The following is a 124,708-nucleotide window of genomic DNA, read 5'->3' on the forward strand; positions in this document are numbered from 1 at the left end:
CCACTGCACCTGGCTAGTCAAGAGTTTTTACAATGTGTGATACGAAATTTTTATCAAATGTTTTTTCTACTTGCATCTATTGAGATGATTATATGATTGTTCTTCTTTACTCTGTTAATTTGGCAAATTACTTTAGGTTTTCTAATTTTAAACTGTTCTTGTATCCCCGGTGTGTGCATGTGTATTTGTATATGTGTATCTATATACAGTTTGCTAATGCTTCATTTAGGAAGTTTGCCTTTCTCTTCATAAGTGAGATTGCCTATAATATTCTCATATTGCCCTTGACCAAACAAGATTATACTAACCTCATAAAGTTAATTAAGAAGAATTACTTCTTTTCCAATTTTCTGAAACAGCTTTTGTTTGTTTTTTTGTTTTGTTTTTGTTTGTTTGCAATGGAGTCTTGCTCTATTGCCCAGGCTGGAGTGCAGTGGCGTGGCGCAATCTCGGCTCACTGCAACCTCCAACTCCCAGGTTCAAGCGATTCTCCTGCCTCAGCCTCCTGAGTAGCTGGGAGTACAGGCGCCCACCACCATGCTCAGCTAATTTTTGTATTTTTGGTAGAAATGGGGTTTCACCACGTTAGCCAGGCTGGTCTCAAACCCCTGACCTAAAATGATCCACCCTCCACAGCCTCCCAAAGTGCTGAGATTACAGACATGAACCACTGCACCTGGCCTGAATTTTCTGAAACAGTTCAAATAAGAGAGGGATATCTGTTCCTTGAATAATTTGGCAAAAATCACCCATAAAATTACCTAGGCCTATAGTTTCCCAGTATGTTGGAAAGTTGTTGCTTTTTTTACAATAAACTTTTAGTTCTGGAATAATTTTAGACTTACAAAAAACTTTCAAAGACGGTAAACAGAGTTTCCCTATACCTCTCATCTAGTTTCCCCTCAAGTTAATATATGAATATATAACCATGGTATATTGGTCTAAAGAAGTTAACATTGATAATTACTATTAACTAAACTCCAGTCTTTGTTTGGATTTCACCACCACCATTCGTTTTCCCACTAATGTCCTTTTTCTGTTCCAACATCCAGTGTGAACTACCACATTGTATTTAGGGAGGGTTGATTTATATGTTTACTTAACAGTCTTAGTTGATTGTTATAGTAGCAGCCTCCCTACCCCCCTTGAATCTCTATCCCTGTATCCTTACCTATGCATAATCCCTCCCACATCGATTCAGTGACTTGCTTTGGCCAAGATTTGTTATAATTTGGCCAATGAGACATTAGCAAGTGTGACGCAGAGGCTTGACAAACTCCTGTGCACTGGGGCTTGCTCTATTTTGCTGCTTGCTGGGAATCCTTCTGCTAACACAAGAAGTCTGGAATAACCTCATGGAGACAGGTGACTCAGCTGATAGCCAGCACCAACTGCTAGACACATGAGGAAGGGCATCCTAGATTGTCTGGACCCAAAAAAGCTGCCAGATGGCTGTCACTGCCAGAGTCACCCTAGGTAAGACCAGCAGAACAACTGTCCAGATGTGCCTGGCCTGAACTGCTAACCACAGAATCACGAGCAAATAAAATGATTGTTGTCTTATTTTTATTTATTTATTTACTTAGTTATCTATTTTTAGAGACATGGTCTTTCTCTGTCACCAGGCTGAAGTGCAGTAGCACAATTGCAGCTCACTGCAGCCTCAAAGCCCTGGGCTCAAGCAATACCCCCTCCTCGGCCTCCCCAGTTGCTGAGACTACTGGTGCATACCACCTGTACTAATTTTTTCTTTTTTTTTGGTAGAGACAGGTTCTCCCTGTGTTGCCCAGGCTGGTCACAAACTCCTGGGCTCAAGTGATCCTCCTGCCTCAGCTTCTCAAAGTGCTGGGATTACAGGCAAAAGCCACTGTGCCCAGTCCATGAATTTTTTATGTAGATAATCACGTCATCTTGAATATAAAATTGCAATTTTTTTCTTCCACTGTAATTTTGGGCGATTCTCCTGCCTCAACCTCCCAAAGTGCTGGGATTACAGGCGTGAGCCATCATACCCAGCTGACTGATTATTGTTTTTTTGTTTTTTGTTTGAGAGAAAGAGAGTCTTACTCTGTCACCTAGGCTGGAGTGCAGTAGCGTGATCTCAGCTTACTGCAACCTCTGCCTCCTGGTGCAAGCGATTTTCATGTCTCAGCCTCCCGAGTAGCTGGGATTACAGGCATTTGCCACCGCACCTGACTAATTTTTGTATTTTAGTAGAGATGGGGTTTCACCATGTTGGCCAGACTAGTCTCGAACTCCTGACCTCAGATGATCTGCCCACCTCGGCCTCCAAAGTGCTGGGATTACAGGTGTGAGCCACCAGGCCTGGCCTGATTATTGTTTTAAGATACTATGTTTTGGGGTGATTTGTTACTCAGCAATAGATAACTGATACAAGGGATATAGAACTAACATAGAACTATTCAGTTTTTCTGTAACTTCTTTTTTTTTTTTTTCTTTTTTCAGACAAGGTCTGGCTCTATCACCCAGGCTAGAGTACAATGGTGTGCTCTCGGTTCACTGTGACATCTGCTCCCTGGGTTCAAGTGATCCTCCCACCTCAGCCTCCCAAGTAGCTGAGACCACAGGCGTGCAACACCATGCCCAGCTATTTTTTTGTATTTTTAGTAGAGACGGGGTCTTGCCATATTGCCCAGGTTGGTCTTGAACTTGTGAGCTCAAGCAATCTGCCTGCCTCAGCCTCCCAAAGTGCTGGGATTATAGGCATGAGCCACCATGCCCGGCCTTAATTTCCTTTTTTATTTCCTTTCTTAATATTTTCTTCAGGCTATCCTGTTACTCTTTTTCTAATTCTTTTTTTTTTTTCTTTTTTTTTTTTTTTGAGGCGGAGTCTCGCTCTGTCGCCCAGGCTGGAGTGCAGTGGACGGATCTCACCTCACTGCAAGCTCCGCCTCCGGGTTTACGCCATTCTCCTGCCTCAGCCTCCCAAGTAGCTGGGACTACAGGCGCCCGCCACCTTGCCCGGCTTCTTTTTCTAATTCTTAAACTGGATACATCAGCTTATTAATTTTTAGTATTTTTCTTTCTCTAATATATTCTTTAAAGGATATAAATTTCTCTCTAATCAGCCGGGCGCGGTGGCTCAAGCCTGTAATCCCAGCACTTTGGGAGGCCGAGACGGGCGGATCACGAGGTCAGGAGATCGAGACAATCCTGGCTAACACGGTGAAACCCCGTCTCTACTAGCAATACAAAAACTAGCCGGGCGAGGTGGCGGGCGCCTGTAGTCCCAGCTACTCGGGAGGCTGAGGCAGGAGAATGGCGTAAACCCGGGAGGCGGAGCTTGCAGTGAGCTGAGATCCGGCCACTGCACTCCAGCCCGGGCGACAGAGCGAGACTCCGCCTCAAAAAAAAAAAAAAAAAAAAAAAAAATTCTCTCTAATCATTGTTCTAGCTGATTCCAAAAAAAATTTATATGATGTCTTAAGGACCTTCACCTCCAAATGTTTTGTAATTTTCTTTGTGGTTTCTTCTTTTCCCTGTGAATTATTTAGACACACATCCAAATATAATGGGGTTATTTTGGCTATCTCTTTGGTTTTAATTTTATTTATTTACTTATTTATTTGTTTATTTATTTATTTTTTGAGACAGAGTCTCACTCCACCATCCAGGCTGGAGTGCAGTGGCACATCTCGGCTCCCTGCAACCTCTCTGCCTCCTGGGTTCAAGTAATTCACATGCTTCAGCCTCCCGAGTAGCTGGGACTACAGGCGTGCTCCACCACACCCAGCCAATTTTTGTATTTTTCATAGAGACAGGGTTTTGCCCTGTTGGCCAGGCTGGTCTCAAACTCCTGGCCTCAAGTTATCCACCTGTCTCAGTCTCTCAAAATGCTGGAATTACAGACATGAGCCACTATGCCCTGCCTCTTTGGTTTTAACTTCTAGTTTTATTTCATTAGGATGAGATAGTATAGTCAGTATGATAGCTATTCTTTGATATTTGTTAAAATTTGCTTTATGAATTAGTTCAGGGGTCATCAAACTTACTTTTTCTGTAAAGGGCCAGATAGTAAATTTTTATTTTTATTTTTTGAGATGGAGTTTCATTCTTTCACCCAGGCTGGAGTACAGTGGTGCCATCTTGGCTCACTGCAACCTCTGCCTTCTGGTTTCAAGCGATTCTCCTGCCTCAGCCTCCCGAGTAGCTGGGATTACAGGCGCCCGCCACCACACCTGGCTAATTTAGTATTTTTAGTAGAGACGGGGTTTCACCATGTTGGGCAGGCTGGTCTCGAACTGCTGACTTCATGATCCACCTGCCTCAGCCTCCCAAAGTGCTGGGATTACAGTCGTGAGCCACCGTGCCTGGCCGATAGTAAATATTTTTATCTATTTAATTTTTTGAGACAGAGTCTCGCTCTGTCGCCCAGGCCGGAGAGTGCTGGCTAATTTTTGTAGTTTTTTTTTTTTTTCTTTTGAGACGGGAGTCTGGCTCTGTGGCCCAGGCTGGAGTGCAGTGGCGCGATCTTGGCTCACTGCAAGCTCCGCCTCCCGGGTTCACGCCATTCTTCTGCCTCAGCCTCCCGAGTAGCTGGGACTACAGGCGCCCGCCACCACGCCCGGCTAATTTTTTGTATTTTTTAGTAGAGACAGGGTTTTGCCGTGTTAGCCAGGATGGTCTCGATCTCCTGACCTCATGATCCACCCCCTCGGCCTCCCAAAGTGCTGGGATTACAGGTGTGAGCCACCGCGCCTGGCCAATTTTTGTAGTTTTAGTAGGGATGGGGTTCCACCATATTGGCCAGGCTGGTCTCAAACTCCTGACCTTGTGATCCACCCACCTCACCCTCCCAAAGTGCTGAGATTACAGGTGTGAGCCACCGCGCCCAGCCAGATCACATGTTCTTATCTTTATTTTCCCTAGCAGGTTAGAAGTTATATATTCTGTTTTTTATACCTTTAGTAGTTGTCTTTACATTTTTAACTTATAGAACTGTCTTAATAAGGGCCAAATATAAAATATTAATGGTACCTCAGAGACAGATCCAGGTTTTATGGGATCTGAAGCTTATTCAAGTTGGAAGCTCTCTTTTTAAAAAAAAAAAAAAAAAAAGGAAGGAGAGGGAGAGGGAGAAGGAGAGGGAGAAGGAGGAGACAGAAATTACTCTTGCAGCTTATACTTCCCTAGCTTCATGATCAATTCACTTTCTGTTACACTGTCTTCCAAAACAACGAAATGCTTCACTTCGGCTGGGCATGATACCTCAGGCCTGTAATCCCAGCACTTTGGGAGGCCGAGGAAGGTGGATCACTTGAGGTCTGGAGTTCAAGACCAGTCTGGCCAACATGGTGAAACCCTGTCTCTACTAAAAATACAAAAATTAGTCGGTCATGGTGGCGTAAGCCTGTAATACCAGCTACGTGGGAGGCTGAGGCAGGAGAATCACTTGGACCTGGGCAGTGAAAGTTGCAGTAAGCAGAGATCACGCCACTGCACTCTAGCCTGGGCGACAGAGGGAGACTCCATCTCAAAAACCAAAAACAAAAACAGAATGCTTCACTTCAGTTACTCTACTCCATCTTCTTAATTACTGTTACCTATCACTTTATTTTTTTCTCATTTTAAACCCTCCCAATTAGTTGCTGTCATTGTTGTTTTATACACAAGGATTATGAGATTTACCCAACATACTCTTTTTCCCCTTAGTGTTGTGTCTTCCCTTCCATTCCTATCAGAGTTTTTTTTTTTTTTTTCTTTTTGAGAAATACTCTTCAGCAATGTTTTCAATGAGGGGATGTATGTGAAAATGTTTCTCAGTGCTTTTTTTTTTTTTTTTTGTCTGAAATGTCATTATTTTGCACTCATTCTTGAACAACATGTATTTTAGTTTCGAATTTGGGGATAACAATTATTTTTCCTCAGTCCTTTGAAGATATTATTCTGATCTCTTTTGTTGTTAATGAGAAGGCTGTTTACTCATGATTTCTTTGTAGGTAATTTTTCTTTTTTCTGTGGTTTCTTTTAGGATTTTCTCATTGTCTTTGGTGTCAAGAAGTTTCACTACAACATGGCTAGGTATAAAGTGATTTATATTTTCTCTGTTCGGAAACCACTGTGCGTCTTCAGCCTGAGGAGTCACAGACCCAACAGTTCTGGAAAATTATTAGCTGTCAGCTCTTTGCATATTGCTTCTTCCCCATTCTCTCCATTGTCTTCTGCTGAAATTAATAGTAGAGGTGTTTCTTCTACTTACTCTATCCTCTGTGCATCTTGCTTTTCTTTTCACATTTCTTTTCAGTCTTTTAAAAATCTCTAGGCCGAATCGGTACACTTACCTAAAGTGAATTTAGAACAGAAAAAGACTTCTTGGGAGGTGACTGTGTGTGTGTGTGTGTGTGTGTGTTCGCACGCCCATTTTAGTAAAAGCAAATTTTACTTAGTAGCAGTCCTCTCTGGGAGTCCCAGCAAGACTCCCACCCACACAGCCACCCCCAATGTTTTACTGTGCTTTCAGAAGAAAAAAAAATGAATGTTAAAGAAATCAGAAGCACAAAATGACTTACAGTAATAATCTGCCAAATTAGAAACAAAATCTTCAAAGGATCACCAGAGCTGACTAGAGATAAGGGAAATTTTTTTAATGCTCTCTAAACCTTATGGTGCAGGATGGAGGGGCCCGTTTCAATAGGCTGTAGCCCAAACTCTCTGAATAAACCTGGGAGAATGTAGTTCTCAATACTTCTCCATCAGCCATCCCCTAAGAATTCAGGACTGTTCTTAACCACAGGAACGTATGAAGGTGGGGCAGGGCAGGAGGAAGGAATGATGACTCCCTCAGAGGTAAGGGGTCTCTCCCATAGCCAACTGATCACCACCTATTAGGAAGGAAGCTGAATGTCTGACAAGTCCTGGAAGCTTCCTCTACCACCCAGGCCTCCTGAGTGGCATCGAAGAAAGGATGAATCATCAGACCCAGAACCTCTGGGAGACCACACTATGGCCTTTGGGGGGTGAGGAGGTCTCACTCCTGCTTCTCAGTGTTTCTCTTTATTTCTCTACCTTTGAGGGTTCGGGTTGGGTTAGGGCTGGTTTGCATGCTGATGGATGTGTCAAAAGTGTTCGGACCAGAGCAACTCCATCTTGAGTAAAACGAGGCTGAGACCTACTGGGTTGGATTGCCAGATGGTTAAGGCATGCTAAGTCACAGGATGAGACAGGAGGTTGGGACAAGATACAGGTCATAGAGACCTTGCCGATAAAACAGTTTGCAAAAAGAAGCTGGCCAAAACCCACCAAAACCAAGCTTGGTGACAACAGTGACCTATCTTCATCCTCACTGCTACTCTCCCACCAGCACCCTGACAGTTTACAAATGCCATGGCAACGTCAGAAAGTTACCCTATATGGTCTAAAAAGGGGAGGCATGAATAATCCATCCCTTGTTTAGCATGTAATAAAAAAATAACTATACAAATGGGCAACCAGCAGCCCTCTGCTCTATGGAGCAGTCGTTCTTTTATTCCTTTACTTTCTTATTTTTTTTTGGAGGTGGAGCCTCACTCTGTTGCCCAGGCTGGAGCGCAATGGCGTGATCTCGGCTCACTGCAACCTTTGCCTCCCAGGTTCAAGCGATTCTCCTGCCTCAACCTCCTGAGTAGCTGGGATTACAGGTGCCTCCTACCATGCTCGGTTGATTTTTTTATTTTTGGTAGAGATGGGGTTTCACCACATTGGCTAGGCTGCTCTCGGACTCCTGACCTCAAGTGGTCTGCCCGCCTCAGCCTCCCAAAGTGCTGGGATTAGAGGCTTGAGCCAGCACGCCTGGCTGAACTAAGGTTTTATCTAAATAACATTTATTTTTAAATACCTGATTATGGCATAGAGTATTAAACATTTCAGAAACGCCTAAGATAATCAGTCATCCTTTAATCCCAGCACCCAGAGAGAACCACTCTAAGAATGTGTTGTCTTATTTCCCTCCAGTCTTTTTTCCATACAGGCTTATATAGTTATTGGATAACAATGTCAGGAGCATTTTTTTTGTTCATAGTAAATATTCTATGTCATCATTACTCATGATTTGAAGTCTAGGATTTTCTCCAATGCTGTCTGGCCGTGGTAAACTATTAGTTAATTAGTGAATGTAACAATCTCTACTGCTGAATATTCCCACGGTTTCCCAGTTCTAAGCAATTCTCCAATGTGTCATAGCACACACCTTTTTGCACGTATCTGCGATTATTTTCTAGGCAGCAAGGAGGTGCTGGATCAGAGGTCTGCACAGTTTTAAAGAACTTGTACAAATTTATTGCCAAAATGGCTCTTAGGATATTCACAGGAAATTGGTCCCCAGCCGCTTCCCAGGGGCGTAAACCCCGCCCAGCAGAGGAACCTAGCGGTGGGGGCTCTGATGTCCCACCCTGAGTCCCAAGGGCTGACCAATCTTTCAGGAAGTGTTAGGGGTTAACCCAATACACCTCGACCTTGCGACCCCGAGGCGGATTCCCCCGAGGGACTCCTCGGCCCAGCCTTCCTGGGGGATGAATTTACAAAGAGTGCCCAGCGGGTGCCACCCGCCCCTTCCCTTGGACAGCTCTCAGCCACTGCCAAGGTGCGGACGCAGCGGGGGCGGCGCCGCGCGGGAGGGGGCAGCCAGCGCGGCCACTTCAAAGCGCCGCGTGTGGGGCGGCGGGGGACTGGCTGGACTTGGAGGCCCACAAAGGGACTCGCCCCTTCCCCCCAACCCCCGGCCCAGCCGCGCCAGCTATGCAGGTGGCGACATCCTCCTTGCACAGCCTCGGGGGAGCGCCCTTCTCCACGCCCCTACCCACCCTGTCATTCCCACCTAGAGACCCTCAGCCTCAGGGCTCTCAGCCTCAGGCACTTTTGGCTGAGGTAAATGCGGATGACCAGCCTCACCCAGACCAAAAGTAACACCTTAAGCTTTTCCACCACGCAGAATTCCCCTTAGCCTTGACTTTCGTTTTTTGGGTGAGGGGTGAGTGTCTTGAAAGAAATGAGAAGTTGAGTTTTGAGTCTGAAAGAATTAAAATTCTCTGCCCCCACCCCCACCCAGTTCCAGTATTAGTGCGGAGTTGGAGGGTGGCCGAGGGTTGAGAGGTGGGGTGATGGATCCTGGACACAGCATGGCCTTGCCCTTAGCCCGTGTGGACGGACCTGGGGTCTCAGAAATGCTGACATAATGGTCACAGACCCACTCCACCCCTCCTCCTTGGGAAGGGAGAAGCCAGTCTCCCCTCTCTGTTCACTCTCCTCTCTGGTGGGCCTGTCCCAGGGTAACCCCTGGATAGGAGGCTGGAGTTTCCCCCCAAGGCTCCTTTGGCATCTGAGGTTGTGTGGAAGTTGATTCTGGTAGTGGAACCCAGTCCCCTACAGCAGCAGCCATGCAAAGGGGTTCTCAAGTAGCTGAGCAGCTCCCCCTAGGGTCTGGCCCACCGATTCCAGGGAATGTAAAGGCTAGTCCATCTTGCAGACACCTTCTAAGAACTTCATCTCATCATTTATTCAACAGGAGCTGTTAGGCACCTACTATATATTAGGTGTTGGGCTTACAACCATGAACAACAGCCAGTCAAGACAGACAAGACTTTATATATTACCCAACCAGAGAGAGAAGGTAACCCAAACATTACTGCCCAGGATTATAACTGGAGCCAGACTCTGTCCCACTGAAGGGGCAGGACCTGCTGCAGCTCTCAGGAGCTCCAAAGGAGCACCCATCCATCTCACAAGATTTGTGGTCACTTTGTGATAGGTAACAGAGCCTCCTTCCCACCTCCCTTCGCTACCTGCACCAAACAGGGGAGCCTGCAGTTGACAGGAATCCTCTTTCTCGTGACCAAGATGGCTGATGTTCATGGACAGCACACTGTGGGGAAAGGACCAGGAGTTCTGTGAACTGCAGGGTGACAGCTCTGCTCTGGGCAGAAACACCGGACAAATGCCCATTGGGTCTGACCCTCAGCCCGCAACTGGACCATCCTCAGGTGCAGAAGTGTCCAAGCCACCAAGTAAGCCCAGGAAGGGCAGTAAGTCTTTCTGGATGGGCTTTAGTTCCAAGGGTCCAAGCTCCAGTTTCCTCCCATCTCTGTCCCAGTGATGGTCTCCTCCAACCCCATTGTGACCTCCTCCAGTCCAGCTGGGAACAAAGAGAACATCAGGATCTTGAAACCTCAAGACCTTTAGAAGACCTTCTCTGGGGATGTGGTCTCCTATTGTTTCTGTTATGAAAACCCCAGAGCACTTCCCAATCATGTTGTGTAAACAGCTCGCCGCCAATCTCAGAACCCTTCATTTGGCTCCAAAGGGAAGAACGGGGAGAGTCGCTCACTGCACAGGGGTGAGCGGTTGTGTGCCTAGAAAAGGATGGTCCTGCAGGCTATGTCAAGAGTCAAGAGGTCCTAGGCTTTTAGGCCTAGCTGGAACATCTGACCTGACAGCCCTGCTAACGAGACCTCTGGACCCACCACAAGTGCCCTGAAGGCCCTGCCTCCCAAAGGGATGCCAGGTAGGGTGCCTACCTCTTAGTAGAGGGAGGGGCACAAGATTAATGCTCCTTGAATATTGCCTTCCTAGGATGCTGTGACTCTTCAAGCAAGTAGAGGCTGAGCAGCTAACACCCTGAGGCAGCGATTCCCAAATTCAGGTCCTTAAACCAGGGGCATCACATGGGAACTTGCTAGAAACGCAGATTCTCAGGCCTCATCCCAGTCCTCCTGAATCAGAAATTCCAGGGGTCTGGCCCACCAATGTGTAGCTTAAAAAGCTCTCCAGGTAGGCTCCATACCCAACAAAGTTTGAGCATCACTGCTGTGGGTTGAGGAAGACATATTATTTCACCTTTTACTTGAATACCTCCTCTGATGCAGACCTCATCACCAAACAAAACAGCCATCCTTGAGTTGAGCCAGGCTGAGTTACATACAAGGATGTTTGCTACAGTGTTGCTTGTGATGGTGACAATCTGGAAACAATGTGAATGTTCATCAGAGAGAGAATGGTAAATACCCCATGGAATACACACTGGAGAATACTAAGCAGTCATTTAAAAAGAAGGAAGTAGGTTTACATACATTGATGTGCAAAGATCTCCAACATGTACCAGTAGCTGAAAAAGGAAGCTGCTGAATAACATGTATAACTCAGACTTGTGTGTGTGTGTGTGTATCCCAAACACAATTATTTCTGTATCTACATACTTGTCCGTGAAAATGCATTTAAAAAAGACTGGAAGAAGACACATCCAACCGATAACCCTAAGTGGGGGACAGAGATGGAAGAACTCTAACTTTAATCACGCTATTTTTTCCCCAATATTTGTATTATATATGTCATCGAAAGTCAACATAAAAATGAATAAAAGCTGACCGGGCATGGTGGCGCATGCCTGTAATCCCAGCATTTTGGGAGGCCGAGGTGGGTGGATCACGAGGTCAAGAGATCGAGACCAGCCTGGCTAACATGGTGAAACCCCATCTCTCCTAAAAATGCAAAAATTAGCTCGGCGTGGTAGCAGGTGCCTGTAGTCCCAGCTACTCAAGAGGCTGAGGCAGGAGAATGGCATAAACCCGGGAGGCAGAGCTTGCAATGAGCCGAGATCCCGCCACTACACTGGGCCACAGAGCCAGACTCTGTCTCACAAAAAAAAAAAAAAAAAAAAAAAAAAAAAAAGAATGAACAAAAGCTTTGAAATTACATCTACTTTGGAAAAGGACATTAAACTTGGGAGCAATCATGCTAGCATGGGGGTGTTCTGTAACCTCATGTCAGACACAGAGCCTGGGTGGAGCTGGGCCCCAGGGATCTGACCCTGACTCACCAATGCGAGATCACCCTGAGAAGAGGGAAGAGGGGCTCACAGTGCAAGTCCAGAGCAGAGGTTTTGTTGCCAGATAGCAGCCTTACCAGTCAGGCCTGGTCAACCAACCTATGAGGTACCTGTGGCAGCCTCACCCTTCCCGGGCCTCTTCTCCTCCAGGTTTAGCCCACCCAACCCCAGTCACTCAGTGGTGGGAGGAGCATTGACTTCCCTTTCCCAACAGCACTTAGTGTTTTAAAAAGAAACCTGAAGAACAATGCTTACCCTGCCCAATAAGGAATCATGGACTGATGCTGGGAACTCCAAACAGATGAAGGGAGATTTGGTAATGATGGGACTCACATGTGCCATGAAGACATCCACCATCAAAGGCTCCTTTCCCAGGAAAACCTAGACAGAGCAAATGGCACAGTCATGGGTGCCACAGTGACTGCCCCAGACCCCAGCCCTGGGTCCTAGCCCTCCTCTCTGCTCATAACTTTGCTCAGTGGTGCAGCTCCTCCAGCCATTTGGCCTCTCAGCAGGCCACAGAGCTTTTTCATACACTATGTACACAGTCTGGATACACTATTCACACTATGATTTGCACACAATTCACATGCTATTCATACTACCATTCATAATTCTCTTCACACTACCATCGCTGCTACTATTCACAGTACTGGCCATACACTAGTTACACTGCGATGCACATGCTATTTATATACCATTTGCACACAGTTCACACCATTCACACTTCTATTTGCACTGTTTGCACACTTTCCAGGCTATTACTATTCACACATGATTCACACTGCTATCTGCATACTACTCACACTGCAATTAACAGTGCTATCAACATTGCCTTTCCTACTACTTTCACACTGCTATTTACAATACTATCCACACACCACTCACACTCCTGTTTGCAAACTACTCACATTACTATTCAGACTACTATTCACACACTATTTACACTGCTATTCACATTTTTTTTTTTTTTTTGAGATGGAGTCTTGCACTGTTGCCCAGGCTGGAGTGCAGTGGTACAATCTTGGCTCACTGCAAGCTCTGCTTCCTGGGTTCACACAATTCTCTTGTCTCAGCCTCCCGAGTAGCTGGGACTACAGATGCCTGCCACCACACCTGGCTAATTTTTTGTATTTTTAGTAGAGACAGGGTTTCACTGTGTTAGTTAGGATGGTCTTGATCTCTTGACCTCGTGATCCACCTGCCTTGGCCTCCCAAAGTGCTGGGATTACAGGCGTGAGCCACTGCGCCCGGCCTTTGCATTGTTATTTACACTACATTCACAATGCTTTCATACTGTTATTCATGCTGCTATTCATACTACTATTCATACACTACTCACTACTGTTCACACACTATACATGCTACTGTTTTCATACTATTCACAATACTCTTCACAACACTACTCATGCACTACTGAGCTTGCAACCCTCTCTCTTAACCCCTCTCATGGTTTGTTTTTTGCTTTTGAGATGGAGTCTCCCTCTGTCACCCAGGCTGGAGTGCAATGGCATGATCTTGCTCACTGCAACCTCTGCCTCCCGGGTTCAAGTAATTCTCCTGCCTCAGCCTCCCAAGTAGCTGGGATTATAGGCACATGCCACCTTGTCTGGCTAATTTGTATTTTTAGTAGAGACGGGATTTCACCATGTTGGTCAGGCTGGTCTCAAACTCCTGACCTCAGGTGATCCACCCGCCTCAGCCTCCCAAAGTGCTGGGATTACAGGCGTGAGCCACTGCGCCCAGCCCTCTCTTACCTTGATAACTCCTATGCACCCTTCAGATCTCTGCTGAATCCTCACATTTTGTGGAAGCCTTCCCGAGTCCCCCAGACTCACAGGTCACTTTCTGCAAGGTCAGCCTTCACTGTTACCTCAGACATTTCCTTTGTTGCCATATGTGTTTTGGGTGTCTAAAGTTTGTGCATGTCTGTCTCCCCATCTCCCCTCCCAGACCCTGAGTCCTGTACTGGCAAGGCTGAGTCTGCTTAGCTCACTGCTCTCACCCCAGCACCCAGCATAGCCTGGTACCCAGTGGATTCAGGTCCCAGGAAGATCTATGGTGTGTGTGAGGGACTCTATACCCAGGGAGGCTCATCCTTGGCTGAGAGTTCTTATACCACACAGCCTTTAAAGGGCTCAAGACACGGCCCTCCTCCCAGTGGCTGTGTGCATCTGGTTTTAAGGCAGGAGGCTGGATCAGATAGAATATCATCCCATCCAAAGACTCCAGAGGCCTTAGGTACAGGAGGCTGAAGAGGCAGGAGAGACAACCACCTGGCTATCTGGGAACGGATCAGGTTATTTTAAACATGTACAATTTGCCTACTCTTTACCTGATATGGGCCTCTGTGGGTACCTAACAGGAGATCTGGAGGCAGGTCTAATTTAATGACCAGATAATAATTATTACTAATTAGCACTACTCTGGTAAATAAGCACTTTAAGTATTTCTTCTTTTAAGAAGGCCAAGCACGGTAGCTCACACCTGTAATCTCAACACTTTGGGAGGCCAAGGCGGCCAGATCACTTGAGGCCAGGAGTTCAAGACCAGTCTGGCCAACAGGACAAAACCCCGTCTGTATTAAAAATACAAAAATTAGCCAGGCGTGATGGCATGTACCTATAATCCCAGTTACTCGAGAGGCTGAGGCACAGGAATTGCTTGAACCCAGGAGGTGGAGGCTGCAGTGAGCCGAGATTACACCGTTGCACTCCAGTCTGGGTAACAGAGCAAGACTCTGTCTCAAAAAAAAAAAAAAAAAAAAAAAAAAAAAAAAGCGGGGGGGGGAATTAAACATTCACCCTTAAACCTCTTTTCTCTCCCAATTGCCTACTAAAGCCTTTCTTACCTGGCACAGGAAAAAAACTTCAGCTCAGCCTGGTCTGAAAATCCATTCAACAAACTCTTACTGAGCACCTACCATAGGCCAGATGCAGCCTCTGCCCTCATGGAGTCTACTCCTCAGGAGAAAGGGATCTATGAATTGGTCTCATGTGCCTGGGACCTGACCTTCCCAAACTATGACTTGCACAGTTCCCATGATGCTGGGATGCCCCATAAACCATCATCATCAGAACTATCGCGTGTCCAGCTCTGTTTCAGAGCTTCGTGCATACTTGCTCATTTAATCATCATCATAACCCTATGAGGCAGGTACTTTCCATTGTATGGAATGAGAAAACTGAGGCACAGAGAAGAGCTGGGCCTCCCTTTTGCCCTCCAAGCACCTACCCAGCCCGGGGTGGGAAGGGCATTGCTCTAGGAGTAGTATGTTCTTCAGAGTTCCACAAAAAAGGAATGTGGGTTGCCTGAGTGTTCCAGCCTTGGCCACAGGTCAGCTCGTCTACTAAAGCTAGAGAAGCATATGAAAGGTATTCCATATTCAGAGAAATTCCCTGAGAAAAGACCCTTCCCTTTGGCCCTGCCCACTAATTATCAATGCCACGGGACTTTTTCCTTATTAAAGCAAGACACATCAGGGAGCCTGGGAGGCAGGGGAGAGGTGGAGTCTGTCACATGCTACAAGCTGCTTCCAGGCCCAGTCTGATCCCTTGAGGTTATGAAAGGCACAGAGAGGTGGCCATCCAACACACACTGCCCAGCATCTGCTGTATGCCAGACCCTCCTTGACTGAGCAGGGCCGGGCTGGGCTGGCCTGCAGACACAGAGCCAAATTGGACCCCTGCCCTCCGAGAGGCTAGAGATGCCCATGGGAGATGCATGCAAAACTGAGCTGCACACACAGACAGAGGAGGGAGACCCACTCCAGCTGTGGTCAGGAAAAGTGAACTGGGTGGGTCAGGACAGGGGAGAGGCGAGGGATTCAGGTGAAAGGTGAGAGTTGGTGCACTGTGAGGTCCAGGGGCAGGCAGCAGCTGGGAGCAGGTGCCTATTCAGAGCACTGCACAAAGCCCAGGAGGACAGGAAGACTTGGGGCTTGTTTAGGGACCCCCTACCGCAAGGCACCTGGGTGTTCACAGAATGAGCAAAGAGAGCACACTGGGGAGCAAGGATGAGTTCTGACAGATGGAAGGCCACCTGGGGCCAGCAGGGCCTTTACATTTGCCACATAGTAGGTATGTAAGATAGTAGGAAGGTCCATTTGTGATGTCGTCCCTCAAGCATCTTTTTTTTTTTTTTTTTTTTTCTGAGACAGAGTTTTGCTTTTGTCACCCAGACTGGAATGCGATGGCACAATCTCGGCTCACCGCCTCCCAGGTTCAAGCAATTCTCCTGCCTCAGCCTCCCGAGTAACTGGGATTACAGGTGCCCACCACCACACCCAGTTAGTTTTTGTGTTTTTAGTAGAGATGGGGTTTCACCATGTTGGCCAGGCTGTTCTCAAACTCCTGACCTCAGGTGAATCGCCCACCTCGGCCTCCCAAAGTGCTGGGATTACAGGCATGAGCCACTGCGCCCGGTCTATTTTTTTTTTAACCTTTTTTTTCTTCTTCTTTTTTTGAGACAGGGTTTCACTCTGTGTCCCAGGCTGGAGTGCAGTGGTGCCATCTTGGCTCACTACAGCCTCTGCCTCCCAGGCTCAATTGATTCTCCTGCCTCAGCCTCCAGAGTAGCCAGGATTACAGATACATGCCACCATGCCCGGGTAATTTTGTTAATCTTTTTGTAGAGACAAGGTCTCACTATGTGTGCCCAGGCTGATCTCCAACTCCTGTGCTCAAAGGATCCTCCCGCCTCAGCCTACCAAAGTGCTGCTATTACAGGTATGAGCCACCATGCCTGGCCCCTTCAAGCATCCAGGAAAGATGCTCTGGCCACTGTGTGGCCCATACATGGAATGGGACCAGATGACACAGTGAGGAGAGAGTGGCATCACCGTCTGAGGGGGACCAGGGGTCTGGACTAAAACCATCACAGAGAGCAGGGGGAGAAGGGGAGGATTTGGGAAACACTGAGGGAGAAGGACAGATGGACTTAGTCTCCACTTGGGGTAGAGAATGAGGGAGCAAAATAGCCCAGGACATGCCCCCAGGGTGTCTGGCTCAAGGGAGCAGGTGGAGGTGATATGTGCTGAGCCAGGAATCTGGGAGAAGTGGTATTTGTTTTGGGACATGTTGCATTTCGATCTAAATCAGTTGGAGCCCTACTATGCGCCCAGCCAGATCCCCCACTTTGTTTGCAAAGCCTTAGATTGCCAGATCATTTCCAAGGCTTGGTAGCACAAAGCTCCCAGGCCTTCCCAGGTGAGTTGCTTTTGGCAGAGGCATCTGCTGGTGGGGCCTCAAGGGCCACTGATACCCTAACTTTCACCCCAAGAAACCTACTCCATGAGGGAGCTCAGAGGCCAGAACAGAGAATACAGGCTGTTGTTGACATAAGAGGAAAAACCAGGCTTCCTGTTTGAACTTATGCAGGTACTGGAAGCTCTGAGTAATGCTGAATCTTGGCCTGCCCCAAAGGCGGCCTGCGGTGGGGGCTTCTCACAGTTGCTGTCAAGAGTGGCTTTCAAGCATTTGCTTACAAGGGACGTGAGGCCCGGCCAGTGAGTGCTGCATAGAGGAACGCTGCATCCATGTAGAGAGGCCACAAGCTGTGTGACATCAAAGCCAGCCGAGCATCAGCCTGTCTCAGGCCACTCATTGTGGTCAATTGTCCTTGATTAAGAACCCGTCATCAGACACCAAGGATTTCTCACACGGCCGATGGTCACTTTCACAGTCTCCAGTGGCCTTTACTCCCACAAAACAGACTATTTCTAGGCCCTTGGACACTGAGATTGTCTCCTTTTGCCCAGCCTGGGGTCAAGCCAGTGAGAGATGCCACGGGGCCCAGGACTCACTCTGGGCCAAAAAAGCTGGCATGAACTCCCTGTGGGACCTGGGGCAGAGCCCTTGGTCTCTCCCAGCCCCAGACCCCTGTCTGTAATGGGACCTTGTAGTGGAACAAAAACTGCAAGACTCCACAGAGGTATCATACCACAGGCAGGCTGAGCCGCGGCGATACAGTACCAGGGGCAGGCTGAGCTGTAGAGGTACCATACCACGGGCAGGCTGAGGCGCGGTGGTACAGTACCACGGGCAGGCTGAGCGTTGGGGCACTAACAACATGAGCTGACATTTATGGTGCTCTTACCACCCACCAGACTGGGCTAGTGCTGGATCTCATTTAAGTCTCACAACAATATTCCTGGATATGGTTCTATTCTAAAACAAACATTTGTTCATATTTTTCAACTTTATTGAGGTATAATTGAAGTCTACTGAGCTATACATATTTAAAGTGTATAACTAATAAGAGGTTTTTTCTCTAGATATTAATTTTAATTATTTAAAACTACATAAATTTTTAATTTTATTTATTTATTTATTTTGAGACAGTCTCACTCTTGCCCAGTGCAATGGCATGATCTTGGCTCACTGCAAACTCTGCTTCCCAGGCTCAAGCGATCTTCCCACCTCAGCCTCCCAAGTAGCTTGGATTACAGTGTGCATCACTATGCCTAGCTAACTGTTTTTTTTTTTTTTTTTTTTGAGACAGAGTTTTGCTCTTGTTGCCCAGGCTGGAGTGCAATGGCGCCATCTCAGCTCACTGAAACCTCTGCCTCCCAGGTTCAAATGATTCTCCTGCCTCAGCCTCCCGAGTAGCTGGGATTACAGGCATGCGCCACCACACCCGGCTACTTTTTTGTATTTTTAGTAAAGACGGGGTTTCACCATGTCAGCCAGGCTGGTCTCGAACTCTCGACCAGGTGATCCCCCTGCCTCGGCCTCCCAAAGTGCTGGGATTACAGGCGTGAGCCACCGCACCTGGCCCTAGATAACTTTTTGTATTTTTGGTAGAGACAGAATTTCACCCTGTTGCCCAGGCTGGTCTCAAACTCCTGATCTTAGGCAATCTACCCACCTCAGCTTCCCAAAGTAATGGGATTACGAGTGTGAACCACTGTGTCCAGCCAAAACAACACAATTTAGTACCAAATGTTTAACAAGCACCTATTTTAATTGCTAACATCTGTGAAATAAGTATTATTTGTATTTGACCTGCTATACAAAACTCCTCAATTTTTCTTTTGACAAAAGGTAGTAGGAATCCCAAATAAATAAAAGACTACTCATTAAAGGTCATGTTTACTAATCTAGCACCATAATTCCAGTCTTAGAACCTCCCACTCAGCTGGAAGAAGGATATAGCAAGAGGTAAGATATCAGAAACATAATGATAGTTCTCAACTTGGGGCCTCATTTTGCTTCCTCTAAGGCAAAAAACACAAGGTCTAGCAAGGAAGAAAATCACTGAGGCTGGAGATAAAAACAAAAGGCTTTGGCTGAGATGGTAAAGGAGGCCCTCAAGAGTGATGGAATCAGTGTATCCAGAAGGCAGTGCTGGAGTCGGCCTCATTGACTAGAAGGTTTCTTTCTTCCTGTCTTCAAGTCCTTTTTTTTAGCCAGGATTGGTGCATCATAGTTCTAAGCCAGATACATTCCAACCACGTTGGCCAAAGTGAATCCAAGTAGGAACTGGAGCATGATTGTTAGCAGGGAGGTTAGGGAGGGCATGAAGGGTGGCTGCAGCTCTGCAGGCTGGTCTGAGCCTCCATTCGGTAAGTTTGAACGTGTTTACACCCGTGCAGCTATTACTACAATAGATACGACAGACATCTCCAGCACTCCCAACAGTTTTCTTGTGCTTCTTTGTAATCCATTCCTCCTTCCTTCTACCCCAATCCTCAGCAACCACTGATCAGCTTTCTGTCAATATAGATTCCTTTACATTTTGTAGAGTCTTATATAAATCAAATTATATAGTATGAACTCTCTTTTGTCTGGATTTTTTCACTCAACATAATTATTGTGAGATTTATCCATGTTGTTGCACATACCAAAAGTGAATTCCTTTTGATTGCTGGGTACTACTCCATTGCATGGATATACCACAATATCTTTATCCATTCACTTATTGGTAGACCTTATGGTTGTTTCTAGCTTTGGGCTATTATAAATAAAGTTGCTATAAACATTTGTGTAGAAATCTTTGGGTGGACATGTTTTAATTTCCATTGGGTAAATATCTAGGAGTAGAATGTCTGGATCATATAATAGATACATGTTTATCTTTTGAAGGAACTGCCAAACTGTTATCCAAATTGGTTTTATATTCATATCAGCAATATAACTGCTTCACCTCCTTGCCAACCTGGTGTGGTCGGTTTGGGTTTTGTTTTGTGTCGTTTCATTTTTTCAGCTATTCTAATGGATGCAGTAGTGGTGCCTCATTGTGGTTTTAATCTGCATTTCCCTGATGACTTATGATGTTATCTTTCCATGTGCTTATCAGCCATTCATATATATATATATGTCATCAGGGAAATGCAAATTAATATTATATCTATATATATAAACAAATTTTTTGGTGAATGTCTATATAAATCTTAGCTTCTCTGAAACTGAGACGCTCTTACAATCGATGGCTTTTATAGCTAAACTGGCAAGGAGTGCTTTTCCTTTTGTGGTACAACATAAAATATGATATACTTTACAATGGATGCAGATTTAGATTTATGAAATACATAAGATTCAGATTTAGGAAATACATAAAGTCACTTGCCTTGCTTGGGTCATACAGTGATGGAAAACAGTGTAAAACCCTGAGCCTGTGGTTTTTTTGTTTTTGTTTTTTTTTTTTTGAGATGGAGTCTTGCTCTGTTGCCCAGGCTGGAGTGCAGTGGCACCATCTCATCTTGCTGCAACCTCCACCTCCTGGGTTTAAGTAATTCTCATGCCTCAGCCTCCCAAGTAGCTGAGATTACAGGCACGTGCCACCACGCCCGGCTAATTTTTGTATTTTTATTTTTATTTTTATTTTTATTTTATTTTTTTGTTGTTGTTGAGACGGAGTCTCGCTCTGTCGCCCAGGCTGGAGTGCAGTGGCCAGATCTCAGCTCACTGCAAGCTCCGCCTCCCGGGTTTACGCCATTCTCCTGACTCAGCCTCCCGAGTAGCTGGGACTACAGGCGCCCGCCACCTCGCCCGGCTAGTTTTTTTTGTATTTTTAGTAGAGACGGGGTTTCACCGTGCTAGCCGGGATGGTCTCGATCTCCTGACCTCGTGATCCGCCCGTCTTGGCCTCCCAAAGTGCTGGGATTACAGGCTTGAGCCACCGCGCCCGGCCAATTTTTGTATTTTTAGCAGAGATGGGGGTTTCACCATGTTGGCCAGGCTGGTCTCAGACTCCTGACCTCAAGTGATCCACCTTCCTCGGCCTCCCAAAGTGCTGGGATTACAGGCATGAGCCACTGTGCCCAGCCAAGCCTATGCTTTTAAATGTCGCATTATCCTGCATGGTTAGAAGAATCACGACCAAGTTTGTGGTCAGTGGGGAAAACTGTACTTCTGTGTTCTAAGTGCTACGTCAAAGAGTTCTGGAATGTCCAGGCTCCAGGCTTCCAGGTCTCAGCTGGCCTTGGTACCCCTCTGCACAGCAGATGCGTCCACTATGAGCCTTCAACTAGCAAGGACTTACCAAGAGCAACTATATGACAGGCTAGGTTGTGGAGCAGACAGGATGCAGTCTCTGGCCTGTAGGACTCAGAGTTCACAGAGGGAGACAAGAGAGACCCAGAGGACAGACACTTAGCAGAGGCTGGGAATGTTCCAGTGGCCACGGGCCCGAGCAGTCCTCCAGTGCTTTGTGACCTGGATAAAGAATTCAAAGTGGAGTGGTGCAAAGGTCCCAGGCTTTTTAAGCCCTAAGGCTCAATCCTGGCTCCATCCATTATGAATTGTGTGACCTCAGGTATGTGGCATGAGCCTCATTTTCCTCCTTGGTAAAATAGGGGGCAAATTATGCTATCACGGGTATTTTTATTCTTACTTTACAGATGAGAAAACAGACTTAGAGATGATCAAATAACAAAATATATGTAGACCACTTGGCTCAAACACAGGGTCCTTGGGCTTTAAAGGATAGCTAGGAATCAGGTTGGCAGGGAGGAGGAATGAGAGGATCCCAAGAAAGGAAACCTGTGTGATCCAAGGCAGGGAGTGTGGACAGAGGGGAGTTGCCAAGGTAGGAAGAGTCTGCTGGAGTAGTGATTCCAGGGCCTCCTGCTCTGAAAGGCCTTTGTAGGGGCCTCCGGGAGCAGCTCCTGAATCCTGCCCAGTGTTCTATGTTGGGCCGAGAGCCGAGCAACTGGAGCTGCATGGGGTAAGGAGGCCCAGAGGGCCAGACACTCCAAGCCAGACCCTGAAACTGGCCCAAACTTTGGTCTCAGCAGGTGTCATGGCCATGACAATGCTTGGCCCTCCAGGGTGGCATGGTGGGGATCCCTGTTGATGAGGGTGCCCACAAGACAGTGGTCCAGAGGTCCCCACATGCCTGCTCAGGTCCTGGCTATCCCCAGCCTGCTGTGGTTCCCATGGCTAACCACTTCAATGCTCTGTGCCTCAGTTTCCCCATCTCTCAAATGGGAATGGGAAAACATGGCAGGCCTGCCTGCCTCCCCAACCCACAGAGCTGTGGTGGGGATTGAATGAGCTGCTAAAAGCATGTGAACGGGCTTCAAAACCTGCCAGGTGTTAGGCTGATGCAAATCCAGGGCAATCCAGGGAATAACAGAACTATGAACTGTCACGCCTGGCAGGGACCCTAAAGAGATTTTACTGTGACACTGGCATTTTCCTGATGAAGAAATTGAGGCCGAGAGATCTGAAGTAGCTCACCTAGTGTCACACAGCTAGTAGGCCAGGATTCAACCCATGGTTTGACTAATGTAAGCCAGCTCTCACCTCTCTACCTCACAGGCCTGGGATCTCTGGGGTGGGTCCTTGGGCAGAAGACAAAGTGAAAAATAAAATCAAGAGCCGAGATAGTCTCTCTTAAGAAACCTGGAGCCGGGCGCGGTGGCTCAAGCCTGTAATCCCAGCACTTTGGGAGGCCGAGACGGGTGGATCACAAGGTCAGGAGATCGAGACCATCCTGGCTAACACGGTGAAACCCCGTCTCTACTAAAAAATACAAAAAAATAGCTGGGCGAGGTGGCGGGCGCCTGTAGTCCCAGCTACTCGGGAGGCTGAGGCAGGAGAATGGTGTGAACCCGGGAGGCGGAGCTTGCAGTGAGCTGAGATCCGGCCACTGCACTCCACCCTGGGCGACAGAGAGAGACTCCGTCTCAAAAAAAAAAAAAAAAAAAAAAAAAAAGAAACCTGGGAGCCACTGATTTCAGTACAAAGCTTGGACGTCTTTGAACATGCCTGGTCTCTTCAGACACAATTATGGGACCTCCCCCAGAAGCCTCCTTTGGCTTCAGAGTTCTTTCTGCAGCTGCTGCTCAAACTGTTCTTACCTTATCTGTAAAATGGGCATAGAACACCTCAGGGGTTTGCATGGGCTGCCATATTGGTCGACCTTCTCCACAGGGCCAGGCACAGTGGCTCACGCCTGTAATCCCAGCCCTCTGGAAGGCAAAGGTGGGAGCATCACTTGAGGTTAGGAGTTTGAGACCAGCCTGTGCAACACAGCAAGACCCCCCATTTCTAAAACACCCAAATATTTAATTAGCTGAGTATGGTGGCGCATACCTATAGTCCTAACTACTTGAGAGGCTGAGGTGGGAGGATTGCTTGAGCTCAGGAATTTGAGGTTACTGTGAGCTATGATCGGCCTGGGTAACAGAATAAGACCCTATCTCTGAAAAATAGCATAAAAAATAAGGCTGGGTGCAGTGGCTCACACCTGTAATCCCACCACTTTTAGAGTCCAAGGCAGGCGGATCACTTGAGGTCAGGAGTTCAAGACCAGCCTGGACAATATGGTGAAACCCTGTCTCTACTAAAAATACAAAAAAATGTAGCCAAGTGTGATGGCGTGTGCCTGTAATCGCAGCCACTTGGAAGGCTGAGGCAGGAGAATCACATGAACCTGGGAGGCAGAGGTTGCAGTGAGCCAAGATTGCTCCACTGCACTCCAGCCTGGGCAACAGAGCAAGACTCCATCTCAAATAATAATAATAATAAATAAAAACTTTCTCCATAGGAAGGGAGATAATAGACATGAAAGTGCTTTAGAATGAAAAAACAATCATTGCTTACACAAAGCAACACAGGGTCTATTCCTATTGTGATGTAACGGCTCCAAGGGTAGTCAGCCCTTGGGAGATTGCAAATATTGATGAGCAAAGGGAAGAGCTTAAACACGACTACAGGAGATGCAACAGCTGAGGAATCTGGAACCTGGGCAGCCTCCCCAAGAGCACTCGGATATTCACAAGCTCTTAGAGGCTCTGGGCCACTTAGCATCAACTTTGCAGAGTCTTTTTAATTAGGGAAAACAGATGGGCATGAACGTGCAGATTCTTGACAGCTTTTGCCAAAGGAAAAACAGCTGTTTCTAGGACGTTTCACACCATTTTCCTCCCATCCCAGGACCTCCTTCTGGTCAGTGCCTGGTGCTTTTTCCTTCTCCTTCTTTTTCTTCCTTCTTCCTTCCCCTTCCCCTTCTCCTTCTTCTTCTTCTCCTTTTCTTGGGGGTTGGGGGATGGCAAAATCTCCAATACAGGCAGCACAGAGGAGAATTTCACAGATTCAGCACATTCCCATCCCACTACTCAAAAATTCAGGTGCCTGATTTTCCCTTGTGACGTGCATCTTAATGGTGAGCACGAGGTACAGTGAGTGGTTTTGAAGGCAGGTTCCTTATCACGGAGCGTTATCTTCACCATCAAAGTACACTTGAAGAAAAAAGCAGTTTCAACATCAAACCTGAAGGTTTGACTGTTAAAAGGAAGAGCCGGGACAAAGCGACCACAGCTTTTATCACAAATTCATGAGGGCGGCGTGCGGTGGGAATACTACATTTTGGGCCTGCTGCTGAGAATGCCTCCATGGCCTTTGAACAAAAAACAAACCACGCTGTGGAAATTGCCGGTAATTGTCTTTACCTACGGTTTCAGAGGGCGCACACCGGGCCTTGTGGTTGTGGGCGCCGTTTCATGCTGGGGTTCGCGTCCCTCCTCTGTTTGGCATAAAGAGAGTGGAACAGATCAGGGCCTCAGATCTGTGTGCACCTGCGGTCGCTGCAAGGAAGAGAGGCGGATTGCTGAGATAAGGCAACAATGGAAAGTTTCTCACCTGAAAGGTCCGGGGAAGAGCCAGGAGGCCTGGGCGCTGGGGAGATTCATCTACCCCAGAAAAATAGGGAGTGGGGAGGAAACCAGCCCACAGCCCAACCCCCTCCACCGAGGAACCCCAACCCCACAAGCCTCACTTTCTCAAATGGTTTCTTCAACATCAACACCCAGGGATTCCTTGCACCCACCGAAAGGCAGTACTTGCCTTCACGTATCCATAGTTCTTCTCAAAAACAATAAGAGCGGCCGGGCACGGTGGCTCACACTTGTAATCCCAGCACTTCGGGAGGCTGAGGCGGGCAGATCACCTGAGGTCAGGAGTTTAAGACCAGCCTGGCCAACATGGTGAAACCCCGTCTCTACTAAAAATATAAAAATTAGCTGGGCGTGGTGGCAGGCGCCTGTAGTCCCAGCTACTCAGGAGGCTGAGGCAGGAGAATGACTTGAACCCGGGAGGCGGAGGTTGCAGTGAGCCGAGATTGCTCCACTGCACTCCAGTCTGGGAGACAGAGTGAGTGAGACCGTGTCTCAAAAACAAAAACAAAAACAAAAACCAAAAAAAAAAAAAACAAAAACAAAAACAAGGAGCTCTGACAATGACTTGATGAGGGAAAAAGCAGAAAATCTCTGAGCAAGGGAAACCGTCCCCAGAGCCCCTAACAAAACCCATCACAGGTCCCAGTGCTGGGCTAGGCACAGGGTGGGCCAAGTGCTACTAAAAAGAGGGCCCCCAAGGCCTGCTGAGCTTCCAAGCTCTCTGGGGGTCAGGAAGCCCCACTAGCCTGTGACTCCATCAGTCTTAGGGCAGGCCTAGGCCTGAGCCAGGCTGGGAGAGACAGCTGGAAGGGGGCTGACCACAGGCATGGAGGAGGCAAGGGAGAGCATTCCAGGGGTACCAGTGGGCAAAAAAGAGAGAAGGAGGCAAACTGGGGAAGGTGCCAGGCTCAATCATGCAATGCCTCTGTTTTTGTTTTCTTAACCCTTTTTATTGTGAAAAGTAAAACACTCAGGAAAAGTACATAAAGCATAAATGTATAACTTAATGAATTATGACAAAGTGAACACTCATGTGGCCACCTCCAGGATCAAGAAATAGAGCATGGCCTATCCCCTGGAAATGTCCCACCTACATCCTTCCCCTCGCTCCTCACTGAAGGTTACCACTGTTACAACTTAGGGTAATCACTTGTAACGTTCAAAGTTTTCCCCAAGCTTGCCTCTCCCCAAACACCATGGAATAGCTTGTCCAGTTGTGAACTTCATACAAATAGGCTGTATCACACACATCCTTTCAGCTTTTGCTCCACATGTCGTGCTCAAAGTCCATCCACATTGTTGCATGCAGCCATGGTTCCTTCATCGTCATGGCAGCTGGCCCCTTCGCCTACTTTGGTGCCCTCATTCTTGGTTTGCAAGAAGCCAAGACTGCGGGAGCCCAGAGTTCTTGCTTGCCTGCACCAGCCGGGGGTGCCCAGCCTGCCACAGGCTCTGGGGCTTTGTCTGGACTTTTCTCCAGATGGCCACCTGCAGGGACAGGCGAGGACAAAGAGCAGAGTGCTCCCAACTGTCTCTGCAAAGCTTTGCATGGGGACACACACCAGGCTCTGAGCTGATCGCCCCGGCCTCAATGCAGATGACTGATGAGGACAGTAATGTATGACTGCTCTGCCAGCTCCAAAACCAGCTGGGCACTGGGACCAAGCAATAAACCGGGCACATCCCAAATGAGAAGCAGGTGGCTTCTTAGGACCATATTTCTCAACATCCTGCCCTTATGGTTTGCCCTTTATCCAATGTGGTTCCCATTTGAAGGAGCCTATAACCCATATGAAAACTGATAGAAATTACAGCTCGCCATCCCAGCCTAGCTGTTTAGGATACTGGTAGAAACATTAAGGCAGGGCTGCCATGATTATAAGGTAGAGGCACTAGGGAGAGGTGGGGGGAGCCAGGCAACCCCCCAACATGCCTTTCCCTGCTCCCTTCTGCATGCAGAGTAGCCAGTTCACTTCTCCGAGGTACCTTTAAAAACGTGGCTCATGACCAGGTGTGGTGGATCATGCCTGTAACCCCAGCACTTTGGGAGGCCAAGGCGGGCAGATCACTTGAGGTCAGGAGACTGACACCAGCCTGACCAACGTGGTGAAACCCCGTCTCTACTAAAAATACAAAAAAATTAGCCAGGTTTGGTGGCACATGCCTGTAATCCAAGCTATTCGGGAGGCTGAGGCAGAATGGCTTGAACCTGGCAGGCAGAGTTTGCAGTGAGCTGAGATCGTGCCATTGCACTCCAGCCTGGGTGACAGAGCAAGACTCTGTCTCAAAAAAAAAAAAAAGAAAGAAAGAAAGAAAATGTGGCTCAGTAGGAATTAGTGAGGTGGGGGCCAAAGTGCTTATCCAGTCTGGGAAGGACCCAAATTTCTGCCCCATTTTTCCCTTCCATCAGTCCCCACGTTCAGGCCAAGCTAGGTCCCACCTCCAAGTACTACCTATGCTACCTACCCAAGGTTTGCCCTTCCCAGGCCCCAGGAGCTGCTCTAATTCTTCGTGGACTATTCCTGGGTGGTTGGTTCAGAGATCCACTGATGTCCTGCCCCCAAACGCCTGGCATTTCTCCTCTTCTGAACCACACCAATTAGCCTTGATTACAGAATGCACTCATTGTTCTCTAACAGTTTCATATGTGCAAGCCCCAAATCCCCAGATGGGGAGGGTGCGTGGATGGTGGGGGTGGAGCTAAGCCAAGCCTCTGCTCCTCTCTGGGCCTCAGTTTTTCCATCTCTGAAAGAAGGAGATGGCACAGAGACTCCGTAAGCCCCCTTCCCCACAACCTGAAATGCTTTGGCCTGGTTCTCTGGTCTTCAGGAAAGATAAGTGATGATTGGTTGTCCTCCCACCTTCAGCCTCCACCCTTGGGCCCTGTGCCAGGAAACCTGCTCCCACCAACCTCCGCTCAGGGTCGCAGCCCTTGGCCTCCACCCCCAGCCCCACCCCCTGCCACTGAAAGGCAGCATTGGGGCAAACATCCTAAACCACCGAATGCTTCTAAAAATACGGTGTTTTTGTCAGAGAGCAACCTTCTACTTCCTTCAGGCTTTGATCTTCACGCAACCCACGGAGGAGAAGACACACTTACAATAACAGTTTAAAGCCTTCATCTTCCTTTGGGGTCTACCTCTCAAGGATTTTGAATCCCCAGCTTGGTGGTGGTAACCTGTGGTCCTTCTGAGCATGCTCAGATCCAACTGCAGTAGCTCAGAGACTTCACACAGCTGGTCCCACCCCAATCTATGGTCAGGAAGAAAAGTCCAAAACAGAGAGGCTGCCGGGGCACAAACTGGCCACGGAACGCTATGCAAGTTTATAAGGCCCTTTACTATCTGCACTCTAGGGAGAAAAATTAATGCTATAGGGTAGGGCAGAATAAAATCAGTGCTCAAGCACAGAAATGGGCTGTGAAAAGGAATGGAGGGTCTAACTCTAGCACAGTCCCTGGACAGCACAGACAATAAGTATTTGTTGAAGTTTTCATAAAGATCAAGAAATAGAGCATGTCTTGTCCCCTGGAAATGCTCCCTGTCCCACCCACATCCTTCCCCCTTCCTCACTGAAGGTTACCACTATTCCAACATAGGGTAACCACTTAGAACTTTCCAAGTTTCCCCACCTTGCCTCTCCCCTGACACCACAGAATCTTTATGCATGGTCAGATCAGATCTGACTGGGCAGATGGGGAAAGTTCTTCACACAACCTTGTGAACTGGACATTGGAAGGATGTCGATCGATGGGGACAGAGAAGTAAAGAGAGTTCCTGGCAAAGGGAACAGCATGGGCAAAGACCGGGCCATACTGAACAAGAAAAGCACAAATGCACACCATATTTGGCAGAAATAGAAGTATGGAAACTCTCCCACTAGGTCTGCAGACACACGAGCTCTTGCTGCCCTGCTGGAAACACAGGTACAAGCAGAAAAAACAGAGACAGTGGTAAAAGGATCATCTATAAACACCAACTGTGTACCAGGCACCGTTCTAAGCACTGACCACATGGGTCCTGGCAACAGAACTGAGTTGTCATTGTCCACATTTTTCCTGGAGGGAAACAGAGCCTCAGAGAGGGGATGTTCTTTGGCCCCAGATTAGTGACAGAGCCAGATCTGAAACCATGCAACCCAGCTCCTGATGAATAAGCCCATGCAGGCTGCACTCGAGCCTTCATGCAGGCTGGGTGTGTGCTTGATAAGGCAAATCCTGGCCTTCCTGCTTCAGCAGGTGTCCAGGGAATAACCCCAGTGCCCATGTACTCAGGTCTCCTTTGCACCATTCTCTGCTCATTGCTTCATTTAGTCTCCCAGCAACCCTTGAACTAAATCCTGGTGTTTGTTATCAAAACCAGATGAGGAACCAAGGCTCATTGTGATTAACTCACCTAGTTACTAAATGGTAGAGTGGGGATCTGAACCCGGATCCCTCTAATCCCAAATCCTGTGCCCCTAACTTCTGTATTCTAAGGCCTCTCTAAATATCACCCCCTGCCTGGGAATTCCAGACTGTGAGTAATTCAAACATGTCTGAAAAAGTCAAAATCACTGTAATTTCCTAAAGACTTTAATAGAGGCAGAACATCTCACTTCAAAACAAAAAAATTATCAGCAAAACTGCCAAGGGGGCTCTGAGTCACTGTCTTGGGCTTCTCCCTGTTTTGGAGAGGGAGGTGTGTGGAAGAGCTCCAGGGCACAGGCCAGCCTTGAAAGAATAAAGGTGGGGTCCTGGCTTTGTCCTTCATGTGCTATTGAATCCTGGGGTAATGTCTTGACATTTCTGGATTCATTAAATTAGCCAGGCGTGGTGGTGGACACCTGTAATCCCAGCTACTCCGGAGGCTGAGGCAGGAGAATTGCTTGAACCTGGGAGGCAGAAGTTTGCCGTGAGCTGAGATCGTGCCACTGCACTCCAGCCCAGGCAACAGTGCAAGACTCCATCTCAAAAAAAAAGATGTGTTGGTTTCCCTGGGTGACCTCTGACACTGATTCTGTAATCACTGGTGTCAGATTACCCCCAAACCCCAGCGATCCCCCACACAGAAGGAACAAAAGTACTATACTTATAGGATTGACACACAGTTCAGTAAATTCACTGCTAGGGCTTAGGTTACTATACATTTGCACGCAAGTCTTCCCTCTCCATTGCACCCCTTGCCACTTCTCAGGGACTAGTGGAGTTCCTTGTCTGGTGGTTCACAGCTTTGACCAAGGTTTGCCAAAGACACCTGCAGCAAAGGCCTCTTTCAAGCTAATGCACAATCATTCTTCCAGGGGGATAAAGGTGATTTATGGATTCATGACCCTGAGTCATAAATCTACCAGCAATCTGCTGTAGTTGGGAACAGCAGCTTTCTGGCCTTTGGCAACCCTGCATGTACTTGTGAGTCATCTGAGCACAGGTGCATTTCAATTGCTAGAGCTGGATATGGGTCCTGAAAGGTTAGATGTAAAGAGAACCTCATTTCAAATGCCCTGGGGGAAGCCCTTGGCTCTCTATAATGGGTAATACCACTGCCTGGCTTTTGAATGCAGTTATATACTGATGTATTGGGAGTATGAGGTATGGTGAGGAAGGTGTGTACAGTGGCAAGATTGACACACACGCATTTAAGTGTGTGTGTGTGTGTGTCCAGAATGGCCCAGGTTGTGTTCCTTTAGAGCGGTGTCCCAGAGTTGTGCAACATGGTAGCCATGCATATGTTTATAGCATGTCCACAGGAAAACAGACCAGGCCATGCACTCCATGCCAGGGCAGGCTGTCCCCTCATGATGCAAAGCTGAGAATCCCATCTCCAGCCAAGCCCAACAAACCTGTAATTGCCTGGCTGGCTGGTGATGTCTTTCCACAGGGTCTGACCAGGCTTTCCAGATATGACTTCAGATGTGCACTGGTGTTAAGGGCGTGAGTTGGCAGAGAAGCATTCCAGTTCTTCCGTCCAGGCTCTTCAATCAGGCCCAAAGCAGTGGGCTGGGTACAGGAGAATGAGCCTCCTGGGTCAGCCCTGAGCATACATGGCTCCACCTGCACCCACAGAGTTCTGGGGGTAGTGGGGGTGAGGGTAACACTCTCTGCTGCCCAGAGAGGACTGAACCCAGGAAGAAACAGGCTGCTGAGCTGATACTCCCCAGAGAGGGATAGAAAGTGGCAAAGGCAGCCCCTCTCTTGTGGGCCTTTCCCTATTCTGGGAAGCACTGTGAGCTACCTCTGAATGTCCCCCAGCTGTGAGTATCCTGTCTCCCTCATCTGAGAGTAATTGTTACTTTCCTGCAATCTGTAGCACCAACCCCACCGAAATACCCAAGAGACAAGAGCAGCGTGATCCTGGACTCCATGAGGTCAATGAGGGGTGGGTGGAAGGCAGGTGCCCTGCTTCTTGGCTTAATGCAAAGTCAACAGGCTTGAGCACTGCCTCATCCAAGCAAGCACGAAGCTATTCCAGCTGGAGCGCTTGGATCCTTCCTGCAGGTGCAGGTCATTCACATTCGAGGCAGCTCTGGGCCCTGGCCTCCACACTGCATACCTGGGCAGTCAGAGGGAGTGCCTGATGGATATCTGCCCTGCCTTGTCTGTCTTCCCATCAGCCCAGGTACTGGAACGACAACAGAGTTTCTTCCAGATCAAACTCTGGTCAGTTAGAGGAGCAACAGATTGAAAAGACATGAAATGGCCGGGCTCGGTGGCTCACGCCTGTAATCCCAGCACTTTGGGAGGCTGTGGTGGGCAGATCACGAGGTCAGGAGATCGAGACCATCCTGGCTAACATGTTGAAACCCCCGTCTCTACTAAAAATAAAAAAAAAATTAGCCAGGTGTAGTGGTGGGCGCTTGTAGTCCCAGCTCAACTCGGGAGGCTGAGGCAGGATAATGGCATGAACCCAGCAGGTGGAGCTTGCAGTGAGCTAAGATGGCACCACTGTACTCCAGCCTGGGTGAAGAGCAAGACTCCATCTCAAAAAAAAAAAAAGAATAAGAAAAAGAAAAGACATGAAATGGGGCAGCTGCCTTTGTGCTCCCCAGTGAGAGGCCCTAATGCCAACGGGCAGCCTGCAGAGTAGGGAGGAGCTGCCCTGGGCCCCACAGCTGCCATGTCCAGGGCAGAGTACACAGTGATGGGGCTGCCAGGGCTACTGCTGGGCTCCTGCCCAGGCTGCAAAGGCCTGGGGAAACCCAAGGAAATGTCTTCAGTTTAACCAAGAGCTCTGAGTTTCCCACATACACGCTGCAGAACCCAGGAGTCACCCCATTTGGGAGCATCAGTTCCTCCACATGTCCAATTTCCTTTTCTAGCATTTCCCAAGGGGAACTCCATAAAACGCCAATAGATGTACCATGTAAAAAAGGTGGTGTGGTCAAATACATTTGGAAAATTTGAGATTAATTAAAGTGATTGTTTTCTGAGCAGAAAATCTCAGTGCCTTTATTTAACATGCAAATATGCATCTCAAAACTCCAAGAGGAGGCCGGGCACAATAACACACACCTATATCCCAGCAGTTTGAGAGGCTGAGGCAGGAGGCTCATCTGATGCCAGGAGTTCGAGACCAGCCTGTGCACTACAGCGAGACCCCATCTCTACAAAAATTTTTAAAATTAACCAGTGTGGTGGCATGTGCCTATAGTCCCTGCTACTCAGGAGGCGGAGGTGGGGTGATTGCTTGAGCCCGGGAGATTGAGGCTGCAGTGAGCTATGATTGCATCACTGCACCCCAGTCTGGGCAGCAGAGTGAGACTCTGTCTCAAAAAATAAATAAATAAATAAATAAATCCAAGAGGAAGACAGAGTGAACTGTTTGCCAGATGTGATCTAACTTTTTCTCATAGACTATCACAAGACTGGGATTTACTGGAATCCTTGGTGGTCTTCCTCTATAACTAATGCTGCCATCCCCTCCCACTGCCCAAGGATCCTAGTGAGCTGGGAGAGGTGAGCTGAGGCACAGGACTCTAGGACTGCACTGCCCAGTTTAGCAGCCACCAGCCACACATGGCTATTTACATTTAAATTAATTGCAACTAAATCAAATGTAAAGTGCAGTTCCTCGGTCACACCAGCCCCACTGTAAGCGCTCAATGGCCACATGTGGCTAGTGGCTACTATACCAGACAACACAGAGAACATTTCTGTCACTGCAGAAAGTTATGGAGGCATGGTGCTCATCTAGCTTCTAGACAGGCTGGGAGACAAGCCCAGAGCCATAGAAAAATTCTAGGAAAGAGCCAAACCAGCTTCACCCTCCCGCTCGTGGCCTCAGAATCTGAGAACCAAGCTCCCTTGAGACCGATAAGCCATGGATGCCAGCCACTGAGTCAGACTCTACCCAGTGTGCCAGAGGAGTTTCACTGAAACTGCAAGGAGGTGCGTGTTTCCTTTCCCCAGGGCCCGGGATCGTGTGGGGCAGCCCCTGACTCCCACGCCTCGGTTCCCTCCTAGGGGCTTCCACCTCAGCCCTCCCCAGGCCCCACTGACACTGCCGAGAGCAGAGTCCTGAAGACGGAAGGGAGGGGTTGCGCTCCTCTCTCCAGTGTTCCTCTGAGGAGTCCCAGTCCCAGAGTGTCCTCACCCTCCATGCCAGGTGACAAGGCATCTAAAAGATTGCCTCTGCCCCCAGCCAGGGACTGGGCCCACAGCTTGACTGAGCAGCCCTGGCTGCAGGATTTGGGGCAGCTTCCAGGAGCTGCCTCTGCCAGGGCTCTCGGCATTCTCCAACCCCAGTCTTGGGGAGGGGGCTGTGGGCCACCCAATCTCTCCTTTATGTAGTCGACTAAGGATGATCTGCTCCCACACCCCTGCCTTCCTCCTTTCTATGCTTATCTATATTTTCTTTTCTTTTCTCTTTTTTTTTTTTTTTTTGAGACAGGGTCTCACTCTGTCACCCAGGCTGGAGTGCAGTGGTGTGATCAACCTTCACCTCCTGGGCTCAAGCGATCCTCCCACCTCAGCCTCCCAAGTAGCTGGGATTACAGGCGTGTGCCACCACACCTGGCTACTTTTTGTATTTTAGAGAGAGGGTTTTGCCATGTTGCCCAGGCTGGTTTTGAACTCCTGAGTTCAATCCGTCTGCCTCCTAAAGTGCTGGAATTACAGGCATGCGCCACCGCACCAGCCCCATCTTTAGACAGACAGTTACGGGCTCTCCAGCAGGCAAACTAAGGCCTAGCTAAGGGGCTTGCAGTCCTCTCTGGGGAAGCCGTGGATTTCCTGGGACTCAGCCCATTGCTAGAGACTCGTGGTCCAGGCGCACATCCCCACCAGCGTCTCCAGTGTTGCCTTTCTCAAAGCACAAGCCTGTCTCATAAAAACATATCAGCGTTAGTGCTGTCAGGACCTTTCACACCACTGCAATTAACGAACCCCCACAGTCTCAAACATCCTGTTTCCAACATTTTGATAATGGCATCCTGTTTTCTTCTGGAAGGAAACCCAGGTTGGATTGATTAACAAATACAATCATTATTTAACCTCAGAACTTGGTTTTGAAATTAATTTACAATAAAAGAAAAAGTCCTCACTAAATAACCTCTCTAATTACATGTTAAGGGCTCAGAATGGAAAACATTCAGGAACACAAAAGACCCAACCAAGCTCATTAGCTCTGTTTGCCTCTAACTTATCTCTATGGCAACTCACGGAGGGTCCAGGGAAAAAACGGTTTTTAAAATTAGATCATCAAGAACTTCATCCAGAATAGCCACAACACAAAACTCTTTCAAAAAGCCTTTGGTTGATGACATGGTGAGGGTATGTTTTCTGATCACAGATGAGCACAGGCATAGGGAAGCCTCTTGCTGGAAGCCCTCGGCCACCTCGGTTCACCCTGTAGAGGTCATTTCAATGGCTGGAAGGCGCTCAGTCCCGCAGCCCACATCCACAGTGGAGGGGCCACTGGTGAAGGTGGTGAAAGTGCTCCTCTGGGCGTGGTGGGGAGAATAGGAGAATGTGTATTTTCTCAAAATGAGGCCCACAGACATAGAAGGAGCCAGACATCTAATTTTTCCTGCAACTGCAGCTCAAGGTTCTCCAGGTTTGTTTTTTTTGTTTGTTTGTTTTGTTTTGTTTTGAGACGGAGTCTTGCTCTGTCACCCAGGCTGGAGCGCAGTGGCCTAATCTCAGCTCACTGCAACCTCCGCTTCCCGGGTTCACGCCATTCTCCTGCCTCAGCCTCCTGAGTAGCTGGGACTACAGGCGCCCGCCACCTCGCCCGGCTAATTTTTTGTCTTTTTAGTAGAGACGGGGTTTCACTGTGTTAGCCAGGATGGTCTCGATCTCCTGACCTCGTGATCCGCCCGTCTCGGCCTCCCAAAGTGCTGGGATTACAGGCTTGAGCCACCGCGCCCGGCTGGTTCTGCAGGTTTTTACACTGGGACCCTCACAGGACAAGTCTTGCCAACACAAGGATTCCTTTCTTCTCCTTCTCCTTCTCCTTCGCATGATAGCGATCTCGCGAAGAACTCGAAGCCGCACAGCCAACAGACACGCCCCCTCCTCAAACCAAACTCTCCTCCCCTCCCCCTAAGCAAGCAAGAAACCCTCAAACCCCAACCGACAAAGACACGCACCTCCTAACGACCCACGCAAAAAAAGAAGAAGAAGCCTCCTCACAAAAGACCTCAGCAAAAGAAGCCTAAACGAAGCAAGAGCTTCCTCCCCCCTCCTCCCCTCCCTCCTCTTCTCCTCCTCCTCCCCTCCTCCTCCCTCTCTCCTCCCTCTAATCCATCCTCCCTCCTCCTCCTTCTCCTTCTTCTTCTTCTTCTTCTTTTTTTTGTGAGTTTTACTCTAGTTGCCCAGGCTGGAGTGCAATGGCAAGATCTTGGCTCATGGCAACCTCTGCCTCCCGAGTTCAAGTGATTCTCCAGCCTCAACCTCCCGAAGAGCTGGGATTACAGGCGCCTGCCAGGACGCCTGACTAATTTTTGTATTTTTAGTAGAGGTGGGGTTTGACCATTTTGCCCAGGCTGGTCTCAAACTCCTGACCTCAGGTGATCCGCTAGCCTCGGCCTCCCAAAGTGCTGGGATTTCAGGTGTGAGCTACCATGCCCTTCTTCTTCTTCTTCTTCTTCTTCTTCTTATTATTATTATTATTATTATTATTTTTTTTTTTTTTTGAGACAGAGTCTTGCTCTGTCACCCAGGCTGCAGTGCAGTGGTTCAATCTAAGCTCACTGCAACCTCCATTGCCTCTTGGGTTCAAGCAATTCTCCTGCCTCAGCCTTCCAAGTAGCTGGGATTACAGGTGCCCACCACCATGCTGAGATTGCAGGCACCCACCACCATGACCGGCTAATTTTTGTATTTTTGGTAGAGACAGGGTTTCACCATATTGGCCAGGCTGGTCTCAAACTCCTGACCTCGGGTGATCCACCTGCCTCAGCCTCCCAAAGTGCTGGGATAACAGGCATGAGCCACTGCGCCTGGTCAACGATTCCTTTCTTTTGGACCAGTCCTCTGCTAACCTCTGACAATGCTCCCCTCTCAACCTCCTGGACAGGTGGTGGTGTCCTGGTGGCCCTGACCACCAGCTCCATCTTCTGGGTGACAGAGCAAGATCCTGTCTCAAAAAGTAAAAGTTAAAAAAGAAGGTGGTTGAGAAAGGTGAGAAAGTCTGCCTCCGGGAGGCCGTGCAGCACGTTCAACATGACTCCCCAGACGTGATGCCCTGACCCTCTGCAGCTGTGCCAGACTGTGCCAGGCTGATCAGATAAGGAGCATAAGCCAGAGGAGGAAGTGGAAAAGAAAGGGATGAGAGGGACCCCACAGGCTCCAGCCTCCTCTAGCATCCCCAAACAGCACATTTAGGGCCCTGAGAAGCAGAGGGACTTTCTGGGAATGTAAAAGGCTGGTCCTATTGAGGGGCAATTCTGTAGCGACAGAGGGTAAGCCAGAGCCACCCTCCCCAAGCCAGACCCAACCAGATGCTGGCTTTTTTTGATGGCCTAAATCACAGTCCACCCAAAGCCCTACTTCTAAGAGGCTGTGCTCGACCTGAAGTACACAGGCTGTGAGCTGGTAAGTTTCAATGAGTTCTGCCTTTCTTGCCTGTCCACCTCTCTGCCTGCCTTCTTTCTCTCCTGCAGGGTTTCTCTGTAAGTCTCCATTTCTCCTCTGTGTCAGGATTTTACCCATTATTTGTGCAGCCTCAGCGGCACCTGGTCTCCCTGTTCATTGCTCCTTCAGGATCAGAGCCTGGAGTCCAGCCTGGCTTGCCCACTGCTCCTGAACAGGTTCAGCCTTCGAAATTACAGGCCTTCAAACATGACTTTGAATCTGGTGCAACTGAGCTCGTTTGTTTTCCTACCCATTGTGGACTAGAACTTGGACCCTTTGCACTTTGCTCCCTCCCCAAGTGACTCAGCCCTCTGTGAGAGCCCCTCAGGTTAAGAGTAGGAGCTGCGTGGGCCCTGGTCACGGTGGCCTTAGCCCCCTACCTGTGCAGGCTGCTCTGTCACCCAGTCTGGAGGGCAGTGGTACAATCACAACACGCAGCAGCCTTGACCTCTTTGGCTTAAGCAATCCTCCCAGCTCAGCCTCCCAAGTAGCTGGGACTACTGGCGCATGCCATCATCCCCAGCTAATTTTGTTTTTATTTTTTGTGGAGACAGGGTCTCCCTAAGTTGCCCAGGCTGGTCTCAAACTCCTGGGCTTAAGTGATCCTCCAGTCTCAGCCTCCCAAAGTGCTGGGATTGTGGGTGTGAGCCACCATATCTGGCCCCAACTACCTTCTTTATCTCCCCAGAATCCATTGTCCAGGCCCAGGGTTGAGGCAGAGTGGGAAGGGGTCTGTCCCACATTCCCCAGGCCTCGCTGGTGGCTTGTGACCCTTGGCTGGTGTGGGGTCAATCCAAACATGCCCTGTGAGCCCAGCCTCCTGTGGCTGGTCCTGTGCATAGGCACAGGCAGAGAAAACAGAAGCAGCAGGGTGCTTTTTATTTGTTAATCTAGCTCGATACCCTACCTCCTTCTCACGAGAAGTGGAGACCCCTCACGGAGTACTAAGTGCCGGGAGTATAGACTCTAGCAGTGGCCTGGGCTGCTCTCCAGGAGGAGGCAGTCAGGGTTCTCCTGGAAAGCAAGCTGGGGTTAAATATTTCTAGGGCAGAGGAGGCACAAACCAGCCAGAACTACCTTCCTTTCAAATCTTACCCAGTCACTAAGCTTTGAGAGTATCACCCTCATTTACATATATTTACATTTGATTTGCATACGATATAAAGAATGGAAAATTCCCCCGTGCTTAGCTCCAAGATTACAGTCTCTAATACTTTATTCCCACAGCTGCAGCACCCTGTGACAGGGGGGTCCTGCCTGTGATCTAGATCTCAGCTCCCTGCAGCCTGGGAGCCAGCCTGCGGCCTCCTGCCTAGAGGTAGCAGCTCCTGTGAAGGGGGTGGCAGCTGCAGACACAGGCCTAGCAAAACAAGGTACTTTCACATGTGACTCACACCAAGGACCAGAAGCAGAATTACAGTGTGAAAAACCAGTGCCGGCTGAGACTCCGTCGGGGAATCCCCTCCGGCTCCCTCTCTGTTTCACTCCTTTAAAAAGCCCTGGCCATGCCCCAGCACTCTGGAACCCTCCAAGAAAGTGCTGTGCCTCCCATCCAGGATGGGCAGGGGCCATGGCACCTCAGCCAGGCCTCTTGACTTTCTCTCTGGGTTCTTGGACTCAGAAATTACATCTAAGCAGAGAAAGAGGCAGAAATGGATTCATCCCAGGGGCAGAGCTGGAACTGGACCTGGGAGCAGTTGCTGCCTTGCAGGCCCCAGGGCTCCATGCTCATATTTTTCTTGGCCTGGCTTCCTCCTTCTGATCCATTCTCTGAGCTACCCATACACATGCAGCAAACTATTCTGCAAGACCACCAGAGCTGATTTCTGTTGCTTGCAAGGAGTAATCCCAACAGAAACCGGACATTCTCTGTGAAGGCAGGATGCCCCGAAGTCCTTGTCAAAGGCCACGTTCAGCTCCTGACACATGTCTGGATTTTCTGCCACCCTCAAGGGACCAGCATGGCTTCAAATCCTGCTCCTCTCAGTTTCCAGGGGCCTGACCTTGGGCACTTCCTTCCTCCAAGCGCCTAATTCTCTCACCTGGAAGATGATGCTGTTAATTAAGAAACACAGGATTGGCCGGGCGCGGTGGCTCACGCCTATAATCCCAGCACTTTGGGAGGCCGAGGCAGGCGGATCACCCGAGATCAGTAGTTCAAGACCAGCCTGGCCAACATGGTGAAACCCCATGTCTATTAAAACTACAAAAAAATTAGCCGGGCGTGGTGGTGCATGCCTGTGGTCCCAGCTACTCGGGAGGCTGAGGTTGCAGTGAGCCAAGATCCACCATCGCACTCCAGCCTGGGCGACAGAGCGAGACTCTGTCTCAAAAAAAAAAAAAAAAGAGTCCTGGCCTGTGAGCTGTTGTGAGCTTCACCAGTGTCGGCACAGGAGGTATTCCATAAATGTGAGTTAACGTTGTTCCTGTCACCATTGTTATTGCTATTGTCCCACCAGCCTGAGTAGCTGAGCCAGGATAGGGTCGGGACTCCTGACCGCTGCATCACTCTCAGGGACACCTTGTGCCATCCCTCACTGGGGTCCTCACCAGCTGTGTGTCACACTGAGGTAGGACTCCAGCAGGAGTCTCAGAACTGCTGAGCAGCTGCCAGGGCTCAGATGCAGCCTGGCCCTCCCATGAGGCCCCGTGCTAGCAACTTCATTCCAAGAGACACCCTTCTAGGAGTCATGGGAACCAATATGCTGGCAACCAGGCCAACTTCGGAGTCCAGGCGAGAACGCTGTCGCAGCTCCCTGGTGACTGGGACGAGACTGCATGCCCATCCTCCACTATTCAGCGGCAGCGTCTGTGACGGGAGGCACGAGGGAGCGGTTTCCTTTTGAGGGTCCCGGGGTCCAAACATCACCCTGGTTACTTCCCACTCCTGCAGTTCAGAGGCACGGCCCCTTCCAAATCCAGCCACCAGGGGGAGTCTGTGAGCAGCCCCCGCCGCTCTCGGGGGGACTCCAGGCCTCCCCTGGGCTGAGAAGGGAGGAGGCTGCGGAACCGGCCACCGGGTAATCCGGGACCAGGGCAGTGAGTGCACTGGTGGTGTGAATGGAGCAGACTCCCCAGCTCCCCCCCGACCCCCTACCCCAAAGCTTTTATTTCCACCTGCATTTTAAAAATAATATTAGGCCTGGCGCGGCGGCTCCCAGCACTTTGGGAGGCCGAGGCGGGCGGATCACCTGAGATCGGGAGTTGGAGACCAGTCTGACCAACGTGGAGAAACCCCGTGTCTACTAAAAATACAACATTAGCCGAGTGTGGTGGCGCATGCCTGTAATTCCAGCTACCCGGGAGGCTGAGGCAGGAGAATCGCTTGAACCTGGGAGGTGAAGGTTGCAGTAAGCAGAGATCATGCCATTGCACTCTAGCTTGGGCAACAAAAGTGAAACTCTGTCTCAAAAAAAAAAAATAAACTAAAAACATTAAATATATATATTTTTTAATTACAAAAGCAACTCATGGTCATGACATGGGTGTTCTGGGTTTTCTGGCTTGTTTTACTTTGCTGTATGTTTCAAGATTTCCTGAGTTTGGGCTATGGGGCCGAGGAGGGTCCCTGCCTCTGGGCTTCAGTTTCCCCTGGGTGCTTGTCTGGAGGTCCTAGTGTTCTCTTGAGTCTCCCTGAGTTCTCAGGGAGTTGTTAGAGTCTCTTTCTTTGGGCTCAAGGCTGGTTCTAGGAAAGGTGGGACAGAGAGGACCAAACCACAGCCTCTGCTCCCAAGGCCTCTGCCCCTCCCGCCGGAGCCCTCACTGTCCTCCCTCCCCTCTGAGGGCAGGCTCAGCTCAGAGTGTCTGCTATTCTGGGCACATCATGACCCCACGCCCCGTCCAGACGGTATGATTCTTTTATTTATTTATTTATTTATTTATTTATTTATTTATTTATTTATTTATTTATTTGAAACAGGGTCTGGCTCTGTCATCCAGGCTGGAGTGCAGTGGTGCAATCTCAGCTAACTGTAGCCTCCACCTCCCAGGCTCAAGCCATCCTCACACCTCAGCCTCCCGAGTAGCTGGGACTACAGACATGTACCACCATGCCTGGCTAACTTTTGTATTTTTTGTAGAGATGGGGTTTTGCCATGTTGCCCAGGCTGGTCTCAAACTCCTGGGCTCAAAGTGATCCGCCCACCTCAGCCTCCCAAAGTGCTGGTATTGCAAGCATAAGCCACTGTGCCAGGCTGGTGTCATTCTTTTTTTTTTTTGTTTGAGATGGAGTCTTGCTCTATTGGCCAGGCTGGAGTGCAGTGGCATGATCTTGGTTCACTGCAAGCTCTGCCTCCCAGGTTCATGCCATTCTCTTGCCTCAGCATCCCGAGTAGCTGGGACTACAGGCGCCCACCACCACACCCGGCTAATTTTTTTGTATTTTTTAGTGGAGACGGGGTTTCACCATGTTAGCCAGGATGGTCTCCATCTCCTGACCTTGTGATCCACCCGCCTCGGCCTCCCAAAGTGCTGGGATTACAGGCGTGAACCACAGAGCCTGGCCTGGTGTCATTCTTTAACTTCACACCAACTGACACCTTTGGTTCTCTGGATGCTCTGGCACCTGCCATGGCAAGAGAGGTCTACTCCCCTCTGCACGAGCCTCATAGTTCAGCTCCCCACCAGCCTTTGAGCTGGTGCCCTGAGTACTTCGAGACTTTCTGTGGGCGCAAAGGAAAGGCCCAGACAGCATTTCTCACGCTTGAAAATGCAGACAAACTGTGAGCTTGTCTCAGGTATAAATCCCAGCAGCTAAAGGGTTGTTTTTAAGTGCTTCCCCCCTGCAGATATGAATCTCATCCTCAAACATAAAACGAAATGTTTACCAGCGTGCCGCCACACAAGCGTGAGTAGTTCAGGCACAGGCCAGAATACCACACTATCTTGTAGCAGGAGAAGCCAAGGCAAAGAGCCTTGGGACTTCTGTCCCTCCTCAATCTGAGGTCCTAGGAGCAGGGCTGAGCAAGAGGCACTAGGAGCACTGCTCGACTCCTAGGTAGAGGTAGAAAGGCAGGCTCATCTCTGAGGGCCTGGGGCTTCCTCAGCTCCTCAGTTCCCACCTTCTCAGAACCAGGCGCCAGGCACCAGCCCCAGGGGTAGATTGGAGGGACCCTCCCGGCCCACCCTGAGTTCTGGCCTGGGTCCCGAAATCCACCACAATGGGCAAGTTACGTCACTAGGCCCAGCCTGCTGCAACTGAGGAAACCCCCGCCCCAACCAAGGGGCTGTGAATTTCAGAAGGGGAGTTTTTGGCCACAGAACCAGTCCCACAATGAATCAGGGATGAGCAGAGAGGCCCCATGAAAGCCCTTCCCCTCATCCCTCATCTGTCTCTGCCATGTGCCAATTTTCCCAGGCCACTACAAGCCCCAAGAAGGGAGGTGACTTGCTTACAGTCAACGGGTGCAGGGGTGCTGGCAGCTGCCCACAGTGGGCACGCATCCCTGGGCAGGTGAGAATCCTGGAGGGAAGGAGAATGGATGGATCACCGCACAAAGGGTCTTGTACATGCAGGGTGAGAGGCACCAAAGCTCTACATAGAACATGAACAAGAATCTCCAGTTTATAAGGGTGCCCTCTCCCCAAGATGCTGCCCTCCAAGCTAGGTCCACCCTGGGGGCCCCTCAGGCCTGTTGGAGATAGGGACAGGGAGGCAAGGGATGCAGGGTGGGGTTGCTTTTAACCCCCCCGCCCACACCTACCTCCTGCTTCAGCTTTTTCCAAAACCATGGACCAGGAGGAGAAAGAGGAGAAAAGGAGAGAAATTCTAAAATTCTAAAAACAAAAGACCAACTTGACCACGACGGGGAAACCCTTTAAGATGTCGGTAATAACAGAGCAGTGAACAAAGACTAAAAACAGCAAAACTGACAAGGAAAACCACAGGGGCCCACCAGTGACCCCAAAGCGAGGAGATATACTTTCACCACTCACAACGGATGCACTCGGAGGAGCCGCCCTGCCACGCCCAATCCCAGACGGCTCTGAAGTCTGCAGGCATGGGGGCAGGGGTCCCAAGCAGTTCCTCGATGCTGTCTGCCATAAACAGCATGCTATTCCCTGCAAGTGAGGCAGCACTCTGATGCCCCCACCTTGGGACAGTGACTTGGACCCATCTAGCCTACCTCCCGAGAGCTCCTGAGAGCATGGCCCTGTCTAGGCCTGGCACCCAGCAGAGGCTGGGAAATAACTCGCTCCGTGAATGGATGACCATCAGCAACCCTGAGATGCCCCATCTCCACCGGAAGCTCTGCAAGCCCAGGCTCTGTCCCCCTGCTGGCTGATAACACCACCCCCAGTGATCTCCTAGGAGCTCCTCTGTGTTCAATGAGACCAGGGGAGGCCTCCAATAACTTGGGGTTCCTGCCGCTCCCCACTATCCTCACAAAAGGAACAGGGCGAGCTCTCTGTAGGCTGCAGAACTAGAGTCAGTTTGGAGCCCCAAAACTTTGGAGCCCAAAAGTTTGAGTTGTATGACCTGGGCGAGTCACTTCCGCTCTCTGAGCCGCAGTTTCCACGTCTGTAAAACGGGGTTAAAAGACCTACCTCTCTGGGCTGCTGTGAGGATGAGATGAGATAACACACAGGAAGGTGTTCCCACTGCGTGAGTGTTTCCAGTCATTCTTAGGGCCAAGAGGTATTTACTGGACATCTGCTCTCTGCCAGGCCCTGGCTCTGCCCAGGGGACCCAGTCATGAGTAAGACAGCGGAGTCCTGTTGGGACAAAACAGAAAATGAGAGTGAGCAAAACACCCTAGACTGCAGCCACCGCCCACACCCAGGGAAGCTGCAGGGGGACCCGGGTCTCCCAGCTCCTGTGCCTTGGTCCTGGAGGCCATCTGGGGTGGCCCTGCTCCCTTGGCAGTGCCCCTACCCAGGCAAACACAGTCAAGCCCTGATCTGGCTTTGGGAGCTGCCCACACCAGAAACCCCCTCTCTCTAGGACCCCACAACCAAGCTTACTCAGCTGGAGGGAACAGGGCTGCAGTTTGCCATCAGAGTCACCCGGTAAATTAGTCAGAGGAATCTCTCCGGCCTGAGGGGGAAGGGGCCCTTCTTGGCCCACCCCTCATCCCTTTGCCGGCTGATGCGCTGTTTGTCAAAAGTGATGCAGTAGACGCTTCACTTCCGTAGAGAGGTTGCAGCCCTGGAATAGGCAGAGCTGAGTGGTGGAGAGCCCGGGTCCTGGAGACAGACCATCCTGAGTTTCAACCTTCGCTCTGCCTTTTACCAGCTGTGTGACCTTGGGCAAGGAACTTGACTTTCTTGGGTCCACTTTTCCTAATAATAGTCATTCCAAGCTCATGAGGCTGTGGTAAAGACCAAACAAGGCAACTGATGTGAAGCCCCTTGCAGAATGCCAGGCATAGGTGAGCTGGGCAGTTAATTTGCATACATTTAACAAACACAGGACCACAAACTCTTCCAAGTATGTTAAAAACAGTAACCAGTTTAATCCTCACAAGAATCCAGTGAGACGGAGTCTCATCCTGTCGCCCGGGCTGGAGTTCAATGGCGTGATCTCGGCTCACTGCAACCTCTGCCTCCTGGGTTCAAGCAATTCTCCTGCCTCAGCCTCCCGAGTAGCTGGGATTACAGGCGTACGCCTCCACGCCCAGCTAATTTTTGTATTTTTAGTAGAGACGGAGTTTCACCATGTTGGCCAGGCTGGTCTCGAACTCCCGACCTCGTGATCCACTCGCCTTGGCCTCCCAAAGTGCTGGGATTACAGGCGTGAGCCACCGTGCCCGGGCCGTCATCCTATCTTACAGATGATACCGAAGAGGGTAAGTGACAAATAGGGTAAGTAACTTACAAACCAAAAGAGGGTGACCTCCCAAAGCCACAGAGCTGCCAAGTGGTGGGAGCAAAATGGAAACCCAGGCTCTCTTCTCTCCTGTTTCTTCCCATCTTTCTCCTTCCAGTTCCTGGTTTTAGGAAAAGTTGAAGCCCGTGAGGGGTGTCTGGCTTAAGAATAATCCCTCCCTCCGGTCTCTGTCCTCCCTGGCCCCAGAAGGCCTAAGGCTACCAGCCACTACACTAGGCTGCCTCTCCAAAAAGAAGGTGATGTTGTTGGTATGAGGCCCCCCTGAGATCAGACTCTTACAGTGACCACCCCTGCTCCAACCTCCTGCCCCAATTTGGAGCCAGAGGTGTCCAAACCTTTGCCCTCACACTCACCTCAGAGCCTGCAGCTGGTCAGATGCCTGCAGTAGGCTCAACTGGGCCAAGCGATGGGCAGAGCCACACAGGAAGTAGAAGGGACTGCTCACAGCCTCAGAGGGGCCAGGAGGGCAGACAGCCCCTCTGCGACTTCCCTCCCTAGAGAGCCCCCAGCCTCTGCTCACACACCTCTGGTGACAGGGAGCTCACTGCCTCTGCTGCAGCCCGGGCGGGCCATGGCTGGCCAGCTCTGACTGCTAGATGTGCTTCCTCAAGCCGAGATGAAATCTCTCTGTGTAATTTCCTCCCATTAGTCCTGTCTCTGCCCCCAGGCCCCCACATGGCCAGCCGGCTCCTCCGGCCTGCAGACATCTGGAGATGGCCATCTCTTGGCAAGAGGAGCACCACTCAGGCTGAACGTCCTGGCGGCCTCAGCCTGGCCTCAGAAAGCAAGATTCCTGGTGCCCTCCCCACCCTGGTCCCCACTTTCCACCCATGACCCTTGCAAGATTGCAGGATTGCAAAGGCAGCTGCTTGCTCAGGCAACAGATGCTAAGCACCATAACAGACCTGGTTCTGAGCTCAGCCCTGCTGCCTGGGAACAATAATAATAAGTGACAACAGTCACCACTCAGCAAGTATCTACTCTGCCCTAGACATTGGGCTAAGTACTCTACAAGCAGGAACTCATTCCATCTTCCCAGCTCTTTGAGACAAGTATTACTCTTACCCCCACTCAACAGATGAGAAAAAGAAGGCTCCAAGAAAGAGGTGGCTTGCTGAAGGTCCTGCTCACACTGAGTAAGTGGAGAAGCTGAGTTCACACCCAGGCTGTGAGTTTCAAGCTCAGCTCTTGACCAACAGAAAACAAAGACACAGCAGCAGAGGGACAGGAGACTCACTCACAGGAAACAGAGGCCAACAGCTCAGGATACGATGGTGGCTTCAATTCTAAAGGCAATGAGATTCCTGAAAGGAGAAAGGACCTCTGTGGACCTAGGGAGGCAGGGATGCTTCCTGGATTAGGGAGAGACCAGGGATGGGCCTTAAAAAGACAAAGACGCCTCAGACTGCAGAATGCCCAGCTAACAAATGAACTGGAAACCCGTCCGTCCCCACTCCCAACCCCCACGCTGGGAGCCTGCGGAAACACAGTGGACCATTATGCAACAGCCCCATCCCCTGGGCAGAAAGCATTTATTAAGTGCCACAGTATGCTTGGCCCATGTTAGTATTCAGCAAGGGCACAGATGAAGGTACCATGATCCCAAGAAGTGAGAATCCATTTGGGCAGGAGGGAGGCCTGGTTAGAGGTGTGGTAAGCAGTGACTACAGGATCTGGTATAGGTCCTCGTCAAATTTATCCTGCCCACCACATGCTGTTGCTCCTTCCCCTACTACCCGTGTTGTCCTGGGCTGGAGAGGGGTGAATATGGAATAAGAGGGTGAGCTTTCCTTGGGGCACTGAGCCAGGAAAGTCTTGAAGCCCCATGCAAGGCAGTGGGTCACACACTGGGAGGTAGTCTATTCTAGGAGAGGGGGCAGACAGGGAGAGCCAGTGTCCTGGGGAGGGAATTCTTGGAGGAATTGTCCCAGGTGGCAGGGATTGGAGGACTGCAGGAACTAGGACACGAAAAGGTGCCATTCTAGGCAAGGTTCAATGGATGGCCACACTCTCCCCCAGGACCTAGTTCACCTAGGTCCCAGGGACCCTATGGGGTCAAAGTCCACCATCACCCAGAGTGTGGCTTACTGCCCCACCTGAAAAACGCCACATCATCTTTAATCCCTCCACCTAAGCTGCAGGTGACTTCCATGTGAACACTGGGCCTTGGTGTGCTCCACCTCCTGCTGCATTTGTGATGCCTCTTGTCTCTCACCTCCAGTCTCAAAGCCGTAAGCTCTTCATGGCATCCTTAGAACTTAGAGGCACCTGGCCAGACACAGTGGCTCACGCCTGTAATCCCAGCATTTTGGGAGTCCAAGACAAGTGAATCACCTGAGGTCAGGAGTTCGAGACCAGCATGGCCAACATGGGCGAAACCCTGTCTCTACTAAAAATACAAAAATTAGCCAAGCGTGGTAGCAGGCACCTGTAATCCCAGCTACTGGGGAGGCTGAGGCAGGAGAATCACTTGAACCTGGGAGGCAGAGGTTGCAGTGAACTGAGATGGTGCCACTGCCCTCCAGTCTGAGCAATAAGAGCGAGGCTCCATCATCTCAAAAAAAAAAAAAAAAAAAAAAAAAAAAAAAAAAAAGAACTTAGAGGCACCTGCAGTTTCCGGGTGAATCTGGGCCCAAAGAAGGCAGAGGACTGACTTGAGTTCACTCGGCAAGTCAGTGTTAGGTCAGGGACCAGGACATAGGCTGGCACTCCCAATCCCTTAGACAAAGGGTATACCTGGCAGCCTAGGACCTGGCACACAGTGGCCACTCCACGCTTGCCTTTGCTGTCGCCGCCTTGGTTTCTCTGACTCTAGACCCCTGCCTGGGGAAATTCAAGCCTAATTTTTCCTTCTGGTGAGGGAACCCCAATCCCATTCATCAGGAACAATGGCTGGCACAATGCAGGAAAAATAACCCATGGGAAATAGTCCTAACAAGCCCTGTGAACCTCTGGGGCAGCTCTTCTCATAATTTGCCCATCACCTCTCAAACCAATTTGGCCAAATTTCCTTAGGATTTCATCAGGAAATATGAACTGCCAATTTTGTTATTAAGTCTTTATTTTAATAACAATTCTTGGCTATTGCATGAAGTCCGAGGGATGGAGCAGGAGGGGAGAACCCACAGAAAAGTCCTTCCTTCCTTATGAAGAAAGAACTGACCCCAAAGCCCCCTTGCTTCATTTTGTTTTTGTTTTTGTTTTTGAGACGGAGTCTCGCTCTGTCGCCCAGGCTGGAGTGCAGTGGCGATCTCGGCTCACTGCAAGCTCCACCTCCCGGGTTCACGCCATTCTCCTGCCTCAACCTCCTGAGTAGCTGGGACTACAGGCGCCCATCACACCTGGCTAATTTTTTTTTGTATTTTTTAGTAGAGACGGGGTTTCACCGTGTTAGCCAGGATAGTCTCGATCTCCTGACCTCATGATCCGCCCGTCTCGGCCTCCCAAAGTGCTGGGATTACAGGCTTGAGCCACCGTGCCTGGCCCCCCTTGCTTCATTTTAAGGGCAGCTGCCTGGTACCTGATGCAGAGTAGCAGCATCCCAGCAATTGTGTGTGCTTGCTTTTCTGTAGGTCACAACCACCTACATGCACACACACGGACACACACGCCTCAACAAACAGTGAAAGTACACAAAGTTTCCAGAAAGCAAGCTGTGTTTCTAGTAACAAACCACAGTCTACCTCTAGGACCTGTGACCGGGTTTTGCCCTGAGAGGATGCTCCATGGGAAGTGCTCCTGCCCAGAGCCAGCAGCCCAACCTCCAGGCGGCTTTGGGCAAGCCCCAACAGGATGCCAGGCGGGCTGGTGAGCAGGAAGAGACGCCGCTCACAACCTCTCCTTGCTGTTATTTACTAAATCCATCTGGGGCTCCTTTGAGCCGTTTTCTGGAAATGCCACATTTCAAGGGTCTCCCTGTTAGAAAAGGTCAGAGAGTATACGCGGGCCTTTCATGTTAAAGGAGCTTGGAAGAAAAGGAAAGGAAATGTATATTTTCAGCTTTAGCCATGATTAAGTGGGCTCAGGCCATGAGAACATTCAGATGATTTACGTGATGTTACACGAAGAGCCAATTAGCCTAACAACTTCCAAAAAATATCTCCTTCAAGAGCACCCATTAGACACTTGGAATGCACCAGGCGCTGTGCTAAGCTCTTCACTAGGGTACAGTGATTCATCTCAACTGTACTCCAACAGAGCAGGGCAGGCCCGCATAGGATATCCATTTAACCTATGGGGAGACTGAGGCTCAGAGAGGGTCAGCAATCTGCTGGGAGTCCCACAGCTAGTAAGTGGCAGGGCAGAGATGGAAACTTAAGACTGCTCAAATCTAAAGCTGGAGCTCTTTTGCTCCAACAACCCTCAAGCCTTGGGAGTCCTGACTTAGTCCTGTTTCCAGCATCTGAGTAGTGCAAGTTCATTAGAATGAAGATGAAGCCTTATTAAATCACCAGCTCTGGCCTGGTCTGGATGAATCCAGAAGACTTTGGGGCCTCCTTGCAGCTGGTCCTGGTCCTGAAACTCCCTGGTCACCTCCAGGGGGGCAACCACAGCAGATTCCACTCACTACCCTGTGGAAGAACCCCAGTGTCTATCACCTCTGTATGTGATCTGAGCCAATTCCCAGAACAGGTGGCCTCGGGTGGGCTCAGGAGAGAGACGGTACACACTGAGATCTGTCTGGCTCAAGGGAGAGATTCTAGGCCCTCTCTGCCAGCAAAGGTCTTGGGCCACCCTATACAGACCATCAAAATGATTCCCTAATCCTGCAGATGGCCCCCTTCATGCAACATGAGCCACCCAGAAAGTCAGGGCTCCAGATTAGTGACAGCTCATTTGTCAGCATTTATCTGCCAAGACCACAAAGCAAATAAGGACTCCCTCTGGAATTTTAGGGATCATAATGGAACACTAGAGTGACAGTTAGGGTGTGGGCTCAGGAGTCAGGCTGCCTGGGTTTCGAATTCTGACACCTTCATTCTCAAGCTGTGAGAACTTAGGTGACTTAACCTCTCTGAGCTTCAGTTTCCTCATTAGTCAAATGGGGATACGAGTCCCTATGTCATAGGGTTGGTGTAATGACTAAATGAGATAATGTGTGTGAAGCTCTTGACAGTATACCTGGCACATAGCAATCACTCAGTGTATGAGGTTCGTCATTGTGCAGATGGTGGCGAAGGAATCAGTGCTGCCTGGACAAGGGGCTCCTGCAGGGCTGCACCAACTTCTGGGGAACAAGTCAGAGCTCTTGTTCCTTTCCAGCTTTCCAAACCCTCCTAAGCCATCCAGGCCCACATGAAATCTACCTCCTTCGGGAAGCCACCCTGACTACTCCAGTCCACATTGATCTCACCATATCTGAGCTCTTTCTGTCCACTATCTGTATAGACTACTCTAGCACCTAAATTGGCTCTAATAACTCTTTAGCTTCTCAAAGCAACCAAAGGCTCCTGGAAGGCAGACACCTCTAGCCCTTCCCTCTCCACAGCCCAAGCCAGGGCTAGGTACACAGTAGATGATCCTTTAGCAACCCTTCAGACTGATTTCAGTGTGGCTGTGGATGCCTGTGACTCAGCCTTTCTCTCCCTCACTCCTCCTCACAGCCCTACCCTCCCTACTCACCCACCCTCTCCTCTGGTTCCAACCAGCGGGGTGGGGAGTTGGAGCCATGACCCCATAGGACAGTTGTTCCCAGACTATAAAATGTCCAAAGAAACTTGAGGGTGGGGGAGTTAACAGACGGGGAAAAAAATGTTCCTTATTTTCTTTTGCCAAATAAGGACATGAAAAAACAAACTTGTCCCACCATCATTTTAGCAAAGAAAAGATGTTTTCACACCAATAAAGCAATAAGGGCATAACCCTTGATTAAAGGCTAATACCACCAAGCTGGAAAGTTTTAACCTTATTGAGAAAACAAAACAAAACAAAAAGAACCTCACTGTTGTTCTGACTACTCTCCTTTCTCCAAGGACTGGGGAACACGTCAGCCTCCACTGATCTGTGTCGGGGGAACTCATGGGTCTGGGGACAGCTATTCTGGAGAAGGTTCCTGCAGAACCAGGGTTCCCTACAAACACAGGACCCCTAAAGCCATTGGGTTGGGCAGATCCGGATTTCCTTTCAGTTGTTCCAGAGGAGGCTCACCCCAAGCCAGACCCTACCTATAACCTTAGGAGCTGAGGTGGGGGAGGCTCTGAGACCCTGTCCCTATGCCTCCCTCCTCCGGGCAGGGCCGAGCCCCCCCCTTCCCCGCCAATCCGGAGCAGATGAGGCGAGACTGAGCGGCAAGACCACCTGGGAGGAGGCTGGGGAGACCTCTCCCCCTCATCTCCATCACCAAACTGAGCACTCATGCCCATGCCACCCCCCAGCCCCGGCCTGGGGAAAGGAGGAAAAGTGGGCACCCTAGCCCGGAGGTGGCGGGGGAGGGGGTTGTGGTGTCCGAGGTACCCCAACGGGCGGGCACAGATAGGATCTGAACACAGGGAAGCATGCCCTGGCTCTTTGATCCGCAGCCAGCCATGCCGGGCCTGGACCCGGAGGGAGGCACGGCTGTCTTCCGGCCCGGCTTTGCACCGCTGCCAGGGGTCCTGTGGGGCCCTCAGCGGGAGAGGCGTCCAATACCCCGCCCTGCCGCAAATACCCTCTATTCCAACTGCTCTCAGAAGAGGCGTGAGCGTCTACACTGAATCCAGCACAGAAACCTGCTAGGGGGGCTGCAGTTGACTGCATCGCGATCCAAAGGACCGGCGTCTTTTGTAGATTCAGTGGCTGAGCCAGGCCAAGTGTGCCGTGGAGGCCCGCGTGGACGCAGACCCGGGTGCTATGCAGATGCGCTGGAATCCAGGCACTTTCCCGCGCTCCGCAAATCTAGATGTTTCAGCCTGGATCGAGCGTTAGAGGATTAGTCAGGCCAGGGTCAACTTGAGAGTCATGTGCTCCCTAAATGCGATTTCTAGGGTGGAGTTGCTGTGGACGAGGGACCCACGTCGGAATCCCGCGCCCACGTGGCTGCCCAAAGCTCTGAGTCTCCGGGCTGCAGGTTCTAGTCATGGAACCGAGTTGGGAGAGTAGTAGGGGCTGGGACTTGGAGGATCGGCTGAGGTCTGATGCTCTTGGCTGTGTTCGCGGCTCAGAGCCGTCGCCTGGCTGAGGGGCCCGTCACAGTTGTGTGATGTATAAGCTCTGCATGCAACAGGAGCTCAATAAATGTGCGAAGGGGGGTATGCTTGTGTTCGCGCTGTATGCAGGCAGCCTAGAAGGAAGTCCCTGATTGGCACAGGGATGGAGGATGGGGCAAGAGCCGCGACAGCGCCGCGGAGTCCCAACGCTGCCGGTTTCCTGGGGTCCGAGCACAGCCTTAAGCCCTAGGAAGCCCCCAGTTCTAAGCACAGGGCGCACTGGAGGCTGAGCACTATACAGTTCACACCAAGGCTGCAGTGGTAAGCCACGCCCAAGTCCCAAGGGCCTAGGGGACTCCCGCCCTCGGCAGCCGGAGGAGAAACCTGGGCGCAGGAAGCAGGGGGAATATCGGTTGTAGCTGAGTAAGGTGGGGCTCAGGAGTTCCCTTTAGAGTCTCTGCGTTTCGGAAGAAGGGTGATCATTCTCAGGCTCGTCCGACTTCTCGCTCGGGGTGCGCTCCGGGAGAGCGAGCCCTTTAAGGCTACGCCCAGTGGGCGCGTCCCGGCCTCACCCGGGAGAGAAGGGGCGGGGCGGACCTGTGTCCCGCCCCCGGCCGGACCCGCCCCCACCGCCCGCCCCGCCCCCGGCACTCGGCCGGCGGCGCCTTTGATGTTCGGACCCGCCAGCTCCCGGAGCCGCTCTGCCCAGCGCCCTAGCCCGCGCCTGCAGCCCGCCCAGGCGGAGTCAGCCCGCGCTCCGCCCGCCGCGATCCGAGCTCGGAGGTTCGGACTCCGGGCTCGCCGCCCCCGGGCCGGCTGCGCGCCCCGCACTCCCCGCGCCCAGCGCCCCGCGCCACGGCGAGCGGAGCGCACCATGCCGCAGCTGGACTCAAGCGGGGGCGGCGCGGGCGGCGGCGACGACCTCGGCGCACCGGACGAGCTGCTGGCCTTCCAGGATGAGGGCGAGGAGCAGGACGACAAAATCCGCGACAGCGCCGCCGGTCCCGAGCGCGACCTCGCCGAGCTCAAGTCGTCGCTCGTGAACGAGTCCGAGGGCGCGGCCGGCGGCGCAGGGATCCCGGGGGTCCCGGGGGCCGGCGCCGGGGCCCTGGGCGAGGCCGAGGTCGGGGCCGAGGTGAGCCCCCGCCGACGCCGGCTCCTCCCCCGCGGTCGCCGCGCCCCGCCGCCCCAGCTGCGCGCGGCCCTCGGGGTCTCCAGCGCGCAGGGCGTCCCTGCCCCGGCGTCTGTCCCGATCCCTGCGGTCCCACCGCCCCTCACTCCCCTCCGGTTCTCCCTCCAGGCTCTCGGGCGGGAGCACGCTGCGCAGAGACTCTTCTCGGACAAACTTCCAGAGCCCCTGGAGGACGGTGAGTTTCTGCCCGGCCCGGCCCCCCTTCCTCGCTCTCAGGCCTTGGCCTCGGTGGGACCGGGACGCCGAGGACCGCGGGAAGCCGGGTGCCTCCTCCACCGCTGCTCGGGAGGCGGCAAAACCCAGGGGTGGGGAGTGGGGGGCGGGCTTCCCGGGCGCCGCCGGGTCGAGTCACTTCCGGTGCCCTGACCTTTATAGGAGTAAACAGACCCCCGCCATCCCCGCCTCCCCTCCTGCCCAGGTGACTGACTAATCCGCCGTCTTCAGGAGACAGAACTGGCCAAGGTTTCTTGGTTGGAGGGCGAGGGGCGGGGGGGAGGTCAAGTAGTGGCCACCTCGGGGAGGCCTGCACTCCAGGTCCTTCCCCTAAAACTTGGCACTGCGGATACTCCCAACCCGTTCCTTCCCAAGTCAGGAACTTGCAGGGGACCCTTTGGCAATTCTTTTTCTCTCAAGAGCAGACAGCCTTCAGTCCCAGCCGCCACCAGGGCTGGTGTGTCTGACCCAGCTGTGGTTTTTCCAGGCCTGAAGGCTCCGGAGTGTACCAGCGGCATGTACAAAGAGACCGTCTACTCCGCCTTCAATCTGCTCATGCACTACCCACCCCCCTCGGGAGCAGGGCAGCACCCCCAGCCGCAGCCCCCGCTGGTAAGTGGACCCCGCAGCCAGTGCCGCCCTGCGCTTGCAGCCTCCTTGACCAGGTAGGTGAGGCACCGGCAAGAGACTTCTGCCTGGAACAAAATAGACGAGACTCCTGTGCTGGTCTTTCTTCCCATACACACCCAGTGGGATCTGAACCAAAAGGAGAACTTTGCTGAAGGAAGGAGAGGCCGCCCTGGGGCACCCCCTTGCCCTCTGGCTCTTGGCTTTTGTCTTCCCAGCTTGCTCATAAGCAGGTGCAGTCTCTGTCCTGGTGCTGGGTGATGCCAGGGTGGGCTCTTCTTAGAGAACTTTTGAGCCGAGACCACCCTCGCTCCTGGCTGCTCTGATCTGATCTCAGAGCTTTGCAATTAACTTTCTAACTAGCCCAGGAAACCCTGAGCCTCCTTGGCGCTTGGAGGAGTGGGCAGGAAAGCTGATCTGTTCAGGTACCCTGGTTGTGCAGGAGAAACGGGCTGTACTCGGCTGTGTCCTTACTGGCGTGAGTGCACCCTTGCCAAAGAAGGACCCTGAACACCATGTGTGGAAAGTGGGTTCTTAGGAAACTGGCTTGGTCTCAGACACACCAGGAAGGGTTGGCAAAGGTGCTACAAATCAGGGATGTTGAGAAGGGACCAGTTTAATGAATTCGTGAATTAAATTTTTTTTTTTTTTTTTTTTTTGTTGAGACGGAGTCTCGCTCTGTTGCCCAGGCTGGAGTGCAGTGGCCAGATCTCAGCTCACTGCAAGCTCCGCCTCCCGGGTTTACGCCATTCTCCTGCCTCAGCCTCCCGAGTAGCTGGGACTACAGGCGCCCGCCACCTCGCTCGGCTAGTTTTTTTTTTGTATTTTTAGTAGAGATGGGGTTTCACCGTGTTAGCCAGGATGGTCTCGATCTCCTGACCTCGTGATCCGCCCGTCTCGGCCTCCCAAAGTGCTGAGATTACAGGCTTGAGCCACCGCGCCAGGCCGAATTAAATATTTTTAAGTCCCAGTGCTTTGAAAACATTTCATGATCATTACAAACCATGCCCATTGGTGCAGATGACCTAAAGTGTGAAGAGCCTATTCTGAGTACTTTGGAGCAGTACAGCTGTGCTTTTAAAGAAATTCCTATTCGTGTTTCACAGTCTTCTCAGTTGGTCCAAGTTGGGGTGAAGGTACATGGAAGGTTTGGAGGACTGTGGTAAGCGAGTGTTGGGTGTGAATGTAAGCCCAGTGCAGGTGGGGCTGGCAGGCTGGAGGCTCACATGGCTACAGTGGGGTCACCAGAGGAAGGAGAGTAACTGCTAGGCTGTTTCAGACCAGGAGTGAAGAGGGTGGTTCTGAGAGCTGCTGGATGCGAAGTCAGTGGGAGTGAGAAGACATACAGGCTTCTTTCCAGAAGCCCAGGCTGGAAAACCTGTTATATGGCAGGCTCTAGAAATGAACTCCTTGCCCTTTGGGCCCCTATTTCCTCATCTGTAAAATGAGCATGTTTTCCAAGTAGTCTCTGTATCCGACTTTCTGCTCTGGAGTGGCTTGGTATATGAGGTGGTTCACTTCCTTCCAAGTCTGTGAGGTGGGGGGCGTGCCCTCCAGCATTCCTGCCCGATGCAGTGACTATACCCAGAGAACTCACCCTGCACGAGCCCATGCTTAACAAAGATGCATTTTGGATCCCTACAAGATGTAAACCCTTAGATTTGGGACCAGGTTGACATAACTTACCAGTGCCAAACTTCTGACAGGTGAGCCACTTGCATGGGGGCCGGGGTCACCTTGGAACCATGATTAGACAAAAGGCCTAGGCCCAAGCCTCCACTCCAGCTTCCCGGGGCTCCACAGCAGCACAGGGAAAAGGCCTCCTTTCGGAGTTCATCTAGTGGTGTGGGCAAGTGCTGGGAGAGTATCTGGAGCAGGGAAGGCCTCGTTCTGCTGTCAGGGTATGGGTGATGGAACCATTTGGTGTCCTTTGGCCCACATGGGTCAAGAGTGGGCTCTAAAAGTCAGGACAGTGGGGGAGGCACACTACCACTGACCTGGGTCATTTATTTTTCACCTTTCAATCTTTCTCAAGCTACAGCAGATACATTTCTATGTATCGCACCTGCTCCTATAGGTACATATCCCCTTGCCCTCCTCCGCACGCAGCCACAGTCCCCACTGTGTGGCTTCTGGGCACACATGAGGAGGAGAAGGATGGGCTCTGACACTGGCTCTCTGTGCCCTGGCCTCAGCTGCTCTGTGGGGCTGCAAAAAAGGACAGAGGCAAAGGTGTAAGCTGGAGTGACACTGGGTGAGGAAGATGTATGTGAATGTAGGGGAACCTCTTTTAAGCAAACCTGACTTATAAACACATAGCAAGTCAGAGTATTTGCTTGCATTACCTGAAGACGTGTGGGCATTTAAAATGTGATTGGGTTTTACCAAGCAAAGTGAATCCACCCCCACATTTTAGAAGCACATTTATCATTGGATTCAAGGTTCATGTGTCTGGAACCCGGAATGATCCTCTTATCTTGGGTCAGGAGCCCCTTGCAATGGCCCTGAGGAAAAACTGCCTTTGGAAGATTTTTCCAAAGCTGGTCACTTTCCCAAGCCCATCTTTAAAGGACAGACAGCTTGCTGCTCGGGTCCTGCCACAGGCCTTAGATCCAGGCCCCCTTGCCCTTTGCCCGGCCTTCCCTGAGGGCACCCATGTGGTCAACACTTAGCTGAGAGGCTTGAGGCCAGTCACTGGACCTCCCTTGGGAGCGGGGAAAGCCTGTACCAGGGACCTGCTCTGCCCATGTGGGTGGGATGCGCACGCGGCTGCTGTGTTAGAGACCTCGAAACAGGCCAGCTCGAACCTTGCCGGGAGCAATGGGCTGAATGACCACCCCACAGCCAACTGCCACGGGACATACTTTTTTTTTTCTTCCGAAAAGGTTCCTTCTTTTTGGTAGTTGGCTTCTCTTAAGCTTGTTTGAGGAAGAAAAAATTAGGTCAAAGTTTATTCCATGAACACTGTCAGGCACCTAACGTGGGCTTGCAGGCAGTTACTGGCCTAGACCAGTAACCAGGGTTTTTTGTTTTGTGTTTGTGTTTGTGTTTGTGTTTTTTTAGAGACAGGGTCTCACTCTGGTGCCCAGGCTGGAGTGCAGTGGTATGATCTTGGCTCACTGCAGCCTCGAACTCCTGGGCTCAAGCGATCCTCCCACCTCAGCCTCCTGAGTAGCTGGGACAACAGGTATGCACTATCATGCCCAGCTAAGTTTGTTTTTGTTTCTGGAGCGATGGGTCTCACTGTGTTGCCTGGGCTTTGGTTTGGTTTTGTTTTCTCTTCTCTGCTTTGAGACCTGAGAGTAGGTGGAGGTGGTGAGTGGGAGGATAGTGAGCTGATCTTAGGCTGTACTTTGGGGGGATTCTGGGATGAGTAAGGCATCATTCCTTAGGCAAACTCAGGTTCCTGGATGCACACAGCAGTGTAGTCAGTCTTGTCACATCCAAAAATGATGTGAGGCCGCGTTGCGCTGTGGCTTCTTCTATGAGCTCCACTTGGAGTCTGTAGCTTGGACAGATGCCGAGCCTTTTGCCATTTTGATGAAATATCCAGAATAGACACATCCATAGAGACAGAAAGAGGATTCGTGCTTGCTAGGGGCTGATGGAAGAGGGGCCCAGGGAGCGACTGCGCATGGGTATGGGGATACTTTCTGGGGTGATGAATAGGTTCTGGAATTAGATAGTGGTGGCAGCTGCACAATCTTATGAATATACTAAAAGCCACTGAATTATATACCTTTAAAACAACGTATTTTACGATATGTGAATTACATCTCAATTTAAATAAGAAGGCTGAAGCCTTTGGCTGTTGCAGGCTTGGGGCCATGTGTCCCTGTCCCTGATCTCCACAGCCATCCAAATGCCTAGGGATGCCCCAAGCCAGGGGGTCAGGCGTCAGGTGTCAGGTCCAGCAGAAGGAGCCTCATTGAGGCAGCGGACTCATGTTGGGACTCCTGGCAGGTCCAGAGCGTGCCCGGGGCAACAGGAGGTGAGGGTATGAGCAAGGCTCCAGCAGAGGAAGGAAGTGTTGCTGACGCATGGCCAGCCTGTCCGAGGAGCTTTGCAGAGATGAGTAGGCGCAGGAGCACCCACCGGCTTCCACATGCTGCAAAGCGAGCCATGGGCCTTGCTGAAAAGTGTTAGTTACTGGTGTTGAGCGCCAGTCCTGGTTGGAGTGAAGCCTATTAGGTGGGAATTTGGCACTAGGCTGGGTACCAGGTACTGGACCCCCAGACTGGAACCAGGCTCTTCCCCTGGGAGTGCCCGGCTGAGCAGAGGAGACAGATAGAGACCTGAAGCAGAGCTGGCCAGAGGAGTGCTGTCACTGAGGTGTCCTGGGCAGAGCCAGCCCCAGCCCCGGCTGTGAGGGAGGGCCCACTGAGCAGCACTCTGAAGGCCACAGGGTGTCCAACAGATGAAGACAGAGGAGGGACTGGCAGGCCCCAGGCTTCCCTCTGAACACATCCCAAACCTCCCTACTTCTCTGCAGTCAGCACCCGAAGCCCCAGCCATCGCCATCTCTCACCCAGACAGCAGCAACAGCCTCCAGAGGACCCCTCCCTCACCCCCTAACCCCCATCCTAACCCACAGTCCAGGCCTCATGTAGCAGCCAAAGGGGTCCTTTAAAAACAGAATCAGATCACATCTCTGACCTGATTAAACCCTGCGTTAGCTTCCCATTGCTCTTGGAGTAAAGTCCAAGCCACTCACCACAGCTGAGCACCTGGGTGGCCCCCACCAGCTGCCCCTCATCACCTGTACCAGCCTCTTGCTGTCTCCCTGACAGCAGTCCCCTCCCTGTCCTAGGGGGTCTTACAGCCAGCAACTTTTTTCCACCCCAGGACTCCTACACTGCTTCCCTCCGTTTGGAAGTCTCTGCCGCAGCCCTGCACATAGCCACAGCCCTGCACATAGCCACAGCCCTGCACATAGCCACAGCCCTGCACATAGCCGCCACCTTTTCATTCCTCACTCAGGGGTCAATTCAGATGTCTCCACCTCAGGGAGCCTCCTCTGACCATTCCCAGTGGGACCCTCCTCATCCCTCGACTCTGGCTGCCTTGCCCGCCCTGGCAACTCTTTAGGCTCAGACGGTTGGCACTGCTTTACAATGCACTCACCATGCTTAACCCAAAGAAAGCCCGGCTGTTCGTTTCCTCCTCTGCACAATGGGAGTGGTGAGCCCTCCTCCCAGAGTTGGAGTGAGGACCAACAGCAGTGCCAGGGAGGGGCCCAGAGAGGTGCCAGTGCAGCCTGGCCAGGGGGAGTCAGCCATGACTGAACCCTTGTCCCTTGCTGGCCTGGCTCCCAGGGGGCCAGTGGTGGCTCACTCGTGGGCCCCACATGGACTTGGGCACGGAGGGGTCTGGAGGTCTGAACCCAGGGACTGGGGACTCAGGTGTACAGGCCACCTACTCACTGCCCTGCCTGACCCAGAATTCTTAGGAGGGAAAGTGCTATCCCAGGTAGGGAGCCACAGCCACTCATTCCTTCCTCAGAATTCTCTCCTGCCATCACAAAGATTGACCTGAAAGAGACTCCTCTTCCTTGTCATCTAAAAGTCCTTTACATGAGACATTGGAAGCTTAAGCTGTTTTGTTTAAAAAAAAAAAAAAAAAAAAAAAAGATTGGCTGGGCGTGGTGGCTCATGCCTGTAATCCCAGCACTTTGGGAGGTCAAGGTAGGTGGATCACTTGAGGCCAGGAGTTCAAGACCAGCCTGGCCAACACGGTGAAACACGGTCTCTACTAAAAATACAAAAATTAGCTGGGCATGGTGGCACACGCCTATAATCCCAGCTACCCTACTCGAGAGGCTGAGGCAGGAGAATCGCTTGAACCTGGGAGGTGGAGGTTGCAGTGAGCCCAGATCAGCCACTACACTCCAGCCTGGGCAACAGAGCCAGACTCGTCAAAAAAAAAAAAAAAACCAAAAAACTCTCATGGCCATCAGCCTGGGAAGCCATGGCCACCTGTGCGTGCCCCTCATTCTTGCCATGATGTCACAGGTGTGGGCAGCCTCCTTGCTTGCAGCCTCCCCTGTGGCTCTGGCTTGCTCCCGGGCTGCCTTCTTTCCCAGGGTGAATGATGTTCTGTACACATCACTCCTTCGTTTCCACCTTGACTATTTTCCTGAAGCATAAATACCCAAACAGAATTATGGGGTCAAGGGGCAGGAAAAGTCAAGGTGTTTTGCTTCCCTGGTGCCCCAGTTCGCTGTAGGTTCTGAGCTGTGAGTGTCCCGTGCTTACAGTGGCTCAGCACAGTTGACATGGAGTTCTGCCTTTTTTGCTCTGCATTGAATAGGTTTGTGGTGGGCAGTGCGACTGTGAGCTATTTTGAATTATATTTCTTTCCTTGGAAGGCTGCGTAGTATTGGCTATCACATTTGAAATATCTGCAGCCTCTTCTTCGCTGCTCCCAAGGTGGGACTTTGAGGGTGGCTCCCTCAAAGCCTTGATGCCTTTCAAAGCCAGGAGAGCACCATGAAGGGGGCCGATGCTGCAGACCCCTGGTTAGAGCCAGGCTTCCTGCCCTACCCTGTCCTGGGAGCAGGGAGGGATGGCTGGGAATTCAGGGTGGCTTGCCCCTCCTCTGGAAAGTCAGGGTGAGTACCAGTTCAGCAGGGTAGAAAAGACCTTCCCAAGACCCCAGGCTGGCAAAGAGCCGTGGATTGGTTGCTGAGACCTGGGATCCTTCCCCCAGCTCTACCAGGTTCCACCAAGCGAGTTTCCACAGCAGCACTCGGGAATACTCACACCAGCACTGCCACCTCCTCAGCTGCTCTGAGACTCAAGTGAGCGGGGCTGAAGCAGATGAGGGTGGCCCCCTTTCTGGGTCTGTGGAGACCATACCCCATCCCCTGCCCCTCCAAGGAGGGAGGTTTAGCTGAGCTTAAGCAGGGCTTGGGGGTGCTGGTTTAAAGTCGCATAGCTGCTGAGGTCAGGTGGGTCAGGGGTGGGCCCAGAGCCTCCTGGAGGTGCAAGGCAAGCCGCAGCCCCTCTGAGCCTCCACAGGCTGTTGCGGTCCCAAAGCCATACAGTCACACCCCTCACACCTTGTGACTGGTGCTTCCTGCTGCTGTGTACAAACAAGGCTCCGTTGGAGGAAACAGGTGTTTTATCAGGTCACAGGGGCCCCCACCCCCAATGGTACAGTGCACAGATCCTCCTGCTGCAGGTGGGGACAGGGAGGCCAGATCAGGGAAGGGACTTATCCAAGGCCCCTTAGAGGACTGGACAGAGGGAAGGCGTTGAGTCTGCGCGATGCACCCTCTGATACTGTATCTGCCATTCTTTGGCTGGGTGGCCCTGGCTGAGTTACTTAGCCCTCTGGGCCTTAGTTTCCTTATCAAAAACTGAGGATAATGAGGGTTCTCACCTGTTTGGGTCAGTATGGAATGGAAAGAGACAGTGTATGTGAAACCCAGCACACAGTAGGTGCCTCCTGAGTGGCAGTGGTGGTGGAGGGAAGGCCTCTACTAGGAGTGTGAGTGCTCCGAAAGCTGAGGTGGGACTGGGGCCTTGGCTGCACTTTCCTTTCCCAGCTACCCCAGGACAGTGTCCTCTGGCCTACCCTACCCTTGGGCCCTCAGCCTGTCGATAGACTACACTTTCTCTGCTGTAATCTTGGGTCCACACCTCGACTGAGTCCCTTCTCTATACTTGGCCTGGGTTAGCACGTGGCGGGCTCCCTCTGCCCTTCCAGAGCTCAATCCTGGAGACAAAGAGACTTTCATTGGGAGCCTCTAAGTTGGCTTTGAGGTTCTGCTGGAGTTGGAAAAAGGGCACAGGGGAGGGAGAGGCCAGTGGGGGCAGCAGGGGAGGCTCCTGAGAGAGGGGCCTGCACAGGTGAGAGGGGAAGAACACTCTGGGTGGGGGCCCTGTTGGAACAAAGGAGGAGAGAGGCAGAAGCTGGCATGCTCCATCAGCAGAGGGACAGACAGAGGCCCAGGATCTGTGAGGGATGTGTGGTGACGCTGGAGAAGAAGGGCTCAGCCCATGACCTTGGTGCTGGGGCAGCACTGGTTCCAGAGCCTGGGAGAGGCTGATGGGCACATGCAGCATGTTGGCGTCATGGTAGGGCAAGGCGGTGCCCACCTGCAATGGTGTGAATTGGACACAGAGGACAAAGGCGGGGAGAGCCAGCTGCTGGGGCAGGGTGCATGCTAGGAGGCATGGGGATCATGGGAGGAACTTGAGCAGAGCCAAGGGAGGGGTAGGCTTTGGGCGGAGAAGACCCAAGGGTGTTGGGCAGTGTAAGGCAGGGGTACCTCAGAGGTGAGAAGTTTCCATTTTCCCATCCTTCCATTTGACTCTCATGCTCTCTCGGGGTTTGGGAGCCTAGGGTCTGGCCCGCTGATTACTGAGGGGAACTCTGCCCCACCAGGTCAGTGGCTTGCTCAGGTCCCAAGGCCCATTGGTGACTTAGCCATGGTGTAGAGAGCATCTCTGACCAGCACTGTCTCTAGCAGAGCTCCAGGGTCCCTGGGGCTTTGGCAGGGGTGGAGGGTGGGTGTCTCTGAGAAACCAGGACGTTATCAGCTTCTTCATTCAGGCAGTTTGCTGCCCTGTTTCGCCGACCTGTCATGCTTGGGGTCTGGACCTGGGAAACCGCCTCCCTCCCTTAAAAACGTGTGGCCCGCTTCCGCTGCTGCATGCAAGCTGTCTACCGCCTGGGTGGGCTTGTCCTCCGCACAGGTTCCCCCTTCCCCTGCTTTCTGCTGGAACATGGGGCTCCTCTTGGCCAGTTCCCCAGGGAGTAGAGGGCCTCCGTCCCTTGCTGGTTAGGGATTCTGGCCTAGGGCATAGCTGGGATGAGCCTGAGTCTGGCCCTCTTCTGGGAGGAGGCCACCTGCCTGGGTTCTGCTAGCAGACTATCCTAGAGCCGGAGCAAGCCTGGGGACACACAGCCCTCACTCCGCAGCCCCGACTCCACAGCTAGAACTGCCTGGAGATCAGAGGAGCAGACTCTGCGAAATAAGCTTCCTCCTAACCCCCCCACCCTGCCCCCCATTAAAACCACCAGCTTTCTCTTCAAGGGCAGGAAAGCTGTCTGGGCCCCACACCATGTGCTTCCAAATGATGAGTGTGCGGCAGAGGCTCCAGGCATGGATGGGCAGGACGTGGCCCCAGGGAACAGTGGGTGTGGGCTTTGGGAGTTTACATGGTTAGGGTTGCCCCCACTCCATGTCTGAGCTGGTTTGGGTGCCAGTGGTGGCAAATCATCTCCTCCCAGGAAACCCAGTTTTCCCATGAGGGCAGGGAGCTGTGATGGGAAGGAAGCCATGCCTTCCCCTGCTGTGTGACCTCACGCAAATCTGTGAACCTCTCTAGGTCTCAGTTTCTTCCTCTAAAATGGGGTGGGAATCCCTGGCCATGGAGAGGCCTGTGTGCTGGGTGGGCCTCAGCCGGGGTCTGCTGGGCAGCTTCTTGCAAGTACTGCTCCAGAGCCAGCCTCCCCATCAGGCAAGAAGGGGTCGTGGGGAGGGAGGGACAGGTGATGGGAGTCTAGGCCGAGGGATTCTGACTAACTCTGACCTGGCTCTGGTGGCAGCGGGCCCAGCCTCCTGGCCTGCTGGGCCGCCATCTGAAACGCATTACTGATGCTTTGTAAACTCCACATCATTTGGCCACATGAAAGCCTGGGACCTAAAAATAGCTGCTCCCAGAGGACGCCCCGCATTGGTGGGGCTCAGCTGACCTCTGCACGCACACCCACCCACCACCAGGCCACCTCCCTTGCCAGGGAGCCCTGACTGGCAGGGCCCCACCCACTCACCCTCCCAGTGTGGGCAGCCACTGCCTGGGGCCAATGTATCTGGGCACAGGTCTCACTTAGCTGGTCAAAGCTTGAGGCCCTGCTGTACCCAGGGCAGAATGTCTGGGAGAGCCAGGAGGAGGCTGCTGAGGGTGAATGGTGGTCTCAGGACCCTTCCCCAGACTTGTCATGCCTGGAATGCCGGCGGGAAGCTTATTGGAAAGCTAGTGGAACCATCTTACCGAAGAGGACACAGCAGCCCCAAGGAGGGGGAGCACTGGGAGGGCACTAGTCTGATGTTTATTTGGCCACTGTCCAATGTTGGACGAAAGAGTCACTGCCAACGTGCTTGTGAGAGTAGGGCACGGCCTGCCCGGGAGACCCCAGTGTCCAGTGGAAAACCCACTAAGTAGGAGGCAGGGCAGTACAGGCCTCCGAGCTGCTAGGGTTGACTCTTTGCCCTGCTGTCTGTGGGTTCCCTCTCCTTATGGTCTCTATGACCAACTGCAAACCACTCTTTTCCCTAAAAATAAACATGCTTATGGGATTGGAGGAAGCTTTGTAGCTATCAAAGGAAATAATAGGGTGTTTTAGAAAATTACATTGTGTTTTAAATAACCAGCATGAAAGTCATTAAGTTTGAAGTTTCATTCAAATCAGATGGCTCTGTGGCTGGCCCGGTGGCCAGGCAGGCAGAGGTGGGTGGGCCCTCTGAGATGCTGAGAGGCAGCCTGTGGAGAGCCTTGCGGCGGTGGCAGCAGTGAAGTCTCTGCTGGCTGGGTACAGCCAGGGTCCAGGCTGGCTGGCCACTGAGTGTGTGCCTGGCTGCAGCAGCCACCCCAGAGCTCGCTGGCAGCCTTTGAAGCAGTGGGCAGCCCCATGGGTGGGGGTGTGGGGACAGATGAACCTGGAAGAGCCAAGGCCACAGGGTTGATGGCCATGTTGCGGGGGGTGGTGTCAGGGATGGAGTTGGGATCAGAAAGGGCTGGAGAGGATCTGTGAGGCCCGGCCACATCTGTTCATTTCACCACTGGATTCTCAGTGCCCACCCTAGGCCCTGGCACACAGTAGGTACTCAGTAAGCAGTTGTTGAAAGAATAACAGCAACTATAGTAGTTCATGTGTCAAGCACTTCCCAAGCACCAGACCTGTGCCAGGGGCTTTTACTCATGATGATATCAAGATGGTACAAGTCGACAGGGCGTGGTGCCTCATGCCTGTAATCCCAGCACTTTGGGAGGCCGAGGTGGGCAGATCACAAGGTCAGGAGTTCGAGACCAGATTGACCAACATGATGAAACCCCGCCTCTACTAAAAATACAAAAATTAGCCCGGCATGGTGGCGCACGCCTGTAATCCCGCTACTCAGGAGGCTGAGGCAGGAGAATTGCGTGAACCTGGGAGGCAGAGGTTGCAGTGAGCCGAGATTGTGCCACTGCACTCCAGCCTGGGCAACAGAGCGAGACTCTGTCTCTAAAAACACACAAAAAAAGATTGTACAAGCCAAGAAAGCAGGTACTACTGTGGCCTCCCTTTTGCAGATGAGGAAACTGAGACTCAGAGAGGATAAGGAACGCGCTAATACCTGGCAGAGTCAGGATTTGAACTTCGGTTTGTTTTACCCTGAAACCCATGCTCCTCCCTGCTCTGTCCCACTTGCTGTAGAATGTGTGGAGATAGGGGCACTGTGGGCCAAGAAGCTGGGTGGTACCCCCAGCACACTGCCAGATTCATCAGCTGGACCCAGCTGGATTCCTCTGGCCCCAGAGAAAGGCCATTGTTCTCACTGCCTCTCCAGGGGTACCTCATAGCTCTGGGCCTGGGTCAGGGATGACCCCTTTTCTCCCCAAACACCTGGTAAGTTCAGGGCTCCCAGGGCCAAAAGGGCTGTCTTTCTTATTTGAAAGGCAGATGCCCAGGGCTTCCAGAAGAAATGTTATGTGGAAAAGTATCCGTAAATGACATTAGGATTGATTCTGATTTGGTGCGTGATGGAAGGACAGTTAAGACCTGTCTATAGGTGGATCACTTCCTCTTTCTAGTGTTGGTCCTGATGCAGCTCAGGGCCTGCTGTTGGACTCCTGGGCCAGGCACCCTCCTCTGTATGGTCCTGGGCTGGGCTAGGGGGTTTCCTAGGCTCTGAGTCGTGCAAAATGCTGGATTGAGGCAGCTGAGGGAGTCCCAGCATATGGGTACGCCCGCCCACCTTATTCACCCATGGGAAGGCTGCTTAGGAACCAGAGCTTCTGCCAGCCCCACTGGGGCACTTTGAGGGCAGTTTCTTCTCTCACTGCCGCACCGCCTCCCACCCTCTCACTCTGGTCATTGTGGGCCAGCCAGGAGCTCAGTGATCTGGCCTGACAGGAATCAGGCAGTGGTCCAGAGGAAATCAAGGGCTGGCGGCCCCAACCTGGCACAATGCTGGCGTTCCTGAAAAGCCTTTTTCTTGGGACATACTTGCTTTTGGTTTTTCTCCTTTTGTTTCACTTTGTTCTTAAGTAAAAAAGGAATATTAAGAAAAAAAGCACAAATATTAATCTAATCCTCACAGCAACCCCATGAGACCTAGACGTTTTACAGATGGGGACCCCCAGGCATGGAGAGACTTGTGCCTAGTGGGTACTGGAGGAGGGATTTGAACCCAGACATCTGACTCGGCATTCGCTGCCCCTCCCCTTACACTCCGTTGCATCTTTGGCCGCGCACATGTGTGTTGCAGCCACAGCTGGGTGCCTGGCTCACCCGTCCCATCCCTTCCCACTCCTCAACCCCAGGAGTTTGGTATTTCATCCTCTGCCCTGTTTGCGTAATGCTACACCCAGCTGTGTTTCTGAGAGCTGCCTGGGCCAGTTTTGTGTGACCCTCCCTTACTCGCCTCATGAAGGGCTCTCCTGAGGCTCCCATGCAGTTGGCACAGCCCAGCCTCCTCCCTCTGCTCACACTGGGTGTGAGGGCTCAGGCAGCAGCACATAAGGGCCTGGCACCTCCAGGAGCTCCTTTCCATGCCTTGTTTCCCTTTGGATAAATGGCTAGACAGTCCAGACAGAGCCCCAGGGGCCTAAACTGGCCGTAGCTGGGGGAGTGAGCGCTTCATGACCGTGGCCTCAGGGCAGGACTGTCCTAGGGCTGGTGCAGGCTGCAGGACAGAACACATGACTTGGAGACCCCTGTTTTGTCTTTGCTCCTCAGAGGCTGCTAGATTAAATTGGGGCAAGAATGCAGGGCCGAGGCTGGGGAGGCGATCTCCAGGGCTCTCGCCCTCCGCCCTTGAGCCCCTGCCTTTCTGGGCCTTGCCTGGACTCTGTCACTCCCAGGCTTGGAGCTAGACAAGCCACAGTGAGAGCACCCCAGCCTCCGGGGGCTGTCCCACCCCTCCTCACACGTGGGGCCAGGGAGCACCAGCCAGACCCTGTGGGAGGGATGATCTCTTGCTTTTCTTTTGGTCATTTATGACTGAGAATCAAAATCACCTCCTTCAAGGACAGAGTGCCCTCACCTAGGGCTGGGGGGAGGTCAGAGCCACACTACTGGCCAGTTTGTTTCAAGAAAGATTCTTGGCAGGCTGCTGCCAGCAGAAGTGCTGCCTGTTGAGGCCTGTCACTGAATGGTAAAGATCTGTGGCCAGGAACCCCAATAGGCCAGATTCTAATCCAGATCCATCACTGCTTGCTGTGAGACCTTGGGCAAGATTCTTAGCTTCGCTGTGCTTCACTTTCCACGTCTGCAAAGTCTGTATGCACAGCACAAAGTGGTTGGGAAGACGTGGGATTCCGGCAGGGGTGGAGCTCTGCAGACTGCGAGACACTCAGTTAGCTGTTACTAGTCGGGGCTGCCATCTCTAAATCTGCACCTCTGGTATTTTCCTGCCTTTTCTGGAAAACAGCCTGAGAACTCCTCAAACACCTGCATCCCCAGATCCCTGTTTTCCATTCCCTACTGCCAAAGACAGCGTAGCTATGAGGTTGTGCTCGGTCCACAGTCCACGGTGGGCTTCTGGACGCCTGGGCACTGATGAGGAGCTGCATGAGTAACTGCCTGGGCTGCGGGTTGCCCAGCCTCAGGGCTGCTGTGCAGTCTCCAGGCTGTGTTGGTAGCATCAACTAGCAGCTCAGTTGCAGCAGCTCCCGGAAGCTTTTATTTTCCTCTAAAAACATCCTGTCCTGAGGGGCGTTCACCTCAAAGTGGAGGAAGGAAAACGCAAGTAAACGAATGCATAGAAACCACTGGAGGCCATGGGCCAGGCCACTTGGCTAAGTGGGGCTCAGTGAGTTCCGAGGGTGCCTTGGGCCAGGCTGGGCTAGAGCAGGCCTGTGGTTTGCCAAGGCTGCATGCAGGGACTCCAGTCCCCACCTCCGCTGTGGCAGGCCCCTTTATCTGATGTCAAGGTCAGGCGGTGGGTGAACTGGCCACACGCACCTAGCAGAGCTCTGTGCAACTGTGGCAACAGCCTTGTGCCAGCAGGTGAGACTGAAGCCTCTGGGTCCAGGAGGGTGTGGCCCTGCCATCTCCCACCCCTTCCAGCTCAGCTGGCCACGCAGCCACACTCTGTGCTTTTTTCTGTGCTTTGTGGTGGGCGTCTGGCACAGGGCATCCAGCACGCTGTGGGCAGGGAGCTTGCGGGCCGTCCTTTGGAGAGCACTGTGTCCTGGGCAGTGGTGCCTGGAGCGGGGGCTAGGGATAAAAGGGCATGAGCAGGGGCGCCTCCAGCCTGGCTGGCACTCTCGGCCCTACTGGAGTATTATCTGCCGAGATGGGGTCTGTGAAAGCCCACAAATCGAGGCCTGGTCCATATGCAGGCAAGCCCCGTCCTGCCCCCCAGGCAGTTGATTCTTATAGTCTAAGGCCTCGAGGGGCATCCTGCTCAGCAACTGGGCAGACTCCTTGGCACTAAAGCGCCACTGGTGCTGGACAGTGGGGCTCCAGCTCTAGACACAGACTCCTGGGGAGCTGTAGGGCTGACTGGTGGGCCCTAACAGTGCAAAGAAGGAAAGTGAGAACCGGAGGGGCTGTGCCAGGGGAGCTGGGCCAAGGGCTGAGACCAGCCTGCACTGTGCTTCCCAAGCCACTGCCCTGGCATGGCATGGCCCGGGTGTCTATCCAAAAGAAGGGATGCTTTTTCTAATTAGCACAAATGCCCTATGTAAATTAATGGCAGCCCTGATGTTGACTGGTCATTCTGACTCCCAAAGTATTGCAGGCAGGAGAGGACAGGGGTAGGAGGAGGCCAAAGGGTCTTAGGTACCAGGTAGGATGTCCTGAGTCCAAGTAGTGGCTCTGGCTCCTCCCAGCTTCCTAACCTGTATGCTGCAGTGACCCTGTGCCCAGCCCCAGCCAGGGTGCCTTATTTAGTGCAGCCACATTCTCCCTAAACACTGGCTCACACACACTTCCCACCCTACCTGCACTGGACTCAACTTCAAGGGCCCAGCTCTAATACATTCCATATAAATAACTTAGGGCACAATCCCAGACCACAGGAAGGACAGGACAGATGAACAGTCAACTATAGCATAGTGGATTGGTGCTGCAGAAGGAGTTGGGGATGAGGGAATGGCAAGGGACCCCTCCTCAGATAAGGAGGGTAGGATAGACTTCTAGGAGGAAGTCTCATTTATATGAGTCCTGAAAGATGGATAGGAGTTGGCCAAGCCAAGTAGTGGAAGAGTGCTCCAAGCAGAGGGAATCATGCCCTCAGAGCCAGTGTCCCCACGTGGCTATAGCACAGAGTGAGAAGGGGAGAATGAGGCTGGCACCACTGAAGACCTGGAGGGCCCATAAAGGGCCCTGGCACTGACCTGGTAGAGGAAGGGCTGTGGGGCCACGGCTGACTTTCTCACCTCACTGAGCCCTGCTTCCCACGTGTGTGAAATGGGAAGAATATATCATGCCTGCCTCAAGTGGGTTGTCACACGTGGCATTTATGTTAGTCAGTGTCACCTCTGTGTGCTTGGCCAACAGAAGAGTAACCATAGCAATAGCCCACCTTTCTGTCTGGTCAGCCTTTGCCCTGGAGGCAGCACGAGGCTCAAGGTGGGGATCTGCCCTTCCTTCCATCGGCTTTTCCCCAAGGCCTCTCCCAGCTCCGGACCAGGCTTCAGGAGCAGCCTTCCGCTTGAGGGACCTGAGGGAAGAAGTCACAGCCCAAAGCCCTGTGGCTGAGGAGGGGAGCATGCACAGGTTCTGGAGGCACCGGGATTCTAGAGGTCTTCATGCAACAAGCCTGCTGAGTGCAGAGCCCAGAGAGACAAAGAGATGCTAAGAAGCAGACCCTGCCTTCCAGGACCCCTAGGCTAACCTCTGCTGGCTAGGCTGGCGGCACCCCAAGCCAGGTCACAGGCCTTTCCACAAGGTGACCCTTAGACAGGTCAGGATGAGAGTGGGCCAGCCTGGCCCAGAGCAGGAGGAAGGCACCTGGGCCAGAGGAGCAGGCTGGCATGGCTGTACCGTGGTGAGCAGGGGCCATGGCTGGGGCCTTGGGACCATGCTCAACTACTGCCACCAGACAGGCTGCCAGTGTAGGCAGAACCCCCATCCCAGGGGTCCTAAAACTTGTTGGAGCATTTTTTGGGTTAGGGAAGCACTGGTTCTGGTCACCCTGACCAGCCAGGCTGGGAAAGGGAGAGACTGGGTTTAGAACTGGGACAGTGTCCTGTGCACAATAATCATAGGCCCTTTGCACTGTCATGGGTGTCCTTTGCAGTGTCGTGGGTGTTGTCCCAGCTCTGCCACTTACTAGCTGTGTGACCTCATGCCTCAGCTTCCCCATCTGTCAGGTGGGCATATTAGTTGTACCTAAATATCATAGGTCTGTGTTAGGAGTATCTGAGTTCAACTCCGCACGGTGCTCAGAACTCTGCCTCACACATGGGAAATGCTCCGCTCACATTAGCACATGCTTTTCTCTAGGCCTGAAGCATTTTTTTGCCTGGCACATAATAGGAGCTCATAAATACACCCTGACCGATTGGTACCAATAGTGACCAGCTGAGCATCTTGATCTCTTGGGGGGCTGTTTCTGCTGGCACAGTCCCCTGCCACTGGGAGGCGTTCTTGGGAGGGCCTTAACAGGCCTCACCTATCCCCTACCCCCACAGGCTTGAGGCTAGAGGAAACAGCAACTTTCTTCGCTAGGAAAGTGTTGTGGGGCTCAAGCATTTGGGGGTTTTCAGAGTCAACCGTCAGAGGCGAGGGAGTTTCTCTGCTGGCGGTGGCAAGGGCTGTCAGCGTGCACACAGCCTGCGAGCAGACCGCTGCGGTCTGCAGGGAAAATGCCGACTGTGTTTATTTTTCACCTGAGCCTGCAGGAAGTTGGGGGGGTTGGGGGATGGTGGTGAAGGGGGATGCCAAGCCAGGCCCAAGCTCGACTTCAGAACAGAGGAGAACTACCTCAGGAGTCTCCCGTTTCCACTTCCTCCTGCCTGGCCCTGCCTGGCTCTCTTCTGGGCTCCTGCCTGGCAAACAAGAGGGCATGCTGGAGCACCTGAATGACGAATTCCTAGCCATGGGCTAAGGAAATAGTTCAAAAGGGTGAGGAGCCCTGTGGGACAGTGGACTGGAGTGGCCTGAGGAAGTCTTTGAGCAGTAAGAGCAATGCAGTGGTAGGAAGGACCACCTTTACTGGGAGTGAGCCCTGTTACCAAGCATCCAGTAGAAGGCTGGACAGGCACTGGTGGGACAGAGATGACTCTCAGGGTAGCCCTGGGGTGCCTGGGATGGTGGGGGAGACAGAGGGGCTCAGGCAAAGGCAAAGAGCAGGAGTCTGGGGTTTGCTGATCAAGCAGTATGGACTGCTGGTGAGGCATCAACGCATTTAAACATCCCAGCATGCTTTGAGCACTTACTGTGCACCCAGCTCTATGTTTGGTACTCTGCCCTCAGAGGGTGAGGGCAAGATGAAGGTGTGCCACTGAGATGCTCAGGGCCTGGTGGGGACAATCACCTAGGCCTGCCTCCTTCCATTGAGGGCTGGGCACAGTCACCATCAGGGGGAGCAGGGGAGGGGGCCTCTAGTCACCGGGTCTCCCATATACACGCCAGGCCCCAGGTGACCCCACCCTGTTGTCTAGGCAGCCTGGCCCTGAGACAGCCTTGTGCTGAGGCCCTGGAGTGGGATGTTCCACTGGGCGATGGGGGACATGGGTGCCAGGCCCTGTGCTAGACGGTTTCCCCTGGCTCCTACCACCAGGCACAAAGGGGGCTGGAGATTGAGGCTAAGGGGCAGCCTGCATGACTGTGGGAGGGACTGGCCAGGCCTTTAATGCTCTGCCCTGGAGCCCTGGCCACCCCAGGACCTCCAGCTGCCAGTGAGTTGTCTGCCCCACCCCTGCCCGTCCAGCACTTCTCCTGTGGTCTGACAGCAGACTCCTGTTTAGTGCGTTTTTTCCCAGTTCCCAAGGAAGGCTGGTAGACAGAATGAGACCACAGCCTGCCAGGCAACACCCCGCAACACTGCCCATCACATGCATATGTACTAGGCCAGTAGCTGTAGACTGGTCTGGATTCTCTTGGAGGTTTCCTAGGCCCAGCCTGAGCTGTGCTGCAACCTGGGGCTCAGGTGGCAAAGCTGGACCTGAGCCAGGCCCAGCATGGCCAAGGAGGGTCAGCTCTGGCCTGCCCGCTCCTGGCAGGGGGGCTCTCCATGGCTTCCTGGCCAAAACTCCTGTGGGTAGTTTCTCGGTAAACCACCCACTCCCAGGGGAAGAAGAGTTTACTGAGAAACTTGCCATGGAGCCATGCTCTCACTACCTTGGATCAGAGCCCCAACTCTGGGCAGAGCAGAGACTCTGGGACTGTCTTCCAAGAGCTGGCACCATGGACCCCTGGCTCAGCTCCTTAGGCTTCTGTGCCTATTCTGCTAGCCAGGCGCTTGGTCCATCCCAAGGGTCAAAGAGCCAGAGCCAAGGCTGGATGGCAAGGCCTCCTCTGAAGCAGGAGCTTAGACTCGAAAGCCCCCCATACTCCAGGCATTTGTGCCCTAAGGTGGTGAATGGTGGAATGCTTTCTGGCAGGATCCAGTGTTCCTGAAGGAGTAGGCCCTGAGGCTCAGACTCCGTGCCCTCAGCTGTCACGAGGCCTGGTCAGGGCTGATGCTGTCTGGCTGGCTGGTGCTATTCTAGGAACCTGTTAGGATAGAAACACCCCAGGGGGTTCCAGGAAACTTCCTACTTTAACAGGCCCTTGGCTGCTTCTCCCTGGAACTTTAGGACAGAGCAGAACTTTTGCATCTGTGACCGATGAGGTGAGTAGGACTGGTATTCTCATCTCCTTTTTCCAAGGGGAGAAAATGCAGCCCCGGAGAAGGGATGAGACTGGCCCAGGACCCTGTAGTAAAAGGTCAGTGAAAAGGTCAACAAGCCTAGGGCCGGGCTTCCCAACCTACCTCACATCATGGCACACTTTCAAAATTATCACTGGAGTAAATGAAGAAGGATGCTGGAGGCTAAAGCACCCATGGGAAGTCCCAGGCATTGTGAACAAGGAAGAGAGTAGAAGGTGCTGGGGTTACAGAGGGAGAAGGGGCCAGATCACGCAGAGCTTTATTTATTTGAGACAGTATCTCGCTCTGTCACCCAGGCTGGAGTGTAGTGGCACAATCACGGCTCACTGCAGCCTCAATCTCCAGGGCTCAAACGATCCTCCTGCTTCAGCCTTCTGAGTAGCTGGGGCTACAGTCATGTACCACCATGCCCAGCTTAGTTATTTTTATTTTCAGTAGAGACAAGGTCTTGCTATGTTGCTCAGGCTGGTCTTGAACTCCTGACCTAAAGCAATCCTCCTGCCTCAGCCTCCCAAAGTGCTGGAATTATAGGCATGAAGCCACGGTGCCCAGCCCACAGAGAACTTTGTAGGCTCCCGGTCAGGAGATACCGTGGGAAGCCACTGGAAGCTTTAGGCAGAAGTGACACGATCTCATTCCTGTTGCTGCTGGATTGAGGACTGGCGGGGGGGCAGGAGAGAAGCAGGGGTCTAGTGGGGGGCTGCCGCAGTCATCCAGGTGCGAAGTGATGGTGGCTTGGACTGGGTGGGGGACAAGGAAGAAGGAAGAAGTGGTGGGATTCTAGATACATTCAGAAGGTAGAGCATTAGGATTTGCTGACAAATTGGATATGGAGTATCAGAGAAAAAGGAGTCAAGGATGACTCCAAGGTCTTTAGTCTGAGCAGCTGAAAGGATGGAGTTACCATTAACTGAGGAAGACAGGGAGGAGCGTTTGGGGCAGGAAGTCAGAGGTTCTGATCTGGATATGTTGAGTTTAGGGGGCATTTCAGACCACCAAGTAGAGTTAAGTAAGCCTTTGGAAAGTAGAGTTCCCAGAAGTGGGGCTGGAGAAGAAATGTGGAGCCATCACATGAAGATGTTTAAAGTTGTACACCCAGATGAGAGCAAGATGGGAGCCAGAAACAAGGTCAGGAAGGAGTGGCCCATGAAGCTGGAGGAGTATCAGGCAGTGTGGCATTCTGCAAGCCAAGTGAAGAAACTCTTTCAAGGAAGTGGGAGAAACCATTGTGTCTGATGCTGCAGAGAGGTCGCGTAAAATGAAGACTGAGAACTGACCATTGAGTTCAGGACTGTGGAAGTCGTTGGGACTTTGACAAGAGTCATCTGGTGGAGCGATGGGACAAGAGACTGGCTGGGTTGAAGGCAGAATGAGGGCTGAGAACTAGGGGCAGTGAATGGGGACAAGTCTGCTGAGGTTTCTGTAAAAGGGAGTGAGACAGGAGGTGGTAGCTGGGGGAGGATTTAGAGATGGAAGAAATGGCAGCCTGTTTGTACCCTGATGGGAAAGACAGGGTTTACAAAATCCATGACACAGTCCCTGGCATGTGGCAGGTACCACATACCTGAAGGAGTTCACATGTGTTCACACACCCTTCATCTGCCCCAGCCTCTCCTCTTCCTTGCCAGCCACCTATAGGGACATCAGCCCCTGTCTGCCTGAGGAAAGGAGGAAGCCTGGGAAGCCCTGTTATGTAAGGCTCCTCCTGGTGGGCAGATGGATGAGCAGGACCCTGACAGGTGGCAGTGTCAGCACCTTCCCCAAGACCTGAAGGGAAGGGTGAAGGCTGTAGCCTGGAGGCAGGAATGTGAGGAAAGATGCCAGCAACAGGGCTGTTGCTGGCAGGTGTGGGAGCCTGTGCCCAGCTGGGAGCTTCATTCCTTGGCTACAGTGGGGCTCATACCCAGCCTTCCATCTAAGCTTGTCCTGGGCTTCCAATAACCAAATGCCAAGGGACTGTGCCAGGCTCCCTCACCATGAACCACCCTTCTCCAGGCCTGGTAATAAAGGGGCCATGAACCCTATTCACTACTAGGAGAGACGCCTGAAGCTCTTAAGGAGTCTGGTTAAATTCACCCAGTCAGGAATTGCACCCACAGAGTGGGGAGGAAACCAGGCCACAGCCCCTTATTACTGACTTGCCCCAAAGACGTCCCGTTTCCTCTGTGCCAGGGGTCAGTGATCACTCATCCATGCTCCCAGCCAACAGCAGCCCTGCAGATGGGCTTTTCAAAGTGGGAAGTTGAGCCTTGGTTGCAGAAGATGTCTCCAGGGCCCTGACCCATGCAGATGTACACTGAGAATACTGTAGAGCTGGGCCTTGGCCCTGGCAGTGACTCCCTGCAGCCAGGTCTCCCTGGGGAGCCCCTCCTTTCAGTCTGCTGACTGAGTCATCTCTTGATAGAGCAATGCAACTAGTGTTAAGAGTCTTGGCCAGGCGCAGTGGCTCACGCCTGTAATCCCAGCACTTTGGGAGACCGAGGCGGGTGGATCACTTGCGGTCAGGAGTTTGAGACCAGCCTGGCCAATGTGGCAAAACCCCATCTCTACTAAAAATACAAAAAATTAGCTGGGCGTGGTGGTGGGTGCCTGTAATCCCAGCTATTCGGGAGGCTGAGGCAGGAGAATCACTTAAACCCCCAGGAGGCGGAGGTTGCAGTGAGCCGAGATCGTGCCACTGTACTCCAGCCTGGGCCACAGAGCGAGATTCTGTCTCAAAAAAAAAAAAAAAAGAGAGAGAAAAGAAAAGAGTCCTGCGGTGCTGAGGAAGCAGGAAGTACGGGGGCTGGGCAAGGTTGGCCCTGGAGGAAGCCAGGTCCCATCTCCCCTGAGTTAGGGGATTGAAGAGGGCCCTTCCCTGTGTCAGAAAATCCTGTTAGGCCTGAGCTAAGACAAATGGTCAGACTCAGAATCCCCAGACTGGGGGCTAGAGGAGGAGGAAAAGAAAGCTCCAGGCTGTGCTGGGGTAGGCCTGGGTCCCCAGGCCATGCCCTGCTTTAGAGGGCTGGAGGCTGTAAGCAACCCCCAAACAAGCCAAACCTGAGATGAGGAGGCCAATAAGGGTTTTCTGGACAGAGGAGATGCACCTCCAGGAACTGAGTGCCCAGAAAGACCAAGAGGCTTTCTAGGGGGTGGGACTGCTTGGGCAAAGTCTTAGGGGCTAGTGGGCAGGGGCACTGGACACAGGGTGACTTGAGTGGTACCTCTTCCCTGAGGCCTGTGGTTTTGGCCACCACTACTTTTGACAGCTGGGCTTTCTGCACACCCTCCCCCCAGTGCCTTCCCTCCCTCAGGACTCTCCACTCACCCACTCTCCTTCTCATTTTTCAGCACAAGGCCAATCAGGCCCCCCATGGTGTCCCCCAACTCTCTCTCTACGAACATTTCAACAGCCCACACCCCACCCCTGCACCTGCGGACATCAGCCAGAAGCAAGGTACAAGCCTGGGATGGGGAGGGGCCCAGTGAAACCAGAGCCTAAGGGCCAAGACCCCAGCTTCTGAGATCAGGTAGCTGGGTCCATTTTATAACTGGAGAACCTGGGGCTGTGCAAACTAAGGGCCCAAAGAAAATTCCAGAAAGATGGACTGGGGGTATGAGGGCACCAGAAGACTGGAAAAGGGGGTGCTAGATCAAACTGTGAAGGCTTCAGGTTGAGCTACAAGCCTAAATCTCATGGGTGACCTCGCTGCCAGTATGGCGGCATTGCTGAGAACTGTAAAACTGTAGCCTTTCCTCCCCTCAGTGAGAAAATGGAAAGTGGTGGTTGTGACGGCTGATTCACCTCAGCCTCAGGCAAAGTCATTCTGAAATCCCTCATTGTCAGCTGTGGGAAACCTGCTGACTCAACCCTGGGGGGCAGGTGGAGCCTTGGCTCCCCAGGCTGGGCTCCCCTAGACCAGGGGCCTGCCTCCTGCCCAGAAAGCCAGGCTGGAGTCCCCAGCCAGAGATGCCCCAATGCCTCCATGCCTGAGTGACTTCAGCTCTGCCTACTGGCCCCCTAACGTCTTAGGCAAGTCACCCCAGCCCTCTGCCCTGGGTTCCCTTGTCTGTCAAAGGGGCACTGTTATCACACTGGGATCCTCCTGAATAAACCAGTTTATGTCTGGTCCTCTAGCAAAGCTGGTGGGATCTTAAGGCCCCTGTAGGAGGCTCTAGGTTGCAGTAACTGCTGATGTAGCCTGCCAGGTCAGGCTAGCCCACTCACTCAGCCTCTCTCCTCTGCAGTTCACAGGCCTCTGCAGACCCCTGACCTCTCTGGCTTCTACTCCCTGACCTCAGGCAGCATGGGGCAGCTCCCCCACACTGTGAGCTGGTGAGTGGGGGTCCAATGGGAAAGGGGCACCGTGTGCTGATTGGACCAAGACCTGCCTGCCCTTCCATTTCCTCCTCCATCCCTCTTGGCTCACCACCCTGCTGCCAGCTCTGTTTAGATACCAGAGGCTGGCCAGCAACTCTGTCCTAACCTGGCTCCGAGCTAGGGGTCTTCATGTACCCCTGGCCTGCATTCCCCAGGTAGCCTGACATACTCCCTTGGGGAGGCAGGACAGCTGCTCCCTGGTCCCAGCCCTGTCTCCCTCAGTGTCCAAGAAGTCCCCTTGGATGGGAGAACTCTGGGCTGCTAAGGGACCTCCAGGGCCATATGCATATGTGAAGAAGAAAGGTGGGCCCGAGCAGGGCGGGGACAGCATGAGTGGCCACCAGAGAGGCTGCTGCTTCTCAGCTCACTGTCCTCAGTGCCTACTGCTTTTGGTCCTTTCCTTGGCTGGGCTGCTTGAGGGGCAGTGTCCCTCCCTGTGGTGCCTGCTTGAGCCCAAGCCTCTGACCAGCCTGCTTGGAGAGTCTTAAGGCTGGGCCAGGAAAAGGAAGCCTGGCCTCCTCAGCCAGTAGGCCAGACTATGGGCCAAAGGGCCTGTCCTCAGCTGGAGCTGGGCCTTGGCAGGCTACTTGGCCCTTTACTCATCAACGACAGTGTGAGCTGTGCAGGTCTATAGCCTATTTCAGAGAGCTGGACTGTGGCAGTCACCCAACAGCAGGAAAACTTGACTTCCCAGGGAGATCGTGCAGGCCGGAGGCCCAACCTGCAGCCCACTTGCCCTTTACCCATGGTCAGCACCCTCCTCTGTTCCAGATTCTCCTTGGACAATCCATTCTGAATACAAATCAAGACTACTCCCATGAATACCCCTAGGATCAAGGTGTAGCAAGATGCTCAAGAGCCCAGCCTTACTGGACTAGACCAGAGTTCCGTGGATGCAAATCTTTAGGCCAGCCTTTCCAAAACATCCCCTAGGCCAGCAGTGCTAAAGACCAAGAGACTTGAGCTTAGAGCAGATTTTACCTACCAAGGCTGTAAGGAGGCGACTTTAGGCAGCCCTGTGCCCTCGCTTCCACCCGGTAGCACTTGGCTGTGAGGAAAGAAGTGGGGGTATTTTCACCATCTTTCCACTGAGCACTACTGTGTGCCAGGCAGTGTTCTAGGCACCAGGGAAGTCGGCATTGCTGAAGCTGACTGATCCCTAGGTCCCTGCCCTCTCAGAACTCAGTCTACCTAGTGGGCAACCCAGGCAAAAAACCAGACAGTGACAGGGCACTCTTGGTAGTGCTCTGGTTAGGGACTGTAGGAGCGCAGAGGGGTACCTCATCCAGCTTGGAATCTCAGGGGTTTCAGGAGAAAGGGTCACTTGGCCACGGAAGACCTGAAGGATGACCAGGAGTTGAAGCAGGCAAAGTAGTGCAAAACAATCCAGTGTTAACAGTGGCTGCAATGGCCCCAGGATAGGTATCAGCCCTATACCGTCAAAGAAACAGAAGCAGGCTGGAGGGGCCCAGGGGCCTGCTAAGCTGGGCCCCAGAAGAAGGATACCATTTCCATTCCTCAAGCACCCATACAAGTTTACAGAGGGAAACAGGTGCAGCACAAGCTGCCCTCTGGTGGCAGATGCTTGAAATTCCAGCAGAGGCCCATCTGTCTCACAGGATGGGTCAAGGCCTGCCTAGCAAGGTAGGGAAGTCCTTCCCTGTGTCTGGCCAGCAGCCAGACTGCTAACAGCTGTCTCTCCCAACCACAGGCCCAGCCCTCCTCTCTACCCCTTGTCCCCTTCCTGCGGATATAGACAGCACTTCCCTGCCCCCACTGCAGCCCCTGGCGCCCCCTACCCCAGGTGAGTCCCCTATACTACAGCCAGGCTCCTGCTTCCTGTTGCCCAGGCTTCAGTGCCCACACAAGGCCATGTCCGGGCCAGTGCTTGCCCTGTGTTAGTCGTTTGTCCATCTGTCCGTCTGTCATTTTGCAGCCCCCTGATGTCCTGTGCCTGAGAATGAAGCTAGTGCAAGTGCCAAGAGGCCTCAGCCCAGGCCACACCATGCAGCAGAGCCCCAGAGGCCAGGACAGTACATGCATACATGCCTCACCCCTTGTGCAGATGTGTGTGCACTCACCTCTGTTCATCCCTACTTAGGAGGACTCTCCTGGGCATCCCCTGAGCTCTGCCCCAAGCTGAGACAGCACCTTTTACATAAGTCCCCAACCTCTGACCCTTAGGGGCTGCTGGCTCAGGGATAACACCTGTGTAAGCAGTAAGGGGCAGAATGGTCTCCACAGAACAGCAAGAAAGTGAAGTGGGAGGTGTGTGTACATGGATCCCTTCACTTAGGTCGCTCCCTCAGTGACAGACTCAGTGCCAGATATGCAATGGCAGGGGATTCCACAGACATTTCTAGCCCACTGGAGCTCACAGCCCAGTATAGCAAGTGTAGATATGGCACTAGCAGCTTAATGGGCCAGCTGAGTGATGGGGAAGCCCCAAGGAGACCACCAGGCCTGATGGGTCAGGGAGAGCTTCATGGAAAGAGTAATACATCTTTTGCAAGAGGAAGACAAGGGAACAGCCATTATTGGGGCTGACTGGGAGTGGAGAGGGACAGGAAGCAGAGGGGAAGAGAAGGGGCTAGAAACAGCAGTAGGATGCTCATGCAAGGCTGTGTAGGCCCTTGGGAGCAGCCTGGGTTCTATTCTGTGGATGCTGGGGGAATTTCAGCAGGAGCAGGTCAGGAACTTTCAGGTGGTTTTAATGGTCACTCTGGCTATTGGGTGGAGAGAGGCCTGGAAGGGTCAAGCAGGAGAGGGATGAGGCCTCACAGGGCAGCCACAGGCTCCTGAGGCTGGGTTGGTGGGGGAAGGACGTGAGAAGGGGACAGATTCAAAAGCTACTTGGGACCTATGTAGTAACCACCTGAATGGCAATCTGTGTAGATTTTTGCAGTGTGTCTGTGTAGTGTGCTGGGAGCAGGTATTTGTATTTATCTCTGTGTACTTATGTCTAGGCCAGTAGGGGTGGAGTATCTGTTCACCTGTGTCCTCCAGTCATGTACTATGCAGGGGCCTCTGTGTATGTCCAAAGGTCTGGCCCATAATTCTTGGCTCAGTGTTAACTTTCTTCCTGCCTCCAGGTTCACCCACCCGTCCTTGATGCTAGGTTCCAGTGTACCTGGTCACCCAGCAGCCATCCCCCACCCGGCCATTGTGCCCCCCTCAGGGAAGCAGGAGCTTCAGTCCTTCGACCGCAACCTGTGAGTGAAAAGACAATGATGGCAGGGGGTGTGCCAGTCAGGATACACATGCCTCCCCATCAGGCCTGAGGACTGCCACCAGCTCCCTGGCCAAGCTGTTTTGTGCCTCTGGCTACATGCTTTTGATCCTCAGAAGTAGGAGCGGGTGGGTGGGATGGGGAACAAGGATTTTTCTGAGCCAACAGAGGAGGGGCTCAGAAGTCCTTAACACATGCTTTTCCCACTTGGCTGTACTATCCCTATAAGGAACAGTTAACTTAGCTGTCTGCTCACCCATCTGGGGGCAGCTAGAAAAGATTCCACTTAGAAAACTCTGGTATCATACACTTGTGCACACACTAGGCCCACACTAGAGGAGGAGGCTGCCATTAGGTGGGCACTCAGGGGGCTCCTCAGCCATCTGGATTTGTGCTCCTCAGGAAGACACAAGCAGAGTCCAAAGCAGAGAAGGAGGCCAAGAAGCCAACCATCAAGAAGCCCCTCAATGCCTTCATGCTGTATATGAAGGAGATGAGAGCCAAAGTCATTGCAGAGTGCACGCTTAAGGAGAGTGCTGCCATCAACCAGATCCTGGGCCGCAGGGTAAGACCATGGGCAGGTGGGCTGGCAGGGATGCTCCCCGACCCTCTTCAGCCTGGTGCAGCCTGCTGACTCCCTGATGCATCCCACCTGTCCCCCTTCCCTGTTGCAGTGGCATGCGCTGTCGCGAGAAGAGCAGGCCAAGTACTATGAGCTGGCCCGCAAGGAGAGGCAGCTGCACATGCAGCTATACCCAGGCTGGTCAGCACGGGACAACTACGTGAGTGGCCAGTGACACACAGCAGGGGTGGGCAGGGGACCCTTCCAGATACCATGCCCCAGGCCACAATCTCAGCAAGGAATGCAGAACTACTGTCCTGAAGGCACTGATGAGGAAGGGTACGGAGGGTCTAAGGCTTCCCATGGCTGCCTCAGAAGAGGACAAGCCCACATCCTATTATCCACTCCAGGATATGCTCACACATGGGCTGTTACCCAACATTGATTGGGCCACATGGGCAGAAGGGGAGAAAAGGGTCTGGAAGTCACCTCACCTCCCTCCATTCAAATTGGAGACCAGAATGGGGTAAGGGAAGAGCTTCTAAATGCACTCCATAGCAGCCTAGCAAGAACAGCAATCAAGAAACACCAGCATCCCCAAGGTAGGAGGGGCCTGTATGCCCAGAATCCCAGAGGTACCAATGCTACGCAGCAGGCTGTGGGTATCCCAGTGTCTGCCTCCCAGATCTGAGCATCTCTCCTTTTCCCTGCAGGGGAAGAAGAAGAGGCGGTCGAGGGAAAAGCACCAAGAATCCACCACAGGTGAGACCTTCCCTCAGCAGTAGTGGAGGCTCCTCTCCATGTCCCCATTTTAAGAGCAGCTCTCCTCTGACCCAAAGGGAAGAGCACGGTACCCAGCCAGGAGCCTTCAGGGCCTGGGGCCTATGAAAATAAGACCTGCATCTCACAAGTCAAATTCCCATGCAAGAAACAGCTATATTATACTAAGTCCCAGGGAAACTCAGCGGAACTGGCTTCTGCTGGGTAGAATTGGGTAGACGGTGTGTTCCTCTGCCTTGCACCCATGACCTTTGCTAGCTCCACTCACCAGAGAAACTAGCAAGGAACTGACTATGGTTTGATGCTTAGCCCAAACAATGTCCTGGCTAGTTCTACTGAGATTGGGAGAGGCTGAGCTAGGCCCCATGACTAGGCCCAGTAGTCACACAGCCTACTGGCTGGAGCCTGGCAATTTTATCACCCCCACTTCAACATTTTTCATGGCAGTGCCAAGTGCTCTATATAGAGAAGCCCACACCCTGTTGCAGGCCTCCTTCCTGTGGGTGAATTCCTGCCCCTCTGGTAACTTAGACTCTACATCCCTGACCTTCTCAGCTGTGCTGTCCCCATACAGGGAAGCTGGAGGCTAGGACTGGGACAGAGCAGGGCAGAGTTCCTAGCCCTTTTTCCAAGGTAAAGAATGGGCCCTTCCTTCCATCTGCAAGTGTGTAGAACAGGCATAAGGTATAGCCTTCAGCCTTATCCCTTGAAGGAATGTAGGTCAAGAATGAAGAAAAACTGGATAAAATGGGTAGGGGGTTAGGGAGGAGGTGGGTGGCCCTAGGGCAGAAGAGGCTGGATCTCCATGGTCTTCCTTGGGGTCCTCTGCAGCCTCCATGCTGCAAGGGCCCCATAAGCCACAGAGATAAGCCAGACTGACAGGACTCCCTCCCTCCCATTCTTCCCACTGCCTCTACTGCGTAGCTGAGTGCCCACCTTTCCTGATATCTTGGCTCTGGGCTCTTGGGCTCCCACTGGGGCTGGCTGTGCCATGGAGAGGCCCACTCTGCCTATGGGGGCTGTAGGGTGTCTATAACTGGCTAACACTGATGTCACTCTTCTTTCTGGGCCCTGCTCTGCCCCGCTGCCTGCTCGCCCTCTGCCCTGCTCTGCCCCTCTGGCATGGCTGTGAGCAGACCCTGGCTCGCCTAAGAAATGCCGTGCTCGCTTTGGCCTCAACCAGCAGACGGATTGGTGTGGTCCGTGCAGGTGGGTTTGTCCCCACCATCGTTCTCCCTTTGCTTTAAGCTGCTTCCCTGACTGCACAATTTCCACTGGGCCTGCAGCCCACTCCTTTGGCCCCTCAGCCCACTAGCATACTCAGCAGACTGGGGAGCCCAGGCCTCCTGAGAACAGTAGTAAATACTGAACACAGTGTGTGGAGAAGAACACTTGGGTTTAAGTGCAGGAGGAGTGGAAAGACAGAATGTTCCAGAAAGGAAGGATAGACTCAAGAAGGTAGCTCTGATACCAGCGGGCCTAGCAGGTCCTCAGCAAACAGATAGCTCAAACACCACTAAGGGGGCCTGGAGCCCATTCTCCCAGGCCTCAAAGTCATGGCCCATCGGCTCCCTCACTTCCTCTTCAAGATGGGATCCCTGCCTGTACCATCCTGAGCCCTTAATCTGAAAAAACAAGGTGATGACACAGAACCATCTGGTTGCCAGGCAACCATGTGACTTGCTATCTTGTACCTACTAAGACCAAAGGGCTGAAGAGGCTGGGGGAGAGAAGCCAGGGTACCCTGGGCTGTCTGAGGGAAAGGGCCCATGTGTTTCACCATACAACAGAGAAATACTTGTGGTTGTGACAAAGTTTACCCAACAAGTGGTTAAAGTTTCCTCAGTCAGTTTCAGGCCAGGCCTGGCAGGGCTAATACGGAGGGTACTCCAGGCAGTAAGGCCAGTGGCTCTAAGGAACACTTATCCAGCCCCTCAGTGTATCCACCACACTCCCTGTCCAAGGGTAAGGAGGAGTGGAGTTTGGAGTGTGTCTGTCTACCCACATATATATGCACAGTGGGAAACAACCCTGTCTTCAGAGGAAGTTCTATTCCATTCATTCCATCAGAGACAAACTGGCCCAGAGAACTCAAGGATGGTAATGGACAAGAAGAGTCACTGTCCATGTCTTCTTCTCTAGCCCAACCTGAGGACTGGGATGGCTGGGCAAGGAAGCCATAGGCATTGCGGCCCCTTGCCTTGGTGCAGATCTGAGTCCCACAGACACACCTGGAGAAGCTCAAAGGCCGGGACTGGGAGATGACTCCCTTGGAAGACAGGTGACAGCCCACAGGCCTAGTGACAGAAGGCCCCTGTGCCACCTTGTGGCTGTTCTGGGAACTGCACCTGTCCTAGGTCTGGGCCAGGCCAAGCAGAGTGGTAGTCTGAGGACACTGACTTACCACCCAAGTCACGGGAAGAGAGGACAAGAAATCAGCCAGCCCTGTGCAGCACTTTTTGGTTGTGGTGTATGACTATGAATTCACCCTCTGTTTACAGATAACTCTCTTCACTATTCCTAGGAGGAAAAAGAAATGCATTCGGTACTTACCCGGAGAAGGCCGCTGCCCCAGCCCCGTTCCTTCCGATGACAGTGCTCTAGGCTGCCCCGGGTCCCCAGCTCCCCAGGACTCACCCTCTTACCATCTGCTGCCCCACTTCCCCACAGAACTGCTTGCTAGCCCCGCGGAGCTGGCACCTACATCCCCAGGTCTCTCCACTGCTCTCAGCCTCCCAACCCCAGGGCCCCCACAGGCCCCCCACAGCACCCTGCAGAGTACACAGGTACAGCAACAGGAATCTCAGAGACAGGCGGCCTAGCAGGCACAGGACATCTGGCCGCCTCCAGGAGCCTACCCCCTGAGAGAAAGCAACAGAGACCCAGATCGCATGAAAACCGGCCAGGGGTCCTGTTAACTCCATCTCAGGGTCCAGACCCTGAAGATTTCAGAGGCTGCAAAATTTCTACCTGAACCTGAGGCCATCGATTCAAACTGCTCCAAGTGGTGGGAATCAGATCTGTGTTGATGTGTCATCTAATTAAGGGAATCCCTTGTACCTATGGCTGCCTGCATCTATTCTTTGTACCATCTGTCTTGCCAGCCAGAAGCCTCTGCCTCTCTAGCTTTTCTGCTCTAGGTTAGAGATGGGCTGAACTGAGCCTAGCTACCTTCTCTATCCATCTCCCCCATCCCCCCCACTGCCACACCCTCCCCATTCATGGACCAAGAATGACCCGGTTTGTCAAACAACTTGTGAGCATGGTCACAGCCACAAAGCTCAAGATGACAACTCTTTTAAGGAAATGGAGAAGCTCTGTTTATAAAACAAAACCAGCTGCTACTCATAAGTTGGACCAGAGGAAGCCTCTTACCATGTTCTCAGGAGCTTGCGAGAAGCAGGGAGGGGAATGGAATAGGTTAAGTTTAGGCCTATCAACATAAGCAACAGAAATAACCTGACACTACCTTATCAGGCAAGTTGGGGAGCGGGGGTGTATCTAGCTCTAGTTCAAATTATTTGGAAGTGTTTCCTGAGAAACTCACCGGCCTAAGAGGCTCTGATACCAAGGCCCCAGGCTTGTCATTAGCAGCGCAGTCAACAGTTCAAAGAAGTCATGGCCCAAATCCAGTGTGCACCCCTCCCCACTCACAGAGCCTTTTTCACAGTTCCATTTCCAGTTTATGGCAGTCCAGCCAGCTCCTGGGCAGCTGTGAGATGGCAAACCCAAAACCTCACGACAGCCAGAGCCTGTTTTCCAGCATTCAGTCCAGACCAGCTCCAGTTTCCCCATGGGGCTGCAGGACAGAGGACCATTACAACTAGATCAAGGAGCCCAGAAAACCTCCAGTAGTGGAAACAGGTTTTCACCATAGCCTACTTTAACCCATTTTTGAGCCAAGCTTCAACCCTGAGCCTTGAAAAACAAGTCTTTTTTTAATTTAATTTTTGTTTTTTGCCTCCTTCTCATCGTACGTAGCCTGAATCCAAAGAAAAAGGGCTGCCTGGCCGGGTGCGGTGGCTCACGCCTGTAATCCCAGCACTTTGGCAGGCCGAGACAGGTGGATCACCTGAGGTCGGTAGTTTGAGACCAACCTGGCCAACATGGTGAAACCCTGTACCTACTAAAATTAGCCGGATGTGGTGGTGTGCGTGTATAATCCCAGCTACTCAAGAGGCTGAGGTGGGAGAATTGCTTGAATCCGGGAGGTGGAGGTTACAGTGAGCCAAGATGGCGCTACTGCACTCCAGCCTGGGTAATAGGGAGAGTGTGTCTCAAAAAACAAAAAAAAGAGGGCTGTCCATGTACTCACCCACCCCTCAAGAAAAGCCTTTAGTTCCTATTTTAGCCACTGGTTTCTCAGAATCCAAAGATCACATATTCTAGTGTAACACTGCAAGAAGTCTTGAGAAAAAGATTATTGTAGTGTTCAAAATATTTTTGCATTGTTAATACATCATCATAGAAAAACTTTTTTAAACATGAGAATAAAGATACTTTTTACTGGGTTTGTTTTTCAAAGCCTGACTCTGAGGAATAAGTTGTTTCAGTAGCAGAGCACGGTATTATTTCCTTTTCTTCTCCACAGTCAGGAAACTTGGAGTTTGTTCCCTATGGTACATACGTTTCCAAACCTCCAGCCTGCAGAAACCAGGGATTACACTTGTCATCTCCCCTAAAGGGGTGTGGGCCCTGCCTGCCTCACCCCTGAGAGCTAGGCCTATACTCCCATTCCAAGCTTTGCTCTCTTAGCCCCCAATCCCCTCAGTGATGCAGACCCCACAATGATGCAGGCCAGCCTGCTCCCCAGTACTCATATAAAATAAATCAGTTGGTAACTGCTGTCCATAAACGCTGAAAAGAGAATCCAACCTGAAATAGGTACACATGACCACTAGGCTCCATTTTCCTCTGAGGGCAGAGAGAAAGAACATTCCACAAGTGCATATCCTATTTCAAGGAAAACAAGAGCAAACAGGAGTCTTTTATAACCTATTAGCACCACAAAATCCTAAAGAAGGATTTTTCAATAGCACCCTCTAAGACACAAAGTATTTTTCATATTTTCACACAAGCCTTTCAGTTTGATAAACCTATAACCCACTTTTTAAAAAGTCATACACACTGTTGGTGGACACGAGAGCCACCATATCCACTTTATTTTTACGTTATTTGTATACATTTAGGGGGTACAAGTACAGCTGTGTTACATGGATATATTGTGTAGCGGTGAGGTCTGGGCTTTTAGTGTGCCCCTCACCCAAATAGTGTACTGTGCATGTAAGTAGTGTACGTTGTACTCAACAGGATTTCATACCTCATCCCCTTTCATCTCCCACCTTTTGAAGTCTCCAGTGTCTATTATTCCATTCCGTATCCGTATACCATGTGTACTCACTGTGTAGCTCCCTACAACTCACTTTTTACATGACAGTTTCCACCAAGCACACTACTGTCTTCCAGAGACCCATCATGAATGTAAAAGGTGTCATGAAGGCACCTCAATGGGTCAGTCAACAAGTAGATGATGAATGTCAGGCAAGAAGTATTTCACATGGGACAGCCAGTGGGCCACCATCATGCATTGTCATTGTCATTCCACTGAGTTCTATTTTTTGGATTTCGTATTTAAAGATATTTGTAAAGAAAGTCATCTTTCAGAGCAGTGTCTATTTAAAGTAGGCCACTGGAAGTTGTAACCCCAGACTTGCTGCTTTTGCTTCTTTCTGAGAGAGTGCTAGAGGACACTAGCCATTCTCTGGACATCTGTCCCATTTTAAATAATTCTGTTCTGGCTACTGGCCTAGTTGTTTTTAAAAAAAAAAAAAACACCCTACATTCTAACCAGGGCTTATGCAAATGCAAGACCAGGTTGCTGCATGTGATTTGGTGTCTCACTTAGAGTACACAGGGTACATGAACAATGCAGTCTTTGTGTATTGGCGGGGAAGCCTTTGGCAACTCTGTTTAAATCAGATCAGCTTTTTTTTTTTTTCAGTCTAACTTCATAAACTCAGATCCTCCCAAATCACCCTGGTGCATTCCTATGAGGCCAGAGGATGACTTGAGATTGCAACCTCAAGTTCAACTTCTAATACCACACCAGTCCCCCTTCACTGCCAGCTGAGAACCAACCTGTTTCCTGAGACACTGTAAGACAAGATACCTTAGCCTCCCTTGAACATTTCCAGACAAGTAGCAGACCTGCAACTTGGGTGAAAGATGTTCGTTCCTCCTTTGGTACAGCTGCTCCCCATTTTGTGCTCAGTGGATATGGTGAGGGTTCAGCCCAGCAAGCAGACAAAAAGCTTATGTCTCCCAACCTGAAGGTGTCTACTTTAACAGAACCCCATGGCTGGACTCTCTTCTGACATGTAATTATCTTTTGAATGGCTCCTGTGGTCTCCCTTTCCTTCTGGCTGTGGACCCCCAACAGCTGGCTCAGAAGCACTGCTCCCTAGCTTTGTTCAGTGTACAGGAAGGCCACAAGTAAAGGGAAGCGCAATAGTTCTTTATATCCCGTTCGAGAGAGGAAGAAAGGGAATCAGTTTCTGCATCTGTTTCTCAGAAAACAGCACAGAAGGGGCAAGGGTAACAAGGCCATGTTAAACAACTACTTAGGAGACTGTATGTCAAAGTAGAAGAATTTAAGACCCAAATGTAGTTAATTGTATAAAAAGGCTAAGTTGGCTTTTCTTTGATGTTAGAAAGGCTGCTTTAAGCGTGACTCTCAGATCTCTCCGGAGTTTTTTTTAAGCTCTTCAGGGCTTTAAGAGTTCACCAAGGGTTTTTGAAACAGCTGCCCACCAAGCAGACCCTGGTTGTGTCAACTCCCCCAATCCCAACTTATTGTGATAACCTTGTCCCAAATCTCAAATCACCCTGTGGGCATCTTTCAAATTCAGTCTCCTGAGCTCTTCTCTAATGGTTTGGAGGTACTAACAAACCATTACTGGCAGTGAGCATCTGAAACTACTCATACAGCAGGGAGTTTGAAAACAGCGAACACATGGTGGAGATGTTCTCATACAGTCCCCTAGAATAAAAGCCTAGCTCAGGTCAGGAAGGATTTTCAAGCTCTTAAAGATAGCATGGGATTAGGCATGTTAACTGGAAAGGGAAAACTTACGTCCTGCAGTCCTCACAAGGTGGGTCACTATTGGTAAGGGATGTTTCACTTGTGAAGACAAGATAGCAGCTGTGAATTATGTGGGAGATAGCCCAGGCCAACACTTCTTTCATATTCACCAGGGGCTTTGGACCAAGTCTTCCTTTTTCATTCAAGTGTTCTCATTCTTTTATCTGAAGCCTTGTTCTTTCAGGCATGTGCAATGTCAGGAAGCAGGGTGAGGGGCTTGGGGAGGGAATAGGAGGGAAGAGAAAAAGCCAGGTTCCACTCACCAAAAAAGAAAAAAGCCACTCTGGAAACCCTGCTTAAGTACTTCAGGATACAGAGTACAGCTTCTCTATTTTCCCACCCCTTTCCATAAGCTTCCTGGAACAGAAAAGTCTGCAAACCAATTGAAGAAGGCAAAGAATTAGAGGTTGTGAAATGGTATACTCAGGAAAGGACAAATATGAATTTTCACCAAATAGGTGGGAGGTATTCAAAGTGAGAGCACTTTAATGAAATAAGCTGATCCTCAGTGTGCAATAAGAGGCTGCTATACAGCAGGTTGAAAATGTAAAGTTAAGACATATCAGAAGGTCTGAATATACTTAAATACTTCCAGAAAATTTAAAGTTGAGAGATATCAGAAGTCACAAGAACTACAGATGTGGAAGCAGACACTGTTGTGAGCAACTACATTCCTCCCATAGAATGCTGCTCAATACTGGCACACAGACCAGAGGTAGCCAGCAGTACACAAGCCTGCAAGGCAACAAGTACATTATCAATGAATTAGCCATCTATCACTTAAACCATGTTCGGCATTGGAAGTGTGTCAAGCAAGAGCACCTTTGACAACACTTCTGCCACCACCAATGATCATCTCCACTGATGCATACTTCATCTTGATATGCACAGTCAGTTCTCTTACTCATTCTCTTTGACCACTGGAGGTAGTGATTTTTAACAACAGTAAACAAGAAAAAGTCATCAGGACTCTAACTGTAAAACCCGAAACATTCAAAAGACTAGTTTAGTTCAAGAGCAAAAAAAAAAAAATTAGAATTTAGCTCACACACTCAAAATTGCCCTGCCTAATGTGGGTCTGATGAATAAATGCTGATAAAATACTACCGAGTGTCAGCAAAGTACTATCACTAATCCTGCCCTAATTTCTCTTTACAGTCTATATTCTCAGGGAAATGTACCAACACCCAAACTTCTGCTGTTAGTTCCTAACTGAGCACTGCTTTTTCCTCACTTTGGCATCTCTCCACCCCCAAACAAATCCAACTCGATTATTAAAACCAAGTTAGTTTCACTTTACAGAACCTTTCCTAGCAACTTTCAGCTCTGTAGCCCCTCATTGGCTCATTAATCTTGTTCTGTCCAGAAACTTTTTTGAGACGGAGTCTCGCTCTACCGCCAGGCTGGAGTGCAGTCAGTGGCGCGGTCTCGGCTCACTGCAACCTCCGCCTCCCAGGTTCAAGCGGTTCTCCTGCCTCAGCCTCCCGAGTAGCTGGAACTACAGGCGTGTGCCACCACGCCCAGCTAATTTTTGTATTTTTAGTAGAGATGGGGTTTCACCATGTTGGCCAGGCTGGTCTCGATCTCTTGACCTCGTGATCCGCCCACCTCGGCCTCTGAAAATGTTGGGATTACAAGCGTGAGCCACCGAGCCTGGCCCAGGAACATTTTTATTAGAGTTATCCACTCCTTCCCAGCAGTATTTATGCCTTGTCGCTTGAACTACACCAAAAGCTCCCAGCTCCCAAGAGGGAAACCATGTCTAATGCTTCCTATCAAGGAGAGGCCAGGAGCTACACTCTAAGGATTCAGCCATTTTGTAAGCTTTCCCTTTGCTTGCAGTCTTCTTAAGTTCTTGACTTCTTCCTAGCTTAAAAAGTTATACACTGGTTTCAAATCCAGATAATTGAAGATTAACTTTTCAAATCCTCAAACAACTTCATAGGGAGAACATTTACTTGGTTGAGTCTTTCCTACCAGAATGTACACTGAGCTTTAGAAAAGGAAAAATTGGTGGGTGCTGTGGCTTACATCTATAATCCCAGCACTTTGGGAGGTTGAGGCAGGAGGATCTCGAGCCCAGGAATTAGAAAACAGCCTGGGCAACATGGGGAGACCTCATCTCTATAAAAACAGTTTAAAAATACCAAAACTAGCAAGGCATGGTAGTACACACATGTAGTCCTAGCTATTCAGGAAGCTGAGGCAGGAGGACTGTTGCAGCCCAAGAGTTCGAGGCTGCAGTGAGCTGTGATCACACCACTGCACTCCAGCCTAGGCGGAGGAGGTGAGACCTTGTGTCTTAGAAGAATCAAAAAGCTCTTCAGGCTACTCTGGGCACACTGCCTATGGGGTAGTCCTGCTCTGCAAGGAGCAGTTAAAAAAAATCTTCAAAAGGTAATGGTGGCAAGCAAAAGTTAAGCTTGTAAAGGGTGCTTAGAGAAAGAGGTCTGCTTCTCTCTCAGTTATCTCTTTTCTGGTGGAAACCACTTCATATTCCCAAACTGCCTTATTAACAGCCTAGGCAAATTAATTTAAACAAAATTTATGTTGGCATCAGAACACAGCCCATAGGATTGGCCAATTTTTAAGTAACCTGAAAGATCATGGGATTTGGAATATCTGCCTGCCCTAAGTCAGATGCCCACAGTGACTCACTGTTACTATCCTCCCTCCCCAGCTAGTTTTAAGATAAGCTCAGCATTACTATGATGTCATGTTACAGGGCTGCAGTTACCTGCCCAACCAAGTCACAATACAGCTCTTGCTTAATTCCAGGAGCTGGTGTATTCTGACAGCTGTAGAGTAAAAAGTCACAGCTATAATCCCACATAGGGAGCTACAGGATGATTCTGTGAATCTTTGAGAAAACATAAGAACTGTAAAGCAGTATCTATTTTGTATATCAAGAATAGATTAAGGCAAGCTAACACATGGCACTTCAAGAGGAACTTGCTTCTGCAACTTAAGAATTATTAGGGCTGTGTGTGGTGATTCACGCCTGTAATCTCAGCACTTTGGGAGGCTAAGGTGGGCAGATCACAAGGTCAGGAGTTTGAGACCAGCCTGGCCAATATGGTAAAACTCCATCTCTAATAAAAATACAAAAAAATTAGCCAGGCATGTTGGCATGTGCTTGTAATCCCAGCTACTCGGGAGTCTGAGGCAGGAGAATCACCTGAACCCGGGAGGCGGAGGTTGCAGTGAGATGAGATTGCACCACTGCAGTCCAGCCTGGGCGACAGAGTGAGACTGTCTCAAAAAAAAAAAAAGAATTTGAGGGGGCACATCTTTATTACACTGTTAAGGAGAAAGTAATAAGCTAACATTCAGGAAGGTTTTGGTTTACTTTTAGATCACAAGTGACATAATCAATGAGAAGGTGAGAAGCCAAAGGACTGTGATGGAGTCCTTGAAAAGACTCCATCATTAAAAGCAGCACACGGCAGAAAGCAGCATGCATTTTGTTTATAGAGGAAACTGAAAAATATTCTTCAGTCACCCAAATCTGCCAAATACCTTCTTCCTCTCATTCTCTTTCCTGGTGAAATAAAGGGCATTTCCTAATTAATCCCTAAGGTTACTTTATCAAGAAGGGCTTTCTTTCCTTTACTACTATAACAGTAATTAGAGAAAGTCTTCATAATTCATCAGTAACCACTCTCCAAACCAAGGCTATTACCAGCTATTACCAAGCTTTCCCCTCTCATGCATTAAAACTGCTCTTCTTGTTTTCATTATACCCTGTACCTGCATTTCACAAGGACCTTTCACTTATGTTACCTATATTGAAATTCATGAGTAGTGCTGCTAAATACAAGTTAAATCCTGCTGTCAAGTGACTTCCAATTAAGTCTTGGAACTAATATAAAACAGACTGCACTAGATCTATAAAACCATAGTACCTACTATTTCCAACTTGCCCAAGGCCACGCAGACACTAAAATGCCAGCCTCAAGGTATGACTTAATGCCACAATATTAGTTTAGAAGAATGGTTGGGAAGAGAGTAGCCAGAAATGAGTGAAGTTTTGAAGATTGAGGTTTGGCTGCTGTGATAATGAGAAACGACCACTCACTCCAGGTGAGAGCCTATAAAAGTTCTAGTAGATATATTAAAGGAATAGTGGGCATACAGCAGGGAACAGGAAAAAGAAAGGTATGAAATGAATACTGCAACCAGACTGAAAAGGGCTTCTTAATACCATGTCTATGACTTATTTGGGTCCATAATGGTCACAAATGGCCTATTTTCTCTTGGATCTCTATTAATGTAAAAGTTTAAGATTACCAGGATTTTTTGTTGTTTAAGGACTACAGAAAGTCAAGAAGGAAACAAAAATTTAAATTACTACTATATTGTCTGTCCATCCAATCTTTCTGACTTTAAATAGGGATAGTGACATTATTTACTTACATAATTCTAACAACTCCTGAGTATTATACAGATCAAGTGGTAATAATAACAAGCTCCAGTTTCTTAGAAGGTGATTCTTCCTTTACAAGTTAAACATGGCATATAGCAGTAATCCTGGACCTTCAGTGAAGATTTGTCATAATACTGCTAAGGATACTTTTGGTTTGTTTTTGAGACAAGGTCTTACTCTACTGCCTAGGCTGGAGTGCAGTGGTGCAATGCCAGCTCACTGTAGCCTTGACCTCTCAGGCTCAAGCAATCTTCCCACCTCAGCCTCCCAAGTAGTTGGGATCACAGGCATGCACCAAATGACTGCTTTTTTTTTTTTGGAGAGACAGGGACTTCCTGTGTTGCCCAGGCTGGTCTCGAACTCCTGGGCTCAAATGATCCTCCTGCCTTGTCCTCCCAAAATGTTGCGATTACAGGCATAAGCCACCATGCCCAACTGCTAAGGATACTTGAGGTGGGTAAGGTTTTTGCAGAAGTTGATCTTATAGCAGGAATTGGTAGATGAGACAATTCAGCTAGGACTGTACACTGCTACCTTTCCCACTAAAACCAGGACAAAGAGAAAACAAGCTTATCTCCTAAGAGTAACAGGAACCAGGAATCCAAAAGTAGTCACAGGGGTTGGCAAACATTTTCTGTAAAATGCCAGATAGTAAAATATGTTACTTTTTGGTCAAATACAGTTTCTGGGGTGTGTGTGTGTGTGTGTGTGTGTATGTATATATATATTTTAAACAACCCTTTACAATGTAAAAACCTGGCCGGGCGCGGTGGCTCAAGCCTGTAATCCCAGCACTTTGGGAGGCCAAGACGGGCGGATCACGAGGTCAGGAGATCGAGACCATCCTGGCTAACACGGTGAAACCCCGTCTCTACTAAAAAATACAAAAAAAAAAAAAAAAAACTAGCCGGATGAGGTGGTGGGCGCCTGTAGTCCCAGCTACTCCGGAGGCTGAGGCAGGAAAATGGCGTAAACCCAGGAGGCGGAGCTTGCAGTGAGCTGAGATCCGGCCACTGCACTCCAGCCTGGGCGACAGAGTGAGAATCCGTCCCCTCCAAAAAAAATGTTAAAACCATTTTTAGCTCAAAGACTACAAAAACAGGCTATGGGCCTGATTTGACCCACACACATTATAGTTTCCTATCTCTGGTACAGACAACAAATTGGAATTAAGTGAGACAACATATGGGACTTAGGTGAATCTGGGACAAATGAAAGGTGAGATGAAGGCAAACTACTGTCAAGGGATGATCTGAGCCTGAACAATTCAGTGAATGTGAAGAGAAAACAAGATCACATGTGAATACAGATGACAACTGGAAAAGGAAGGAGAAAAAAAGGGAGCGCAAGGAAGAAAAAAAAATCAAAATTTGTGAGCCATCTCAAGCCATCAAAAAAACTTCATTCTATTGTAGGAGAGAAGCTGGAAACAATGACAGAGTAATGTTGTGTTAAGAATTAAAGTACTAGCTCCAGTTAGGCATATAAATGACAATTAGAAGGGACAGAAGTTACGGTTATGTCAGCAGCCTCCAGTGAGCTAGGATATGAACTAAGTCTTTTCAAGCTAAACAAATATATATACACATTCAACCCATTTAAGTGAAGAGACACATTTAAGTCCACAAAAGCAAACTTAACTACCTACTATATAACTTACTTTTTATTGAAAGTATCTTGCATTCATGATGGATGCTTTCTGGGTTTTACCACATATTTTAATGATAAAAGTTAAATTATTTTTTACATGCAAGTAGTGTGAATAATTTTCCCCACATGGGAACACTGATTATAAAAAGATGACATCCCACATGGGTTAAGTGTCTTTTTAATTGAAAAGCTAACAAACTATCCATTTACATTTCTCCCAAAAACCCACAAACTGGGTAGTAACTGAGTCTCTAGGCAATATATTTAAAACTAAGAGGATTAAAAATAAAATTAAAGAAAAAGAAAACACGTCCTCAGATGCAATGAAGGGAGCCCTGCTACATACAGGCTAATCAATACAGTGGTACTCCTTGACTGCAGGAGGCTGGAAGACATCCTAGTAACTCCACTCAGAACATTTACCTCAAGAAGCCTTTTTCCAGTTTCCAACTCATGAATAAAGAGAGTATTTTGTTAATTCTATTCCAAAAAACTTTTTTGCAACTTGTTTTATTTACAATGCCAACTTTCAAAAGGTCACTAGAGTTAACTGGACAATAAACTAGGCAGAAATTGCTTTACAAAAAAGAGGGAAAGCCCAAAATGCCACTTATAGAGAACCCACAGTTCAGTTTTATTCAGAGCAAAGAAAAAAGAAACTTTCGATCATACTAGAAGAAACTCAGCCATAGGTTTGGAATCTATACTCTAACTACACATGCAATGAGGACAATATTCTGCTAATACAATTGACTTGCTGCTGCATTTGTCTACTGTTTGTCTAATATTAACAATTATAAACAGAGCAGTGCAACTAGTATTTGGAACAATCCTTACAGTGTTACAGTGTCAGGCACAACATTTCACTTCTCTTCACACCACTGGTTCTCTTTGCGTACCTAAAAGAGATGAATATAAGGAAGTACCTTAACTTGAGTAGTCTTTCCTAAGACTTATAATACTACCTACTGATTCATCGATAGCCAGTGAGTTGAGTCAGAACTGAGAACAGATGGAAAATTAGAATAACATCAGATTAAGACTATATTTCCGGATTTCCTTTCTTTGCCTCCCATGGTTTTTATTCTGCCCTGCTGAAATTATGAACAAAGCAAAGGCAATGGGCAATTTACTAAAGTCGACAGAGCAAATTCAGTTAATTCATTCGCATAATTTCAGTCTGTAGTCATGTCAACAAAATCATTCTGATCTATTATTTCATTTCCTCCCCTCATTAAGTTACTCTAAAGTACCCTAGCATACACTTCTCTATAGGGCTTGCTTTTCTGAAGTCAGATATGTATGGTCTACACAGAAAGTTGCAGGTGCCAAAACTAGTAACTGTTAATACAGTAACAAGAGCTCTTCTCATTGAAAACTAATTGTTCTTATGCTTAAAATGCAGTATCACCTAAGTGTTCAGATTCATAAAGACAGACCAGTAAGAGTATGTTTAAGACACATAAAGTACATATTATCCCTGAAGTATCAAGACTACTTGATACAGTCACCTCTTTTCCTGGCATGTTATAGGCGTTAGTCCCTTTTTAAGAGCATGTGATCAAAGACAAAACTTTGTGCTACCTACCTGGGCTTCCTCCTCTTCAGTGAAGTCATTTTTGATATTGAAGGTCTTGCGAATCTCCTCAGGAGTCTTCCCCTTGATCATATTGGCAACAGTCTTGCATGTAACATCAAGCAAACCTTTGATGTCTAAGTAGTTTGCAGCCTGTAAAGAGACAGTTGTTTTCCTTAAAGTATACTTGATGTTTTAAACTAAATCCAAAGTTAATGATTGACACTCCATATCTAATAAAGCTTAAAATGCTAATTTTAAATTAAAGGGAGAATAAATCACTCATAAGTGCTTCTGTGAAAGACTTTTATGTGACCTTCTTTGTTACACCTCTATAATGTTGCATCCCTCTGCTTCCTTAACCAAACTATACTAGCTCAAATGTTAAATAACGGCCACTACTGTTGTGTATGTGTGTACACATGCACACAAATACCACATCAGGTCTTGGCAAAAATATTTGTCCCCACTTGAAGAGTTCAAACATAAGCAGTTACAGCACTACACTTTATTGATCTCTTTTTAAAAAACAGGTTTTGGTTTCATTGACTTTATTGTTTACCTGTTTTCTATTTCATTGATTTCTGCCCTTTAATATTCTCATTTTTCTGTTTACTTTAATTTCATCCTTTACTAGTTTCTTAAGGTGGAAGCTTAGATCACCGATTTGAAACTTTTTTCCTTTCTAAAAATATAGGTATTTCATTCCATCAGTTTCCTTCTAAGTAATTCTTTAGCTGCATCTCACAGATTTTTCATGTGTTTTATTTCCATTCAGCTCAAAATACTTTCTTTTTATTTCTTCTTTGACCCGTAGCTTACCTGCAAATGTGTTAGTTTAAAAGTAGTTGCAGATTTTTCCAGATATCTTTCTGTTTGTGATTTCTAATTCCATTGCAGTCAGAAGACAAACTTTGTATGACTTGAATCCTTTTACGATAGACTTTTTTTTTTTTTGAGACACCATCTCACTCTGTCACCCAGGCTGGAATTCAGTGGCATGATCTCGGCTTACTGCAACCTGCACCTCCCAGGTTCAGCCGATTCTCTTGCCTCAGTCTCCCAAGTAGCTGGGATTACAGGTGCATGCCTCCACACCCAGCTAATTTATTTATTTATTTATTTATTTTTGAGATGGGACTCTCTCTCTGTCACTGGAGGGCAGTGGCGCGATGTTGACTCACTGCAAGCTCCACCTCCCGGGTTCACGCCATTCTCCTGCTCAGCCTCCCAAGTAGCTGAGACTACAGGTGCCTGCCACCACACCCGGCTAATTTTTTGTATTTTTAGTAGAGATGGGATTTCACCATGTTAGCCAGGACAGTCTCGATTTCCTGACCTCGTGATCCTCCCGCCTCGGCCTCCTAAAATGCTGGGATTACAGGTGTGAGCCACTGTGCCCAGCCTAAAACATTATATGTAATGATAGCAGAATACATATTCTTTTCAAATGTATATTACCAAGACAGACCATGTCCTGGGCCATAAAACAAGTCTCGGCCAGGCGCAGTGGCTCACGCCTGCAATCCCAACACTTGGGAGGGCGAGGTGGGTGGATCACTTGAGGCTAGGAGTTCGAGACCAGCCTGGCCAGCATGATGAAACCCCATCTCTACTAAAAATATAAAAAATTAGGCCGGGCGCGGTGGCTCAAGCCTGTAATCCCAGCGCTTTGGGAGGCCGAGACGGGCGGATCACGAGGTCAGAAGATCGAGACCATCCTGGCTAACATGGTGAAACCCCGTCTCTACTAAAAAATACAAAAAACTAGCCGGGTGAGGTGGCGGGCGCCTGTAGTCCCAGCTACTCGGGAGGCTGAGGCAGGAGAATGGCGTAAACCCGGGAGGCGGAGCTTGCAGTGAGCTGAGATCCGGCCACTGCACTCCAGCCCGGGCGACAGAGCGAGACTCCGTCTCAAAAAAAAAAAAAAAAAAAAAAAAAAAAAAAAAAAAAAAAAAAAAAAAAAAAAAAAAAATTAGCTGGGTGTGATGGCTCATGCCTGTAATCTCAGCTACTCAGAAGGCTAAGGCAGGAGAATCGCTTGAACCCGGGAGGTTGAGGTTGCAGTGAGCCAAAATCACACCACTGCAACCCAGCCTGTGTGACAAGAGTGAAACGCTGTCTCAAAAAAAAATAAATAAATAGAAATAAAAATATATATATATATATATATAATGTTTTATAAATGTCCATTAAGACAATTTGGTCAATAGTGTTATATCAAGTTATCCTGATTTCTGTCTAGTTATATTAACTGAGAGAGGTGCTGAAATCTCTAGGATTGTCACTTTGTGGACTTCTTTGAGTTCTACTGGGTTTTGTTTCACTTCTTGGAAGTTCTGCTTCTAGGCAGATAAACATTTATAACTGTTACGTCTTTTTAAAAAACTGATCCCCTTATCAATATGAAATAATCCTCTTTAACCCTGGTAATATTCTTTCCCTCCAAACCTATTTTAATATAGTTACTCCAGCTTTCTTTTGACTCGTGTTAGTGTAGTGTATCTTCTTCCATTCTTTAAACCTAGTTGTGTCTATATATTTAAAGTGGGTTTCTTATAGACAGCATAGCTAAGCTTGCTTTTCTGATCTGGTAATTTCTGCCTTTTAGCTGTGTTTAGACCATTTACATTTAGTGTGTTACTGATATGTGGATTTAAATATGGCATTACATTTGAATTTAGAGAGTATTAAAATTGTCAATGAAGTTAGTAAATTTTAAATCTATAAGAAGTGTTTAAAGGCTCTGGAATAGAGCTATCTTACACGTTAAAAACTTACCAGAATGAGTTCAAAAAGTGTTCCTTGGTCAACTTTCAGGAATTCTTGGTCCCAAACAGGGATATCGTCTGTTCGCTTTTCTTTGTTCTCATCATCTTCAGGAGGAGGAGGGTCATCCTTGTGGTGGGTGCACCACTGAATGACCTACAACAACAGAAGTTCATTCCTCTGTGGCATTTTGTCACAAGGTACTCATTGGAATCACTGCTGGGACAACTTATCCCTATACTGGAATAATAACTAGCTAGAGGTTGACTTGAGCCATTAACAGCCAAGCTTGAAAAGCAAAAATGAAGAATCTTTATAACCCTAGAAGGGAGAAGATCTTATTAGATAAAAGCAAGCCATGCTGACAGAGTACTGTACTTGACTACATTAAAAGCTTCTATGCAAAAAGAAAAGTTAGACAGGACAGTGACTGGAAGATACCTGCAGTATGTACAATGATTAGCCGAGAGAATGTAAAATGTTTAAAAAATCATTATCGAGAAATGGGTTAATGATATGTACAGGCAATAAACGAAATGTGAAAGGCCAAACATAAGGAACACTCAACTTTACCAGAAGCAAAACTAACACTATGGATACTTCTCTAGATCGAAAAAAATCAAGAAACTGATACTAATTGTTGGGCAACAGTGGAAAGGAAACACGAACTCTATGGAGAGTATAAATTGGTATAACCCCTTTGAGAGCTAATCCAGCACTCCTCAGTTAAAACTGAATATGTACATGTATTGTAACCAGGAAATTCCAAATACCCCAGACACAGGTGTAAGACTATTTGGTGTAGGAACAAAGCAGGAAAAGCCCCAAAATTCCCTTAATAGGAGAAAAACTACTTCATAAAGTTTCAGGAAGCTGATTACCTAGACTATAAATACCAGCATAAAGACCAAAATCAATACTGAAAGTGTTTTCAGTTGTAGAATCTAGGCAGTGGCTACATGGGTGTCTACTGTGACAAAAATTCTTTCAATTTTTCTGTATGGTTAAAACTTTTTCATAGCAAAATGTTGGAGGAATAAACAATGCTGAGAGAAAATGACAGGGTCAAGAAATTATACTGCCAGGATACAAAAAAAAAAAAAAGAAAGAAAGAAAACAATTTCAATAAGGAAAAGCCAAGCAATGGGTTTTTTGTTTGTTTTTGAGACAAGGTCTCACTGTGTCACCCAGGCTGGAATGCAGTGCCGTGATCATGACTCACTCGACCTCCTGTGCTTGAGCGATCCTCCCACCTCAGCCTCCCAAGTAGCCTGGCTCATTTTTGTATTTTGTTTCTGTAGACATAACGTTTCATCATGTTGCAAACTCCTGAACTCAAGCAATTCACCCACCTTGCCCTCCCAAAGTGTTGGGATTACAAGTATGAGCCACCGTGCCTGGCCAGCAAAAGGTTTTTGTTTTTAATTTTGAGACGGAGTTTCACTCTTGTTGCCCAGGCTGGAGTACAATGGTGCTATCTTGGCTCACTGCAACCTCCACCTCTTGGGTTCAAGCAACTCTCCTGCCTCAGCCTCCTGAGTAGCTGGGATTACAGGTACCTGCCACAATGCCCAGCTAATTTTTTAAAATATTTTTAGTTGGCCAGGCTGGTCTCAAACTCCTGACCTCAGATGATCCACCCGCCTTGGCCTCCCAAAGTGCTGGGATTACAGGCGTGAGCCACCGCGACCAGCTAAGGGTTTTTAATGAAATAAATAATAGCTTCTTAAGAAGTATTCCACTTGGCCGGGTGCGGTGGCTCAAGCCTGTAATCCCAGCACTTTGGGAGGCCGAGACGGGCAGATCACGAGGTCAGGAGATCGAGACCATCCTGGCTAACATGGTGAAACCCCGTCTCTACTAAAAATACAAAAAACTAGCCGGGCGAGGTGGCAGGCACCTGTAGTCCCAGCTACTTGGGAGGCTGAGGCAGGAGAATGGCGTGAACCCAGGAGGCGGAGCTTGCAGTGAGCCGAGATTGCGCCACTGCACTCCAGTCTGGGCGACAGAGCGAGACTCCGCCTCAAAAAAAAAAAAAAAAAAAAAGAAGTATTCCAGTTATATAAGAAAAGAAACAAATGTCAATTAATATTTGCTTATCCAGGCATTTAAAACACTCTAAACTTGGGCACAGTGGCTCATACTTGTAATCCCAGCACTTTGGGAGGCTGAGGCAGGATGACTGCTTAAGGCCAGAAGTTCAAGACTAGCCTGGGCAATACAGAGAGACCCCATCTCTACAAAAAATGATAATAATAATAATAGGCTGGGCACTGTGGCTCACACCTGTAATCCTAGCACTTTGGGAGGCCGAGGCGGGTGACTTACTTGAGCCCAGAAGTTCAAGACCAGCCTGGGTAACATGGTGAAACCCTGTCTCTATAAAAAATACAAAAATGAGATAGGAGCGGTTATGCACACCGACGGTCCCAGCTACTCAGAAGGTTGAGGCAAGAGAATCACTTGAGCCCAGGAGGTTGACGCTGTAGTGAGCCATGACTGTGCCATTGCACTCCAACCTGGGCAAGAGTGTGACATTCTGTCAAAAAAAAAAAAAAAAAAAAAATCACTACCACTACTAACAAAAAATAAAAATTTAAAAATAAAAACCTCTTAAAAGGATATATAAGAAACTAATGCCTAGGTTCACAATGGGTGGCACCAGGAAGTCTCTACAAAAATAAAAAAATTAGCTGGGCATGGTAGCGGGTGCCTGTAATCCCAGCTACTTGGGAGGCTGAGGCAGGAGAATTGCTTGAACCTGGAGGGTGGAGGTTGCAGTGAGCTGAAATTGTGCCACTGCTCTCCAGCCTGGGCAACAGAGTGAGATCAAAAACAAACAAACAAACAAAAAAATTCAGGTTGGCCGGGCATGGTGGCTCCACCTGTAATCCCAGCACTTTGGGAGGCCAAGGCAGGGAGATCACCTGAGGTCAGGAGTTGGAGACCAACCTGGCAACATGGTGAAAACCTGTCTCTACTAAAAAATACAAAAATTACCGGCATGGTGGTGGGTGTCTGTAATCCCAGCTATTCGGGAGGCTGAGGCAGGGAGAATTACTTGAACCCAGAAGGCAGAGGCTGCAGTCAGCTGAGATCACAACACTGCACTCCAGCCTGGGCCACAGGGTGAGACTCCATCTCAAAAAAAAAAAAAAAAAAAAAAAAAAAAAAAAACACAGACAAATCACCTTTCATTTTGTTATATGGAAAAAAAAACAAACAAACATAGAAATGTATAGTTTGCTACCTTAAGAATGGGGGAAAAGGCTGGGTATGGTGGCTCACGCCTGTAATCCCAGCACTTTGGGAGGCCGAGGTGGGCAGATCACAAGGTCACGAGTTTGAGACCAGCCTGACCAACATGGTGAAACCCCGTCTCTACTGAAAATACAAAATTTAGCTGGGCATGGTGGTGTGCAGCTGTAGTCCCAGCTACTTGGGAGGCTAAGGCAGGAGAATCACTTGAACCCGGAAGGCAGAGGTTGCAGTGAGCCAAGATCATGCCACTGCACTACAACCTAGCAACAGAGCAAGACGCCAGTCTCAAAAAAAAAAGGCGGGGGGGGGAACACACTTACTTGTTAATACCTGTATTACAAATACTAAAAGGATAAACTGCTACCGGAAAGGGGACTGGAATAGATAAGGACAGAAATGGGAACAAAGGGTTACATATTCCTTTCTTATGACTTTAGCCATTTTAAAATTATAAATCTAAGAAAGATAGTCACAATTCAATTCCACCATGCTCTAGAAGTGGTATCTTTACAGAAGACTTAATATTTAACAATATCTACCAAAATTTAGGTATATAAGCCGACCTGTGATCCAGATATTCTACATGTAGATCATCCTTCCTAGAGAAGTGTTTGCATAGGTATACACAGTACAGATGCCCAATAAATGACAATAGTCAACTGTGGCAAGAAAGCAGATAGAACTTTTTTCTGTATATTTTAAGAACATACAAACATCACTCAAGTAAGTGTTTAAGAACATTCAAATTTTAAATTTTAAGCAGTAAATTCTAACATAGATTGTTGAATTACTTATATTAATCAATTAGTGTTATATATTAAGCAGAATGAACTTAAACTCTTTAAAGACCTTACCTTTTTTAATATTGCTGCATTCACATTTGGTAGAGGAACTGGGTCATCATCTCCTTCATCATCCATTCCCAAATCTAAGAAAACCAGAAGAAAGTTTCTATTTTCTAATTCCATTATAATACTTATACCAACCAAGCTATGTCTCAAAACATAAGAGTCAGCCCCCATATCCATGAGTTCTACATCTGTGGATTCAACCAACCACAGATTGAACATACTGGAAAAAAAAAATGGATGGCTGTGTCTGCACTAAACATGTAGACTTGTTTCCTTGTCATTATTCCCTAAACAATACAGTATAAAAACTACTTACATAGCATTTACATTGTATTTGGTATTGTAAGTAATCTAGAGAGGATTTTAAGTATACAAGGTGATGTGCATATGTTATATGGCAACACTATACTATTATAAGAGACTTGAGTATTGGTGGATTTTGGTATCCACAGGGGTGTCCTAAAACCAATCCCCCATGGATACCAAGGGACGACTGTAACTTTTAAGACATGTCTGAAAGAATATAAAAAGGACTTTACTTAGAACAGCTCTCTTAGGAGCATTTAAAAATTGGTGGCTCCTAACGATGGAGTCCATAAAACCACCCAAAACTACATAAACTTGTGTGAGTAGACAAATAAAGGAATATTACATTTAAAAAAGTTCTTAATTAGGAGAAGTGATTTAGTAAGTTGGGCTTGAATGACTGGGCAGCCATCTGAAAAAATTAAAGATGGACCCTTCCTTACCCCTTTACATCAAATTCTCCAGATGAACTGTATTTTAAAAAGTAAAATAAGGAAAACTATTACAGTTAATAAAATGTCCATCTATTCAAATCTGAAACCCACAGATGTGTGTATACACACACTAAAAACACTAAAAATACACACACACACACATACACACACACACACACACACAACCATGCAGCCACTGACAAAAACAAGGCAGGCAGCTCCAAACATAATGGTATGATCCCAAGATTAAGGTTTTTAAACAAGGTTAAAAAAAAATTATCCGAATAAAAATAGAAATCGCTTTTTTCCAACAGGATATATGAGAAAGAGTTAATATTATGTGTAAGGAAGTTAAAGTACATAGGTTAAGGGACACAATTATGGGGCTATCAATAATCCAGGCACAAGATGATAGCCTGGACAAGGTTTGTAGCTAAGGAGGTGGTAAGAAATGACCTAATTGTCTGCATTTTGAAGGTAGAGACAATAGAATTTGCCAACAGAAGCCAAGTAGAATGTGAAAAGAGTTAACACTAAGGTTTATGGCATGAAAAGGATGAAGTTGCCACCAATTGATAAGGGGAAGGCTGTCAGAGGAACTATTATTTTTAGGAAGAGAGGATCAAGAGCTCTAGTTTCCTAAATGTAAATTATTAGATATCCAAGGGCAGTTATATGTTCAAGTCCAGAAATCAAGAGAAGAAATCAGAACTGTAAGTAAGTTTGGGAATTGGTGTATAGATGGTTTATAATGCTATGACACTATGATCAAGCAAATGGATGTGTACAGATATAGTGAAGAGGTCCAAAGATAAAGCCCTGGGGAACTGCAGGCTTTAAAGACTGGAAGACAGAAGGGTGTGAGGTAAGTACTAAGTGGAATTTTAGGAACCAAGTGAAGAGGGGAATAATCAAGCATCAAATAATGTCAACAGGTCTAGATAAGAACTGAAAATGGACAATGCACTTGATGACATGGGGTTCACTGAGCTTTATTTATAAGCAGTTCCAGTGGAGTGGTAAAGATGAGAGTAGATTCAAAAATAATTCATGTTATCTTGCACGGATGGATTCACTCATCTACCCTCTCTTCTCCCTCCCACCAATGCCTATCCCTGATCCTATCTCAGCTTAGAGTAAAACTGTAAAATGACAATGTCTCATGTAAAGCTCTGTGTGGAACAAGTCACTTATGTCTTTCCTGAACAAGTATGAAATCTTTTTCATCAGGTGAGAGAAAGAAGTTATAAAATGTAAAATACTTTGGTCTTGAGAACTAAGATATCAGAGGAAACATACAGAAGACCAGCTTGTTTAGATCCAAATGTAATTTGGAATGAGGCTTAACTCACACTAAAAATAAGGCTTTTGGCCAGGCACGGTGGCTCACGCATGTAATCCCAGTACTTTGGGAGGCCAAGGTGGGCGGATCACCTGAAGTCAGGAGTTCGAGACCAGCCTGGCTAACATGGTGAAACCCCATTTCTACTAAAAATACAAACAAATTGGCCAGGTGTGGTGGCTCGCACCTGTAATCCCAGCACTTTGGGAGACAGAGGCAGGCAGATCACGAGGTCAGGAGTTCGAGACCAGCCTGACCAACACGGTGAAACCCCATCTCTACTAAAAATACAAAAAACTAGCCGGGTGTGGTGCTGCACGCCTGTAGTCCCAGCTACTCAGGAGGCTGAGGCAGAAGAATCACTTGAACCCAGGAGGCAGAGGTTGCAGTGAGCCGAGATTGTGCCATTGCACTCTAGCCTGGGTGACAGAGTGAGACTATGTCTCAAAAAAAAAAAAAAAAAAAAAAAGCTGGGCATGGTGGCACGTGCCTGTAATCCCAGCTACTTGGGAGGCTGAGTCAGCAGAACTGCTCGAACCCATGAGGCAGAGATTGCAGTGAGCCGAGATTGTGCCACTGCACTCCAGCCTGGGCAATAAGAGTGAAACTCCATCTCAAAAAATAATAATAATAATAAAATAAGGCTTTTATGACTGTAAAGGATCGTAAAGCTAATTTTTTATTTTTTGTAAAGACAGGGTCTTGCTATGTTGTCCAGGCTGGTTTTGAACTCCTGGACTCAAGCAATCCTCTTTAAATCCTCCAGCATTTAAACTAAGGATGTACAATATTTTTTGCTTTCAGACTAAAAGCACAAGTAGCAACAGTCATTCCTTTACGCTATTCAGTTTCAGGGACTTCTTTCAGACATCTGTATCCTGATACTGCACCCTGGACCTGAACTAATCATCCAATCCACATGTAAATGTGCCAGGAGTCTCACTTCTGATTGTCCTGTGGATTAAAAGGTTTTATTTTTGTTTTCTAAGTCACATAAAACCCATAACCAGAGATACTGCAGATGGAAAACAAGAAAAGCAGTAAGTTGCCAAATTCAAAAGACTCCAGTCCTCAAGAGGCCAGAATCTTATGTAAGCCATTGGTACTTAAGATAAAACCATTCATTTGATTCCCAAAGGCAATGGAGTAAAAGAATAATTTAACTGTTGTTAACTGCCTATCAGTCCACTTACTTCAGTGATCAAAGCTGGCATGGTAAGTCTTCAAGATGCCCTATGTTTTTAAAATTGGCAAATGCTTCTTTGAAGCAGCACAGGACAGATTAGTGTGTCAGGCACCAAGATAAAATAAAGAACACTTTCAATGCCAAAGCAAGTATTAGGGCAGCAATTCAGGTATCGGTTTCTATATCTTCTGGATAAAACCTTACTCACTTGGCCTTTTAGGGACACCTGGATTACTTTCACTTTTTTTTAGTGAGCATAACATACTTCTTCATTCAATAGGTACTTGATGAACAGTGACTATGGGATGTACCAAGCAGTTTACAACTTAGTAGAAGTTATCTTAAGTTACCAGAATACAGGACTTTAAGGGCCACCATGATTGGTACCAGTTACTAAAGAGAATTCTAAGCTTTTATCAAAAAACAGATGTCACCCACTTAGAAAACAAAACGGAAGACACATCTCTGTAATTCAGCTTCTGCCTCTACCACACCTAAGTATCTGCAGCTAGAAGTCCTCTAACTTATTAACTATGAAATTCTAAGGACCAGTCTACAGTATATAAATCTGGCAATCACTCTAGTCACCTAGAAATGTCCCCTTTTCCCTTAACTTGCACAAATCCTACTCTACTAATTCTCTACTACTGACTTCTATACTCTTTAGCACCCCAGCTCCAACATCATCATCTTCCAGAATTAAACTCCCATAACCCAATATATAAAACAAGTCTCGGCCGGGCGCGGTGGCTCAAGCCTGTAATCCCAGCACTTTGGGAGGCCGAGACGGGCGGATCACGAGGTCAGGAGATCGAGACCATCCTGGCTAACACGGTGAAACCCCGTCTCTACTAAAAAATACAAAAACTAGCCGGGCGAGGTGGCGGGCGCCTGTAGTCCCAGCTACTCAGGAGGCTGAGGCAGGAGAATGGCGTAAACCCGGGAGGCGGAGCTTGCAGTGAGCTGAGATCCGGCCTCTGCACTCCAGCCCGGGCGACAGAGCGAGACTCCGCCCCCAAAAAAAAAAAATAATAAAATAAAATAAAATAAAACAAGTCTCCTTATCTCTAGCAGTCTAACTCTGGGGCCAATATTCACAAACTCAATCACCCAGTAGACTGCTACATAGATCTTCTGAAGGAATCTCAAACATGGTTTAAGCTCAAAGTCATTTTCTTCTCCATTCCTCTCAAACCCATTTTCAGCTCTACCAACTACAGTATCGCAATTCCATCCCACCCTAACTGAAAACCTTATTTTTACTTTCCCTAGCACACCCTGTCTACTTTACTTCAGAATGATCTCCCAAAACATCCTAATTTTACTGGATTTAAATATCACCTCAGCTGGGCTTAATGGCTCACGCCTGTAATTCCAACACATTGGGAGGCTGAGGTGGGAGGATCACCTGAGGTCAGGAGTTTGAGACCAGCCTAACATGGAGAAACCTCGTCTCTACTAAAAATACAAAATGAGCTGGACATGGTGGCACATGCCTGTAATCCCAGCTACCTGGGAGGCTGAGGCAGGAGAAGTGCTTGAACCTCGGAGGCAGAGGTGGCAGTGAGCTGAGATCACACCACTGCACACCAGGCTGGGCAACAAGAGCAAAACTCAGCCTCAAAAAAATAAATAAATAGAAGAAATATCCTCACCAGTACTACATACTGCAATCTCTTCAAGACTGAAGCATAACACTAGCCAAGATATTCCCACGGCGCCACTTGGCACGCAACTTTGTTAATGTGCTAATTACACCATGTGACAAGTTTGTGTTGTTTGTGTCTGGCTTCCCTCCTAGTTTATAAGTTCTTCAAGGGCAAAGGCCATGTCTCACTTACCTTCTTTTCACCAGCACCAATGTTGGCATATAACCCTTCTCTTCGTTTAAGTATTTATAAGCTACTGATCTTCCCTACATAAAAAACCTCTGACATTTAAGTACTAAGAACACTCACTACTACTGAGTTTTTTTCATCAATTCCAGACACTGATTTGTATCACCCCACTGGTAATACTTAAGAGATCCACATTAACTAGTGAGTTTCAAGATCTGTTTTCTAACTCACTTCCTTGTGCTGCATATATACTTTATAGCAGTTTCAGGGGAATGACAAAATGGACAAAAGAGAAACCTTGTTCAAAAAAAAAAAATTCTGCCTGGCACAGTGGCTCATGCCTGTAATGTGGCTCTTCCTAGTACTTTGGGGTGCTGAGGTGGGAGGATGGCTTGAGTTATCTATAAGTGTGAGAACAGCCAGGGTAACATTTAGGCTGGGCGTGGTGGCTCACGCCTGTAATCCCCAGCATTTTGGGAGGCTCAGGCGGGCAGATCATGAGGTCACGAGTTTTGAGACCAGCCTGACCAACATGGTGAAACCCTGTCTCTACTAAAAATACAAAAATTAGCCAGGCATGGTGGTGTGCAGCTGTAATCCCAGCTACTTGGTAGGCTAAGGCAGGAGAATCACTTGAACCCGGAAGGCAGAGGTTGCAGTGAGCTGAGATCATGCCACTTGCACTCCAGCCTGGGCAACAGAGCAAGACTCTGTCTCAAAAAAAAAAAAAAAAAAATTAAAAACTCAGCTGGGGCTGGGCACTGTAGCTCACTCCTGTGATCCCAGCACTTTGGGAGGCCGAGACGGGCGGATCACCTGAGGTTGGGAGTTCGACACCAGCCTGACCAACATGGAGAAACCTCGTCTCTAAAAAAAATACAAAATTAGCTGGGCTTGCTGGCGCAAGCCTCTAATTCCAGCTATTCGGGAGGCTGAGGCAGAAGAATCACTTGAACCAGGGAGACGGAGGTTACAGTGAGTCAAGATTGCAACATCGCACTTCAGGCTGGGCAACAAGAGCAAAAATCTGTCTCAAAAAAAATCAGCTGGATGTGGTGGCACATGCCTGTAGTCCCAGTTATTCAGGAGGCTGAGGTGAGAGGATTGCTTAGCCGAGAAGGTTGAGGCTGCAGTGAGCCGTGACTGCACCACTGCACTCCAGCCTGGGCAAGAGTGAGACTCCGTCTCAAATAAATAAATAAATAAATAAATAAATAAATAAAATCTACACAGCAATCCACAGAGCTCACTCCCTCCACTGAAATAAGGTGTTCTATTCAGCTACCATTATAAGACAGTATCTCTTTTCCAAAGACTTTAATTTCTGTCACTGGAACTTACGAATCCAAATTTACTTGAACAGAAATTAACCATTGCCTAAGGCTTGGCAATCACTTCAATGTTTATTACCTTACGATTTTATCCATTTAATTACAGAACAACCCTCACTAATTCAGACAATGCAGAAAGGATGACTTGTATCAGAAAAATGTAAGTTATAAAGAAAAAAATGTAAACTTTACCTCTTCATACTCTCAAGCACCTTATGACAGCCTGCTGCTCATATAAACTTAATATTCACAAATTATCTCAAATTACACATTTCCCCCCACCCAGGTTTTCCAATGAACTTACCTTCCAACATGGTCTTAATAGTCACAGATTGTTTGGCAATTTCCACATCAACTTCAAATATCTCTCCATCAGAACTCTGCAACTTAATTGAAGGCATCTAAAAGCAAGTACATTCGATGTAAAATTTGAGAGAGAGTTCTACATGATATTTCATCAACTACAGTCCGTCAGAAGGCTATAACTTATTGACCACAAAGTTCTAAGGACCTACAATACATAATCCTGTAAAAGCACTGTTGTAAGTAGTTATTCACAGGTTAGCCTGCCAGTATTTCTATTAACTTTTTCCTTTTTTTTTTTTTTTGAGACGGAGCCTCGCTCTGTCGCCCAAGCTGGAGTGCAGTGGCCGGATCTCAGCTCACTGCAAGCTCCGCCTCCCGGGTTCACGCCATTCTCCTGCCTCAGCCTCCCGAGTAGCTGGGACTACAGGCGCCCGCCACCTCGCCCGGCTAGTTTTTTGTACTTTTTAGTAGAGACGGGGTTTCACCGTGTTAGCCAGGATGGTCTCGATCTCCTGACCTCGTGATCCGCCCGTCTCGGCCTCCCAAAGTGCTGGGATTACAGGCTTGAGCCACCGCGCCCGGCCTCTATTAACTTTTTTCAAAGTATAACTACCAGGAACAGAAGCTTTTAAGGCCTGCCCTACTGAACTTACTATTGGTATAAATTTAATAAAACATACATATTTGTATTTGCCTTCTGCCTGCCTTTCTTCTCCCAATGAATACCGGACTACTCCATTTGAACAGTTAACTGCCACAATTAACTACATGCAAACCTAAGGAAGGTCAGTCCAAAATAAACAAGGCTACCAAATAAGATAGAAATTTTCCCCACAGTGAGACCTACCTGTGAAGATGAGTTCAGATCCAGAGAGTAAATCAGAATACGCTGATTTATGTCTGAGGCAATGCAAGACCATATACATGAGAATAAAATGATTTAAAGATAAGCAGATGTGAGTACAATTCCCTAAATCTAGTAAGAAGCTTCATTTCAGAGCACTTTTTATCTTTCAGTACTGACTGTCCAGCTGACCAACTTTGAGATCTCTTGGCAAGAGCTCCATAATAATAACCTATTACTTGCTCTGAAAATGCATTTATTAATTCAGATTAATTATGAGTCACTAGGAAAAAGATAATCTTACATAAAAAGTTAAGCAATCAGGCCGGGCGCGGTGGCTCACGCCTATGATCCCAGCACTTTGGGAGGCCGAGGCGGGTGGATCACGAGGTCAGGAGATCGAGACCATCCTGGCTAACATGGTGAAACCCCGTCTCTACCAAAAATACAAAAAATTAGCCAGGCATGGTGGCGGGCGCCTGTAGTCCCAGCTACTCGGGAGGCTGAGGCAGGAGAATGGCGTGAACCCAGGAGGCAGAGCTTGCAGTGAGCCAAGACCGCGCCACTGTACTCCAGCCTGGGTGGCAGAGCGAGACTCCGTGTCAAAAAAAAAAAAAAAAAAAAAAAAGTTAAGCAATTAATTTCAAAGGACTTGAGTTCTGGCAAAAAAAAAAAAAAGGAATTTAAAATTAAAAGTCCAACAATTTCTTACCATCTTCAAATTCTTTTTTTAAAAAAGAAAACATACAAAAAAGAAAAACAACAAAAAGAGTAGCAATACCTGGTACAGATTAATTCAAGGCCTCTTAAAATTCACATACAACTTTTAAAAGGCCCATGCTTCTCAAGTATTCATAATCCAATGATGTCACTATTAACTTATGGTACCTCTGAAGTTTTCTAGGTGTGTTGTATTAAAAATCGCATATATTTTCACAAAAGTGTATCATTTGGCATTTAAAACATGCATCACACCCATTTTATGTTCAAAGACTTATGACCCATTACATCAGTTAAAATATTCATTCAGCTTCTCTGAGACAATTGTCCCCAACCCCAAAGCAAACAGGTTCTTAGGCAAAGGAAGCAAAAAAGTAACACATGTTTTAAAATCAGCCACTGAAATATCCTCCTCTCACTCATCCATGGTTGGAGAGAATCAGATTTCACTTTGCAATTCACAAACATGTCTGCTTCTCCATGTTGCTTAGCGCTTGCCAATAATGCCATTGTCCCTGCTCAATGGAGAAGGATCCAGAGTAGAGGACCCTTCCTGTGACAAGACACCAACAAAAGGTATCTCCAAAAGAAAATATTTTAACGTGAGTCCAATTTTTAATTATAAAACATTTAAACATGTAATTTTTATATCAGATAGTACTGAAATGAACAGTGCAGAATCACAAGTCTAAGAATGCAGTTGATAAAATTACTCTAAAAGCAAGACGACCGTTTCATATTTCTTTCAAATAACTCAAGTGCTTAGTCATAGTCAAATTCGTGGATTGGGTTACTCTTAAGGGAGTTGAGATCTTACTAAATAGCAGGTAGGCAATCGGTTAAATCTGTAATTCGATGCACTTGGTAATACTAAACTAAAAGATAAGTTTTAGTGTTACAGTAGAATAAAGTGCAAAATTTTTAAGTAATAATGGATGAAATTTTGATTTGAAATGTTTTCAAAACAATTCCATTCTAAAGAAAGAGGCCTAAAGGCTCCCGCACTTGTAAATAATTCTCCATGGCCAGCATAAAGTGGGTTCTATCACATCATAAAGGGAAAAAAAACCCTGCGTTTTAAGTGACCCGAAATTCTGACACTGCATTTAGACTGCACAGTGGAGGAGACTGTATTGTTCTATGACACAGATACATTCTATTGTGACGCTCTAATGGAAAAATGCATGTTCCTAAAACCCAAACGTGAAGTTCCCATTAAAAGTGAACCAAAGCAGGTGGACATCCTATTTCTTTAAAAGCCAGACACCTCGAGTTAAGTTATACACAGCTAAGGCTCCTACAAGTCACACCACTCTGAAGATGGTATCTGCTATCACAATAGTTATTTCAACGACTCCAAGTTATAGCAAAACAACGCGAAGAAATATTTAGAAGGAACAGGCGGCTATGTGCAGAAACTCGGCGCCCGCACACAGTTAGCCAGGACCGACGGGTAGCTAGTGACGCCAGACACGGGGGAGAAAGGATGGCAGCCAAGAACCGGGCGGCCTCAGACCACCACCGCAGCTCTCCCTCCCGACCACAACAAAAGCCAGACACCGACACACGCCCATGCTCACGACAGCCAAGGGACCCCCATTCACAACCCCGCCGCCACCCCCGCCCTGGTCCCTGGGACAGCAGGCTTAAGGCCGAGGGCCCCGGCCATAGCCTGGGCCCTGCAGCAGAGCTCCGCGCCGGCTGACGCTCCGCCGGTGCAGAGAAAGCCCAGCCCGGGGTTCGGCTCACACTTATGGAGCGCTGTGAGGACGCGCGGCCAGAGGAGGCCTCGCTGAATCGGGGGCGGAGAGGGTGAACGAGACCTGATGGTGTCTCCCGAAGAACGGGGTCGACAACACGATCCACCGGGCCCAAAAGAAGGCCAGGCCCAGTCACCGCCCGCCGCGGGCAGGCCCAAACCGCAGCAGTGAGGCCAGCCTGCATGCAATCCGGGCGCTAAGACCCTTTCCAGCTCAGTGGGCGGCTACTCACGGTGTTCGGTGTTAAGGAGACTGCCGGCGGGAGGCTGACGAGAGCTAGGAGACGTCAGCGGAGGAAGAGAAAAGCTGAGGACGAAGCCACTACAGCGTCGCGGCGCGGCGTCTGCTTTATAGGAGAGGGCGCAGGCGCCGAGGACCCCGGGGCGCGCGGCGTCACACAGCGGCTGGGCTGGCCGCCGAGATCGCCTGACGGCAGGCCGAAGACGGCGGGGCGGGCCCAGGCCGGGAGGCGACGAGGAGCTGCTGGGGGCGGCAGGCCGGGGAGTCGGGGAACGGGAGAGCTTTCACCTTTCCCTAGCTCTGAAAGCGCCGTGCTCTCTCATCAATTGGGTGCCGAACCCCGACTGGCCTAGAAAGGTCTTTCAGGCAGGGGCGCCCTAAGCCGAGTAAAATACCCCAGTTAAAAAGCCTGGAAAAAACAAAACGGGGCGTGTGTGCGCCTATGTGTGTGTTCTTGGGAACAACAGAACGGGGCTTGTGTGTGTGTGTGTGTGTGTGTGTGTTCATTCCTGGGAGGGGCTGCGTGTGTGTGTACGCGCGTGTGTTCATTCCTGAAGTGTGTGTGTTCATTCCTGGAGTGGGGATGGGGGGGCGCTTGTGTGTGTGTGTTTTACTACTGAACTGATACAGCTTGTCCAGCCTCCATTCTCCACAGTAACCCTCCGAGGTGAAATAGTGTTAGCCTTTTCGCCTCTGCAGTGAGGGAACAGGTTCGGAACGGGTAAGTGGCAGAGCCAGGATTTGAATATTACTCCACAGTTAGGTGCCGTTAGCCCTTATTTCCTACTATTGACTTCTAAAGAGGCTTCCGTGCCAAAAATAGCCATCGTTGTACGATGTAGGGAAACCCCAAGTCTAGAGAGAGGGCCTCCACCTAGCAGTGGGTACCCATTCCTTCACTAAACATACTTTGAGCCCCACATGCGAGGCGTGGTGCTGGGGATTCGGCAGTGAACCAGGCAGCCAGGGCCCGGCCTGGACAGAACTCTTGTCTGGGGTGCTCCCAGGAAGGCTGTGATGAGGTCGATGGAATGAAGCCAGCAGTAAAGGAACGGGAGTAGTCTGAAAGCCCCACCCCGCTCTGCTCGGGAACATTACTCTCCCTGTCCTAGGAGACTGGGCGCCGGGCTCGCCTAGCCAACAGGCACGTGATGGTATCCCTGACACAGGAAGACAAAAGATACTTCCACACAGGGCCCCCTGAAGAAACCGGAGACTTCCAGTGCCTCTGGGATGGGACTGGGCAGGAATGCCAAGCAGCTTCTTGAGTGACCAGGTCTTTGTCTACAAGCTGTGGTATCCAGTGTCTGCCAGGTGCCACAGCTGATGACAGAAGATGAAACGCCTGCAGCTCTCAGATATTTTCTCTACAGCACAGCCCTGCCCTCAGCAGCTCCAGCTTCAGGCCTCCTAGGCAGGACCCACTGGAGCCCCTTTGCTCCCCTGCCTATGGTATGCGAGGTGGTACCTTATAAACTCTCCTTGAGCATCCTAAGCAGGACTGTGCAGTGTCAGGTCACACAGCTAGCCTGGGGGCCCAGCACAGGGTCTGGCATAAAAATAGGTATATGTTTTTCCAAATATGTCTGAGAACCCCCTTTATTAGAATTACCAAGAAATGCCTGCTTTTAAAAGAGATTTCAGGGCCGGGCATGGAGGCTCACACCTGTGATCTCAGCACTTTGGGAGGCCGAGGCGGGCAGATAACTTGAATTCAGTAGTTCGAGACCAGCCTGGGCAACATGGTGAAACCACATCTCTACAAAAAAACACAAATTAGCTGGGTGTGGTGGCGTGAGCCTGTAGTCCCAGCTACTCTGGAGGTTAAGGTGGGAGGATCACCTGAGGCCAGGAGGCAGAGGTTGCGATGAGCTGAGATGATGTCACTGCACTCCAGCCTGGGTGACAGAGTGAGACCCAGTCTCAAAAAATAAATAAAACATATTTCATTTGCTTGTATATGGTGCTTTATGTATAGATTATCTCAGGAAAGATACACAAGAAATTGGTCGCCTCAGAGGAAGGGAACTAGGTCACTGAGGGATGGGTTAGAAAAATTTTTCACCTTATACCCCTTTCTACCTTTTGGGTATCAATTCACATGAATGTATTACATATTCAAAATTTTTAACTTAAAAATAAATTGGTTCAAGAAAAAGGCAGATTCCTGGGTCCACTTTCAATCTAGTAACTCCCTGGGGGCAGGTTTTTCTGCCCTTTAAACAAGTTCTCCAGGTGATCCTCAAGCCTAGAGTAAGTGAATAAACCTCTGTAGTAGCGTCTCAGTGGTGAAGCACTGCCAGGAAGGAGCCAACAGTGTTCGTCAAAGGTGACTAGTTTAGCTCCTCACTTTCTGGATCAACCCTACCTTCTCTCAAACCCTCCACTCAGGAGGGCCAAGGTAGCTGCAGCACTGTGGGACAGGCTGGGAGTGACTCATCTCCATTCATTTATCCATAGTGATGACTCCAGGTCAGAAAGGACTGGCCCCCACAGAGTCCCTGTGGTATGTGTGGATACATGTGTGGGTGTGAGGGGCAGGGGTACCTATGTTACCAGAGCTGGCCCTGAGGAAGCTGAGGCTCCACCCTTACTCCAGTCACTCCATATGCTCCACGCCAAGGGGAAATCAAAACCCCTTGTCCTCAGAGGAAGGAAACAAAACCAAAGAGACTTTCCCAGCCATCACACCAGCCCCAGCTATGTATCTGCTATCACAGCCCAGGCAGTGAATCTTAGCCCCATTCCTCAAATGCAGGAACATTTTCTAATTTACAACTGTTCCCAGCATACTACCTCCAGGGAGACTAAAGACCTTTGATTCAAATATTCCAGATGTGAAAATCCAGTTTTTATGATGAATTCATTCCCAGAAATGATGTTCCTTTGTAAGTCTTCGTTGGAGTCTTCGTTGCTATAAAGCATTCACAGGAGGATTCCTATGAGGAGCAACCCTGTCAGTGCATCTAAAGCGGGACCCTGGGCCGGGCACAGTGGCTCACGCCTGTAATCTCACCTCTTTGGGAGACCAAGGCAGGAAGATCACTTGAGGTCAGCAGTTCGAGACCAGCCTGGCCAACATGGTGAAACCCCGTCTCTACTAAAAATACAAAAAAAAAAAAAAAAAAAAAAATTAGCCAGGCATGGTGGCAGGTGTCTGTAATCCCGGCTACTGGGGAGGCTAAGGCAAAAGAATTGCTTGAACCCAGGAGGTGGAGGCTGCAGTGAGTGGAGATCTTGCCACTACACTCCAGCCTGGGCGGCAGAGCAAGATTCCATCTCAAAGTAAACAAACAAACAAACAAACAAACAGGACTCTGCAACCCAGAATTCAGTTCTCATTCCATTTCTTATGCACCCATCCATGGGACAGACTCTGGACTTAGATACATGTTCCATCCCATAGGACAGCATGTAAGCTAGGAAGTATTCAGTCTTCATGGTCAAAGGTCTCCTGGCTGCATCCTGCTGTGTGTCAACTCTCTCAGTCTTGGTCCTCTAATACGGGGTAAGCATAGCCACTTTGAAGTCAGACCACCTGCCTCTGTTACATGATCTTGGGTAACTTACTTCACGTCTCTGGGCCTCACCTTCCTCTGTTGAAAGAATTGGAAAGAAGGTATGATGCCAGGCTTGGGGTGGGGAGGAGAACACTGCATGCAGTTAGCTTCCAGTGTGGGTCTCTGAGAAGGGACTCTCTCTCATTCTTCCATTCTCTCAACCAACCCAGGGATAGGGAAGGATTCGGACCCCAGATAGGTTTGGAGGTTCTGAGAGAGGGGAGAATCTGTCTGTGGGTAGAGTCTAAATAATCTTCCATGATGAGAAAGTATGGTAGCAGTCAAGTAGAAATGGCAGCTGGCTGTGCCTATGCAGGGGCCCTGGAAGCATCTCAGTTCCATGCCTAATGTGTGAGAATCCCAGGAAGCATTAGCATGTGTCGTGAGGCCCTAGAACAGCATGAAGTTGCTGAGAGGGGCCAGATAACCAGGAAAGAACTTCTGGAATAATAAACATAATAAAGGGAGCACTAACGCCACAGTCCAAGCCAGAGACCATGGCATGAATGCATACATCTGTGGGCAGAGTAGAAACCAGAGATGACAACCCACAACTGGCAGGGGCGAAGTTGGCCTGCATCCCTGAGCAGCACAGGAAGATGATGATGACCAAGGACCAGACAACCTTAACCCCCTCACTTCCCACTCCATGCCATGACCACATAACCTCCACAGAATGTAACCGTGCCCCTGGATAGGAGTGGAGGGACAGAACACTCGACTGAGTATTCCCTGGAATGACTGGGTGATCATGCACTTACTTGACTGTATTTGCCAGGAAGTTAAGTGCTGTAGAAAGAAATTATGAAAATAAGATAATATTTGACACACTCAAATATTCTGACTTTAAAATTCCGTGCAGGCTGGGCGCTGTGGCTGATGCCTGTAATCTCAGCACTTTGGGAGGCCAAGGCAGGCAGATCACTTGAGTCCAGGAGTTGAAGACCAGCCTAGGCAACATGGCGAAACCCCGTCTCTACAAAAAATACAAAAATTAGCCAGGCGTAGTGGTGTGCGCTTGCAGTCCCAGCTACTCAGGAGGCTGAGGTGGGAAGATCACCTGAGTCCAGGAGGTGGAGGTTGCAGTGAGCCGAGATAGAACCACTGCACCTCAGCCTGGGCGCCAGAGTGAAACTCTATCTCAAAAAAAAAAAAAAGGCCGGGCGCGGTGGCTCAAGCCTGTAATCCCAGCACTTTGGGAGGCCGAGACGGGTGGATCACGAGGTCAGGAGATCGAGACCATCCTGGTCTACACGGTGAAACCCCGTCTCTACTAAAAAATACAAAAAACTAGCTGGGCGAGATGGCGGGCGCCTGTAGTCCCAGCTACTCGGGAGGCTGAGTCAGGAGAATGGCATGAACCCGGGAGGTGGAGCTTGCAGTGAGCCGAGATCATGCCACTGCACTCCAACCTGGGCTACAGAGCGAGACTCCGTCTCAAAAAAAAAAAAAAAAAAAAAAAAGTAAAAAAAAAAAAAAAAATGCATGCAGCCACAGATGCAGAAGAATCACACAGACCTGCTGTTTCCCACTTGCTGCTAATATCCTGCATGATCTGGGATAAGTGGCTTCTCCTTGCTGAGTCCCAGACCCCTTGTCTGTCAAGTGGGGATTATAACAATACCAACACATCACAGGATTTTTGTGAAAATCAATGATTTTAGTCACCAGAATGGCTAAACTTAAAAGAATGACAATACAACGTGTTAGCAAGGATGTGGAACAATCAGAGCTCTCATACATTGCTGGTGGGAGTACAAATTGGCACACTTCAGAAAACTGGCAGTATCTACTAAAGCTAAACATACATATACCCAGTGGCCCAGCAACTCCAATTCTGGATATATACTCAGCAGAAATAAGCACTTATGTCCATGAAAATATGTTTAAGAATGTTCATAGCAGCTTTATTCATAAGAGTCAAGAAATAATAAATCTATCAACTATAAAATGAAAAAAATAACTGTAGTATATTAACTTAATGGAATATTAAACAGCAATGAAAAAGAACCTACTGATATACACAATGTGGATGAATCTCATGGACAATGTTGAACAAAAGAAGCTAAACACAAGAATATCAATTGCTAAAATCCATTTAAATAAAGACCAAAAAAGCCCCAGGCAGTAATGAATCTGCGGTGAGAGAAGAAAGAAAGGTTACTTTTGGCAGGTGACAAGTATTGATGGGAAGTTTTGGGGATGTTAAATATTTTTTTTTCTGTTTCTGTTTCTTTTTTTTTTTTTTTTCTTTGAGATAGGATTTTGCTCTGTTGCCCAGCCTGGAGTGCAGTGGTGCAATCACTGCACTTGACCTCCCAGGCTCAAGCAATCCTTCCACTTCAGCCTCCCGAGTAGCTGGGACTACAGGTGCACACCACCACACCGGGCTTTTTTTTTTTTTTGAGACGGAGTTTCACTCTTGTTGTCCAGGCTGGAGTGCAATGGCATGATCTCAGATCACCGCAACCTCTCCACCTCCCAGGTTCAAGCACTTATCCTGCCGCAGTCTCCTGAGTAGCTGAGATTATAGGTGCCTGCCACCATGCCCAGCTAATTTTTGTATTTTTAGTAGAGACAGGGTTTCACCCTATTGGCCAGGCTGGTCTCGAACTCCAGACCTCAGGTGATCCACCCGCCTTGGTCTCCCAAACTGTTGGGATTATAGGCATGAGCCACTGCACCCAGCCTATTTATTTATTTTTATTTTTATTTTTGTAGAGATGGAGTCTTGCCATGTTGCCCAGATTGGTCTCAAATTTCTGAGCTCAAGCAATCCTCCCATCTTGGCCTCCCAATGCTGGGATTACAGGTGTGAGCCACCATGCCCAGCCAACATTTTGTATCTTGGTCCAGATGGTGTTTCATGAGTGTATGTACATACGAAAATTCACTGAGCTACAATTATATTTGTATACTTTACTGCATGTAAATCATAACTCAGTAGAAAAGGGGGAGAAAGGCCGGGCATGGTGGCTCATGCCTGTAATCCCAGCACTTTGGGAGGCCGAGGCAGGAGGATCACTTGAGGTCAGTAGTTCGAGACCAGCCTGGCCAGCATGGTGAAACCCCGTCTCTACAAAAATACATTAAAAAATTAGCTGGGTATGATGACAGGGGCCTGTAATCCCAGCTACTCGGGAGGCTAAAGTGGGAGAATCGCTTGAACCTGGGAGGCGGAGGTTGCAGTGAGCCGAGATTGTGCCGTTGCAGCCTAGGCGACAGAGTAAGACTCTGTTTAAAAAAAAAAAAAAAAAAAAAAAAAAAAAAAACTAGGAGGTAGTGACAATGTGTGAATGCATGTAACATTCTTAACATATGCCAGTGTCAATTCCTGAAGGAAGTTTGAGCCCCTGGCGCCTTTCCTTCACATGGCTTCCCAACCCTTCACAGCCAAGGCTGGAGACATACAGGAGATGTTGCTAGGGAAGGTGAGGAATTTCTGCAAGGCCACAGGGAGGACCTATCTGCCCATGGCCCAAGAGTTCAACTAAGACCTTGGACAAAGCTATAGAAAGCTACAGCTTCCTTTCCTCTATCTGAGCCAGCCAGTGCAATACCTTCCCTGGTGGACTATGGACCTGTCCTTGGGAAGCTGCTGTGGAATCTTTAGGCAGAAGTGGCATCTACACCTAAGTGGTGGAGGAAAACATTTCTTGACCCACATCTGTGGGTCAAGCCAAAGTGGGTCTACCCATGAAGGAGGGAATGAAAAGTAATCCTGCCCAAATCAGCAAGCCCGTGAGCACAGCCACTAACATTCCTGGAGCATGGGCCTGCCAGATTCCCAAGCTAAGCTCTTTCTTTATAATCTTTTAATCTCACAGCAACCCTAGGAGGTGGTTACTATTATCATCTGCGTTTTATAGGAGAGATTCCAAGGCTGAGATGGGTTAAGTAACCAGCCCCAGGCCATAGAGCAGGAAAGTGGGGAAGTGGGATTTGAACCTAGGTCTGGCTAACTCACCACAGATGAGTGTGACTTCGTGGAAAAGCATGGGCTACACCCACCTCTCTCCAAGGAGAAAAGACTATGTGGATATACGGTGCCCCCCATGTGCTCAGAGTTGCCATGCTGGGCCCAAGCTAAGGCAGGGACAGGGACGGGATTGCTCTAGAGTCTGTCTGGTCCAGGTCAACCCCCAAGAACTACCAGTACTGACTGGCTCTGACCAACAGATGGCGCCAGAGAGCCAGGTGGCTGTCCCAAGGGTGCATTTCACTGAGCCTGCCCTCTTCCAGGCTTGCCCTCTGGCCCCTCCAAAGGTTGCCTTCTCTCCCCTCCTGGACGCAGACTCCTGTCCAGAAACCCAGTCTGGCCACCAGAGGCTGCAGGCCAGTGCAACTTAATCCCATGTCCACAGAGTGACCATGGAAGTAGCCCCCAGCCATCTGGGTCACAGTGTCCCTCTGTGAAATGGAGTTTGACAGAGACCTGCGAAATGCAGGATCTGGTAGCAGGTCCAGGAAGACTCAGTTAGGAGCAGGGCAGTGCAGTACAATGCAGCGAGGACTCCTTCACAGATGAGAAAACAATGACAGGCATCACCTATCATCACCGGCCAAGTCTCCCTACCCCTCCGCCCAGAGGACCCCAGCACCAATATGTCGTCTGGAGCCAGCACACTGGGGCAAAGACTACCAGAGAGAAAGGGCAATTTAAAAACTCTGCAAAGCCCAGCCAGCCAGCCACCCATGGAACTCCAGGCAGGCCGAGTTGCTGAACATCCCAGGAGTTAGACTGGGATCATCAATGAGGTAGTCAAGTATGACATGGGTGTGTCCTACAAGCCAAGTGCCTGACTGCTAACTGCCCAGTCAGGAAGGCCTGTCTGCCAAGGGACTACTGAGTGGCAGGGATTTCTCCAGGCAAATCTCTAAGCCTAGGCCCGGCAAGCTGCTGGGCCAGTCAGTCATTCCATGAATATTTTTTTAAGCACCCTCTCCCCATCATGTTGTAGACAGTGGTAAACAAGAGAAGGATTTTTACCTTCAGGGAGCTTACCACCTAGTGGGTTCAATGTGATAAGCACAAATAAAAGAATGTCAGGTGGATAAATACTGTGAAGAAAACAAAGTAGGGTTACAAAGGGAGAGGAGGGCAGTACATTTAAGCAGAAACCTGCATAAGAAGGCCCCAGCCACAGAAAGAGATGGAAAAAGTGTCTCTAAAAATGAGCTTGGTATATCTCAAGAACAGCATGGCTAATATGGTTAGAGATTAATGAATGGGGGGAGAGGGAGAGTGAAAACAAAGGAGGGCAGAAGAGTAGGTAAGGACCAAATCATGAAGAGCTCTGTGAAGAAAGTGGAATTTCATCCCATTTTCTTTCTTTCTTTTTTTTTTGAAATGGACTCTCGCTCTGTCGCCCAGACTGGAGTGCAGTGGCGCGACCTTGGCTCACTGCAAGCTCCACCTTCCAGGTTCAAGCGATTCTCCTGCCTCAGCCTCCCCAGAAGCTGGGACTACAGGTGCCCGCCACAAGGCCCGGCTAATTTTTTTGTATTTTTAGTAGAGACGGGGTTTCACCATGTGTTAGCCAGGATGATCTCAATCTCCTGACCTCGTGATCCACCCGCCTTGGCCTCCCAAAGTGCTGGGATTACAGGTGTGAGTCACCGCGCCTGGCCTTGTTTTTTGTTTTTGTTTTTTTTTTAAGACAGAGTCTCATTCTGTCACCCAGGCTGGAGTTCATTGGTGTCTTGGCTCACTGCTACCTCTGGCTCCAGGGTTCAAGTGATTCTCCTGCCTCAGCCTCCCGAGTAGCTGGGGTTACAGGCGCCCACCACCATGCCCGACTAATTTTTGTGTTTTTAGTAGAGATGGGGTTTCACCATGTTGGCCATGCTGGTCTCGAACTCCTGACCTCAAGCGATCCACCCACCTCAGCCTCCCAAAGTGCTGGGATTACAGGCGTGAGCCACCACGCCTGGCCACTTCATCCTATTTTCATTAAGTAGCCTCAGGTGATGGAGGGTAAGCAGCATGTGGTAGGAGCGCTCTTGTGATTGTGTGAATGGATTGTAGTGGGTGGAAGAAGAGAAGCAGCAAGACCTTTCAGGAGGCTTGGACTAGGACTGAGTCAGTAGAGATAAAAGAGAAAGATGTATTTGGAGGTGTAGCGAATGAACCACATGTGGAGGATGAGAAAAATAGGTGTCAAGGATAACTGCATGAATGGTGGTACTATTTGCTAAGATAGGAAACACCAGGATTTGGGGTGGAAGGTGTTTGGGAGATCAGGAATTGTTTGAGATGCATGTTAGACATCTGAGTCATGTCAAGTAGGCAGTTGAATATATAATAGGAGTGCAGGGGAGAAGGTGGGCGAAGGATACAAATTGGGGCTCTTCAGCATATAGACAAAGCTACATGAGATCACCTGGAAGAGGAGAGAAAAAGTGGTGTGAGTACTAAGCCTTGGGTCATTTCCATATTTAGAGGATGGGAAGAACTAGCAAAGGAGTCTGGAAAGCAGCAAAAAGGTAGGAGGGGCTGGGTGCCGCAGCTCATGCCTATAATCCCAGCACTTTGGGAGGCCAAGGTAAGAGGATCACTTGAGCCCTAAGAGTTCACGACCAGCCTGGGCAACATAGTGAGATCCAGTCTCTATAAAAAATTTAAAAATTAGCTGGGCATGGTAGCACACACCTATAGTCCCAGCTACTGTGGAGGCTGAAGTGGGAAGATCGCCTGAGTCTGGGAAGTCGAGGTTGCAGTGAGATATAATGATGCCCCTGTACTCCAGCCTGGAGAACCTGTCTCAAAAAAAAAAAAAAAAAAAAAAAAAAGTAGGAGGAAAACAAGCAAGTGTAGTGTAACGGTAAACAAGCAAAGAAACTGTATCTGGGAAATTGTTTTGGTCAATCATTTCAAATAAAAACAAAATTAAAGTCAGAAAAAACATCTACTATATTCGGCAAATGGTAAAATCACCTTGATAAAGCCGTAATTTCAGGGGGTGGTATGTTGAGAAAAGTGTGATATGAGAAGGTAGACAGAGGACACAGTTCTTTCAAGGAGTTTTGCTAAGAGCAGTATAGAAAAAGGGCAGGCACTTAAAGGGACTGTGAAGTCAAAGGAATCTGTTTTTAGGCTTGAAGACACAGAGCCATGTTGTATGCTAATAGGAATAATCCAACTAAGGAGGCCAAGGATAGAGGTACAGCTGCAGAAAGACTGCTGGATGTTGGCTGGGAGGGGTGGCTCACGCCTGTAATGC

At 49.5% G+C, this 124,708-nt stretch overlaps 2 protein-coding genes and 1 long non-coding RNA gene across 15 annotated transcripts; 1 reads left to right on the top strand and 2 right to left on the bottom strand.

Moving 5' to 3' along the window:
- Positions 1-24,178: 24,178 nt before the first annotated feature.
- LOC115896502 lies at positions 24,179-47,187 on the bottom strand. Of its 3 annotated transcripts, XR_004056383.1 has the most exons (5): positions 43,954-47,187; positions 43,537-43,704; positions 42,693-43,050; positions 42,385-42,523; positions 24,179-24,848 (listed from the first exon to the last, which is right to left on the bottom strand). It is a non-coding gene; the product is annotated as an uncharacterized LOC115896502 (long non-coding RNA). The 3 variants fall into 3 exon arrangements; XR_004056382.1 differs by having other exon boundaries at positions 42,385-43,050; XR_004056384.1 differs by lacking the exon at positions 24,179-24,848 and adding an exon at positions 33,936-34,233 and having other exon boundaries at positions 42,385-43,050.
- Positions 47,188-52,606: 5,419 nt separating this feature from the next.
- TCF7 (transcription factor 7) lies at positions 52,607-90,189 on the top strand. 10 transcript variants are annotated; one of them, XM_030927424.1, is made up of 11 exons: positions 52,607-53,077; positions 53,243-53,309; positions 53,835-53,959; positions 76,344-76,449; positions 77,241-77,328; positions 79,085-79,177; positions 80,466-80,585; positions 81,005-81,167; positions 81,277-81,384; positions 81,878-81,926; positions 84,015-90,189. In XM_030927424.1, exons 1-11 carry the CDS (start codon positions 52,613-52,615, stop codon positions 84,125-84,127), a joined length of 1,497 nt encoding a protein of 498 aa, XP_030783284.1. In that variant the 5' UTR covers positions 52,607-52,612; the 3' UTR covers positions 84,128-90,189. The 10 variants fall into 10 exon arrangements, with proteins under 10 accessions (XP_030783284.1, XP_030783286.1, XP_030783288.1 ...); XM_030927426.1 differs by having other exon boundaries at positions 52,608-53,077; positions 84,087-90,189; XM_030927428.1 differs by having other exon boundaries at positions 52,608-53,077; positions 84,446-90,189.
- Positions 90,190-95,159: 4,970 nt separating this feature from the next.
- SKP1 (S-phase kinase associated protein 1) lies at positions 95,160-114,083 on the bottom strand. 2 transcript variants are annotated; one of them, XM_030927434.1, is made up of 7 exons: positions 113,918-114,030; positions 111,209-111,261; positions 110,360-110,456; positions 103,622-103,695; positions 99,519-99,662; positions 96,750-96,890; positions 95,160-96,060 (listed from the first exon to the last, which is right to left on the bottom strand). In XM_030927434.1, the coding sequence occupies exons 3-7, from the start codon at positions 110,454-110,456 to the stop codon at positions 96,025-96,027; spliced, it is 492 nt and encodes a 163-aa protein (XP_030783294.1). In that variant the 5' UTR covers positions 111,209-111,261; positions 113,918-114,030; the 3' UTR covers positions 95,160-96,024. The 2 variants fall into 2 exon arrangements, with proteins under 2 accessions (XP_030783294.1, XP_010358251.1); XM_010359949.2 differs by lacking the exon at positions 111,209-111,261 and having other exon boundaries at positions 113,918-114,083.
- Positions 114,084-124,708: the final 10,625 nt, after the last annotated feature.

Source organism: Rhinopithecus roxellana, chromosome 3 (assembly GCF_007565055.1).
Source record: "Rhinopithecus roxellana isolate Shanxi Qingling chromosome 3, ASM756505v1, whole genome shotgun sequence".
NCBI lineage: Eukaryota > Metazoa > Chordata > Mammalia > Primates > Cercopithecidae > Rhinopithecus > Rhinopithecus roxellana.

Bases quoted from the DNA above. Each gene is read 5' to 3' on its own strand.
- TCF7 (XM_030927424.1), top strand. From the start codon at position 52,613: ATGTTCGGACCCGCCAGCTCCCGGAGCCGCTCTGCCCAGCGCCCTAGC. The intron at 53,310-53,834 runs GTGAGTTTCTGC...TGGTTTTTCCAG, and splicing joins TCCAGAGCCCCTGGAGGACG to GCCTGAAGGCTCCGGAGTGT. The intron at 81,168-81,276 runs GTAAGACCATGG...TCCCTGTTGCAG, and splicing joins ACCAGATCCTGGGCCGCAGG to TGGCATGCGCTGTCGCGAGA.
- SKP1 (XM_010359949.2), bottom strand. From the start codon at position 110,456: ATGCCTTCAATTAAGTTGCAGAGTTCTGATGGAGAGATATTTGAAGTT. The intron at 96,891-99,518 runs GTAAGTTTTTAA...GTCTCTTTACAG, and splicing joins CACTTTTTGAACTCATTCTG to GCTGCAAACTACTTAGACAT. The intron at 96,061-96,749 runs GTAGGTAGCACA...CATCTCTTTTAG, and splicing joins CTGAAGAGGAGGAAGCCCAG to GTACGCAAAGAGAACCAGTG.